Here is a 143339-nt window from a genome sequence, read left to right as displayed (position 1 = left end):
ATCTTAGCACCCTGCTGGCAAACCCTGCCACAGAGCAGGAGCGCAGGTTCAAAAGTGCGCACACCTGCCACTGTTTAGCGCTGCTTCAGGTTGCTGAAAGGCAGGTGGATGTGTCTCCGACCAGTGAGGTGAACGCTGCTTTACTCTCCGGAGAAAGTCTGTGACATAATTCTGTCATGTGCAGTCCTGCACACCATGCTACGGCTAAAGTATTTTGATGCCCCAGCACAGGCAGAGACAGGAGCTGATTCGTCGTTTGTATACCTAGAAGTTGTATAAGTGCCCTATTTAATCAGTAGGCTAATGTTTCCCATGCTGTGCACACAAGTGTGGATTTCTTTACTGGACAAATGGAACTAAACTACCAATTTTCTCTTTTGTCGGCTATAAAAATTGATGTCATATAACTGTACCTTGAACACAACAATGCTTAGCTAATATAAATAAACACAGACAATGTTTAGCACTTTAAAAAAGTTTTCTTAACTTTTTTTTTAGGTTTTCATTGATCTCTTTTAGCATGTAATTTATTTTGAAGTGTGTAAAGATTTGTGACTTTCAGTTACCAGGCATGGGCTATTATCAAAATTAAAAATGAATAAAATATTGATTATGGATATATGTGGTAGGTTGTGTGACCAGAGTAGCTAAAAGATGGCAGTAGGCAGGGGTCTTCCAAAATGGCAAGAATTTATTTTTCTAGGTGTATGTTTCAACAAAATACATCCGAGAAAATGCAAAGAAACATAGTGTAACTTAACGGTGAACTTTTACCAGCTAAATATAATTGAAATCTAACAAATTAAACTTAAATCTCATGTGCACCCTGTTACATTAACCTGCCCCCCGCCCCCCAACAGAGCCTTAGCCAGTCTTACATAACCTTGAGTCCTGTTCCTTCCGCTTGACAGGTAAGTTTATTCTTTACACATCAATCCAACATACAGTTAAGTTACTCATTCACAGTAAACTTAAAATAACCACTTACACAGTTGTTATTAATTTATTAGTTATTAATACCACACAAACACTAGGCAACAGAAAAATAAAAAATTCCTGTAACAAAACATAAGTTCCCCTCATACAAACCCAGTAAATACAGGAAGTGATTTGCTTTTCCTCCTTTTACTCCACATGGTAAATATGGTAAGTAACACAATTACATTAAATATTTAATAAACAAAACATTTTTAACCAAATAAAAATAACTAACTGTATTAATACTGGTCTGAGCCTTGCTTTAAACAGATGTTTATGTATATTAGCTGTACTCACATAAAAAGTAAAATACAAACACACCCAGCATAGTTGGTGTCTGCTGACCATTAAGCAAAGATGAAGCTAATATTGTTAACATCAAATCAAACCAGTATGGGCTTTTGAAATAATGTGAAATAGTGACAAATGATGTGGACTTACCGTCTTTCTCACAGTATGTATGCTACTTATTGAGAATTTTATTCATACCACAGCCGGAGTCTGTTCAACAACGACGAGGCTACTGACTGCCTCTGTGATCCTCTTCCATAGCATTTTTGTTTACATATTTTAGGCTGCCAAACAGCTTTATTCGTTTCCACCTCACAAGCGAAGGTTTTGATCTCGACTTCTGAAAAGTTTCCTTTTTTGGTGAAATGTCTTGTCTCCATAGTTTGACCTCACTGGGTGAGGCCTCTGGACCATGAATAATTAAGGGCATAATATGTAAATGAGAATGGATTTCAGTTGCCATATTTATCAATGCCCGATCATTCCTACGCTGGGATCTGTCAAATAGGAATGTTTTATAAATCACACATGAATTATTCCTGCGTTCAGATGTGCACTCATTTCCATGTTTGTTTGATAAATGAGGGCCACACTGTCTGGCCTGCAGACAAATTCTACAAACAAAAAACAAACAAAAAAAAAAAAAAATGAATTAAACTCAGAGTTGTTAGTCTCTTGCATAGCTGTTAATCTGACATTTGTGCATCTATTTTCCCTGCTTGCTTAATTCCACCCAGGTTTGTGGGAATGTTTGGAGGGGTAGAAGGATGCTAGAGCATGTCTCAGCGACAAATAGTGAAAGGTGGGGTATACCTTGGACGGGTAAGTAGTTCATCACAGATCCAGAGCTAATGCAGATGCAAACAACCATGCACACTTACACTCTTCCCTTCACTTTACCTAGCATGTATGGTTTGGGACTGTGGGAGGAAGCCAGAGTATAGCCTCAATCTTTATGGCATACTTTCAGCATTATTTTTCTGACATACAGGGTATGCAGAATTATTAGGCAGTTGTATTTTTGAGGATTAATTTTATTATAGAACAACAACTATGTTCGCAATGAACACAAAAGACTCATAAATATCAAAGCTGAATATGTTTGGAAGTTGGAGTGGGGCTTTTTTAGTTTTAGTATCTTAGGAGGATATCTGTGTGTGCAGGTGACTATTACTGTGCATAATTATTAGGCAACTTAACAAAAACCAAATATATACCCATTTCACTTATTTATTTTCACCAGGGAAACTAATATAACAACTCAAAATTTACAAATATACATTTCTAGCATTCAAAAACAAAACAAAAACAAATCAGTGACCAATATAACCACCTTTCTTTGCGAGGACACTCAAAAGCCTGCCATCCATAGATTCTGTCAGTGTCTTGATCTGTTCACGATCAACATTGCGTGCAGCAGCAACCACAGCCTCCCAGACACTGTTCAGAGAGGTGTACTGTTTTCCCTCCCTGTAGATCTCACATTTGATGAGGGACCACAGGTTCTTTATGGAGTTAAGATCAGGTGAACAAGGAGGCCATGTCATAACTTTTTCTTCTTTTAGACCTTTTCTGGCCAGCCACGCAGTGGAGTACTTGGATGCATGTGATGGAGCATTGTCCTGCATGAAAATCATGTTTTTCTTGAACGATGCTGACTTCTTCCTGTACCACTGCTTGAAGAAGGTGTCTTCCAGAAACTGGCAGTAGGACTGGCAGTTGAGCTTGACTCCATCCTCAACCTGAAAAGGTCCCACAAGCTCATCTTTGATGATACCAGCCCATACCAGTATCCCACCTCCACCTTGCTGGCGTCTGAGTCGGAGTGGAGCTCTCTGCCCTGTACTGATCCAGCCACGGGCCCATCCATCTGGCCCATCAAGACTCACTCTCATTTCATCAATCCATAAAACCTTAGAAAAATCAGTCTTATGATATTTCTTGGCCCAGTCTTGACGTTTTATCTTGTGTGTCTTGTTCAGCGGTGGTCGTTTTTCAGCCTTCCTTACCTTGGCCATGTCCCTGAGTATTGCACACCTTGTGCTTCTTGGCACTCCAGTGATGTTGCAGCTCTGAAATATGGCAAAACTAGTGGCCAATGGCATCTTGGCAGCTTCATGCTTGATTTTCTTCAGTTCGTGGGCAGTTATTTTGCGGCTTGTTTTTTCAACACGCTTCTTGTGACCCTGTTGACTATTTTGAATGAAACGCTTGATTGTTCGATGATCACGCCTCAAAAGCTTGGCAATTTTAAGAGTGCTGCATCCCTCTGCAAGACATCTCACTATTTTTGACTTTTCAGAGTCCGTCAAATCTCTCTTCTGACCCATTTTGCCAAAGGAATGGAAGTTGCTTAATAATTATGCACACCTGATATAGGGTGTTGATGTCATTAGACCACACCTCTTCTCATTACAGAGATGCACATCACCTGATATGCTTAATTGGTAGTAGGCTTTCAAGCCTGTACCGGTTGGAGTAGAACAACATGCATAAAGAGGATGATGTGATCAAAATACTCATTTGCCTAATAATTCTGCACACACTGTATAATATCTTTGTAACAAATTTATAAAGTTACTCAGTACAGCATCATCAGAACTATTTGGTAATGTTTCTTGTTCCTGACATTTTATGCTTTAAGTTTTCAGTTGCCACTTGGTCAGGTTCAGGCAATGATTACTTTCATGACTTTCATGACATAAAATAGAGCTTTTCAGATGTTGTAATAACTGTAAGAAATATTGATTAATGCAGACAAACAATGAAGAGCTTTGTCCTTCATTAAGGCTGAGCAATGTTGTGTAGGTTTTACATTCAGGCACAAGAAAAAGTGACACCAGCCTGGTACATGCATTAGTGTGATACTGGATTGTATTAAAAGACACACTTACCCCATTAAGTAACAAATGCTTGGAGTTTACTCAAACTATAATATGTGCTTGTTGTCCTCAGATCTACTCCCAGTTCAGTTTGACTGTTTTAAAATTTTAAAAACTTGCAAAATTTCCATACATTGCTGTGTAAAAGCTGGGTGTGCTCACAGATGTACAAACTAGGCTGTGGTTCCTATGGCCTATAAAAGCCTCCCTTTGTTTTGCCTGAGCAAAGCTTGGCTCTACTTCTGTCAAAACCCCATTGTCGTGGGTCAGCACAGTTATCCCCTGCTGGGAGGGTTGCATTGATTAAATGCCTTTTGTGCAGAGCTCTCAGATGCAATTAAACATTATTTATCCTCTGCTATGACATATACGTTTTGTAAATATTTTAAACTAAGAGATTGAAAATACTTAACATGATGTATTCAGCAAATATGAATAACTTTACAGAAATGGCTGTTTGGTAAAAATTTAATTCAGCACTAAACTTTCAAAACCTTTAGCTGAAATCTGTGAAGTGCTTTCCATTAAGCTCATAATCCAAAGCTGATTCTGGGATAAATATCTACATTACTGATTGGCTTGGCACAAGCCAGGTGCAAAGTCCAGAGACGAGTCACACCAACTTTGAAGTGTTTAGATGTAATATTACACAAACATGCTGCACAGAAACTTCGCATCACTGTCCACACCTTCTTATCGGTGCTCCCTCATAGGTACTGTATCTTAACCATGCTGTAAGGCTTCAATATGTGAGCATTAACACGCTTCAAGGTCCTTGATTTCTCTTCAGGAATTACTGTGCGGCAACCAGGAGGAGAAGCTAGAGATTTGTTCCCTTCAGTCTAAAGTAAATAGGATAGACAGGAAAAGCAATCACATAACCAACACATGCTCTGCTATCAAGAAAACACAGCACTCTAGATTAAGATTTTGTCATAACCAAAATAATTGCTGTAATTTAATCTGCAAGCAGATAAACTCTTTAACCTTTCTCATCCCCAGGTGATGTTGGGGTGATAAGGAAAATTCCAAGTTGAATCACCGTGCTTTTGAAAAGTGGTGTTTGGAAACAATAAAATCTGTCCAAGTTAGTAAATGAGCTATGAGCATTGAAGTGGCTCAGAGAATTGTCACTGTTGTGTTAATAAGGGCAGCATGAGACCCGTCAGACAGAAGATTTACTGAACAGACCCTTGCAGCTCAATGCTTGTTGACTTGGTAGCAGGTGGTTTACTATTTGATGGTGTCTACAGTAAAAGTCCATTGAGTCCATGTGTCAAATGAGCAAATCAGTTTGTAATGTTTTGCAAATTAACAGTCATTAATGAGATGTCTAACATCGTTAAAGAGCTGCAGAAAAAAATATTGATTTTGTATCAGTATTTAAATCACATCTCATAAGGATGTTTTTCTATTATTTGGTGCATGTGTATAAAGAAAACTGTGACTAATGTCTAGACCTCCACACACTGCAGAGTTTGTGTACTGAAACAGTGACTGAAAGTGACAGCTACAATGGTCGTTCTCCATTTTTTTTGCTGTTGTTTATTTTCACTGCAAACGACGATACTTTCTGTCTTTCTGGTAATGACATTTGAGTTTCTGCACATGCTGCTTTCCACTACTTGTGATTTTATCACCTATAATTTTAAATTTAAGAACCTGAAAATAAGTTAATTGTTTGTCCATTCAAAGCACCGGTTTTAGAGATTACAGCAGATATAACAAGACTCCACAGCACACCAGGGACGGACTGGCCATCGGGCATACCAGGCATTTGGGATAATGTATTTTTTGGGTTAGTATAGTTTATTTATTGGTCTGACTGTCAATAAAACTCAGAAGATCGGCAGCCCAACTAACACTAGGCTGGCCCCTCATAATTTTAGACACCAACCCCTTTTGCTGTGGTCCGCGTGCCTGAGTAATTCATTCATCAAAGTAGTCAGCACAGAACTTTGTTTCCTGACCACCAGCCCATGAAACACGTTGATCTGGGGCCCATTAGGTTGTTTCTTTGCTCACACCAGGCTAAACCAATCAGGTACTTTAAACCCCTCTGTACCAGTGGAGCTAAACGGAGAGGAGGTGCAAACAGACAGCTCGATTAAAAAGAGGAAGACTGCCAAATTTTCCAAAAATATTGAGATGTTTGCCACAGCAGGAACTTCCTTGATCAGCTGCCATCGATGATGATGATGGTAGAAGCAGTGGTAAGCTGCAATGCAGTCACATCAATGAGGTTCTGCTCTGAGTAAAGGGACCAATAAACCCAATAAGTCTGAGCCATATGAGCCAGTTAGCAATGAAGATGCTGATCACTTTATTTTACCTGGTTGAGAGAACATCTCCAGAAGGGGAGGGCAGCAGACACAGAGACACTGTTTCTAAACTTCGTCTGGGAGCAGTTTTCATCTGATTCATCATTTCTCATGTCTGTTCTATTTTCATTCTCGCTCAAACATGAAGAAGGATGATGCTGCTTTAATATTAATCACTGTGCTGGGGTATAGATTTTTATTTTATTAATAAATTACACTATTTCACGTATTTAAGGTCTCTACTCTCACGGATTCCTCACCTCATGGCTTTAATGATTTTAAGGTTATAAGTTGCACAGTTGATATTCACATTTAAGTGAGTGCAAAGATTTGTGATGATCATATTTGGGCCCATTGGGTGGGATTTTTTGGCCCAAACCACCCCTGCAGCACACACACACACACACACACACACAAAAAATTGTTTTTCTTTTTGGTCTTGAATTTGATTTTTTTATAAAACAATCTGCTGTTATTTGGAAACTTTAAAACTGGCCAAGAAGACTGGAATTATCTATAACTGTATGATCAGTAATTTTCTTTTCTTTTTTGTGCTACTTTCGTGGTCATAAACAGAAGGGGCGTCAACACTTCTCATCTTTGCACAGCCATGCAGCCAGACGCTGTGGTCTAATCTACGAGCAGTCTTCTTAACCTCATTATTAGTATAAAAATCAGGTTTCCTTTGTTGCAGTGGAATATGTTTTACAGAGATACAGGGGGTGAAAGACCCAATTTCCTGCAGGGGTTGAGTATTATCTTATAAACTGCTCCTCTGGGACACGGGGGCTCACAGTGGAGGTTGTCAACTTTTCCTCAGGCTCATTTTGATGTTTCCCCACTTAGTTTTAATTTTGTGTAAATAGCATACAACCCATATTATGCATTTTCATACTGTTTTGATGGAGGTTTACATGTTCTTAATTATAATGCTGTGTTTATGAGAGTGTATCTTCCCAAAGGTGGCTATGACTCTGGATATAACTTCTTTTGAGAAACAATTCTCCTCTATTTTAAACTAAATAGTATTTATTTGCTTACAGTGACTTCAGGGGACAGATTCATCTGTTATTTCAAACAAAAAGGAGTACTTCTTTTTGCTTAAAAAATAATAATGTTGATGTTTAAGTTGTCACCTTTAGGAAAGACCAAATGAAACATTTCTGACACTTTATAGTCATCAGATTAATTATTTCATTGTCAGTTTTGTCAGGGTAAAACAAAAGTCCTATGTTCAACATGAATCCAGTCATAACAGAGATAAAGTCTAAATTAGCCTTTGTGTGTTGAGTATGTGCAGAGTGTATATTTGAATGTGTCAACCCGATCTCCGTCTAGGGTGCCAAATACTTCTGTTTTGGCAAATCAAATATCCTCTCTAAAATACAGACAAGTTGTCCCAACACTTCACAGTTAGGTACAATTAGATGACGAGAGCAACACTAACAACATTCTGGAGTTTTTCCTTGATCTGAATTCAAGTCTGCACGACAATTATTTCTTTGTTGTTCTTCATTTCTGTTTTTACTCACAGTTTACTTTATCTGTTACTCATAGCTTGAAAAGTTGAATGTGGATTTTTGGTTTTGTGGTGTAGCACTTCTGCACTGAAAACCTGTCGTTAACTCACACAGTGAAATGACTACACAAAAAGGAAGGTTTGTGTCCTTCTTGTCTCGTCTAGACACACCAAAACCTCATCTTTACTCGGCACTGATAATAACTGATCAGAGCTAAGTTGGAGAAATCTGCAGTGGAGAATGAAGCAGGGAAAAGTTGAGCAGAGTAGAGTCAAGTTGGGATTTGATGAAAGTACAGTAATAGGCACCAAAGGTTCTTGGTTAGGTTTAGGAATCAAAACATGATGTTTTGGCTACTCCTTGTTTTCACAATGTTTATCCTGGATATTTACTTTGCCTTGATTGACTTCTCTGATTGCAAAGACCAAGTAGTTATACTGTATTTAGGATAATAAAGCAATGATTATTGAAACCTCACACTGTTGTATATGGTGGCCCTGAAGTACAAACCTTCATAAGATGTATGAAATCTAAATACAGAAGGTTAATCAATATTTGTACAGAAATTAAGCAGAATGCATCAGGTCAACTTGATTTTATGAATGGTGTTCTGACTTCAGTAGTGTCTTATTGCTGTTTCATCTGCCTCTATCATTTCCTTTTTTCTCTATCTTTTGATTGTAAATTAACTAAGTCTGCAATAAAATCCTATATAATATAGGCTATTGTTTGAAAAAAAGAAAACAAGCTAACTTATTTAATGATTCTGTCCTTTCAGTAGTGTACTCATCATCAGCTGCACATTGCTCACATAAATCTGTTATCAGCCATCATCAGTCAGCTATCTGCATCAAGTATTCTATTCTACAGTCATTTAGCAGACGCTTTTATCCAAAGCGACTTACATTTGAGAGTAAGAACAACACAAGCATGAATTCAAACAAGATGGGACGTCATAATTAAGTGATAGTCAGACTGCTTTGAGTCCAGTTGGCCCTGGTGCTGTCATGTAGTGCCAGCGGCAGTGCATATAATTTTTTTTTTTTTTTTTTTTTAAATACAAGATCACGATTTCATCACACAATATCATCTTGGGCAAAAGTGCACACAGCTTCTTCAGTACTTGGTTGAGCCAAAGAGCTGGACAAATCTTTCTAACTCATTTAGTTAAGCTAAATGTGGAAATGCTCCTTAAACAACTGAGTCTTTAGCTTGCTATTAAAGGGGGATAAGGACTCTGCGGATCGGACAGAGTTTGGTAGATCGTTCCATCACCGGGGAACAACAGAGGAGAAGAGTCTAGCTACTGAGTGGTGTACACTGCTGAGTTTTCAATACTTTCAGTCCTACCTTGGCCATAACCATGCTTATCAAACAAAATCTTGTCAAGTCAAATTAAATTGAACAAAGATCTTTAACCAAAAGGTTCAAATACAATATCTTGAACCTTAAAACATCAACAAAAATCAAAACAAATCAAATTTATGGAGCACTTTTTATGCACAAAGCAGCATAAATTGCTTTACATAGTAAAAAAAAAAAAACATATTAAAAACAAAATAAAAGCCTTCACACACACACACACACACAGTATATAACAGGAAATTAAAACACACCTCATAGTAGTCTCTTTTGCACACATACAAACAAAGCACATGTACACTTCCCCCACCCACCCATACCCCATTCAGTACAAACATGAACTCCCATCCCTAGTTACTGTCTCTTATCTGAATGTAAGTATAAAAATATTAATAGAATGAAAAAATCTGGCTTGACGCTGCTGTGAGAAAATGGTATCCTGGGGATCCAGTCACACTGGAAGCAAGCCCACCCATGACCACAGAGGGCACCACCACAGGAGCCACCCAGAGAAAGGCAAGCCGTGGTCCACACCACAGCCACAGGGCTGTGGTGCAGGACCCCCAGCTATCCAGACAAGGGCAGTCACCATGAGCCTATTTTCAAAAACACCAACAGTCTCTGCAGCCCTGAGGTTCTCTGGTAGGCTGTTCCACATTCAAGACCCATAATGGTAGAACGAGGCCTCACCATACGTTTTGGTTCGGATTTTGGAAACAACTAAGAAGCTGGTACCAGAGGATCTCAGGGTCCGCGAGGGTTCATAATTTAAAAGAAGGTCTGATAAGTAAGAAGGCCCAAGACCATTAAAACATTTATAAACAACTAAAAGAACTTTACATTCAACCCTGAAACACACAGGGAGCCAATGCAGCAACTTTAAAACTGGTGTAATGTTTTCCCACCCTCTGGTCCTCGTCAGAACATGCGCTGCTGAATTCTGGAGTAATTGTAGGTTAGAAATAGACGTTTTGGGATTACCAGAGAACAGGGCATTACAACAATCTATTCTACGAGAAATAAAAACATGCATTAGCACCTCGATGCTGGCAAGAGAAAGGAATGGGCAGACTCTGGTGATGTTGAAGATGGTAAAATCCTGTCTTTGTGGCATTTCTTATGTGTGAAATAAAATCCAGCTCGGGGTCAAAAAGGACACCCAGATTTCTCACACACTGAGAATATTTAAAGTTTTGTAATTTTGGTAAAGAATTCTCTCTCTTTTTTCTTCAGGACCGATAATTAAAACTTCTGTTTTGTCCTCATTGAGCTGTAGAAAATTCTCTGCCATCCATGATTTTATATCCAAAATACAGTTTAAAAGAGTGTTAACGGGCTCCAGGTCATCAGGAGACACTGCGATGAAAAGCTGTGTATCATCAGCATAGCTGTGAAAATCAATGGCATGCCTCCTAATGACTTCCCCAAGAAGCAACATGTACAGATTAAAAAGAAGTGGGTCTAGAATTGATCCTTGTGGAACCCCACATTGGATTTTATGGATATTTGAGAAGCATGTATCCATACTTACATAAAACTGTTGATCTGTGAGCTAGAAGTAAAACCATTTAAGAACAGTTCAAAGAACTAACAACTGTTAAACAAGCAACTAATTTTTTTGTTTCCAGAATCAGAAAGAAACATGGAGAGGCAGAGTTCAGCTTTTATGCTCCTAAAATGTAGAACTAACTCCCAGAAAACTGCAGGTCTGCTGAAACTCTCAGCAGTCTTAAATCAGGGTTAAAACTTTTCTATTTCCAAAACAATTGTTAATTCCTCACACTTGAACTTTATTTCTTGCATTTTATATATTTTATTTTAGCTTTTATCTTTTATCTTTCTGTTTTATTTAACTTTTTTTATTTCTTTTAAAGTTTGTTTTTAATGCACTTGTTGTTGCTTCTTATACCCCGCTGTAATGCTTTTATGTAAAGAACTTTGAATTGTCTTGTACATGAAATGTGCTATGAAAATAAAGTGGCCTTGCCTTGCCATATAAAGAAATTGTAATGCAGTGATGATTTCACCAGTCTTTCTGTACATTGTGTACGTATTTCCTTCCCATGCTTTGAAGCAAGGATGGACACACACATGTTCATACTTGTTCATGTATTAGTTCAGGTAAGTCTGTCAAAGAGAGCACTTTCTCCTCCTCTGAATGAGCTATATTCTTCTGTATAAAAGTCTCCAACAAAGATAAGATTACACTGCATCTTGGTCTGTTTTATGTAGAATTTTATGAGCTGTTTGAAAGGTTAAACCATAAGTTTCACTGTCAAATTTTGCTGCAGCTGTGTTGGTCTGAGTTGCTGTTATTGAGCCATAAGCACTACTTTCTCAAAGGTCATGTATTAGCCTTTCAGGTCAAAGTACCAATGCAGCAATGTTAAAATGCTCCTTCATGAATAGGAGTCTTGGATAAAGGTTTCTAATGAAATTTAGACACCTAAGTATTAATATTCATGTAGAATATTTATATAATATTACAGTAAATGATATGGTTTGATCCTTCTGACTAACAGTCACCCTTTAAGCCTAACTGGCTCTTATAAAGGCTGAAAATTGATCATCTACAATAAAAAATTAATAAAATAAAATAAAATAAAATGAGAATGGTGTTTATTTTAAATATTCACATAAAAAAAGACTTAAAGTGTATTTTAGTGCAAACATTAATGTTTTGTCGTTTTTTTTTTTTTTTTTTTTTTTTGCTGAAGGAGATGGAAATATTGTTAGCAGGGTGCTACCCTCTCGCAAATAAGGGAAGAAAACTGGTGAGGGTAGAAATTTCGCATATCCTCTTTGTTTTATCGATATTTATTCCCCTGGGTCTGTCTTTTTAATGCACTTTTTCGAAAATATAGCCTGGATTAGAGAGGTTAAATGCTCTTTCCTCTCCCTTTTCAATGTCAAACCTTTGAAATTAAGTAATATTTCATCATGTTGCAGGGATATTACATATGTCATTGTGTGATAAGACTGCATTAGGTGAATTATCTAAAGCACTTGTTGCAGAATATTTATTGTGTAACTACACTTAAATGGATGCAGACCCACAATACTGACAACTTTAGGTGTTTTCAGGTTCACATTGCAGCATGGATGTCTAACAAGAATTTATTTTTCATCTGAATTAACCTTGTGATGTTTCCCAGGAAAGTTAAGGAGTACTTTGTCACCCATTGTCTTTTTTAAAAGTTTATCTAAAAACACAAAAACCTAAAACAAATATTGTTTTAAGAAATATTTTTTGTGTGTTTTAAGAAAAACTTGCAGACAGAAAAACAATGACGGACCATTATTTTAAGAGGATGATTGATTTTATTACCTTACTTTGCTGTGTGCTGTTCAGCACTTTGTAAACCTTGTTTTTTAAAAGTGCTATACAAATAAAGATTTATATTATGCTTATGATGACTAAGGAAAAGACTATAGTTTTTTTTAGTTGCTTTCTTATTGGGGGGGGAGGGACTTTTTGATTTATTTGTTTTGATCAGATGTTGGATCATTTAAATACTAAGTGAAATTAAACCATATGAGAAGATATAAAAATCAGTAGAACTGATAACTTACTGCAGGCATAAAAATATCTGACTAATTCATGTTTCTTAGTTAAATAATTCAGAACTTTGGAAAAAGCTTGTTTAATTTTTATGGCTTGTTATGTGATGTGTCATATTTACATTTAAAATAAATTAACTGAAGCAAATAGTAGGGAAGATGGAAATAAATAATAATAATAATAATAATAATAATAATAAATTAATCAGAATTGTAACTGGGTCAAAGTACAAAATAGTATTATGTTGATGCATTCAGGAGACTATTTTTAATAAACATATTTATTTTCCATCACAGTTATTGAATTGATCTACTGAGTCATGACCACGTAAAGACTGAACTTTTTTTCTGGGCTAATGTTGAATTAAACTTGAATGTAAACTATTCCTCTCTGTAGATTTAAGTATTGGATTACTTTCTCAAGTCCTGCCTTTCATCAAAAAAAGCTGCCAGCATGTCTTCCTCTTAAATATAAATTGTGACCATTTCACAGTTTAATGATCTTGAAATTGCTACTTTCCAATATTTATTTTTCCAATTACCATTCGTCACCATCAAAGCTGTGAACTTTTGGCCTCATTGCTGGTTACCTCAACCAAAAAGTTTAGCATTTCAGATCAATTCTGTATTCTGGAAAGCTCTGGTATTACGAAATACTTGTACTTAACAATATAGAGTTTTACATCTAGCATTATAAACAGCACACTGCTGGAAAAAGGTAGCAACACAGATTTAGGGATGTTACCAGTGCCATAAACTTAAAAAAAAAAACTTTCAGAGGACTGGGAGGAAACGGGTTGAAGGGAGGAGAGAGGCATGACCTTTCTTGGCCACACCACCTTGGCCAAAGGATTAACAAAACAGCGGCCACTGACAAACTCACAGGAAATCAGAACCACATGCTTGAGGGAGGGTGCACTGAGAAGCTTATTTGCTTTCTGCTAAATTAATGGGGGCTAATTGATAATGTCATTACATCATGAGGGGAGCACAGGGAAGGGCAGGGGTAAAAATCAAGGAATGCTGCCCATCAATCCTCTTTGAATACCACAGATGCTGGGATCGGTCTATTCCAGAGATTAAGATCTGTACACATAACCAATAGCAGACCTGGATCTAACCCACCTACACTTCCTGCCCAGGACACGACACAAACAGTAATCACACATCTTTCACAAGCTGAGGTGTTTAGAAGAGCTGGAGTGGTAATGACCTATCATTTAACATGTACTGGTCACAAACACCAGCTTTGGCAGATCAAAGCAACGGATGGTCATTTTTCTAGTGATTAATAGATTTTTAATGTTTGTAAATGTTCAGAGGTGTTGATGCATTAAGTCAGGGAAATATCCACTAATAGTAAATTCTGAAAAACAAAGAAATTCTACTTAAATCCTTGTGACCAACTCAGTGCTTCACATCTCAGAATCAAAGATCTGGAGAAAAGATAATTTACCAACTAAATCCTTTTGAAATTGATGTCCTGACTGATATTGACAAAAATATGAAAAGATACAGACTAAAAAACAGCTGCGAAAATATTCAATTCTATCCAAATCATACAGATACAGGAAGCAGCGCTCCGACAGGAAATCTCCATAATTATTCTTTAGAGAACAGTTTGTGACACCATATCTTTACTTTATTGACACATACTGACAAATTTATAGACAAATTCTATTATCTGTACTATTGTGAGATTTCAACTAAGATTAGGCCAAATCTACAAAGCTTAAAATTAAGCATAAACGCTGTATGGCCAATAACTCAGCAATGGACCAGACAGAAGGTTAGTATCTGCTTACAATCTACACTACTCTGTGTATTTCAGATCTGCAATGCAAGTGCAGCTGTGGGGGAGAGGATGGTGGCTCATGTGCTGCACAAGTGATTTAGGAGACAGCAAGGGGCTTTAGAGATGGAAAACAAGTTCATTACACTTCCATACTTGCATATCACTCCCCAAAGACCTGTCAGTGAGGGCAGTGGAGAATTGAGCGGGCCGCATACTCTCCTCAAAAAGTTATTAGGAAAAGCCCCAGGGTGGACATGTCATTTACAATTCTTACCCCGGGACCCTTGACCTCAAACTCTCAGGGGTCACTGCTTCATTTCAAACAGTTTGTGTTACTCTGTTGCTCACTAAACACAAGTTTCATGCTTTTCTCACAAATAGCTTAAGCCGGTTTTGAGCATGTATCTGTGTAGGTTGCAGGGGTGGTGTGATGGCAAATGATTACAAATGTCTCCGTTCTAGCATAATTGGATCAGGCTGACTCAGAGCTTACTGAACAAGATCTTGGTTGTTTCAGAGGAGATGGATTAACAATTAAATTTGTTTGCTAATTCCGTGGCATACACCTTGAACAGAAAATAAGACGCATTAACTTGAATAAATTACGTTCTGCCCACAGGGAATATCATTAGGGGAATTCTTTCTTACAGCCTCCCAAAAGACTTTGTCTGACTTCTCATCTTTTCAGTGAGAGAAAATGTCTATAGCAACACTCATCTTTTTCATGACGCCTTGTGTGTCATAGTTTATATTTGCATAGCGTTAATCTGTTTTACAGTAAAAGCTCTGGAGGCACAACGTCGTGTTAAACATGAACTGCTTTCAATAAAATGAGACAAAGGTGATTCAAATATGTTTCTTTAACGCAGTTGTCAGAGAAAAATGTTATTTTACATTTCTAGAAACCACAGGTGCAAATATTCTCAACTTTTCTTTTGTAAACCCACTCTGGCGATGTGCACATATGCAAGAGTCATAAACAAGGAAGGACTATTCAGAAGAGTTTAAGTCTTTTCCCGTATGAAACGGATGTTAATGAGACTACAGGTTGGTTCAAAACTGCTGGATCAGGTTTATGTAAAGACAAGGGTCTGATTAGCCATTTTAAATGGCTACAGGCTGCCGCTTTGCTTTGCAGCCTTCCTCCACCCCAGCTCGTCCTCTCCAAACTATTTTTAACTCTTTAAATCAGTGTTCTGATTAAGTGTGCAAAATATCTTTACCTGGGTTAAAATCAGAGTTGTACTGTTTACATGGACTCTGAAAAAGTTCTTTTAAATATGACAGGCATCACATGTTTCAATGGAATAATTGTCTGAGAATTGTCTGACTTTGCAGACATAGCAGTAGAAGAAGAATCAGTGACTTCCAGTGTAAACAAACACTGCTGTGTCTGTATTTGTTTCTGTCTTACTGAATTCAGGGAAAACTAAATTCTGAATCTAAGTTAATGTATTTGTATCACATACAGTTTTGTTTTTGTCTCACTATGTTTTCCACCAGCTATAACATAAAGTGTGGGATTTTGTTATGTTGACATACAGCTAAAGTAACAGGCATGTACATTAAGGATGATTTCTTCCCGAATTGGCATAGCCCACCCATCTTGAACGGCATAAATTTTTATATGAATGAGCATGATTGAATCAGAATCGTCTGACTGGTAGGTTTACATGAAGCATTTTTTATCTGAATACTTGTAAACATGTAGTACATATACATGTACTGGCCATGTTTAGTACATGTAAACATAATCAGTGTCATGTACATCATGGTTGCTTCTAAGCTCTATGAGGGATCTCTGCTGCTACTCTCTCCCAGAAAATCCATATGACAAAATATATGTTTGCATACTGTTATTGCAAATGGTAATCGTCTTTCAGACAAAAGTGGGCCTGATTTTTAATCAGAAACTTTAATAAAATCACATTAACATTTAAAATATCAATTTTTTGGGAGGAATGATGCAGTTGCAAACAGCAGTGGCCTTGGTCAAAAATGCTATTTAAAATGTATATTGAACAATGGCACAGATCTCCCACCTTTTCCACATAAAACATATCCTAAATAAGAGAGCTTGACACAGCTGCCAATATTAACATCTAACATTCTAATACAAAAATAAACAATATTTAACTATATCTGTAACCTGTTACGCATCACAACATAACATTATAATGCAATGTCCAAATCAAGATGGAAAAATATTGGCATGGTTGTGAAACTGACACAAAGCTGTCAAAATAGTTTCTGTTTAAAAATAGTCAACTACAAATTTCTTTGTTGTCTTTGCCAAGCTGATTGTGGCTCATCTTAAAAGAGAAGTAAAACCCTCTGAGATCAATTTCACTGCCAGCAGCAAGGTTTGATGTCTCTGAGTTGTGAGGTTATTAGAAATGTGTGCTCTGGCTGAAACTACTGTACCTGTGTAAGAGAAGCACCATTCACATTAACATCAACTGGCAAGCCATTAAACTGGTGCAGAGCCTCCCAATACAGACTTGGCCTGTAACTCACCAACTGCACAAAGATAAGCTCCTGCTCCACAGAGCCAAACCTGCAGTTAGGATATTAGCCTGACAGCAGAAGATAATTTGTCAAAACCTTATTTTAAAGCACTATGAATGTCATCCTGTGTTGTGGCTCTTAATTGAAATGTAGTTTGCCAAGCAAGAAAATATATGAGCACACATGGATGGTGATGGCAGAATGCTTTATGGTGATAGTAACCACACCTGGTTAATGTTTTCATCCTCCCTACTGTGTGTACTTTGCATACCTCAAGTCAGTTTTACTTTAATTTATCCAGTAGAGTGTAGCTGTGGTTTTGTGGTTCAGCAAATCAAAACTTTTCTGATAAGTAGATGGAAGAAAATACTTGATTAGAAATTATTAAGGTGCAAGGTCATTGTAGAAATTACTGTTAGCAATACAGTAATCTTATAATCTTATGATCATGATTTACAGCAAGCCATCTGCGAATGGTTCGGGAGCTTTGTTTTTCAGGGATGCATAGGAAACAGGCGGAAAAAAAAATAGAATAAAAAAAAAACAAAATATATATATATATATATATATATACACTACCGTTCAAAAGTTTGGGGTCACTTCCCTATTGAATCTCATGGCAAAGACCCCAAACTTTTGAACGGTAGTGTATATATATATATATATATGTATATATATATATATTCCACGTATATTCCCTCTGGGATAAATCAAGTATTCTTCATATATATACATATATGGTATCTCGTAGACGTACTTTAAAGACTGTATAAGCTACATCAAGCTTTCTATATCCACCCTTACTAATCATAACATCTTTTTGTTCTTTACTAAAAATAAGGACTGATATTAGTTTACCCTCCCCCTTTTGTGAACCTTGCCGCAACCCCCTGCTCCTGAACCTACTTGTACATTTTAGGCCTCGATAATAAACCAACATCTGCAGAACTTACAAGTGCTTTACCAGAGTTAATTGAGTAAATTGAAGCAAGCTGCACAGCAGTGCTGATCTATGATCCCCTGTTGAGGGCCCAGAAGGGAGACAACAGATTTACTGCAAGGACAGTGGGCGGCCTTTTGTTCAGGTCCTGGTTCATGGGAAGTTTGAGGTCAGACAGGATTAAAATATCTCCAGGAACAAATGGAGCAATTTGAGTGCAATATAAAGAGCACTCTGCCAGTTCTTACCAGGAATCCAGGTGTTATTTATTTGATTTTAAGCCCCATGCCCCTTTTCATCTTTTTCTTGTCCCAGTTTCTGATTACTTGGGATTTATCTATAACATGAAGATTGTCCCTTTTTAACATGCCCTTTTTGTTCTGGTTGCCATAACATTAAGAGATGGAGTCATTTATATGAATTCAAACAAATACTGAAAGAAATATCTATGTTTCCTCTTTAGGGAAGTTATCTTACATCATAAAGAGAGCATAGACTGCAATGCAGGTCACTGAAAGCTACACATTTAAGGTGCAACTTGAAGATGAATTAGATTTAGTTCGTAACTATTTCATAGTTTCCTTTCCTCCCCCATTTTTGCTAGTCTCAATATGCATAAGAAGTCTTGTACAGAAGGAATGATAGCCTGGCTAGCACTAGCATTGCTAGCCAGTCAGGTGTACCCTGCAAATTCAACTATATGAACCAGGTAAGAGGAGAGCAGATATGTTAAGTAAGTATGCATATCAGATTCATTTGGAAAGGTGCATAACAATTTTAGTTATCAGGGTCAAGAGCTTGATCTTCTGTCCCATTTTCTGCCTGAGGAAAGAGCCAGGTGGCTAAGGTGGTCCTTTCATTTGGTGATTGTGTTAAATTGAGCATTAAAGGGAACCACTCAAGGGCCCCAGTAAAATGTGAGTAAGGAGATGTGACTGACATTGATAGCACCATAAAGGCTGAGTCCACTGATAGTCAGTGATGTGGGCATAAACCCTAAAGACCTTTAATGTCTGTTTTGCCTTTTACAGTTTTAATGATGTGTGGCTTTAAATTACCGGCCAGCAACTTTTATATCCCTGTTTGATTTTTTTTCCCTGAAGATACTGAGTGATCACTGAAACACTGAAAAAATTTTTAAATTTCAGATTTTTGTGCACTTGGCTTTGACCCAACCTGGGCTATGACATTTTAGTGTTATAAATATAATAAATATGTAATATAATATGAATATAGTTGTAGTTGTTTATAGTTTATTCCTGGTTGGTTGACATGGTTAACAGAGGTATCAGTGTGTGGGGCCATGTGAAGCCTTTGAGATTCATTATACCCTTATAGTTTAGAGGATATGCAGTGTAACAAGTACTCATTTCATTGCAGCCTTGCACCAAAAACATCTGACATTAAAGGTCCCATATTATACACTTTATTCCCAATCTGAGACCATTCATTAATATCTAAATGAAATATTTCCGCCATGGTATGGACAAATCGACCCTCAGTTTGAGTGCAGCAGCTTCTCTTCACCTCCCTCTTTTTAGCAGCTTCAGAAATGTGCCGTTTATGGTGGGCGGAACCCTGGTGGAGCAGCTCAGCTGTTGGCTCCGCCCATCGCATCGCCCGTCATGAGGTGATTGACAGGTTAGGCCTTAGCGGTAACTAGACGCTGATTACAGCGTAGTGAAGGATAAACAAACGCCGGAACACCGGAACCCATTCCTGAAGCCCCCATTACCGACCCAAACCGTGACGCACGGAGAACACAGCTAGCTACGCTCATCAATCTGATGCACAATGGCACCGGATACAAACAGTAGAAACAGTGACTTGGCTACATTTACAACAGTGCTAATATATTTTCAAGCTATCAGACTAATAAGGCTGAAACGATAAAATAACTGCCAGCTCTTACCTCTCCAGCTGTGTCACGGACAGTTGGTATTGAACCTGGCTTCAGCTTCAAACGGTTGGCGAAGCCTGCTTTCCATGCCCCCATGTTGTGGAAACAGTCCTCTTTGAAATGCTGGCCACAGACATGCAAAACCTTTGGAAGTTTTCCGGGTACATTTCCTCCAAAAATAAAATTAATCCACTCAGTCCTCGTGGGTTCAGTGGATGGAAGTAAAAAAACGTTTTCGTGTTCATTTATGCAGCCACAAACAGAACAGTGCTTCTGTCGCTTAGCCATGTCCGCTAACGAGGGTTGCCGAAAAGGATAAACACTGGGCGCTAGGTGATTTTTAGAGGGCGGGCTTTGAGAGCCGGTAGACTCTGTGGGGAGTGGTTATTGTCCCTTATGACGTCATAACGTACACGCTTTCAAACTCGCTCAATTCAGCGCTTACTTCCCTAGAGGTGGAGCAGGGGGGAGAGAGAGCGCCTGAAAGAGTTTCACACTTACGGGTCTCCTACACATGCGGGGGGACCAGTATGACTGTTCCAAAACCATTAAAAAGTGAATTTTGCATAATATGGGACCTTTAACTTGTTTTTCTCCGATTGTCCCTTTTTAACATAAGTAAAATGTTGTACTATATGAGTACTGAGCCCAAAAAATAAATAAATATATATATAATTTTGCTCAACTGTCAGGATGTTGTAAGGATCACACTTGACGTGGTTCCTTACTCTTGTCTTGTTGTGAAATGTCTGAAAGAGGGACATTGAGTTCAGCCCTGTGAGTTATGTTGTCTTATTAGCTAACTTATGGCTTGCTGCTCCCTGTCCAATTAGCTTCTCTTACACAAGATTTCCACATGTAAGATGAACTTGATGGATCTCATTTTGTTGGTTATACTGGGAAAATCATTGACTGAAGTTGATTGAAGCTGCCTCATCCTGTCAGTACTGTAGTCATGCTAACACAAGCACGGTAGTGTATATATATATTAAAATGACTCGTCATGCTGCTTCTTTCTACATTCATTTTCCAAATTAAAGAATTTTAGATAAGTTGTGCATCTCTTGTTTAAAGCTAAATGCAGGGTGCAAATGCAGTTGTAAGAGGTCATGTTTGTATGTAGATGTCACAAGTAAAGCAAAATAATAAGTCACATGATGTGAAAAGACATGAGACATTTCAAGGTAATTTTCAGGACAGTTAAAAAATCATAATCAGCACATTACAATTCAATAACACAATGCTGTTTAAAATAGCCTCTCAAAGTATAGCTTGATATAGAAAACACCAAGCAAGCATATACCTGCAGCTTTTACACTGGGCTGTGATGGTTTGCGCTCTTTTTCCACCATGTTATTTTCTTGTGCTCACAAGCAAGAGCACTGTGCACTCTTGGATAATCTCTGCACTCTGCACCCTAATTCATTCCATGTTTGTGCTATAGTTATGGTCATAATAGAAGAGAATTCTGACTACTGTGTAGTATTTATAACATTTCACAACTGTGAAGCAGACATTGGCTGTTGTGCAATATTTGCTGTCTATTGCTGAAAAAGAACATCTGCATTACAGACACCCTTAGCTGTTGAGGCAAATTGCCATTTTTAAACAACATTCCTCAACAAAGCATTGTCCAGTTTTTGTCTGTGTCTTTAATGTAACCCACTGATGTTTCTTTAAAGTTTCCCAGGTTCAGGTAAGCAGTCACAGGTGAGACTAGTAACTGGAAATGGGTTCACTGCAACTCATCATTGCACTGTGGAGCATTTCATTGTAGCGGTTAACTAATATGCTTCTGCAGTGTAATGCAAATTACTGAAATCATCATAACCACATATTCAGTTCAGTGGTTCTCATTAAAGAATAATAATATAAACAGCATTTTGATTTGCAGGAAATATTTTCATCTCCCTGAACTCAGATAAGAAATATGTGCAAAGGTCAATGGATTTAATCTAATACATCATAATCAAATTACTGTTGTGACAGAATTACTCTAATTGCCTCTACACTCTCCCTTGGACGCACATGGCTTCATACATAGAAAGTCCCATCTGTCTAATGAGGACATTCGCAAGCAAAAAATTAAAGCATATGCTGTTATAACTGAAAATGATTAAACATTAAGACCAAATCTGGCTCCATTCCCAACTCAAATTTACAACCAGATCTTTTTCATGTTCCTTGTCTCATTATCTTGCCCAGAATACAAAAACTACATTCCCCATGCCAGTATATCTCCTCATGATTGGATGCAAAAGATAATTAGCCATGTTATGTGAATGGGCTGCAAGCCACAACGTCTCTTCAAACCTTTCACACCCAGACGAGGCCAACAATTGACTCCATGCCTCCCTCATTCATGCACAGTGGAGTCAGTGAGCAACTGCAGGAGGCTTTCACAATGGGAAGGGGAGGGAGTGACACACACAGGGCGAGAGAGTAGGCAAGGGAGGAGAGGAGGGAGGAGGGGAAGGGAGGAAGAGTGAAATAGTGGGCCAAACTCGTTTTCCGCTTGATGGGTTAGCTGCAGAGAATGCGCCTTTACTAGGTAAATGATTAAGGGGGGTGGGAGGGGGACCTGGGCTGCTCTGCTATTATGTACTTCAAAGGTCTCCAAAGGCAGGTTAAATGAAAAGCAAATGTGTTGCCCTGCTGCTCAAATACCTCAAATGTTTTAGCAGGTGCAAGCAATGAAGAGGTGGGCAGTGACAGCCGTGTGCTGCACCTTGCATGGGAATTGTGGATCTTCCTGTTTTAGGGGAGATGTGTCCAATCAGCAAAGTAAGAGACAGGGCCAGTGTCTGTTAGCATGAGGGAGGTCGAGCTCTGCTTAACGTTCTCACCACTGTAACCTTCATCTGACACACAGGTGAAAAGGCAAGTGGGTGCAAGTGATGTAACAGAGGTGGTGGAGATTGAGATCTTGTGGTTTGCTTTGTAGATTTATGGCTCAGAGTATTAATAGCAGCATCATTGTGAAGTTGAGCCCCATGAGGATGAACTCACTGTGGGAATGCTGAAGGCCTTTTTCTACTTGATAAATCCCTTTTAATAAATGTGTTCTGTCTGTACACTGCAAACCAAAGTTTTAATTTTTGATGAAAATCTATCAAAAATAGTGAAACCAGCTGACTTTATTTACAGGTTAATGCATATTTAGTACTTTGCTTTTTTTGTTGGTTGACTCTAGCTTGTCTATGTAATTGTGTCTAATAAGCTTACCTAGACTAAATAAACAATTTGCTTCTAAACATTCAGTACAGATGCCAGCTGTACTTGATAATTAAGTAACTTCACATTAATCAGCAAATACATTAAACAACATGCAACATGTACAATGCTATCACATACACTCCCATTATATGTTTAACAGCACCGACAACGTTGTGTGATCTTAACCCTCTTGTAGCATCTTTGTTGCGTTAATAGCATCGTAATCTTGATTCTGCCAAGCCAGTAAATTAAGTCCCTGATGTAGTTGCTGCAAACACATTCAACTCTCTCTCAGTTCACCTGTTCCATATCAGCAAGGTCCATTACATAATCACAGAGCAATGATTACAGGTCTCCTACCGGCAGAGCAATTACCCCGGCTTGGTCATTATCACCTCATAACATCATCTCCTCTCTACCTATCAGAACAGACAACAGAGCTGTATATTACTTAGTGTTAAGTCACAGATAGCGTGCACCACAAAAACTGTGTTCATTAGAATGACTGTGAATGGTGTGAGCACTAATTGGCACATTTGTGATACCTCTTATTTTCATTGTTTTTTATTCAGACATTTAGGAATTTGAACTAAACAGATGGATGCTAAAGTTTCACATTAACATTAAGTAGGCTCTGCTATTACTTTTACAATTCCACTTAAATACCAATCACTGTAGTAACAGGAGGTGTCTTGATATGGTGTAAGTGTGCCAAGTCTGTTGTTCATCATACTATATCATATGGTAAAAGCAAGCTAAGCATAGCTTCCCTTTTGCTATTTTACATCTTGTTTCTGATTGGTTTAAGTGAAAAATGACTATAATTTAGAAAATGTCATAGCACTTCAGAGTGATGCTACACTAGTATTATCATCATCACTGAGTTGTGGATATTTGCTGAGACACAATCACTGGTTATTTTGTCACTACAGTATTCATTTGCAGTGAAACTAAGGCTATGCCAAAATTAAATGTTTTATGCCCTTATGTGAGCAGTGACAGTGTGAACAGCATCAATCCCAGTAATCATTTGTGGTCTCAATCAGATCCATATCTGATGTTTTTCAATCAAACTTCAATCTGAACAGTCATGTTGCTTTTCATCCAAAATTCATTGAAGTGAGGGTGACGTCATAATTTGGAACTGGAAGAGATTATTTATTATTTTTAATATTATTATTTCTAATGCATCCAGACAATCCAAAAAGCCCTGCTTTCTTTCCCATTTGGACTCTGCATTATGAGATCTTTTCTGTGTCAATATTGTTTTCCTTTCATGATTTCCAGACTACTTGTAATAGCTTTTGTGATGACATTTTCATCACAGAAGCTTTTTTTCTTTAAAATAATTCACATAATAATCCTAAATTAATGTTTATGACCAGGACACCGCTGCACTTCAATGATTTATCTCACTGCTTTGTTAATAACAGCAACACATCCAAAGACAGAGAATGACAAATAAAATGATCATAATGATCATAAGATTGCAAAGATGGTTGAATCACAAGTCGTTTCTTTGCTTAGCTTGCCCCGTTTCTTTGCTTTCAGCCATCTGTAAATCCACATCTACAGAGTACAGGTGTTGATTAATCCCCTCGACATTTTCCTGGGACATTCTTTCATTTGAATTGACATTCTTGCGGCCGCCTGACGAGTGTTGGGGAAATTAAAGCACTGCCATGGTATTTTGGAAACCCCTCAGAAGTCAGATTTACACGGGCTAGCTGCTGTGATGGCCTACATTATGGAGTTTATGATCTGTTGGGGTCTGCTCCCACTAGAAAATCTTGTCACTGACTGGCTCAACACATGCCAGACTCCCTAGTTCCAACTCAAAATGCTGCTCTAGCTCTAAACACAAATTTAATGAACAGTCAGCCAGTAACATAATGAAGTTTGTCCTGATCTTGGTGTAAAAAATATTAATATTCTCTGATCACGTGAAAAGTTGACCCTGTCCTGATCCAGTCAGTCAAACCGCAGTTCACCCGCTCTTTCACCAGACAGACATAAATAAAAGAACTGCTCCTGCGGCCCGCCCTCGTGGAAAGTGGTGGTTTTATTGTGATTATTATCCCCTAAAAGAGCAGTAATGAGTTGTGTTGCTCAGCATTGCAGCTCTTATGCTGTGTAACTGAGGAAAGGTAATGCCTTGCATAGCACAGAAGAGAATTTCATGGTCGTGGTTTAGACACAGAAAAAGACATCTTTCCTATTAAAATAGTCAAATAGGTAAAGCAACAAAATGATGTAAACACCATATTGACATAACGTGTTATAATTCAGTTGTGTTGTGTCCAAATTTCCAAAAAGACTCCTCCCAAACTCGTTTAAAAGTTCAGTCACGTACCACAGCAGTAGTTTGCACTTTGACGAACTCCTGGCAATCACATTTCCAGTACAAGCAGCGTCAGAGCTACATCCAATATATGCTGTGAATTAGTTCATTAGTTCAGTTTAAGTGTTACAGACCCCCCCAACCCCCGTTTTGAGGTTTTTGATTGATGCTTTTACTACCCTGTGAAAATTGTATGCACTTCATAGATTGTAGCTAGGGGTGGAAATATTATGCAAAGAAGCATCTCTACCAAGTTTTTTTTTTTTTTAAGGGTCAGGTTGAGCACTGATGGAGCAGCTAGAGGAATCTTGGCTTCTGCACTTATCTGGCGTGTGGAGTGTGGGGTACTTTCCTCCCTCTTTCCTCCATTTCTTCTCTATCTCTGGCACCAAACTTATCAAAATAATGTGCAGTAAGATCATTTTTGGCTTTCGCCTGACAAACTGATATAAATTTCATTCTGACTCTGACAGAAGTTTTCATTTTGCCAAGAGTGCAAAAAGAGGCGTGTGTGTTTGTGTGCGTTTATGTGTGTGTGCACATCAGGAAATGTGCTGTACACGTCTTGTGAGCGTGGGTTAAACTGTGACCATTTAAAGAGGAGCTGGCCAGAAAATGTTGTGTTTTCAAACAATGCAAAGGAAGAGCAAACACTTTCATGTGGAGTCAGTCAGTAAACCACAGATTCTTTCACATCTTGCAAGGATTTTGAGCCAAAGCACTGCCTCTGTTCCCCACTTGAGAATCACTTTAATAACTTGATTATTATTCATCAGGCTCTTTATCTTTGTTATCATTACCACCTGTGAGGAGCCTCTCGGAAACCTTTGAGACAACTTGCAGCTGTGTGATAGGTGTCCACTGTCACTCAAAGTCACATGTAAAAAGAGAAAGGTGACATCAATGCTTTGGCTGGGTTACCATTCAGCTGTGCACCATTGGCACCTTGGTCCACTTTGGCACCAGTTTCAGGAGCCGGAATCTTGCACCCTCATTACACCTCTGCCACTCTAATTACAACCTGCTCAAGAGCTGTTATCCTACACCTCACAGTGACAATGACAGCGCCTCCTCTTAGAGGCCTGGCCAGTTTTCTGAACTGAAACCCAACACAACACCTCTGTAAATGAGAGACGCTTCTGCTGGAAAGAACATCCAGTTACAAACTAAAACCTGTGATGTAGTGGAGGCGAGCGTTTAACTTTGTTTTTGAGGACATAAATGTTATTTCTTCTTGAATGTTGAAGATGATGCCGAGGATGCTTTAATGCATTCAAATAAACGATGATGAAACCGAGCAGCATTCTTTCTGGCCCCTCACTCGGTTTCATGGGGGAGAAATCCATTTACACAACAGGCAGCGAATTCGGCTATGAATGTGTTCCATGGTGTCCTATCAAACGCACATTATTGTTTGAGATCCTGTGTTATGCTGACAAATCCTCTTGTGGCAGCAATCACCTAAGCGTCTTCCATGAAAGGGATGTACATATTCCTCCACTTATTTCAGAATTTATTGTGTTCATTGCTAATCCAAAGATGGGTTCCTCATGTAATACCCGCCATCTAATCATTCTTAGTACTCCAAGGGCTTGTTAGACAAGATCCTGTAGACTGTAATTGTTTTGTCAATTGATGCCATAGAAAAGAAAGATAGATTATAAAGCCCCGGACAGGAGAAAATCATTTCTGAATATAAAAATTTACGTCAAGACGAGATTTTAAATATATAAGTTTTTTCTTAAAGGAAATCCAACAAAAATCTTCTGTAGCATGAAAAATAGTACATTCAGGGGATATAATGTGCATCTATGTGAACACCTTGCTTGTTCTTTTTAAATACAGTGTACTCATTGTTTTGATAATATGCCTGACTTTTGAGTGCTGCAACAGCAAGCGCTGGCTGCCTACTGTATGGCCTCTCTGAGCATAAACATATTACACAGCATAATGTTTTTATAAAAGTCCATATTAGGCCTCGCACATCTTAAAAGGTTTATGACGACCATTTAGCATCATGAGAGCAAAGCTTAACATGGCCGTGTCAAGATAACATGCAAGCATCCGTGTTGTTTTCATTGGCTGTCAGCACAGATTTTACAGTCGCTGTGGGGAAAAGGGGGTATATGCGCTTAAGATGCTCCTGCAAGGGCTGTCACTGCAGGGGAGCAGGGATGGGGACGGGGAGGCGCAAAAATAGAACAAGAGACAGAGAGCTTTCCTGTCCAAGAAGATGATGGGAAAGAATAGAGCAGAGTGGATAATTTGACTGGAGTAGAGGGATAATAGGGGAACAGTGTTTTATTTGAAACGGCAGATCCTCTCTCACACAAGCCTCATTCAGTTGTCTGTGTTGCCTTTAAAAAAAAGAAACATGGACAAGAGTGGTGCTGCAGAAACTAGGTGGAGCTATTGCTTACATCTGCATCCACTGGTGAGGAATCAGGGCCAAGCGAGAGAGGAGGGGGAGAGAAGACAATGTTTAGGAAATGAATGCAGTACAGAGATGGGTCAAAGCCTAGAATAAGACCTCAAGGGTATAAGAAGAGAAGTAGCACTGTGAACTGTGCACCTGTCACACAGGATCTGGAGGCTCTTATACTTAAAGTACAGCTTTAGGCCGGCTTGTTACTCTGGAGAAGGGTGAAATATGAGAAAAAGTCTGCGCAGTTCATTCTTTATCGAATTGGTGCTCCAATACACCCTTAAAGATGACACCCAACAGAAATTAATCTATAGGGAGATTGTGTTGCTGTTATGCTGAGTTGAAATTTGCAGACTAAATTACTCTTTGGCTCTATCTCCCCCATCACCCATGCATCATAAAAGCAGGGGTTTAGTGTGAGATGAATAATCTCGCTCCAGCATGCCTCTCTTCTCCTGCTCCCCCTCATGCCATAATCGTCAGAAGGCAAGCCAGCTTAGTCAACCCTGTGCTACAGGCCAGGATAATAATTGCTGTATTAATTGGTGTTGTCCAGGCTAGACAGAATATAAGAGATCCCACTGGGGCTAATAATTAATGTTTTTTTACCCTCTATTTCTCTCCTGCTCTAGCTCCACCACCACAACCACCCTCTCACACACAATCCCTCCCTGCCTTCTTTTGCAGTATCATTAAGCATCACTCCAAGTAGCGGGGTGATGACATCTCACAAGAGATAAGGCAGTGGACAGCAGCACTTTTGCATGTAATGATTAAGTTTATTTAGGTCCTGTTAATCTCATACTGATATGGGTGTCTTGTATTTCAGTGGTCATGTTAAGGCTTGATATGAAGCCTGGCCCACTCTAAATTCTACAGATCTGATGGGAGCTTGATTGTTGTCCAGTCAGTTGCAAAATAATACTACCTGGAAGATCATAAAGCTTCTCCCAGGCAAATAGGAGGAAGTTCGCCCAGAAAGTAATGTGTAGGTGCGCTCTATATTTCACTTGTCTTTGTTCTCTGTCCGTACAGCTGCTGTAGTGCAGCCCCTCCTGGTGTGAGCCTGCTTAAGTTGCTTGTCAAAGGCCTTTGAGTCAGTCAGTGCAAGTGATTGCCAGCAAGGAGAAAAGCCTTTTATGAAAGGCACACAGGAGCTAGTGGCAGTTTTACACAGCCCCTCCACCCTCAGGAAACTGATAATTACAAACTGCATTATGTGCTGTGGTATCATGTCTGAAAGTATAGTGACTGCACAGGACTGCTGAAAGTGCTATTACCGCATGTGTTCCAATTGTAAAACGATGATTATACTCTATGATCCTTTTAATGACAGATATGGGGATTTTTTTGCTCAGCTGGTATTTAGCACATATCTCGGTATGGTGCTGTTAAACACATCTCTTATTTTAAGTGGCAAAAGACCACAAATTTTGGAGGTAGAATAGAGAAAATAGCCTAATAGGAATCTCACTGGGTTATTTTCAAATCCAAGCCAAACCACACACCAACATACTGATCTGTCACAGCTTTAATTTAGTGACCTCCTGCGGTGCGCTTGTTCTTTTTTTTTTTTTTTTTTTTTTTTTTTTTTTCTCTCCTTTTCTTTCTTTTCTTTACCTCCAATAAGTGATCGAGGAAATGACACTTTCTCTTTAGGGTCTGATTGAAGGTTATTCAACATGAGTACCTGTGCTGTGGAGATTAGGTGGCTTGGTATTAACAGGCTTCATTTCAAGTCATTTACGGTCATATCTGGCATGTCACAGAGACTGTCGTCTAAATGTCCCTTCTGTAGTTCAGAACCAAATGTATTGATTTTACACTCCTAATTATAACTGAAGATTTAATCAGGCCGAAGCTGTGTTTAAAAAGCTAAACAACTGTAACAATGCGCAGGGGGAATTAGCTGAAGTGCAGCTCTGTTTTGCAGACAGGAGGGGAATTAGGACCATGTAGAAAACCTGCTTCGTTAACAGTCTTAATGGGGTTATTTGACCATCTGCCTTAATTACAGGTACACACTCTCAAGCTAACGTCTAAGTGCTACCCATGCAAAGCTGCAAATTAGAGTCCATTTGAGGAGCAAGGGTGTGCCCCAAATCAAATTAACAACATCAATTCTCAGGCATTAAACATAATCTCTAAAATATGTGTTTGTTTTTTTTTAATTTAGAGGAGCCAAAATGACGATTGTATTTTGAAATACAGTCTCATCAATCAATAAAAATGTGTGCTTATTATCTTATCCACTGCGGAAACCAGCTGCTCATCTTGTGAGAATTTATGTTGTATGGGAAAATGCTTGGTACTGCGTTACATGTGTACACATGTAGACGTAAAGATAGAATGCTGCCACCATGGTTGGTATTTCAAAGGCAAAGGTTTATGAAGCCTGCGGGGCAAATTAAACAGCTGCATTCCTGACATGCCTTGTTTTGCACCACCCTGGCAGGTAGATTAATGAGAGCCTTGCTTTTTTATTGAGGTGCTAGCTTTTAGGGAGAACCCTATCACTTTTCTGATTTCAATGAAATTTGCTCAGACTCTAAAGTCAAAGTGAAAACATATCCAGTAAAACTGACAATTTTAGCCCCATAATGCACCTCTCGGCTCCGGTGGCTTTCCTTCTTCAACATCTGCAGCAGGCCAGCACCTCTGCAGAAGGCATGACACAGGGGAAACCTACAGTATTACTTTTCACTTTTCACCCGCACTCACCTCTGACTCATGGGTGTTACTGAAGCGAACTATCAACTAATCAGCTTTCTACACATATCTTCCCCATGTCGACAGCTTGCCTGTAATTCTCTCTTCTTGTGAGCTTGTGTAGAAAAGAGTGAACTCTGTTTCGCCTAAATCAAGGAGTCATTAGTAGAGGAACAGATTGTCTTTTCTTCCAGTGCCTGTCCTTCAGATAAACATACGACATATGATCTCTTCAACTAACACAGTCCATCCTGATCAACTGATGGGAGGAATAGTAATCAAGTGGGAGGTCACGTGGATGACACGCCACAATCCAAACTTACTTCTAAACAGTACAAAATGTAGTTTGTTGCGTAAATCTGTGAGGAAGATTTCATCTTTGTGAACTGGGATTGTCAGTAGGCTACTTTAAAGTAATGTAATGACAGCTAATTACACATAAGGTTAAGGTAGCTGGATGTGCTCTGGATTTGCGATTGCTAATCATCTGAGGCTGTCTAATAGAAAAAGAAGTTTTAAAAAAAGAGGGGGGAGACTCTCCCTGTTGGCAAATGCTGCCTTATGTTTTCATCTGTTTCCATCCAAGCCAAGCGTCTGTCTGTGTGATCTCTTCCTGCAGGAGCCTGGTGTTCTGTCATCCGCCCAACCCAGGCAATAACTGTCATTAATTAGTCTGATAAATTACGTCCAAAACAATGACATGTTTAAATGGTCCAATTTAGCTCAAATTCTAAATGAGATATTACATCAAAAGCCAGCCATTTCTCTCTTTTAGCCCATTTAAAGAGGCATACCGCCTTCCTGAAAGCATTTTAAAGGTTACGATTTCCTCAGATGATAAAGCGGTACCTTTTAATGAAATTCTAATTAGTAATTTCATGGACTTTGTTACCAACCATATCTGATTAGTGCACATTTTCACAGCCTACTTTAATTAAGCACACTTACAGCACAGTTTCAAACATTCCCCACTTGAAGCTGGAGCTCGAGTCCTCACAAAACTTACTTTGTAAACACCAATGTTGCAATTTCCATTTTTTAAAATTAGATTAAATTAGAATGTGTGTGTGTGTGTGTGTGTGTGTGTGTTTATAGAAATATCTTTTTTTCCTTGTTTCTCTAGAACATACCCTTGAACATGAAAAATGTGCTGATGATAAGGTTCTCATTACCTACCATGAATTTAGCTTATTATTTAATATGATGGCAACACAATTAGTCCCCTGCAGTTTTTCTTTTGCTTTTTTTTTTTCCAGTTTTTCTATTTTAAACTTTTTCTGAGTCTAAAATCAGTTGCTAATTGAAGGACGCAAACAAATCCACAGACTTCAGATTTAAACTGTAAATAATTATTATTCTGATTCAACAGCTTTATGTGGGAGGTAATGCCACAGGTCAGGACTGTTCCTGATTTTTAAACAATACTTATAATAATATTACACTTTTTATAAGTAAGTTGCATGTTTTCTATCCCATTTTGTCACAGCCAATTACACACTGTTGGCGTGCTGTTCAGCTTGGGGACTGTTGACCAAAGACCCCCCAAGACATAATCTCATATTTTTATTCAAATGGTTTTCCACTTTGAGATTTAATCCTGGTTTCACAATAAGAACTTTGACCCTGAATATCAACCGGACTGCAGTTGGTATTTAATGTTCATCAGAGCTCGATGTGGGAGTCTTTCCCTCAGAGTGGAGTACTTTTGACACAGCTTTCACCCAGCCGCCCCAGTGGACCCTCTTAGGTCCCTAACCACACAAGTGTTTCCACGGTGGCGAAACAGTTTCAGTCTGACTGACATCCCAGTGTTGAGGAACGCAGTTCTAAAAGAGCACAAAGCGTAACAGACCACCTTGGCCCTACCTCCTTGCCCCATCTCTCGTTTTAAACACGGAGTCCGGTCTGTCAAGTCACATGCCGGAGCTGTAATTTAGACTAATAATTACCAGACATCACCACAATGAAACATCAGTGTCTGAACTTCTTTGGACCAAGCTGAATTTTAATACATTTGGAAAAGGTTGGCCGGAGGCAGGAACCCTGCACACTGGGAAAGCCAGCGCACATGTGGAAGCATTTTGGGAAGTGATAAATGATTTGAAATCCACAGCGTCCCCGAAAATGTAAATTAGGTCGAACAGGTGTTAAATAGAAACCACTGGTGCATTTTGAAAAGGGGGAGAAAGAAAATGTCCTGGGTCTTTGGGGCCAGATGTGACAGGGTTCTGGACCAGGATGGGGAGGGCGTTGGTGAGTGGTCATAGCCTGAGGTGTGTGATGTGTGGAGGCCTCATGTAACCTTCCCTGCAAGACATAACGGATCACTTGTGTCAGCTGTTCTGGGGGAGCTGGTCTGTTCTCTTATTGCCACAAATACACTCCTTTCTCTGGAGAGCATAAATCGGAATATTATCAATTTTGCTGCAGTGTAACTTATAGATAACATGTGTAAAGTTATTTTCAGCTGTGGTGTGCTGCACATGTGTGGTATTCCAGTTGCAGGGTATGATAATAGCAGCTTCAGCTTGCACATTCTCATCACCTCTGGCATTATTTCTAATATGTATGGGGTGCTGTCTTTAACATGGATAATTGCCATAAATTGGAGCTTTTTTCACAGTGGGTCACGAAATGGCCAAATATAACAGCCATCAAGTGGGGAAGACTAATTTTCCTTCTGCTCTGCCTTATACCCTTTGCTGGAATTCTAAGCCAAGGGAACTGGGCCGTAAGCTAAATGCCCATGATTTCATACACATCATGGCTGGTTTTCTTCACCTCAGGGAGCAAGTTTAAATGTGATGAGTCATTTACATTGTCAGGGATAATGAATGAATAGCAAGATTGTGACGGTTTCTGGCGTTAAAGAAAATAACTCATATAAATGGGAAGAACACAAGACTGAGCTTCATTGTCGGAGTGACAGTTATTTTTTGTTGCTGAGCACTGATGTTCCTGCTGCTTTACTCACCTAAAACCTAAACACATATTCAATTCATGTCTGGTCAACTTTCCTCCTTCTGTCAATCATACCTTCTCTGCTGATTTCATGGAAATATTTTAAGATTCTGTGAATTGTCCACTTGTTTTAGCTCAGAGCTCTCATATTGTTTTTCCCCAGCTGTCAAAGCTTCAGGAGTCAGCATTGGACAGGTTTGCAGCAGAGGGTGATGTTGGTATAGCATTGTGAAAGGTGCTCATCCAGGAAAGTTCCCAGAATGCATTACCCTGCAGAAAAGTGCTCTACATGGTTGAGAAAATGGACAGCTGTTAGGGCTCTGCGGTATTTCAAGAGTATAGACTTCATACTAAGAGAGTGGCACGCTGCCCAGATGGATCCTAATCCCATCTATACATCAGCATAAGTTAACCATTTCATTAACCCCACCACACAAACCACTGCTGCAGGCTGGCTGTGTAGCTGCATTGTTTAGCCATGACACCACTGTATGGGAGTTTAATTGGCTATTCCATTAATAACACAGACAAACTAATTTAGTAGAACCTGTCCTCTTTAAACCACGGGAACAAAGAGTAGGAGGATGGAAATCAATCTCAGCTTTGTGCCTGAGCCACTGACCCGTTCATGCTTTGAAGATTGCTGCTGTAAAAAAAAGGGGAAAAAAGCATCTGAGAAGTTATTTAACTACAAACAGAGCCTACCTTCCCCATTCCAGCTGCATAATCAGGCATAATAAGTGACTGCAAAGGTCCACTTAATGTATTTCTAACACTGGAGACCTGCTAATCCTGTCAGGGGGAATGAAATAGAGGGGGGGAACCGTGCAGAAGCCCAGCCATGGAGCTGAGCATTTAACTCCATAACCATGCAGGCAAATGCCTGGGTGCCTTTCACACAAAAAGAGAAAGAGAGGGAGAATAAGCCCAGCTTCATATTTCAGCTCAAAGTGCGGATCCATTTTTCCGGTTTAGTGGCCATCGAGGAACAGCGGGAATAACAACAACAGCAGCCGCGGCAGTAACAGCCTTTTTCACTGGGTTGAGTCCTCATAAACCCATGCCATTATCACTCTCTTTATGGGCAGTTAAATAAAGAGCCCTTCAGATCAGCCATGTGTGCTTGCTTAGGTGAACTTCGGCCCCCCTCGCTTTTTTCCCTTTGTAACAAGGCCTTTAATGCTTATTGGGATTGACCTCTTTGTCAATGATGATTTTGAAACCATTGCTAAAGTTGTGCACAAAACTCTGCATGAGGTATGCATGTCTGCATGTTTACATGCTGTTAGCACTGATTGCTGCAACTAGTTCATTGTATTTATTGACATTAAATCTTCATGATGAATGGGACAGTTAGTTTTAGTGGAGTTAAACACCACTGTGCTGTCATTGATAAAAAGCTAATTTAATATATCCAGAGGTAAATGTGGAGCCTTCAAGCACTGCTGCCCTGTGAATAATGGAAGCATAAAAAGGGAAGAAAACAAACAAAAGCTCCAAAATCAACAAACACACTGAGGCTCATCAGATATCGCGTTTTCCCCAGCTCTGTTTGTCAAAACACCTTTTATGGTGGTCTTTGAAATTCAGGGGCCCCATTAACAGTTCAAGCATATAATCACATCGCCGTAATGAGGTATTAATTAAGCGAGGGGCATCTATTGGCCCGCTAAACAGCCTCATAAACAATTGACAGGAGATTTGTGATTTTTGACTCCCTGACACCATTAAACAAATCAATATTGGGTTTTACAGACATGCTCTCCGGCTGGCTCGCTCTGGTCTTTGCCAATCAGCTCTGCTGAATACTAATGAGGGAATTAACTGCCTCGTATTCTGCATGTGTCCCATCAAACAGATCCTTATCAAGCGAGTCTCATTTGCATGGAAGAAGACTGCTTTGTAGGTAAAGATTTCACAATATGTCACTCATTATGCCAGCCCGCCCCACCCCAACTCAATCTTCTCCACTTGTCTCTTATTTTCTGGACGACTCTTGAAAACCCCCATGGCCACCACCAAACACAAACACTCACTAGAATCCATGCACTCTGTTTGGTTTACTAGCCTTGCCAAGAGCTAATGATGATGTAACATAATAAACAGAATAACAGTTTTCAAGTGGCATGTTTAGCCTCAGTGTGCCGTTATGCCACCACACCCTCAGCCCTTCTTTGAAATGGATGCCTGTGAAGCTACACTTGCTCCTCTAGAGTCCTCAAGTTATCATCTCTAATCAATATTACAATTACTATTTAATAGTCACTGGTCCAGTTGCAATGTCTGCTTGTTTAAATGTATGTTTACACTCTGTGTCATGTGGTCAAACAGTTTCTGAGGGTGTTAAAATATTTTCTTTATATTTTTGAAGCATTAAAGGTAACCTGCTGGGTATATGAGTGATTCTAAAAATGTAGATTAAAGCAAGCTCACAGATTAGTGATACATTTCTGGCTTTCAAAGTTCTTTATTGCTAAATTTGCAATTAGTGAAAGCAGCATGACAATAAATACAACTGTGGCAAAAAAAAAAACAATAGTTTAAGCAAAGACAGAGGCGAGCTTTACAGAGTTACATTATAATTTTTAAAAGTTGACTTTGCAGATATTTTATTAATGAGGGACACTAAGCATAAACAACACCTTTATTTATATCAGAATTTTAAGGACCACCTTTAAGTTACAGCTGTCAATCCTACATTTGGTACATCCTTTATGACTAATTTTAGGTTAAGGGACGCACAGTTTATAGCCCACTATCAGGGGTAGTGCTGTGAAGCAATGTTCTTGTGGTGGGTCCACGTTTGTTTATATGTATACCCATAAAGATACACAAAGGGGAATTGTTGTCTTTATTTTACCTTTTTTTAATGCTGCCAGAACAAAAAGGTTGGTATTTCAATATTTTCCTTAGTTTTAGGTTAGAGTGTAAATCATGTTTAAGGCAACCCATTTAAATACAACAAAACATAATCCAACCTGATCTTTAATTTTCTACTTTTTTAAAGCTAAATGTGAGTCATTTTAATGTTTACAAGCAAATCCCCTTTTATGTTAACTAAATATGCAAGAATTAGACGTATCAATTTTTCTGCCTACCACCAGTATTTGTTGATATTTGACCACTGACTGCTTCAAACTATCAGCAAAAGAAAACATCGACAGCGATAGTGCAAATGTCATTGTTAAAAAAAAAAGTAAAAAAATGTTGAGTGAGCACTGAAAAATATTATTAAGCTTGCAATGGTTTAACAGGATTAAAAACATTTTGAAACTTTTGTTGTACACATTTCATTTTCATGTGAGAGGTTACAGTAATAAAGTTTTTACAAATCTGATGGGTGTTCATTCAAATATAGTGCAACAATGGGTTGAAATACTTTTGAAATACTCATTTTGATATGCAAAGCTTTAATCTTAATCTTAAATCTTAAATTTCTAGAAGCATTTTTTTATCATTCAACCATTTTGAAAAACACAAATGTAGATAATATTAAACTTATTGTGGTTAAATTTAATGTATTTGTATCCATTTAATAGTAATAGCTCACTCTCTCCCTTTGATTATTTACTGGGATACAACAGATAAAGCTTCCGTTTCAGTTGTGACACCTATGATCATCTTCTTTCACAAGTCAAATATCTGCAATGAAAAAAGCTTTTGTCCTTAGCGCTGGACTGCAGTGCAATGAATTCTTCGCAACACTACGCTAAAATGATCAAATATCAAACAGAGGTGGAGTTGCATTCATTGCAGTTCCTTGCAGAACTACATACTCCAAGTTTAGGTTTCAGCAGGTGAGCCCAGAAGGACAGAGCATCTAATTTGATCTATCATGGGAGTGCTCCATGCACTGCTCACCCCAGCAGAATGAGTGACAGGGGATGGCCTGTTGTCTTTGTGCTGTGTGTGTGGTCGTGGGGCGGTGAGTTAATGCAGGAGATTGTCTCTTAATTGCAGTGGGGGAACGCTCATCTTTTCTCATTAATGAGACGTAGTCAGAGCCTGGAGATTTTTCTCATCACACAAACACACTCCTCCACTGGCCAGGTTATGGGCTGTTTACGTTTTTGGCTTCCCTGCATATGATTTTTTTTTTTTTTTTTTTTTTTTTCTTTGCTTTTTCTGGGCGCTATGTCTCATATTGTAACACACAAAATGAGATAGAAGAGTAACTGGAGTTAAAGGAAGATGGTTGTGTGTGCATGTGTGTGCAAGCGATGGGAGGGGGGGTGTCTCTGAAGTGAAGCAGTCACATGTGTGATACCAGCCCAGAAGAGGCAGGGCTCAATGTGAGGGGCTGGTGAAACCTTTTCATAGAGCCTAACAAGTCAGATGAGAAGACTATTTATGGGATCAGGTTTCATTTGCATTTTGTCCAGCCTCCAGATCAAAAGACATTGTTAATTTGAGGCCTGCACCAATAGCAAGTGAGTGTTTCCGATGGATACAGATGTTGTGGGTGAAGCAGAGTAGAGGCAGGAGAGGAGGGCTGGATCAGTGCTGCTTGTCTGTCTGTCAGTCTGTGTGTCTGTGAGTCTGGAGGTGGGGGTTAACCTCCGCCTAAAGAACGACCACTGGCTCCCCATGATGCATAACCGTGGGGGATTAGAGAGCACAAAGCAGCAGACTGTTTGGTGGAGCACTAAAATGTGCTCCTCTGGGGCTCATTGAAAAATGATTGCCGATTAAGTGTTTGAAGTCTGCCAAAGACGAGTGTGCGTTTTTAGTGGGATGACGATGAAACTCTATCTTTCCTGCTTATGCAGGCAATTTTCCCCCTCTTTTTCCACTAACTGTACCATGATGTGTGTTCTCTTCTCGCGTTCCGAGTTGAGGTTGCCAAACTCATTTCACCTCTTGGACCCCAGCTTGACTGCAAGCCAGACAACCAAAAGTGATAAGAGTGAATTAAGCTGTTACTCTCCAGCGGGAATGTTATTATACCGCCAGAGAAGTGGCATTGATTTCCTTATGAGAACAACAGGTGAGCATGTAAAATATAACTTGGAATCCATCTAAATAGCTGGTAGTACAGAGTCTTTAAAATAAATATTATGTTTATAGAAATACAGAAGACAGGATGACATGCTCGATAAACTGGGTCAAGTCCTGATACCCTATTTAGAGCACCACAAGAGTCATCATTTCTATTTATGCAACAACAGTGTTGATAATATGTTTCATTTATAATATATTTTTCCAACATAATTTGTAGTTTTTTTTCTTGTTTTAAAATGCTGTATTGTTGCATTAAAAAATCCAAGAGCAGAACAGTGACGTTTGGCTGTAATTCTGTGTGATGCTGGGGTCAGTCAAAGTCGCCCTGCAGAGACATATGGAACTGTGCTTCCTTTGATTAATTGAACCCCTAAGAAGACTAATACTCTGAAGTGAACTGGAGGAAATAATTTGTGCAAGAGACAATGTCGAGAGTGATGACAAACATAGCTTAGTGTTTCCCTGGTTGCACCTCAATTCCCCTCAATGTCAGCTTTGAAACTGAGGCACTCCTCAATATATTATCATGTTACACTCATTTGTTTTCATTATTGCATCAAAGAAAATCTGGTCATGCAGCGGCCATTTTCTGCTGTACGGAGGCCTAGAGAACAAATGTGACTCCAGAGTCACTTTGGGGTTATATAAACAGTGAGGAATCTGCAGTTTAATAAAGGGTTAGACTCACATTCTTATGTTACTACCTAAAGAAAGCAACAGCCACTGGACTTCAGGGTGAAATCACACAGAGTACACAGAGTTGCCCCTTTCTGGGCTAATATTTGAATTTCTGTCATAGCGCAGCTGATGCTTAATGTGAGAGGATTTTGTGAAAGCAGTGTTTCCTCTTTACCAGTGTTGGTAAACAATGGAAGAATTTTGTTTAAGAGCTGTAAAAGGAGCTGAGCACAGTATGTTAAGCAGTCTCGTAGAGAAGCTGGAGGGCGAGGGGTGAAGGGAGATGCCGGCCCCAGCGGACAGGTGGAGGTAAGCTGAGAGCCTTACCACCCAAGGGGAGGATGAACTTGAGACGTGTCCCTCACCGTCCTGTGAAGGTGGAGGTCAGCAGACAGCCACGCTGATCAGCCGAGATGCCCCAGTCAGCAGGAGGGACCGGACCCTACTTCCCTCTGATGAAATGAAGCCACCAGCGGGCCAGGTCAGTCACAATTAGGACTCATAAAATATAATCAAAACCTCAAAAGCTGGGCTCGGGTGGTCGGGACAGAACAGAGCACATCTTTGTGCTCTGAGAGGTATTACTCATGCATGAAACAGACAAACCTTGTTCAGTAACTGAGATGTATCTTCTAATCAACTTGGGAATAACCACCCTAAAAGTTAGCACTGCCTGTTGACTTCTCTCAGAATCAAGAAGCAATAATAATAGCGGAAAAACTAATCACACACCTCTTTTGAGAATCAATATCCCCTTCATTTTTACAATATATGAGGCTTTTCCAACAATCTCCCAAAAACATCAAAATATGACAACAACTGTTTATAACCGCAGATGTTGCTTATTTTCCAACAGTATCTCTATCTAGGCCGTTTTATTGTTCGTTTTTAAAAGCTGCTAATTAAGGCAGCTGCAAATTTGTATTTCTGTTGTCTGAGGCCTGGGGCCAGGATTAACAGCATTTAGCATTGTAGAGTGTACCCCGCCTCCATAAATAGGGTAGATAAAAACAAATATGGAAAGACGAGTTTGTTGTGGTAATATACAGAAAAAAAAAAAAAAACATTTGACATGTTTATGTAACTGCTCAAAAATTAGTCAGTAATTAGTAGTTGATTTTCACATATTGGGGAGTTATATTAAGAAACAGCTGCTGCTAACTGTAATTATGGTGCATGGATGTAACCGAACACAAGGCGCAGTTTGTCTGACAGACATGCACATAATATCTCTTTATAAAAAATAAATTGTTGAGAAACGGCTGACATGAATCAGATATTTTCAAAGGGAACACCTACACCTGCATTGTTTGCGTTGTGGTTTTCACTCCCAAAGTGGCGCCATGATGCCAAAAGGTATTTGGAACGGCCACTGCTTTCTGACACTCATTACCGGCATATTACAAGAACATGTCAAGCATGAACATATTTCCCATTTCTGCAGTACAACTTGAACAAAGAGTTACATTATAGCCAAGGAATTCTTTAACGCTCACTAGGCTTTATTTGCCCCAAGCAGCACCCAAGGGTGACATCTCAACTCCCTGGTTTATTACACCTGCCCGTCAAGCCTCAGTTCCCAACCTTTTGCCCAATAACAAACATGATTTGAGCTGCCACTTGGAATGACCTGCTGTACAGACTTGCTTACTGGGAGGAAGCTTTCTGTTAGCAATGGTACTTCTGAAAGTAGATCAAGATGATAAGGCAGATTGAGAAGCTAATAAGTCATTTTAACAGATTCATTATTAACTTCCTCTGACGTCCTAATATCCACACTGATATTATCTGCTCCAAATTATAGGCTGTGAAGACGTTACAGGTTAACTGATGTGACAGTAAAATATTTTTGCTTGTATGCTTAAAAGCCTCGGCTGTGACTCTGCTTCAGTCTCAGATTACAGAATCATAATTTTCTAATATTTTAGTGAATGTTACCACACCCTACGCAGTAAACTTTGTGTATCTAGCAGCAAAGCTATATATAAAGATGGTGACTACAGCTGGAAATGTTTTACAATTCGTAGGATTGAGACTTAATGTTTTCATTCGTTCATTCATTTTCTACATCGCTTATTCCAGTTCAGGGTAACTGCGAAGCTGAACTGGGCACTTAATGTTTTCTCATGAGAAAACATGCTGCAGGTACATTTGTCTCTTTATAATTGTGAGCTGAATTTTAATTTTTCATTTGTAGTTTTTAAAACCACATTTTTTTTTTTATATATCTAAGCCTAACTATTTAATGCTTCTTTAAGGTCAAGTCAAATTTATTTATAAAGCACATTTAAAAACACCTGAGTTGACCAAAGTGCCTTACAAAGCAAAGCAGATAAAATGCCTGGGTCATCATTAAAATAAAATAAAAATAAACTAATATTTCTCATAAAACAAAACACAACTTTTAAATGAATTTAATTAAGAAAAAAATCACAGCTTCTAGCAAGCAAATTTTACAAGGTCTCAAAGAAACATTTCTATGAACACCTGGAGTTATTTTCCAGGTGAAGGAATTTAATTAAAATTCATTCATTTGCAGCTGTTTTTGTTTTGTACTAAACAAAGCAGTCATGTAGTTGACATGAGTACTGATTCAACACAGCAGTACAAATGTTGCCAAAAATGAAGGAAGTTTACAATAAAACACTTTGCAGCTCATTATGAGTGGATATTGTCCATATTTGTCCTGTGATAGATGTTTTCGGTCAGGATTGGTGGGGCCAGGATTGTAGTTTAGTCTTTTTTGAAGTTTCTAACACATCCAGGTTCAGATGCATAAAAGATGAAGGACAGCCGGAAGTTCTCTTATCTCTGCATGTTCTGGTAGTCGCTCACAATGCTGATAAAATGAACAAAGACACAACTAAAGGGACACTTTCATAAAACAAGTTAAACCAGATTTTTATAAGAATAGCCAAAAGGGAGACCTAACAGTGTAAATGCAATTGTGCTGTGTTACACTAATAACTAAGCCATTTCTTTCCCATCTATTATTCCCTTAAAGAAAGTCACCTGTCCCCTAGGTCTGTGAAAGAATTCACTCAACCCAGTGGTGATTAGCAAATATGAAATAATTTAGATTTATAAACGTTGCTATAAACATTGAAACCTGCCGCTATTGATCCATTATTAGTCATTGTTATTTCAAAAATTGTTCTCAGTTTAACAAATATAAATAAGACTTATGTCACATTTCTTAGAGGAAATGCATAAATGCATGTGAATAAATCTGCAAAGGCAGAGAAAGTGCAGCAGAGGAAAAGTTTATTTTGCATTCCTCCACCTTAGCTCTGTCATAAGCTATTTTCTGCTCCACTGCAAATCCTAATTGATCGAGTTCAATCTTAGCTTTACATTACATGGGCAGATGACATCATTTGATACCGATATTTTGCAGCGCTCTTGCAGGCTAATGTTGTTTTGCCAGCTTTATGGCAACACACCGTCTAGACAAAGGCAAAGGTACACAGAAATCAAGTGTATAAATGTTTAGACAATCATTATTTTAATTTTAAAATGTTAAGGTTGACTTACCTTTGGTGGATGGTGCCAGTCATTGTTGGATGGCGGCAGTGTGAGTGTTATGCTAAGGCCTTCAGTGCTTTGGTTTCTCTCAAGCTCACATGCTTCAGGAGGTTATGTGAAGAGTGAGGAGACAGTAATGCAATTTATTAGACAGCTGACGATCAGGTTCTGCTGTCAGTCTTGTTTCTTTCATAGGTTATACTCCATACTGCTCTGTTCTTTCAGTGTTGAAGCAACGATGGAAGAACCTTTGCACATATTTTGCTCTGTCTTTCATTTTTTTCCCAGTCAGGGTTTTCATCAAGGAAACTAATCTTCCACCATTTGAACAAACACAGTGCCGACTAGTTTCTTCTTAAAATATGGGTGATTTTCTCCAACAGTAACTGTTATTTAGACTTTTTATTTCCACTAATCAACATTTGTTATGTTAATATTAATTTGTGAAATGCCTTATCTTATTATTTAGTTGCTTTATTTCACATTTTCTCTCTACACATCTTCACTCTTTTTAATGAGACAATTAAGATGTTCTCAAACATCAGTCACTGCAAGCTTTATTGGCATTCATTTCTTCAGGGTAGTACAGCAGCCTCCCAGAGGGGCTGCTAAATCAACCTTAAGACCTAAGACTAGCGCTTTAACCCTTTGACTACCCCTCTCCGACTCCTCCCCCTCCTCAAAGCTTGTCCTTTAGACATTTACTAATAAACAACAGGTCAGCACCTGCAATGGCAGGTGATTTATTTCACTCTGAACCTCCATGACGAGCAGGCAGTGAGTAGAGCTGTGGATAGGGAGGTTAAGGAGGAGGGGGGCCTCTCACCAGAAAACCAGCTCACCAGCCCCGGAGGCCTGGAAGTCGACGCCCCCACTGTAAAGCACTTACCACTCACTTAGCTCTACTTCTAATCTGACTGTTTTCTTTATTTCACCAGTAAAAGATGGTGGAATAATTCCAGTTTATCACCACAAAGCCTGGAGGGCAAGTGTCGGGGTACGTATGAGATCACAGGACCTGACCATGCTCCGACCTGTCACGCAAGTCACAGAGGGCCACCAAGTTGAGGAACCATTGATAAAGGATTAAAGTATGTTTCCCCTGCATCTGTCCAAGAGAGTGAGCATATCAGACAAGGTACAGTACAGGATGTTGTCCAAGGACCTAACTAAAGGAGAATTATTGAGTAACAGGAAATTAAAAAATTCCTGCAATGCCGATTCACCACTCAAAGTAATTCTTTTGCAGTCTGGTCTGACCCCTCTCTGAACTCCAGCCATTGGGGGTTCTTTTTTTTTTTTTTTTTTTTTTTTTTTTTTTTGCCGCCAAAATATTTGCAAATCAAATTAAAAGGACAGTAAAAGTTACCATATTTTTTCCTTTTTTCCTGCATTCTTGTTTTATGCATCACACTGTGAGTACAGTGTGTACGGGCTTCACAATGTCAGTAAGTTTTCTGCAAGAACAACACTCAACCAGAGAAATAGCCCAGCTCTCACAAGTTAATGAAAATTCAGGCAAGTTTAATGATTGCATTTAGTTAGGTTCTAGGTCATCTGGTTCAGCCATTTGGAGTATTTACCCAGGTCCTCTTGCCAAATGCAGATAGCTCTCTAACAGTTACTTCTCTGCATAATACATGGAATAAAGGCCTAAATGTTCCACTGTTCCAAATCTCTCATGTATAATTACAATGAAATACTGTTTTACATTAATGCCTCTTAGAAATCCTTTTCCAGGAAACACAGGAAAAGGAACCAATTTCTTGTAAAAATCAAACTTATCTCTTATGTGGGCAGAAAAAAAGTATATTAAAATTGTTTCAGTTTACAGCAAACATGGATAAAAAAACAAAATGTTTTGGCTGTAAGGAAAATTTGTTATCAGTCATATATTTTTTGTGTCCTTCAAGCAAATGAACAAAATCAGACAGACGGGAAGTTATTACACCATTAAATGACCTCTAAGTTTGACTGTGTGTTATTATGTGGGTGTTATTATGAATTATGTGAACACATTACACAATCGCCTGCAAGTTAAAGGAGACGGGTGCTCTAAAACTGTAAGCAGGTGTGAATAAATACAGGGGAGGAATATCAAACAGTGACCGCAGGCCCACACAAACCTCTTAGACTCAGTGACATCAACCCTGAGTCTGCTTGTGAAATATTAACACTGAGGAAAAAATTACAGGTGCATTACTTTACATTTCAGCAGCATGTGGGAACAGTTAACGCTGTACTTGTAATGTGGCTTAGCCGGCTGTTCTCATTAGTAGAATGACTGGGCTGGAGTACAGGGTGATGAAGAACATCCATGGCTATTTCCTCAAGCCTTCAGCACATGTTACATGACTTTACAGAATGCTGCATGAGGATTTGGTGAATGCACAGCTTCATCATGTACTTCCCTTCAAACCGAAATTGATCAGGTACATTAAGCAATGGCTGGTGGTTCATTTGTTTTAACCGTCTTGGGGCTGTGGATGGGAGGAGTACAATCCATACCGCGTCATAGTCATGGTCATTTTTAACTTTACATTTGTCAATGTTTCATCTGGCTGACCTCATAGCAGGTCAGAGTGAAACAGTTACACCAGAATAACATACTGTCACATGTGAGCTGCTGTAAAGTTTAATTTTAGATGTTATTCTACAATTATTTATATCACAATGCAGAAATTTTGGTTATGTGCATGTCGTCCTCCTCTCGGTTAACTTTATTGTTCTCTGTGGTGAACAATTTCATAAATGTCTAAGCAATGTGTATTGCTCTAAAGGAATAAAGTTTTCTCTTCTTTAATAGAGTGTGTAAAGTTTTAATCTTCTTTCCTTCTCACAGTACAATAGTGTGCAAAATGGTTGATTCAACCCCTGTTTCTTTATATTTTGTTTCCAAGAAGCCAGACTTTCTTATAATCTTTAAAAGTGGTCTTGAGCAATACGTTTCCAGGCTTTCTGAAAGTTTTTTTTTTTGTTTGTTTTGTTTTTTTAAAGCATGTTTTTTAATTTCTTGGGCAAGTTCTTGTACCTGACTAATTTCAGAAAAATGTTTTTTTTTTCTTTTTTCTTGTTTTGTTGTGTTTTAAGTCCCTTAAGACTGACCTATAAATTGTTCAAACATAAAAGAAAGAAACCAAACTGAAGGGATGAAGCAGAGTTGTGGGGATATCTCTCAGGTCCGGAGCCATGTCATGAGACAGGAGCAGAAAGATGTTACTGACTCTTCAGCTGATTAATCTACTGTTCACACAAGTTTCATGGTGGCTGTCAAAAAGTCATTCTTAAAGTAGGAAAGCAGGGAAAATAGGCTGATGTATGCCAAATGACACAAGAACTGGACTGAAAATCAGCAGCAACAAGTGTAATGGAGCAATGAATCCCCCCCAGAGCCCGGACCTCAACATTATTGAAGCAGTGTGGGATCATCTTGATAGAGAACCAAACAAAAAGCAGCCAACATCCAAAGAAGAGCTTTGGAAAATCCTTAAAGTTGTCTGGAGAACTACAGTATTTTGAACACCACTAAAAAAAAAGAAAGTTATTATAGAGGGTTCAGACCATGTTGTATAAACTGGTTTCCCTTTTAAACCATATTTCCATTTATGTTTGAACATGTTTTATTAAATTGCTGCTCATATTTCCAGACACAACACGACAACAGACAATTTCCTCAATGAAAATGCTTGACATTATGTAGAACAAGAGGAAGTACTTTGGCCTGTGGGTCCTTTATGTCAATGATTGTTGGTAAAGGTCGTTATAAATTCCTGCCCTGTTTAATTTAAAAGTAGTGGTTTGGCTTTGGGAAGTCTGGAGAATGTGGGTCTTTCTTCACTTTTTGGAAAGGAACAATGGAATAGATTTTTTTTTTGAACATATTTGCTTATATATGCACATTATGAATGAAAAACACATTTCTACCTTAAGCTAACCATTTTGTGTCTAATCATCCAGCAGATGAAGAAGCATTAGTATTTATGTGACATCTGATCGGTATAGAATAATTAATAATGATAATACCTCCACAGATAAATGACCTATTATACCATTTGTCTGACTCTGTCTGTGTGCTGTTTGGGCAGGTAACATTCAGTTCACTTTTTGCACCAATAACCTAACGTTTCCTTTGGAGAATGATGTGGAGGAAAGCAGTGAGACTCAAACAACGAAAATACAGAACATCACCTATTTTTATACTAAACAGCAGCAAGACAGTATGAATCATTATGACAGTAAGAATCGTCTAATATATCATAACAGTGTACATTTAATGCCTCGTATTACTGTGTTTACTTCCATCAAGTACTTTACATCAACCTCAGCTTAACTCTGCTCAAACCAAACAATGATTTCGATTAATTGTCAAAGAAAACCTCCTGCACAGAAATTGTACATGTTTGCATACTGCTACACTAACACAATTACTTTTTCTCTCTGTCACAGACCTGAGGACTCGAGTGGAGCGTGAGTTGTGTTTGAAAGGTGGTAAACCTGCTGAGGTTCTTTAATTTCCTCCCTCTTCACCAGCATGAGGGACGGTTCAAAGGGTGACTCTCTGACAGGGCATGTGATCGCTCCACCATCCTTTATCTGCTTCTCCACATTAGCACGTAAATGAGGCTGCACTTTGGGTTTGGGGAGCTGAAGCGTGCTCAGTGTAAACAGGAGTTGTGCTGTTATCATTGTTGGACAGATTTCTGACATCCGAACACCTCCGTTTCATTAACATTCAAAAGGGCTGGGATTTTGACACTGCCTCTGTTTATACAGACTTTTCAATACTCCTTGTATACAAAATACTGTATATGTAGTATGTCTATTGTTGAGTAAATTATACACTTCTGTGTTGTGCTGTACAGAGATTATTATATTTACTCTAAGTGCAGAAATGAAAATGTTTTCGGTTACTGTATATCACAGCTTAAGAGACTATAGTTGAACTCTAAAGATGATTTTGAAGCACTGAAAATAAAAGCTTCAAGAGCAAAATAGATCCAACATTGAATAATTAGCCAACTTGCTATATTTAAACGTGGCTTGTGTTGGCGTTGTATGCTGGAGTGTGTTCTCAGGCCTACAGTGGAGTGACTGCAGGGTCCTGAAACTTCATTGTGATTCGAGCAGAGCTTATCGCATGGGAGAGAACTGGCAGCCTCTTAAAAGGTATTATATGTGCTCTCGTTCTCCTTCCCTCTGTCTGACAGGAGCCCTTGGGATGAAAGGGAAAAGCAGTGGAAAAAGAGACATCGGTTCCCGACATGGGGAAGTCTTTGTTTCTATTCTCTCCATCCCCAAGTCTCTCCAGGAATCCTAATTTCCACCATTCACCTACCTATCGGCAGATAAAAGCTGGTTGAAGGGGGGGGGATTTCCTCAATTGAGACAGCTTGTAACCAGTCTGCATAAGGAGGGGAAACCGCACAAAGCTCTGGAGTGAGAGGAGGTTGAAGCGCAGATTTCAAATCGCTTTGAATTCAAACACATTGGCGAGTAAGTTGTTCTAAAGGACATTTTCACAGAAGCTGATTTGAAACCTGGCTGGGAATCTCTGAGCCGAGAGTGTGCATAAAACCAGTGACACACGACATGAGAATCTCCTCAAATCCTGTATGTTCCCAAGAAACCAAAGCCAGGATGCTGACACTGCTTGGGTGAGCATCATAGCCTTGTTTCTCCATATGTTGCTTTCTTGGAAAGACTCTGATTAAGGCTGATTCCTCTTTTTTTTCCCCCTCTACTTTTGTTTTCATTTGGAGAGGTGGGAGGTGGTGTGGTGATTAGATGGTGATGTCCAAGTTCAGGCAATGCCAGTCTTGGCAGCTGACATCTTTAATTCGGCTACTTGGCATTAGAATGAGGAAGGAGAAAGTCTATGCCAGTCTCTGGGGAGAGGGAGGTGTTAACTTCTAATGGCTTTCTCTGCCACAGCCCTGACATCTGCAGGGCTCCCAGCAAAAGAGAGTGGGGCCTTTTTGAAAAATTAATGGAGCTGAATGCATCTCACAGCAAGGAGAGGGCTGGATTAATCAGCACATTAAGGGCTAGCCCCGGATTGGAAATAATTATTGGAGCTGACAAGGTGCAGAGGTGCCAGTGCCAGCTCCTTTCAGGAATGCATTTTAAAAAGCAGTTTAAAAAGCCTTCAGATGTTGGCATTATCTTGCATGACCAAATTAGGAGCAAATGAGAAAAGTTTATCTGGCATTTTAGAGTATTGAAAGAGCTTAGGCTTTATAAATTATACAGTGTGTGTTCATGTGTACGTCAGCTCGTGTGGGTCTGCATGCATGTGCACAGAAAGGGTGCAGATGTGTTTTCTGCAAATGGGGGGAAGGGATGCAGGCAATGAGAATTATGTGTAAATCCTTTTATTTCTTAAAGAAAAAAAAAACACCATAGGTTTCAGATTAAAATTGTGTTTTTTCTTCTTTTTTTTTCTAGACGGACTGCACAAAACTTTATGGGGGATTAATTTAAATGGGTGCTTGAAACTATCATACTGTTTGTGCAAATGAAAAGTGGATGTCTTAACACCCTGAAAGAGCCAGACGGTAAACTGATTACTGTTGACCACCCATGAAAACCATGAAGAAAAAGCGGGAAGGAGGAGGGGGGGGGGTAATTTAATAAGCGGCATGTTTTTCTGCTTTTAAGAAATAATCCTCCATAATTTTGCTGGGAAAGTGATTGGGCATGCGTAACTGCCATCATTAATATTCTCTATATTTCAGACATCATTTGCCAGATATTACCTGCCTCCAAAAGAGCAGAAACAAAGTGGTGAAAGACCAATTTCAGACAAAGTGTAAATTTTACAGATTTTATTCAAAATAAAACCAAATACATTATGTAAAAGGCCTGTATTTGTCTGCAAAACAAAGTGATGTTTATTATTTTGCAGACATTTCTACAAGATTTGTACTGGAAGACCAGACAAAGACTAATGCAAATTTTTTTTTAAACTGGAACTGTTCCAGTAAAGCAATTGGTACTTAGCTTTGCAGCCCCACCTTGTGATTCCTTCACATTTTCTGCATGTGCACTTTTTAAACAATGTTACAAATGGTCAGTGATCTAAGCATTTCTTTGGGTTATTCTGGATAAAATGGCTGTGACTCTGCCCTGAAAGCAAACAGAATATGACCAAATGGATTAACAGTAATAATGTTTACATCTTCACGGTGGTATGAAGACAACACCTTTGAAGAGAGGCGGTCCGACCATTAAAAGAAACTCTGTGAGGAATGCCAAATGTTTGCTTGACTGTTTGATCTTTAAAGCCCCTCGATCAGATATGCAACCTTGGATAGAGATCTCCATTATGGCTGTTTTTCTCTTTTAACTGTAACGGCTCTCCAGGTAATGGGAAAGCACTTGGTAGCAAATTGGAGGGCCTGAGTGGCATCTATCACCTTCACAATCTCTGTTCCACTACAATGAAAGAGTCGCAAACTTCAGGAAGCCGTAGAAACTTTAACACTGCAGATGAGCGATTACTTCAGCAAACATCGATGTAATTCTGTTGTCTCGAATGTTGTCCCCGTCCCATGCCATGTAATTACACAAAGCATGACTAAAGTCAAACCCCAGAAAATAGGTGGATTTGCAGATGCAATCAGGTTGGTGTTATAGCCAAGTCAAGGGATACAAATTTGATTAAACTATTTCCAAGGGTGATGAACGAAAGAAGATATTACTGAAAAGGCACGTAAATTGAAAAAAAATAAATAGCAAAGAGATCATCTTAATTACCTTGAAATTAGACTCACATTCCACGGTGCTGATATCAGAAATTGACATAGGTTAGAGATTTTACTTGTTTATTCACCATTTTGTATTTTCTCATGGTGTATCATTGAAATTGCGTTTGTTTCAAGATATAGTAGATTATCCAAAGGTGGGGAAAATATACAACTAGATTGTTTAATTATAAATACTACACCTCCATCATAATTTGTGTGCATGTGCTTTTCTCTGCCCTGCGGCTTTTGGGTTTAATGCAGAAGCCTCTACATTTATAAAAGTCTGGCAAGATATTTACCACCTATAAATCATCTCATTTAGTTGAACCCTCCCCAGATCTGTGTGTATGACTGAGATCTCAACCCTTCCCTGTTGCCTAATGGGCTGAGACAAAATTCAGAAAAGTGACTTAAACTGACTTTGTGTCCTCTTAACAAGATACAAACAAATCCCAGTTGTTTGGTCCCTTTGTATGACATTGTTCAATAAGTAAATAAATTAAAAATTTGGAAATTTTTAAAAATGCAAATGAAAATGGGATTCAGCCATTTACAAATCATTCAAACCCGATATTAAATTTTATTTCTGTTGTGTTTAGAAAAAATATATCCTCATTTTTATGTTAATGTTATCTGGATTTAAAAGAGGTTGGGACAGAGGCACCCCAAAACTGGAGAGATTTATAATGGCAATAAAAAGAAGTAAACTAAAGAAGTTAAACAGCAGGCCAGTAATATGACAGTAGTAATGATGTGCAGCGGTTTACCACTGCTAAAAAATTTCAGCAATTCAAGAATAATGTTTCTCAGTGGATTTCTACAAAGAATTTGGCAATAATCATAGAAAAAATATAGAAAAGAATCTAGAAATGCTACCACTTCTGAGTTACTAACAGACTGCAATGAAGTGGAAAATTGTACTGTGGTCCTTCCATAATTTTGTATAATTTTTGACAGAACATCTAATTGCTATATGAATTTACACAAGGAAATGTTTCAATTTTCTTACTGGAAGTTGTACATTGTTCACATGATATTTACTTCTCTTTCTTAATAAATATGCAACATTACTTTGATGGTTGACATCTCACTGAAACAATGTGTTTGTTTGACACAACCTAATTTATTACAAATACTTAAGGAGGATGGAGGGTGGAGGGTGTTGTTAAGCTGCCACATTCTTTAAGTGTTTAACTGTCCTTTTGCTTGTCCACTTCCCGCTCACCCAGAAATTAGTTATGGAAAAATATACATAATTATTGATTATACGTTTAACTGTTTATGGATTTTTGTCAACGTAATTTCAGCTGGAATCTGTCCATAGTCGAAGCAGCTGCTCAGGGTTATACTGTCATCTCACAATGTTACACATTTTCATGTGAGAGAGGACAGTATTATGAACACGCTTTCAAAAAGCAGTATCCATGATAGTTTGGGACTGTTGTAGCACACATTGTAATTTGCTTATACATGAAGGCACCGTCAATGCAAGTGTAACATAGACAAATACAGGTCAAGTTGAAAAATGTAAACATATCAAATTCCCTTCACACACTATTTAGCAACAAACTCCATTGGTATTAACAGGCTAAATTGCTAGTTGAAGACAAAGCAAGCAAGCTCAGCATCACTCCAAAACTTTGTTCTAAATCAGTGATTATATGATACATATTGCGATATTGCAATACGGTGCAATACAATGTGGTGCGATACGATATGATGCGGTGTGATGCAATGCAATATGATATTATATTATACAATGCAATATGACACGATACGATGTGATATGATGTGATACGATACACTAATGTTTCCATAGGGAAGATTGGCTTGGAATCAAGTGCTGTTGCGTTCATCTCTTGGCAATATTAATACACCACGCAAAACATATGAGAAAAGATGACCAGTGTTCACTTTTGTTTCCTGCCTTTTCTAATCTTTGCTTTTCAATCATATTTTCTGCCCTTTTTCCATGTCAATCGACTAGCTGTTACCTGTATTTGCATTATATTATAGCTGATGCCCCAAATTCTTAATAATGTACCCTGAAAATTCTCCTAGAATAGTTGCCCTCCAAAGGCAAGGCAGGTTTATTTGTATAGCACAGTTCAATGACAGGGCAATTCAAAGTGCTTTACCGAAAATAAGAAGCATAATTTAACATTAAAAACAAAAGTGAAAGGGAGGGGAAAAAGAACATTGGATAAAAACAGTTATAAAACATGATCGAGTTTAAAAAATCAAGCTTAAAAGAAACATATGCAGATTTGGACTTTTTTTTTTAAAGAAAAACTATTCAAATGCAGCAGAGAACAGGTGGGTCTTTAACTTAGATTTAAGTAAACTGAGTGTTTCAGCTGATCTGAGGCTTTCTGGGAGTTTGTTCCAGATATGTGTAACATAGAAGCTGAATGCAGCTTCTCCATGTCTGGTTCTGACTATGGCAACTGATAAGAAACTGGATCTACGTAGATGACCTGAGTGGTCTCGTAGGTTCAACTGGGTCAAGAGATCACTGATACATTTTGGTCCTTAACCATTCAGAGCTTTATAGACCAGCAACAGAACTTTTAAGTTTATCCTGTGACGGACAGGCAGCCACTGTAAAGACCTCAGAATTGGATTGATGGTCCACTTTCTTGGTCTTAATGAGGACTCGAGCAGCAGAGTTCTGAATAAGATGCAGGTGCCCAATTGGTTTTGTAGGCAGATCTGTAAAAACAATGTTACAATAATCAAGCCGACTAAAGTTGAAAGCATGGACTAGTTTTTCCAGGTCCTGCTGAGACAGCAAATCTTTCGCCCTTGATATATTGTTAAGGTGATAGTCAGCTGACTTTGTGATTCCCTTAATGTGTTTTTCAAAATTTTATGTCTGAGTTCATCCATACACCCAGATTTCTGGCCTGGTTGTTGGTTTTTAGGCATATAAACTGAAGCTCTGTAGTGACCTTTAATCATTTCTCTTTGGCTCCAAAGACAATCACCTCGGTTTTGTTTTTGTTTAACTAAAGAAAGTTCAGGCACATCCAGTCATTAATCTCCTCAATGCATTTACCAAGAGCCTGTACAGGGCCTTAGTCTCCTGATGACACTGTAATATACATCTGTGTGTCATCTGCATAGCTATGGTAAATAATTTTGTTGTTCCTTATGACCTGTGCTAGTGGGAGCATGTAGATGTTAAACAAAAGAGGCCCCAGGATGGAACCTTGGGGAACTCCACATGTAATTCTTGTCTGCTCAGATGTAAAGTTATCTATTGACACGAACAACTTTCTGTTCTCTAAACATGTTTGAACCAGTATAGTGCAGTACCGGGGAGGCTCACCCAGTTCTCCAGTCATTTGAGTATTATTATTATTTTGGTATCAAATGCAGCACTGAGGTCCAATAAGACCAAAAAAAAAAGCTATTGAAAATTATGGTTCTTTTTGCAAGAACAGATCCACAAGAAAGGGCAATGCTGCAGTCAAAGTATTGTCTCTGTTTTCTTAGAACTGATAATATATAGGAAATAGTTTTATAGATTTTTGTTTTTTACTCCATTTACAGTACACATAGGGCAGTGGTCTGCAACATTTGCTAATAAGACCCATTTCTACAACCTATTCTACCAAATAAACAGTTTAGAGCAGTAAAACCTATTTGACTCTGAAAAGTAACTTACAATAAACAAAATTACTAACATTTTATTTATTTTCATATGTCATGACCAAAAGAAAAAAAGCCCAACCTGTGCAGCATCTGAGTAAACAAATCTGCAAAACAGCATTTTCTGCGCATCATCATCAAAATTGCTCAACTTATCATAAATAATTTAGTTTGCTGGAGTTGCATCAGTTTGCTGAGTCATGATTTTGTTGTCATTTTATTGCTCCTTTCCTTGATGCAGAGAGAGAAAAATGTACTTAACTTGCTGATCAATTTCAAGATTTTTAAGTCAGAGAAGAAGAAGAGATTTTAAAGAAGGATTCATTTGTGTATTCCCTGTTTATAAACGGCCTTACTATCTCCCAAATTAACACAAAATCTGCAGCAGTAGTTGAGTTTGGAATCTTTATACACTTCTTTAAAGTTTGTTTACCCTGTTCAGCTTTCCACAAGAGCTCTGAAATAACATTTTTTTGTTTGTCTTCAGCTTGGTACAGGTGCATTTTGCATTACATTTTTTGTTGTTTGATCATTTCTAAGCACAAATCAAGCATGTGGGTAAGCCAGCATTGTTGGTAATGAATGTAAAGGATTCTGTCCATGTAGAATTATGCTCAATTTTCTAGAATCAGACAGGAAAGGCTCAAGAGCCACATAGGGACATAGGGGGCCTTTAATATGCTGCACCAAGAATGTCCAGTGCCACCCTTCCTAGATCTCGTCTCCCTTGTTTGTCACCCTTTGTAAAAAAAAATCCTAATCCACATATGCTTTTACGGCAGTAAAATAACCGTTCATTCCTGTCAAAACAAAAAGAAAAAAGATAAAGCATTGCAAAAATAAATATAAATGGTTAATATTAAAGTAATTAAAATATAAAATTTATTTTAGCAACGTGATTAGATAATAATAGAATTTTTTACATTTTTTACATTTTTTTTACAAAAAGTTTACACACTAAAACTGTAATGTTAAATTATATACAGGTTATCAAGCAACATATGTTGCCATCTAAATGGCATCTTTTTCAAAGAATGCTTTGCCTACTTTTAGCATTACTAAGCCAGAAAATATTCTGTAAGTATAACAACAACAAAGTTGTAATCCTTAAAGAGAGCCCGTACAAAAAGAGTTCAGGTGCAAAAATAAATAAATAAATCACATAATTCATGTTAGATATTCCCCATTATTATTTTAATATATTAATAAAGAGACATAATAAAACCAGTCTTCTCATGAAGCATCAATTTTAATGTGATTCTATAATAGAATGGCCACATAGTAATCATTAATCACTATTCAGAGCTGGTGTTACTGTTTTGGAGGAATTTGATTCTTTTGTACAAACATGTTGAGCTAAAATCTCAGCATTTTATTCCTTCCAGATCAGAGCCACATGGTGATCTGGAGCACCTGTCCTATAGGTTCAAAGAAGAATCTCTACACGAAGATTCAATTCAATAAATTCAAGATCACTTTGTATTTTAACTGTAATATCACCCTACACCATGACGCTAGGGCTACCTTGATTCGGTTTCTGTTTGCAGACGGGCATCTGTTGCTGCTTCTCTGCTACATCATCCACCACTGGTCCAACTATCCAGCCTGAACTGCCGGAACTTTTTCTCATAGGAAAACACTACAGTAGACCACTGACAAAAATCCATTGTTGGTGAGTGTTGCACCTCTGCAGTCTGCACCGCCTGTGTCCAGCTGCAAATGTAGGGCCAGTGTATCAATGATTATTTACTCCCCATAGTCCATGATACTCCCCTAAATCTAAACATGACTGTTCTTACTATCTGGGTCTGTTGTGTTTTCCTGTGACAGCAGCATCAGTTTGTTCATCTAGCTGAAATCTGTTTTGCAGGTGGACAGGACAGATTTGTTGATTCCTATGAATAGTATTCACTCATGGCTGACCTGGCCAGGTTCATTCCACTATAGTCCCGGCAGCGTTATACTAATTCTGCAGATGCACAATCACAGAATGACTGACATTCATCTGCTTGTCTCATATAGGGCAGCCTCAAGAGGTCCAGGTCTGTTCATCTTGGTTTTATCTGTTGTGTTCTTGTGCAGACAAATGAGAAAGATTTTATGTTGTAGTCCCTTTGTAACTCTGGATCACACGAATTTTAAGCATAATGCTTGGGTTGAGAAATAACAGTGATTTTTTTTAAGAGCTTAGAAATAAATTTCTAAGACCATTCTGCCAATGAGCAAGTAAAAGCGCCTATATTTCAAATATTTCAAGCAATATGTCTTAATTTGAATAAAAGATATTTAAAATTTCATGAAGAGGAAAATTTAAGGGGAGCCCTGATGCTTTCAGAAATGAATTATGCTTCAAGGAAATGGCAAACTTCACAAAAGTGGGTGTTTTCAGAATGACATGTAGAGCTAGTCATTATTGACAATCCCTCCTACTATTATCCCCCTCCATCAGCAGAGCAACCCATCTCTGCCCTGTGGCCACCGCCTTAGGCATGGCATTCTGGGTAGTGTTTGAACACACCTCTGTCTCCTCTGTTCAAAAGCTGTTTAGATCTCAGAAATATTTATGGATCCCTTTTGAAATCTTTGCATATATTTAAGGTGTGAGCAGTCACACATACATCTTGTTTGAGCTCTGTCTGTGTGTTTGTGTGCACGTGTGTGTGTGAGAGAAGGTAAGAGTTTCTCTTGCATTCACCTAAAACAGATTAAAGGGCTACAGTAGCAATATTACCCAAATGTAATTTTTAAGAAAAAAGAAGATAAAGACATAAAAAATAATTCAAACCAGAGGGAAAAAAATCTGTGTTTTTCTTACAACAGTCAGTAATTAAACTTTCTTAAAGCCTCCAAAAGAGAGGGCCAAGGGTCCTAGACTGCCACTCTGTGTGCTGTAAGGGTGCTGATGGTACAGTACGGTGCTGTGATAAAAGGAGGCTGCCGGGCGATTTAATGAGCGAGCAGGGGATGTGGCCCCCTGCCGCAACTCATCGCCACTTAATGGCACTACTAATCCCTGCAGAGATGGTGCTGTACACACAATTGCCCCCCTCCCCCCTGCATGTGGCGAAATATCCCAGCAACACTTTCTCACACCCAGCACTGCCAGTTAGCTGTTCACAATCACTCTGAAATGGTGCCTTTTCTAAAAGGAAAAAAAAAAGATGAAGTAAAGGATGAGCTGCCTCTCACAGGTGATTCAGTCTGGATAAGCTTTGTTTCTTACTAACACCACCACTTCATCCACTTTATAACTGAAGACATTGTTTGCAGGTGTAAAGGGCTAGAAGGTGTAAAGGTGTGCCCATTATTTTTCACTGCATGGCTCCCTTGTGTATGACTGCTGTTGGCCACATGCTGCTAAACTGCAGGGCAATGACCACTCATACTTCCATGGTTATAGTGTTAAAGGTGAGGACAGGTCCATAAGCTCATGATGTTATTTAAAGCAATCTTAATTGGCCCTGGTGTGAAATGTGATTTATGAAGTGCCAGTTGATTTGTTTTTCACATTGTGCCATTAGAAAGTTGACATACCCTGGTCTGTTAGCTTTGCTAGGATTTCTGTCTAACATTTTCTCTCACAACCTATTCCATGAGGGGCTTCCAGTCTGATATTAGACATGTTCATATACCAACCTGTTCATCAAATTTTGTAATATTACTTTATTTTTACATGAGTCTCATTAGAATAGCAGAAAGACTTGGGTTTCTGATACCATTCAGCACTTACAGAGATCACTCACAGTCTCCTGGTAGTTACAATGCTCAGATGAACATATGGAAATTGAATTACAAGTGAAATTCAAAATCATGACAATCCAAACCAAATCCACAAAAACAGCCCACTTACAAGTTTGCAGCACAATGCAATGCCCCAGATCAGAAAGGTAATGCATCTAGCAGAAATGTCAAAGCACAGAAGAGCTTGTAAAACATCTCAATATGTTAACATGAGTGCATGATTAGCATGACTCATTTAAGATACATGCATGTAGGACATAACCAATTTCATTCCCAACTGGGAGCTTGCCTTGTTTTCTTCAGGAAGGATACTTATTCCTCTCGTCTGGATAATAATTTACAGATTTGCTGTCTCGCAGAAAACACCCATTCTTTGACTCAAGTTGATACTTTAGTCTCAGTGGGACTCCAGGGCGGCGGAAACAAAATCTTTACGATGCTTTACCTCTCCATATGTTTTTGTTTATGAGCAGGTACTAATGCCTGGGAATTCACCCTGTCATGTTGGGACATGGAGGGCATTTTCTTCATAGAACAGCACATATGTCCATACATGTGGTGCTTCCCACTTGCCTAATGTGTTTGCTCTATGTCTTTTTGTATGAGGCACACTCACATACACTCCCTACCCCATAGCCTCAGATACAGATGTGCAGTATTCTGGACACATTCAGATCTGCCAGTTCAGGCAAGAGCATTTCCCTAGCAATGAGTAAAAAGGCCAGATGAAACAGAGAGAGGAAGGGGATTGATGCGCTCCTCCCTTCTTTGCTGGAAGCCTGCACTTACAGACACGCTGCATTCGGCACGACTGGCTCGTAATGCATTTATAACCTGAATTGTTGCTGACTTTAATAGCGAACAGAGTCTGGATGCCATTCTAATACACCAAAATTTATCCTGCACCTGCCCCGTCAATTCGAACTCTGACACAATTATTGACTTTAGTGTGTCAGTCCTCACCCTTGTTTTAAAGTTGAGATAATTCGGCCTTAAATCTTTTGCAGTTGTAAATTATTGCCTATGATAATGATATCATGGTTTGTGGAGATGGAGCTCTCTGCTCTGGATCTGTGTTTTATGGTGCAAGGAAAGAGAAGATGCTTAATCATTCGGGCTTTATAAGTTAATCGAAAGCCCCTGATGGTACAGATTAATCTTATGGTGCACGGGAGGAAGCTGCAGGGCCAAAGAGGGCAAACTCAAGGGGTGGTACTTTATATTTCTCTATAAGGGGGGTTTTGTCAACAGACACCTCTTGAAACTAAAAAAGATACCACAATGAATCAAACATAAAACCAAAACAGTACTTTTTGCTGTCCAGAGCACAATTTAACTTCATTCATAGGTTCTTTTCAGACAAATTCATAACCTTGAAGATATCTGGCAAAGATTTACCTGTGAAAAGACAAATCAGTGTCATCTTTATCCTGTGGCAGTCAGCACATATGATGAGCCACCAATGAAAGCAGAAATGGACTCAAGCTCTTGCTGCTATTGGCCCCATCATCCTTGACAAATGGAGCAGCAGCAGAAGAGGCCTCTTTGAGTGAGTTGTAACTTTCAGCAGCCCCTCGCAGGTGTGGGTGATCTTTCATCCACCCAGCACTCCTCCGCCGCTTTGGCGTCCTATCTCTGGCCTCCATCAAAAGTGAACGTGCTGCCCCAGGTTCAGATTAACTCCACACTGACAGACCAAAGGCCTCCCCCTACCCCCCTCCTTCTGCCCCCTTCCACCTCAACTCACACATCTCCTACAACAGGGGAAATTAGGGCTAGTTTAGTAGATCTTACAGCACCACTAAACGCTGCCTCAGATCACTCGCTGATTGCTTGGTTTGGTCCATTGTGTCCCTCCCTCCACTTCCACTCCCCTTCGCTTATCTGTGCCTGTGGCCAAAAGCAGTTTCTCTGCTCTGCACATACACACACACACATACACAAAATCCTCCCTCCAGCTTGTCCTGAGAAAACACATAACTAACTTATTGTGAGCAATCTCTCAGCAGGGTCAATAGATAATATCAGTTAAGTCTCTTGCCATGTCACAATGTTTGCTTTCTGGTTTTCCAGTAAAATACACTCAAAGTTAATGTTTCCTTTAATTGTGGATTAAAACAGATAGTTTGCTACGTTTATGACAAACTGTAAGAGCTCCTTTATTGGTTATTATCCCAGGTTTATCACAGATTGGCTCCTGTGGTAACAGATTTACCTGAACTGGATTCCTCCAAGCACAGCGAGTTCAGTAACCACAACTCAGTGGTAGACCATGGAAAATTTGTTATGGGGGACAGACAGAAATGTGGTAATTACTTGAGGAAAATTGTTTCATTTTTGGAACAAATCTTACAAAGCATGTCATACCAAGACCCTTTAAGTATTACCCTTGCAGCAATTATGGATGATCAGTCTTTTTGGCAAACTGGTTAAACACCCATGTTTGGGTGAGACCTATCATTTGTCTCTCTTGTCAGTTTCCTGTTTTCCTGAGCAACTCCCTTGACCTGGCTGGCAGGCCTGCTCGCCCTGAAGAGCACTTTCCCTTTCCTCATAGTATGCAGGGCTGAAAGGGGAAAGAAAGAAGGGAGGAGACGACTGTGGAGGTGGTGGTGGTGGGGGTCTAACTTAATCTGACCCATTGCTCAGGTCAGTGAGCTGCTTACAGGGTCTATCCAAACATAGGAGCTTGTTTTGCTAAAGCTGTGGAAAGAAGAAGTACCCTCTTAAATCAATGCTTTACTCAGTGCTGTGCACATGCAAGGTTGTTATGCGTGAAACCACAGGAGGCAGCGTTGGCACACAACCAGCAGCATGCTCCTCTTCTTCATACTCCCTTCACTAAAGAAAAAAGAAAACTCGCCTCTGTGCATGGCCAGAAACATCTCACAAACTGTTTTGCTGCATTTTTAAAGCTGAAATCTGTGGAACAATTCCCCACAATTGCTTTGGTTCACTCAGATGCAACAGCATGTTCATTTGGGCCTTACACACTCAGCGCTCGTCCTATGACAAAGGGGAATTGCACTCTAAAATGCATCCAGCTGCGTCTACTTATCTTTTTCTCTTGACATATTTTCACCAAAAAGTTCAACCCTGATCTAATCACGATGCTTCGTTGAGACCAGTGCTTGTGTATGTTTGTGGCGCACAGACTGGAGCAGTTTGAGATTTTACTCCGTTATTTGGGTATCATATGATCTAAAGAGGAATGTAGAAATGAGCCAGATTTATTGTTCCTGTGTGACTGAGGGTTTGCAAAGGCAAAAAACGGAAATGTTTCCTCTAGCTGGAGGAGGCATTTAAGGTATCTTTGAAGTAGCTGTAAGACTTTTCGGGGCACTAAACTGCCTAATGCAAAGGAGACAAGATGCACTGCACACTTCAGAAGTGAATTGTCATTTAGATTGAGGTTTTATGAGCGCCTGAAGGCAGCCCCTTCTCAAACACACTCTAAGTTCTTTGCTTGTAAGTGAGATGGCTGACTCTGCAGAGATAGGTAATTTACATGATCTTCTGTGTTCTAACACCTGAGCTGGATAGGCTTCAGAACTACAGTAAGAATCACAGGTAATTACATAAAGAGCAGAAAACTTGAGCTCGAGTTACAAGGGGGCTCTGACAAACATGGCCACCAGTAAAAGGCTCTTGCTGTGACTGTAAACAATGGCTTTAATTCACCATAATGGTTCTATGGGTCTAAAGCTCTGGGAGATGCAATGGCCAGTCTCAGTGGCTTAATTATCTTTCTAATTTGTATTAGCACTTGCTATCCTCTCAGGGATAATTATGCATCTTGTGTGTGAGCGGGCTTAATGAGGTTAACCTGAGTCTTTACGCAGTATAGGAGTTCAGTCACCTCAGAGAAGGAGAAACGCTGCTGATTGCTGTGTTTTCCTCCCATATAGATGATGACCATTAAGTCTTTTCAATCCCAGTGGAGTGCAAAGGCACAGTGCACTTTTTCTCAGTGCTAACAGCAGACAAAGAGGATGGGAAGTTAGTTTCCAGTTCTGGTTGAAAGGTAGCAGGTTTAGGCAGCGGTGAGTGCACCACAATGACTAAACCTCGTCCATGCTGACTAGTTTTAGATCAAAATCAAAGAATGTTCTTATCAGATTAGTATAACCCTCCTATCATTCACTGTGTTGCCTCCACCCCCCCCCCCCCCCCCCCCCCCCCCCTTCCCCTCTCCTCTGGTGACATTTTCAGGAAATCTCAGCACTTCTAGCAGCCGAAAGTCAGCGTGCACTGAAGTGAATCATGTTTAGCAGGTATTGATAAGGCTGATAAGAGCTCTATCTTGCCTCTTGATATCATCTGAATTCCTAAGGTCCTGTGATCAAACGTTGTTTGCCTCTCAGTTCATACATGACTTACTGTGCTCCACTGGTACAAAAGACTACATATTTTCCCTCTTATGGCAGAGTGTAATCCACAGCTAAAGAGCTCTCATTTATTTGCTGCACCCCTCCCATGTTTTTTGCTTGCTCAATACTCTGCTGTTTTTACTGCAGGTTAGGGAAGAAACCCATCTTATCTGTTACTAGGGGGATTTATTAGTGTGAAAAAGATAATTGCTATTCATAGGCCACTGGGGGCTGATTTACAACCACTAATATTTAGGATTCCTAGAGCCGTTTTTCAGCTTTTTTTTTTTTTTTTTTTTTTTTTATCTCCAGCCCTGCCTGCAGCACGGAGGGGAGAGAGGTCACATTGGATGATGAGGGATGGGCTGGGCAAAGCTTCCACTCAGAGCAATTTGGCTGAAGACTAATGTGTGAGGAAGCAGCCAACATGAAAAGGCTTCATCCACGTAGGTCTGCCTGGAGCTGACAAACACCTGTTCTACTTAACCTGTAATGAGTCTGCAGCCGACATCTGCCTTAGTCCTTTTTTGTCTGTGAGGGCAATCCTAAGAAAACAAAACTGGCAATAAAGTGGGAAACCTGGAATGATATTACTTTGAAATCTTTTTTATTGTGTCTGAAGATGTGTACAAAAGGACATACCTGAAATGACCACTTCAAAAGCTATAAACTGAGCATCATCGAAGCCCTCGTTTTCCTTCTGGCGTTTTATTCACAAAACAGTGAAAATATGTCAGCTTGTCCTGACAAAGGTCATACCATGGTTATGTTGATCATATTACCTGAAACACAGGTAGTTTTTATTTTTTTCTTTTACTTTTTTTTGAAGAGTTGGTTGCAGGCGAAACAGGAAATGAAGAGTTCTGGGTCTGTCTGTCCATGCTGATCCTCCAGTTGACCGGGAGGCAGTGGGGGCTTCATCAAGAGCACTCAGATGTGAGGTCATGGGTTCAAAGCCCAGGTGTTGTGCCTCACAGCAGGACACGTCACAATCTAAACTGTACAAATGAATTCAGAGGACCCTCCTGTGCATTCTCACTTTGGAGGTAATAATCAGCTCTGAACAGTTTCTTTCAATTTGCCAGATTACTGCAAATTTGGCAGATCTGAACATCCTTTTTTACCTTTTTCATTTGAGATTATCATCACATTTAATTTTCAATTTGTTGTCTGAATTAAAAATTACATAAAAACATGTGCAACTAAAGAGGCCCAAGAACATGTAGATCTTCCTTTTTTTAAACACTTCATTGATTCAATTTCTCCTCCTTACAAGATGTCACTTTGTCTGAAAATGTATTCATCCTGCATGTGTGACTCTTAATAATGCTAATCTTTTTGCCAGAGCAGAAATCTCATGGAGGGATAATCTGAGATAAATATAGTTAATTGAGGCCAGGTGAACTTTCTTTATCAGCAGCACAGTCAACCAATCTGAAGTAAATGTGATAATTAGAACGGAGATGTCTTCACGGAGAACAGAGCGTGGTCCTGTCCCGCAGCCATTTGACTCAAATTATATCTGATTTCACAACACATCAGAAATCTGTAGCAAATTAGTTATGTTGAAGATGCAGTAATGCTTCCTATAGCCCCGTATAAACATAATCTGGAAGCAATAAGCAAGAAGGACATCTATTTTCCCTCAACAGCCATGTGTTTCTGATCTTTGATGACACTGTAAATCTTCTGCATGAATTTTTCTAATAAAACACGTACATCAAACAAGATGTACTTTCTCACTGAAAAAAAACAGGGCTAATTCAAGTGCAAAAACATTCCCACCTATTCTCCTTTCGTTTCCTGGTAAGGTATGAAAGGGTGCTCTCTGTGGCCATATAGGCAGCCTGTGCTCCACTGAGCCTGACCACCATTAACACCTCTGATAAACCTCATCCTAATTACTCATTCAGCCTGACAGAATCTCCTTAATTACAAACTTCATTAGCCTGCAGCACTTTGTTTTTCTCCAGAAAAGGAGGGAGCAGGGGACAGCTCAGGCCAAGGTGCAGAGGAGGCGAGGGGTGTGTGTTAAACCACCTTATTGCTCCATGCTTTTTTTTTTTTTTTTTCTAATGATGTTGAGACCTTAGTCAGAGATCTAATTAGATTCATGGTGAGAATCAGACACCTTTTAACTCAACTCTGGAGTCCCCCGAAAAAGGACAGCTAGATCCAGGGTAAGAGGCACAGAGAATTAAATTGACCTACTGGTTCCTTTCATGTGTGAAGTGGTCTGATTTGCCATGTCCTCACCTCCAAATACAAAATAACCTGCATCACTTACACACCCTGCTACCATTATACCTTATAAACACATAGGACAGCCAGTGAGGGAAGGGGATGGACAAAAGCTGCAATAACACCATGTGTCGTGGTTTTAGCTCTTTTGTAATTGGTCTTGAAGACATGCATTAACCATTACCTGCTTTATGTATTCCACACTCAGCACTACACCTGTTTATTCCTGCTGCATTCGAGAAAGTGACTCACACTAGTGCAGACCATCACACATCACATGGCTTCAAAGTCAACTGCCACTCATTTCTGTGGGTTACGTGCATTTATAGTTCATATGTTCACGCCGCATGCAATTATATGGTGGAGCGATGAGTGTTAGCACCAGTTAATGTCAGGTGAAGCACAGAGCGCTGATGCATAATGGAAGTGCTGCACAAGCGAAGATATTGGAGAAGTCCAAAACCCTGACTGGTCAGACTTCAAAGTCTCTTGGTGTGTGAGGAGTGTGTCTGCTTCTTCTGGAGAAGTAGTTATTTCACCTTAAGCTTACATACACCCTCCCAAGAAGTGATGCTTGTTATTAATTAGAAGGCTGCACTTAGAAACTACTTTAGACGGTGTTGGCATCTTTCTCTGACAATATCTAAGCTGTGTGATGTGGAGGAAGAACATAATGAGTGACTCATCAGCAAGTGTAATTTGGATTAGTTTCTCTGTGGAGGTGCTAAGTTGTTCATTTGCTCATAATAGATGTCACAACCTGATTTACTGCCACCAATCATTTACACTGCCCATCAAGCAAAGCTCCAACTTTCCGAGTAGTTCCACTGAAACCCTGCGTTTACATTCTGATCAAATAACATAATCCCTCCATATCTCTTTTTGCTTTTTTTTTTTTAAATAAACATGTTATCGTTTAGATGTCCGACTCTTCAGCACACTGTATATTTCCCCATAACACATTTCAAACACATGGTTGCATTATTTTACGACAGGGAACTCAAGAACATCTGCAGCCAGTGGAAAAGAGAAACAAACATAAACCTTCTCTCACATTTTCCAACCTCATACTTTACATGACTTTCATGTCTTGTATCAGACTTGTGTTTAATCCCGAGCCGAAGCTGCAGACTTCAAGCTCAAAAGACAAAACCACGTCTCAAGTTAGGTGTTTGTGCTCATCAAGCAGTCTGTTTCTAGCCACAAGCGAGGACATCCAATTTCTTGAGAAAAGCCCACAGACTGTTTTGTCCAACAGCATTTTTCCACTTGGAAGACTGAGAGAATGTAGAGATTCCCACCACCCACCCACAAAGGCATCCGCACACTCACAAGAGACACACACACAGTCCCTCAGAGACTATTGTTTGTTAATATTAGTCATGTTAAAATCAACTTCAAGTGCCTGTAGTGCAGGACTACACTAATGTGAAAGGGAAATGTGACAGCACTGGCCAGAGAATTGGCACAAATTTGAATTGATACCACAAATAACTTTGAGTGTTATATGAAACGCTGATGAGAGCTGGCGTAAGAGTTGGATCAGCATTCGTGAGCAGCTGAAACTTCATATGTTACTGTAAGCATCAAAATAAAATGACTTCCTGCTATTGTTGTAAAACAGGCTTCAAAGCTCTGGCCACTAATGCATTTCTTACCTTTGGATTGAACAAAATGTGGGAATAGAAAAAATATAAATTCCAAACTAAACAAAACAAACATTTCTAAATGTAGAGTTAAATATAAGGAATCAGACACATGTGCAATTAGCCACTCATGCAATGTGTATGTAAGTGGAATCAAGAGTTTTACTGTTGCTTTAAATTTGAGCAATGCCGATATGGGGTGTTATGGTACTTTGTAAAATATTAAACTGAATTTCTTTTCTTCATGGGAATAAGTTGTCTCGAGCACTGCAAAGCAAAATGAAAAGGATATGTAAGGTTGGAGCATTATGAAGAGTATCTGATGTTTTAATGTTACATTTATTGTGACATTAGTGTGTTTTAAAGTGTTTAATGAAAAATCCAAAGATCTAAAGTTACAGTTTAAACTCATGTCACAGGCTCAGTTGACCTCTGTGCTGAGAAAGAAAAACAAAAAGTGATGCACCACTCTGTCTGAGAGCACACAAAAAATCCTCTCTAAAACGACCAGTTTGGCATGTTATGCGGCTGCACTTTTCCAGACACTAAACTCTCAACTGCTGTCAGAGTCAGCCAGAAGAAACTTGATATGTCATGTTTTTTTGGGGGCCAATTTTTTTCCTCTCTCCTGGCCACCAAGAGGGGGAGACACAGCAAAGCTCAGCCGGGTGCAAAGGAAGGGCAGAAGAGCAGGTGCCCACAATTTCACCTGTCTGCTCCTTAACACACACACACACGTCCAGCTATTTTGCATTTCACTCAACTTTTTCTCCACTTGGACTAAAACTCAAACTTCAGATGTGAGCTAATTTCTTTTAATTTGATTACAGGCATGTGACAACACATAACACTAAGAAAAAGAGTTGGAGGTTTCACCAGAACAAGAGCAGTGTAGCTTTATAGCAGGCTGTGGTCCTGCAGCCTGTGTAGCCTACAGCAGGTAAAAGTAGGCCATGAAACTTGCCGTTATTTTCAAAAGTACCTGCAAGTTGTGTCATGACACTGTCCGGCAAACAGATCGGTGGTGATGATGAAGGAGGGGACTCCCAGGTCAAGAGACACACAATAGCTCAGCAAGCACATGTGATATATTTAGTGAGGCCATTGTTTGTTTTATTTAGAGAGCGAATTGAGGATTTTCCAAACTGCAGGGCCCCTGAGGTATTTTATCAGGTGTACAGTCCGCCATATGTTACACATTAGTGTGCTGAGGGGAATGCTGGTTGCAGATACAACATATAAAATGTTTGGAGCCTGGAACTTCAGAGGACAGGGGGTCGACAATTGCTCTCTTCAGAGCTGGCTTTGTGGGAAACACTTATATGCAAATGAAACAACAGGCAAATTACTGCACAAATTGCCCCAGTATCATTAAAGAAAATAAACATAAGGAATCTCTTGGATTGCAGTAGGTCATAGGAATATTAATGCACTATTTCTGGCAGTGGAATAAAAAAGGGAAGAAAACTACTAATCAAGGCCCAAAAACTCTAAAGCATCGCGCAGCATGGTTGAAGAGATCTGGCCAAGTTCAGGCAAATCTTGGAGGTGTCTGAAAACTCTATGCAGGGTATGATGGAACCAAGGCCAAAAGTAAAAAGAAACTGGCAGAGGGAGTAAAAAGCAACTGTGCAGGTGGAAAAAGTTTAGTGTTTCTGATAAATATTTCATAGTGAATATCCATTAGTCTCTAGTAGGTGTGTGACATCTCTTGATCATATGATGTCCATGCTTTGACCTCAGTGAACACAAGCAATGGAGCACCAAAGCCTACTGAGTGAAACTCTGCATGGGTGTGACAAAGCAGCTTGTAATGTGGCTCTTCGCTTCTTTCATCCATTAACAATCACATGTTAGTGCCAGGCTGTCAGTGTAAGCTGTAACCCTGCTCTGAATTAATTAATTCTGATGGGCATTTAAAAAGAAAATGATACTTTTGTAATAATTCTGCATTATTTTAGACAATATGATGACTAAAATGTTTTGTCCCGGCCAGTTAATTTAAGAGTTAAACGCTTTTTTATGTCTTTGAACGCAGCATGCCCTCAAGACCCGCCGTTTTTAAGTATCTCTGAGTATTATCATACACTTAAACGCCTCATCTCCTTTAAAATCTAAATTGAAAATATTTTTAATAAAAAAAAAAACAGAATAAAGAATTTATTTTAGCGACTGTGCAGTTGCGTTCGCGGCAGTGGAAATCCAGCGGACAAGTTAGTCCGAGTCAATAATTGCTGACTGAGCCCGATGGCAAATTGGAAGATGCTGCGTTTGGAAAACATAATCAAGAGAACTCATCACGGCCCCTCCTTCGTTATTAATAATAAAGAAAAGAAACGAAATCCGCGGCTGAGATGTTTAATTTATTATTATGTAAGCTATTTGGAGAGTGATTGTATGGTAATTGCTCATTAGTCTTGTATATTTATCGCTGCACCTTATGTCAAGGCCAGAGGAATTGTGTAGGGTGGATTCTCTCCTTTCAAGGATCCATTTCAGAAGCAATTTGTGAAACAGGACAGATCAAGTTAGTCCTGACGTGCTTTTGTGACAGGGTCGGCCCGCAGGTGCCACCTCGCAGACATTTATTGTACACTGATGAGATGCGCCCTGGAATAAAACCAGAATAGGCTCCCTGTGCGCACATGTTGACAAACCATCTAAAGCCATCCTTTTCAAAAGCCACTTCTCCCAACTTAAGAGATTTCAGCTCGATCAATTATTGACTTTGGGCACTAATACCAACCCTGTCTTCGGCCTATTTCCCTGCCTCCGTTCACTAGTGTCAGCGGACGTAATTATACCTACTAATTGCAGATTAGAGGTTTTGGGTCAGTGGGGTCACTTGATAGGGCCGACTACTCTTTTCTGTGATGGATAATCATTTCACGTTGCAGACTAAATGTTTAATGCAGCGGAGCTTCTAGGTCCAAATTGTCCGAACTTGGCTTGGTTGTGAATATTTGAATTAATAATCAAACTGTCCTGAAGCTGTGATGATTTATTGGGGAGTTTGGCCCCTGGACCGAGCCGAGAAGCTTAAGTTTAGATAAGCGGGTCACCAAAGGTCCCCCCTCCCAATGTTGGCCCTTAACGCACAGCACGAGCGGTCTGGAAGAAGGATCTGATACGTGAGGACCCACTTCACTTCACATCTCACACACTCATCGCTTGAATTCCGTCCAGGCTAATTTTATTCGTGTGACCTTACAGTCTCAAATTGCGCTTGACCGCCGTCTTATAAGTACCAGCGTGAGCAGAGGAGCGCGTGGATTCTTTAAAATGTGAAAAATAAAACTGAATATCAGGCATGCACCCCAAGCTTTGGACTGAGTTAGACTGACTGTAAATATTACTTATAATTATTTCCTCGTAGTCTGCAGAATTATTTAGGCTATCGTTTTGAATTTTATTAGGATTCTTATGCACCTTCAGATAAAGTAAACAAATAATAAATGATAATAACATATAAAAACAGAAATACTAGCGAAAAGTCTAGCTATATATTTGATAAATTTAGCTTTTAAATATCCTGACCAGACAGCGCAAATTTATAAGTCCCTCATAAACAGGCCTGTCTCTGAATTAAAAATAAATTAATAAATTATAAGATACTTCCAGGTGAAATTTAATCAAATCGTGCCAGACTCTAATGAGAAGCCTGTCCTGTCTCCTGTGTGTCCAAACAGGCGCACAAGAGGATGGTGGTGGTGCAGGGGTGGGTGGTGGAGGGGGGGAGTGCGCCAAATTTGTTTGCGGCGGATCAAGGCTCACCGCCTCTACTGCACTTTCTTTATCTTAATTCCAACTTGAAAAGATATAATTATCTAGTTTGAACAGGACTCCTATCAAATCCTTCTTTATAGGCAGGGTAGGGAAAAGCTCGAGTGGATTGTGAAGCTCTGAGCCGCTCGGTGTTGCCCGAGATAGGAGTAATGAAGTTGTGGAGTCCGGAGATACAAAGGGCATTAACCTCATTAGCATGAAACCTTTTCTTCTAACTATTGTGGGACCCTTTCAGTCCTCTAATCCCCCCTATTTCAAAGCTGGGTTTGTAATAAAGCTTTAAGTTTTTTTCCTTCTTTCTTTTTTTTCCTCAAAGCTAATAGTATTCTCTCTAATTTTTTATTGCTGTTATAATCTATTGGTATTTCGAATTTTCAAAATAAACAGATGCACATCACACCAAAAACATTAAGATTAGTTTTGAATTCATAAGAAAAAATATCAATAGTTTAATTTTTATTTTAATTTTTACAATCCCGATTTTCTGCGTGCGCTTTGTTTGTGCTAATGAATTATTTCCTGCTGTAAACAGCTTTTTTTTTTTTTTTTTTTTTTAGCTGAGCTTACAGACTCAAAAAGGAAGTCCTGTAATGTTCCCGTTCTGTCCAAAAACAGCAGCAGCACGATGGAGCCCACAAGACAAGATTTTAAACAAAGATCCCATTTTGCGGCACATTGCAACCTTCCTTATCGCGTCGTGAGGGGTAGTCAGATTGTACTAAATTATGTCCAACCAAGCCCCCTTGGATCCGTGGATTAAGAGATTAAAGTGGACCACTGGGCAATGCATCCCCCCTTCATATTACTCGCATGATAATTGCCCAAACTGATTTGCACTTTCACAAAAGCTTGTAGAGTCTCTTTGTAAGCTGGAGCGGAGCAGACGCCGCAGCCCCTGAAAACAGTCGGACTGAAGAACAAATGAAGGGGATGAGGACCACAAATTACATGCTGCAACCTTATACTGCGTGATAAAAAAAAAAAAAAAAAAAAAAAAAAAACTGACTAAACTTGGGTGTCCCTACGTCACCTCGTGCAGCAAACCTCTCTGCGCCATGAGTCCAAAAATGATTTTGTCGAACAGAATGATTAAAAAGATAATCAATCTACTGAATCTGAATTTGGTCAGAGGCCTGTAATCAAAAGCCTGTGCTTCTACTGCGCGCGACATATTGATAAAACTTTATTGACAAAATATTGACAATTACATACTTCTTGGAAGTATACTTTTTGTTAAAATTGTAGCAAACTTAACACAAACACAAAAATTATTTACATTCTGTAAAAGAGGGTTTAACAGAAACATTAACTTTTAGCATTTCTGTACATGGAATACGCTCAGTGCTTGAAGTTTTTTCCCCCTTTTTTTTCTTTTTTCTGTCAATTCTTGCACTTAGTCCTTCGTTGCAACTTTCACTGGAGGGTCAAGTCCTGACAGAAGGCTGAACGGGGCCACAGCGACTCATTATTGGTAAAGCTTTAGAATAAAGGAATGTCCTGATACCGTCCCTTTAAGTCCTGGATCTGTGGTCTGATTCACCTTTTTTTTTAAGAAAGATTTATATTTAAATATTTAGCCAAATTCATTTAGTTTCTCTTTACTTAAAAAAAGAAAGAAAAAGAAAACACCATAACGCATCACCGCTACTTCATATGTTTTCACAATCACTTTTACACGAGAATCATTAATTAAAGACTGCACACTTTGTAAAAAGGAAGAAGCACGACATGTCTCAGTTTGAAAATAGAGTTAAAAACAAAAACAGATTTTTTTTCTTGGTTTGAGAAAATTTTGTCAAATTAAAACAACTACCAGGAAAATACTATACCATGCAATTCAACTTTTACAAAAAGCAGTTTGGTGTTTTGGTATCTTGGAGTGGAAACTTTCTCTTTTGCTTTAAAAAATAAAAATAAAAAATAAAGAAAACTTCTGAAGTGCAAACGTCCATTGTGAATTGGGGAGGAAAAAAATATATAATTAGGTTGGTGTGAGGGTTTGAAGTGGTGGTAGTTGGAAGGGTTCAGGTAGGTGGACTGTGACTCTTAACAATCACGCTTTCCTGGGTCATTTGGATTGACAGACACGCCTGGTGAAAGCAGCGCCAGCCGGATTACTCTCACCCCTCAGCTGCCGACCTCCGGAGATCTGAAATCTGACATTGGCTTTGTACCCTCTTACTGTCTTTACACGGCATCATTTATCCATGTCCTCCTTCATTCAGAAGCTTCTATATATATGCGTGTGTGTAAAGTCTGTTTTAATCGTCCGAAGTGACATCAATTTCCTCTGGGCTCGCCTGTTTAGTCGCCAGTCTCCACCGGTTTATGTGATGCGATCCTTTTTTCTTCTGCTGAGACTCCGAGCCCTCCTCCTCCAACTTCTGCCGCTTGAACTTCGTCCTCCGGTTCTGAAACCACACTTTTACCTAAGCAGAGAGAGAAGGAAAGAAAGAGAAGACGGGGGAGGAAAAAAGGAAAAAGGAAAACAAACCATATCAGTATCAGGAGATAGATCGCGATTGGTCAGTGCGTATAAAGAGCTTAATAGGATAGCAAGGCTAAACACACGCATGCGGCGCTAAGGTGGAAATAAAGCACCATCGCATAAAGAAAGGTGCGTTTCAGTTTCGAAAGAGCTTAAATTGGGGTCTTTAAACGAGCGAATGGGAATAAATACAATTTATTACATTTAATTTACAAATAAACGAGCGACTTTGGCCTTTAAAGGGTCAGCCACCGTTTTTTTATTATAAAATAGTAATATTGTCCTCCAATACACCTCACCATAAGCTCTATGCAAAAAGTAAAATCAAATATTCTAAAATTGCGTCTGTACTTTTTAGAAACTTATTATTAATCGGAAAGTGGGCCAAAACATAAAAAATGGTGCATTATCTATTAATCATATGTGACATTCACAGACTCCTAAATGGATTTGTCAATAATCAGTCCTGCAGGGAATTAACTCCTAATCGATAAATTATATGCTCCTGCTTTGTCAGTCTGCAGCCCCTTTGAGCGCTTAAATGGCAACTGAGGTGCATTTAATAAGCCTTCAGTGGGCTAATTGAAGTAGGTGACGCTTCATTTCTCCCCTCAGCTCCTCCAAAGGCCCCGCCGTCCAAAAGAAGACACAAGCGGACAAAAGACAGCGGCCGATGGGCTCAAACAGCATCTTAAATATGGCAGAGGGAATCCACCGAACCCGCCTCGCTCTTTGTATCGCCTATCCCATAAAATGGTTAACTGGTTAATTTGCCCTCCATTTTGAAAGGCGACATTCTTTCCCCCCCTCCCTCAAAACAAAGTAATTCAAGCCCTCCTGAAATGAGGTTAGGCCTACACAATGCCGGTGGATTTCATCCAGCAGAAAGCTGCCCTGTCTTCAATTGACAAAATGCATTTATGGACCCTGGTTAGCTGAAACAATATCCAAATTTACTGTTTGGCAAACTGAAATAGTTTCCAGGTATCGACTGTTATTTATTTATTTATTTATTTCTAGCGGCCTGGTTTTAAAGGACACCATGACACTGCTGCGCTCAAGGAAAAAGAAAAACAGAAAACAAAAGCAACACATATGAGCTCCGACATCAGCCCTCGTGTGAGAACAGATGGACTAATAAACAAATAAACATGACAATAATATACGAGGATGGATGGTTTCGTGGACAAATGATGATCGAGCTGCGAATCCAGGTTAAATAAAGAGGCAGGGTGCTGGCTTTTGTCACAGAGTTAAAGTAACCCTTTCTTACCTGAGTTTCTGTGAGGCTAAGGCTGTGGGCGAGCTGCTTTCTTTCTGCTCCCACCACGTAATGGTTTTTCTCAAACGCGTGTTCGAGCCGCAGGAGTTGCGAAGGTGAAAAAGCAGTCCGGATTCTTTTGGGCTTTCTTGCCAGCGCGTTGTGCAAAAGGAAGCTCTCTGGACTCGTTTCATTACCTGCAAGCGAGCAGAAAACGAGTACTCTTAATCGTTTGGAAAATATCATTACATTTCGATGAAAAAGACAACAGGCCTGAGCAGCTAACAACAGGGACATTGAGGGCTTGCCAGAAAGGTAATAATTAAGAAGAAAAAGCTAAATACTAATCAATAAAAGTAGATAATCTTTTTAAAATATGTATACTTTAAATCGCATTTTAAAATATCCTCTCTTCATCTAACATTCACCTGCCTCTGCATGAAGGAGAGAGAGAAACAAAGCAGAGCTATAATCCTGGGCTCAATCAAATTAGCTCCCTAACTACCTTTGAGAACAAAATCTAAATAAACAGCAGTCAAAACCAATTTAGACATTTATAAAGAATAAAGTGCAACTAAATATGACAACAGTGCTGTCATTTGTCTGGAAATATTAACAATAATGACAACTATAAATTTCACAAAATAAACAAACTGAGCGCATGTCAAACAACTTTGATAATAAAATAGAAATTGACACCAAATTTGTTCCGTACACACAGAAAAGTAGCAAAAAAGAGTCGAGTAAGCATCGAATATATATATATATATATATATTTAATAAATTATAAAATGTTTTTTAAATTTAATAAATACCTAAAGCGAAAAGCTTCACCACCCTTGTGTTTTTTTCCTATTAATATTTTTTATCAGGTTTTAAATAACATGTTGTCCAACAGTGCAGCAGCCGGCTTCAGCTCCAAACCATTTTTATTATTATTATTAATATTATTGTTATTATTGATACGTTTTTATTACTATTATTATTATTTCAGATTTGGAAAAGATTATTCGATCTTCAAAATTAAAACAATTTTCAACAGCATTTTTTAAACGAAATAATTCTTTAAATCCCTGTATTTCTTTATTTCTTTCTTTTTTTTTTAGCACTGTGAGATATCAATATTTCGGATGGAGCTTCTTTTAGTTTTACTTCCATGTGAAACCTGCTTGAAACCTGAGGAAAAAAATAACTACTGCAGCCGTTCTGCGCTTTTCGTGCGTAAAGCTGAGCCAAATAAAATACTTTGAACACTTACCTTGAAATCTGTGACCCAAGTACCTATATCTGTGTAATAACCAGGGGTAGAAAGTTGAGGGGTCCCTTTGCTGGCTGGCAAAAAGCGGGTGCGGACTGTGTGGGGACGAAAGCGGGTGAGCCAAAGCGTGAGGCGGGGCCACCGGATGCACCGGGACAGCGGAGTTTGGCGGATGAGAGACCGCCTCGGCAAACACCAAGTCCGGATTCGAGTAGACGCCCCTGCCGCCGGAGTGAAAACCGTTCAGAAAAGGATTCATTTGGCCGGAGTTTGCATAGCTGAGAGCCGCCGGCCTGATGGGCTCCTCGGAGCGGGACGCCGGTACCGGATTATCCTTCGCCACTAAAGACTCTATAGTAAAACACCTCTTGGGTGTGGGTTGAAACATGGTCTGATAGTCCAGATTCCCCAGTTTAGGTTGAAGTTGTCACAGGCGCTCTTGCTTAAAAAATACTCCACACCCAAAAAAGGGGGAAAGTTTCTGCGCTGGAATTAAGTTGAGAAAAAAGGGCGGCAGTGTCGAGAAAGCCAAAAAATAAAAAGCGCTCGGCTACTCCCAGACTAATCCATGGATGTGATCGTTTTCCTCGCCGGCTTCGTGCAGGCAGATTTGTTAGTTCATGAGCCTAATTAGCGCTGCAGTCCCATAAACAGCTTCCTCTGAAGGCTGTAATGGCATGGTGATTGGTCGCTGCTGCTGCTGCTCGCCTTAAGGTGGAGAAGGGGAAGACGCTTAAAAAGTGCGTCAATGGGAAGCAGGGGCGCGGAGAGGCGGACTCGAACGCGCAACACGGAACGGATTCGTTCTGAGAGGAGTCCCCCCGCGCGCGCACCCACACTCACCCGCACACACATTCACGCACACATATCGGACTTTTAACTCATTCATCTGAACCAGAGAAGCTGAAAGTAGTCTGCTTTACATTTAAGGCCTATGATAGACTGAAACAGATTTTAGAAGTGAATGTGTGTGTTTGAGGTTCTTACTTAGAAATTCTTATTTTTTTTTAGATATGCACAAACTTGAGATCAGCTGTACTTTCAGAAAATGATTATTAAGCTGCTGGACTTAATTAATTTCTCAGTTCTGTTTTTTTCTGTTTGGACATTTGCAGATACGTCGTTTCAGCTTCCTTTTTTTATTTTATTTTTTTTTATTTATTTATTTTTTTATGAGTACACATCGAAATTAAAGAGACCATTTCAATGTCGGGATGTTTATTAGACCAGAGACACAACCAAGATTTAACCAAGCTTGAAAGCTTTTTATCAAGTGTGCGGGGTGCTACGGGAGGACTCGCCGAGTCTAACCTTCAACAACACCTTCCCACAGCTGAGTCGGTGTGTGTCAGCATTAAAGTGAACACGCTCAGGTGTTTAGTCTACCTGTATGCGGGCTGTCACATCTGTGTGTGGATCAGTGACTGGAGTGAGGGCAGTGGGACAAAGCTGCGGCCATGGACGCGCACAGGGGGCCTTCATAAAGAAATTACACACTTCCAGTGCGCATAGGCAACAGAGGAATTTATTTATGCAGATTGGAAACTGTAAAATGCCGCACTGCCTCTTGACAATTCCAGGTGTTGCTAGATTTATTTTCATTTGTTTTTGTTTGTTTGTTTTGTTTTGTTTAATAAAAAATGGATATTAGATATAATTTTGTATGTTTTACCTTTTGTGTATGACTCCAACATGGCCTCAAAGTTTGTAAATAATAATAATAATGATGATAATAATAATAATAATAATAAGATAGGTAACTTATAGTTTATTGTACTAGAAACTATTGTCTGCGCGGATAAATTCTCATAGGAATGCAATGGAAAAAGATAAAAACACTGATGTGTCCTCCACGCTGCCATGCAGCAGATGTATAACTTATAAAAACCCGATGTGGCATCTTTAGATAAAAATAATTTATTCTAAAAATTCTGAAAAAATTTTGGTCCTGTGGAGATTTAAAAAAAAAAAAAAAATCTCGCAGCTTAATATTTATCGTGATTTTATGTAAACTCATTGAGACAGTTTATTTGATACAGCTTCATCTTGTAAGACTATTATCTATTATTGTATTTGATCGTAACTATTTAATTATTGCTGTCAATCTTGCTTTAGTGAAAAATAAATCGGACAAGAAAAAATCAAACTAAAATAAAAAAAAAACTTTTTTTATAATAGGAAACAACCCATGTACTATATTAACATGTGTCACTTTTATACATCTCTATATTGTTTTGAACATGTTGAGCATCTTGTTACTGGTTAGGTTCCATCCTGATGAATGCCTGCACGTTTATATTTTCCTGAGATTTTTTTTAACTCAGGTAATTGCCGAGCATGAACCCTTCTGGCCTGCTCACACGTGGAGCAGCGTTATTACTTTCATGGTACTTCAGTGACCTCTACTGGTGAGAGAAGGAAATGCTGACGTTCAGAAAAGGTTGAGGGTCAAAACCCTCAATAAAAACTACAACTCGTGGTTGTCGGTTTGGTCATTTCAAAGTGCCCCTTTTCCTAAAATCTGTGGTCTCTTGATATACTTGATCTTTTACCCTCACTGTACTACATCAACTAGGATGTTCGAGTTTGGCTCATGGTTTTATAAATAATCAAAAATAGTCTTTAATAAAGCCTTTCTTGCTCAGAAAGCATCTCAAAATGTGAAGTACAAACCTGAAGAGGGATATATATATATATATATATATATATATATATATATATATATATATATAGATAGATAGAAGGATACATCTTAATATCAACCCAAATTCACATTTACAAAGTCTTTGCTCTCACTGGAGGCTCTAAAAACACAGTTTTGGAATCTCAACGAGACCTGATGTTTATACAACAAATAATTTTGTTCCAACTTTGCTGGAAGTTTTTAATGCCAACAGATAAACAGAACACAGACGTGGTGAGCAAACATCTTTATTAATAAAGCCTTCATCTGTGCACACGCAGCCTGGAGTAAAACCACTGGCTACAGCAGGATAGAAGCGCACACTGGATATCAAGCGGCCATTTCAATATTCAATATTCTAAGCATGCACGTCAAAAAGGAAATTCCACAAACTCGTTAACAGGTTAAGAGGCATCTCCCACTAAATGAAGAGCAGAAATATGTGAGAGAAGAAAGATTTCTCATTGCTGCTGTTACAGGAATTGTAAATCTGTTATAACATCTATGTAATGTAGGAATATTTAAAAGAGGCAGTTGATCAAAGCACTGGTTTTCAATTCAGTTACACTTAATCATGTAAGGTTTGACCACTCGTAACCACTACGGGTCCTGGTGTTTAAGAAAGTTTGTGTGAGGCCTGAGTATATGCAAGCTTGTTGGTTAATGTTTTTTTTAAGGTGGTGAGGATTCCTGTTACTCAGGAAGATAAAATAAAAACAAAATAAATCCAGAGGAAAACTAGTCTACAAAAAGAAATTCATTTAGATGAACACATCAGCAGCTGGCAGCCACTGATTCAAGGTTGAGGCCAATATTACCATTCTATTAATTAGATCTTTTCTGATTTAAATCTGATGAAGGATGAAGTTGATGCTCAGCGGCGAACAGTGGTCCAGCCGTCGTCATCTGTCTCATTCTTAGTGCGTCGAGGGTTTTCTTTGTCAGAACGCCAGTTCTTTTCCCCGTCAGCCTCGCGCTCTCTCTCCCTGTCTCTCTCTCGGTCTCTGGGACGGTCCCTGTCCCGCTCCTCACGTTTATCCTCACCTGCACGACGCCAGGAGCCACCTGAGAAAATGAAAAGGCTCGTAAGGACGAGGTTAAGAAGGAAAAACAACATTCAACATAATTACTGCTCATATAGATAAGTATGTACACTTGTCTGGTGGATCTTTTTCAGAGATCCTCTTAAGTGGAAGTTAAACACACCAACAGTGACCTCTGCTGGCTGAATCCATCACCCGATTCAGTTTTTAGAGACACGTTTACACCAAATTAAACATTATGTGCTTAGTTTTGTGACTTGTTGTCAGGGTAACATACAATAACAAATGGAAACTGCTGTAAATGCTATAAGTAACTGCTTTGTAGACAGGTCAAGCAAATAATTCTTATAGTTTAAGTGAATCATGCTCTACTAACCATCCTCATTATCTCTGGGCGGGCCTCTGTGTTCACGATCCTCACGGCGGTCTCGCTCACGACGCTCAGGGCGGCGGTCGTCACGGTCGTGACGGTCGTCACGGTCGCGACGATCATCGCGGTCGGCATCCTCTCTGCGGGAATCCCTCCAGTTGCTTCCTTCCTCTGTGCCTCCTCTCCTCCAGGTGTTGTCCTCTCTGTGAAAACAAAGTGATTAATCAATGTGAAGAACTCACTGAAACGTAGAGGTGGGGGAAAAAGTTGCTTTTTAGATGCATCGCAATGTGGACGATTTGGAATTGTTGAACGAATGTTGAAAACAGATTTTTAAATGTTAACACAATGTTGAGTACCACAAAAGGTGAAAACTTGAAATTGCTGAAGTGCAGCACTCGGACCACCTGTGGGAGCACGAAACACGATGGCTGAGTATGAAGTCTGACCAGCATCCTCGGCTGGTGTGTGAAAGTACTTCGGCTTCTATGAGTGGCTTTGCTCGGAAAGTCCAGTTCATTTGGGAAGGCAAAAATGTGTAATAACAAACTTTGATGCAGATCAAAGAATCAAACTCTGGTCTGGGTTTCCTCCAAATGAAGCAAATAAAAGAAAGAGGACTGCAGAGGGTATTGTGGGTAATCATAACTAAAACATGCGTGTAGGACGGCAGGTGGCCCTGGCTGGTAGAAATGGCTTATGGTCAGATGTGGAATGATAACGTAGTAAAAGTTCTGACAGAAAAAAACAAAACGGCTGCGATCTGATGCAGCTCCATGTTGTGCTCTGATGTGGTGGAAGCAGAAGTTATAAAACTAATAGACGAGCCAGTTTTCTTTTTCGCCGTTTGTCATGAAAAAATGACAAACCATGGTACAAATTTCCATTTGGAAAGTAGCGGTAGTTGAATAGACATACAGGTAAAAAAGATGCATCAATAATTGTTTTATAAACTGTATCTGAGCCATCTGAATTGCAATCTAACCTAATTGTTATGTGCCTAAAGAAGGGGTGTCCAAAGTCGGTCTCCCTGATCAAAAGACACCAGACTAAATGGATCCTATGAAGTTTTCCACAATGACTCATTCATTTGAATCAGGTGTGTTGGAGCAGGGAAACATTAAAAACCAGCAGGATTGTCGTCCTCCAGAACCAAAGAGGGATACCGATGGCCTAAAGCTTCCCACCCTGAACTATAATTCTGAGCGTACCATAAAGACTAAATCGGTGCTCCTGGTACAGATCCATCAGACTTACCTCTGTGGACGACGGTCTCTGAATCGTTCACCTTGTCTTTCATCTCCATCATCTTCATCATCGTCATCCCGAGCTCCACCACGGGGAGGGCCCCAGCTCTCTTCTCGGGCCTTTTCCCGCTCACGCCAGCCACCTACAACAGATGAATTGACTTATTTAATTTTAAAACCTGGTACTTAAATATGAAAAAACAAAAATTAAAAAGTTTGGACAGGGAAAGACTTACCAGGTCTGCCAAGGGGCTTCCAGGGTTTGGCGTCATCACCGCGGCGTGGCCCATCATCCAGGCCTCTCCTGCCACCTCTGTCATCATCCCCTCCTCTTCTAGGGCCCCAGTCATCATCAGCCCCACGCCTGGATCCCCTGGAGTCATCCATGCCTCTACGAGGACCTCTGTCATCATCAAAGCCACGTCTTGGACCGCGATCGTCATCAAAGCCTCGTCTTGGGCCACGGTCTTCATCTGCACCCCTCCTTGGCCCGCGATCATCATCAAACCCTCTGCGTGGCCCACGGTCATCATCCATCCCTCTACGTAGAGGACGGTCATCATCACCGCTGCGACGTGGGGCTCGATCATCCTCAAAGCCCCTGCGAGGTCCTCTGTCATCTCCACCCCTGCGAGGACCTTCTCCTCGTCTGAAGGGACCCTCTCTGTCTTCTTTCTCATCATCTCGGCCCTCCTGTCTCCATTCCCTGCAGAGAAACCGCCGGAGTTTGAGTAATAAGTTTAATGGATGAAAGAACAGCTAGATTTGAAGTTACACACTTGTCCGGTACAGAGCGACGCCAGTCTGATTCCCCTCCTTCAGTGCGTTTTCTCCAGCCTCCCTCCTCTTTCTCACCCTTGTCTCCCCAGTCCTGTAAAAAAGAAAGATTAGCCAAGTGTTCATTCACAACCAAAACACATCTCAAGTTGACATGCTTCCACCAACTGGAATAAATTAAAGATGTGTAGTGTCACCAGAAGGTGGTGCTAAAGACTATAATGATTAATTCAGCAGAAACGTGGTACAGGCATCCACGAGAGGAAATGGAGAGGACTTTTCAGGAATTAGATTATTTTCTGGAATGTCATCTGTGGACAGCAGCTGGTCAGCCACGTGAGTTTACCGTTTGCTGGCTAAGATGGAAAACAGCTGGTGCGCCACATCATTTTAATTTTGGCCAAGTCAAACGCAGTTTGTAACTTTTTATTCTACTTTCCCAAAGTGCATTTTATTCAAACTCGTTCTTTCTCCCTTTCTTAAATCACATCTTCCAAATGCTGGTCAATGAATGCATGAAAACAAATTTAATAAAAAATTATGTCAATAAGCAGGCATTAAAAAAAATCCACCCCCTCTACTCAGTCTTGGAGCGTAACTAAAATATATGTGTTACATATGTTTCTCTCCCCCCCCCCCCCGATGTAAATGACTGGGATGACCAAAGGGAAAAAAAAAAAGACTATAAACCAGCTTACTAGTACCTTGGCTCTCTCCTCTGGTGCACCCCTTCTTTCCTCCTCACGGCGGCGTTCTCGCTCCTCGATCTCCTGCTGACGAGCGCGCTGCTTGCGCTCCTGCTCCTCCAGCTTGCGTAGACGCTCCTGGTACTCCCTCTCCTCCTCCTCTCGCTGCTCTTGTTCCAGGCGCTCACGCTCTTCACGTTCTGTAACAAAAGTTAAAAAAAAGTATATTTGAAACTGTTGCCATAAACTAGTGTTAATTTTATCAGCCATTTTAAAATTTAATCTCAGTTTTAGTCCAGTTTCAATTGCGCTTATCAGTTATCACATTTAGTCAACCTCGTGTTTTTATGTAGTCACATTTTACATTGTTAAACTACATTTAAAACAATCCATTTAAAACTCACTTAAAACATAACTTATTTTATGCAGAAATAACTGAAGGCATTTTTATGTTTGCATGCATTTATTTATATTAATAGTGATGCCATTTCAGATCAAATGTCCTTGTGATGGTAACCTGAAGGCAAACAGAACAGCATTTTATGTCACCAAATACACACATTGGGATGCAAACTCCTAGAGCAGTGGTTCCCAACCTTTTTTAGCTTGGAACCCCATTTAGATATCACAGAACTCTGGCGACCCCAAAACACAGACCACATTTAGGCTTTTTCATGTATGAAAATGTAGATTAAAGTTGTTTTGAATTAAGTGTGGTGTTGTTTTAGTAAGTTTTAGTTTGCATCCATGTGTAGCTGCCCAGGTGTTTTGTTTTAATTATAGTTCACTTGCAGCTCCTAGATTAGCTCATACTTCGGTCTGCTTTAATTAAACTTGCAATCCAACTAAAAACATAGTTGCCCAACCAGTATAATGTATCTTAAGTTAGCATAAATTCAACTTCACACACACAATATCAACTAGTGGCTACTATCGCTTCATGCTACGAAGCTAGTAAGTTAGCCAGAGGTTTGCGGTTTAACGTTATTGTTGGAACATTACTGCTGTTGGTTTATTGTTACGGTATAAACAACTGCCACCAAACGTTTTGTTAATTTACAACGATGTCTTTGTGGTGAATTGCGACATGTCTCTTCAGGTTTGTTGTGTTTTTCCAGCTACATTTCTTCCCTTTGACTAAAATCAGGCATAAGGTTTTTTTTCTTCACTTCAGTGTAGCGTAAATGGGTCCATATATCACGTCTTCTTTCTCTTGGTCCCCATACAAAGCATGGCCATTAATGTTTTACTTTTAACTTGCGCCGTGAATCCACCTCCTGTCTGTCCCATGGGTTTGTGCACCTGCCGGCCGCAGGTTTGAAAGGGTGCGTGTGTGAGTGACGGAAGAACCGAGGAGGAGGAGACAGGAACTGATAAAGTTATATGATATAATAATATAATTTTCATCTCGTCTTTGTGAACTAAAATGTCCATAGATTTTAGCCCAGTTTTTATTTAGTGAACTACATTTTCATCTCATCTTTATTAGTCCACGAAAATGCATTCTGATTTAGTCCCAGTCTTTGTTTATTAATGGGGGTTCGAGTCTCGTCTAGTTTTTGTCTGGTGAAAAATGTTAATAATAAAATTAACACTACCATAAACTTTCATAGATTAATACAGATTTGACTGCTGTGGCGCCTCCTCTTATTATCAAACTTCTTTATACATATTTAGTAACCTACAATATTACTTCTCTCTAAAAGTGCTGAGTGAAATTTACAATTGACAATTAAACACTCAGGTGTGGGTCAGTCCCTCATGTGCCGTTAGTCCAAAATGCACCTGCTCGCATGTTAACCGGCACTTGAAAGAGAGAGACCACATCACACCAGTTTTAGCTTCTTTGAGCTGGCTACCTGTTAGCTTTAGAGTTGATTTCAAGATTTTAGTTTGTTTTTAAGTCTTTAAACGGACTGGCCCCTTCTTATCTCTCCAATCTTTTAACCCCACACGCTCCCTCTAGATCGCTGAGGTCTGCTGACCAGTCACTCCCAAGGTCTAGGATGAAACAAAGAGGGGACAGAGCTTTTTCTGTTGTTGCCCCCAAATTGTGGAACAGCCTCCCCCCTTCATATCATGACCTTAACTACCATGGACATTTTTAAATCTTGTTCAAAGACTTACTTTTACTCTCTTGCTTTTAAACCAAACTGAGCTTTGGCATTTTCTTCTGATTATTTGTGTCATGCTTGTCTTTTAGATTATTTTATTTCTTTTATAATCAGTTTCAGTTGTACAGCACTTTGGCCAACATGTTTTTAAACATGCTTATGAATAAAGTTTTTGACTCCTACCCCTGGGATACAACTACCAAGATTGTAACCAAAATTACCCCCAGTTTCTTATCATGAGACACATGAATCTTTCTTCATCAGGACTGGTAGAATCACATTATCTAATGAGCATTTGAGGGAAGAAACAAATAAAAACCTTTCTTGAGCTGCTCCTCGTGGATGCGCTGAGCCTCTTCTTCTTTCTGGCGGTAGAAAGCATTACGCCTGTCCTCTTTGCGCTGCCTCTTCCTATCTTCTAGACGTTTCTTCCTTTCCTCCACCAGGCGTTCCTCGAAGGCTTTCAATTTTTCCTTTCAAGATAGAAATAATGTATTTTAAACTACAACATCAGTCATATCACAGTTTAGTCTTTGGATGTATGGACTGAAGGGTCTCACCTCATAAATGAAGCTGCGGGCAGCTGTTATTTTGGACAGGAAGTTTTCTTTGTCCTCTATCATCCTGGACATGCGTTTCTTATGCTCCAGAGCCTTCTCTCTCTCAACTTTCATATTGTTAATCTAAAAGAAAGAAGCCAGTTCTTACATTCTGGACATGCATTCAGCTTCCATACTTTATATATGCAACTATTTTACTATTTCTTTCATATACCCGCTCCTCCTCCTGGAGCTCCCACAGCTCCATGTCTTTGACACGCTGTTCCTCGTAAGCTTTCTTGATGAGAGGTATCTCCTCAAGGCGTTTCGCCCTCTCAAAATAGTCAATCTGAATATAAGTGAGAAAAAAATTAAGTAAACAATTTTTAAAAGCTTATTAATAATTTAAAAAATGTGCTACTCAGTTACCTTCTTCTCCTGATTCTTCAGACGCTCCTGAAGTTCCTTCTTTTCCTTCTCCAGCTGTTCCACCTGTTTAGCCATGATGAAATCAGGATCCAGTTCCTCCAGGTCCTGTAGAAAAAAATGTTAGCCTAAAAAAAAAAAGGGTAAAAAATAAAATCTGACATCGAGTTTAACTTTTTTTTCTTCTCCATTTTACCTCAATGTCAATATCCTTGAAGGCTTTGGCACCAAGTTCAGTTTTCTTGATTTGCTCCAGCCGTTCACGGACTGTCTTCTTCTTAATCTGCTCATGCTCCTGCATGATACGCTCCTTCTCCCTCTCTTTGGCCTCTTGCCGGAGACGCTCCTCCTCAGCCTTGCGAACTTTCTGCATCTCAGCTTCTCGTTGTTCAAGCTCCTCCTTCTCTCGCTGAATATTTAGGCTCTCTAGACGCTCCTTGCGCTCTTCAATGGTCTGTCTACGAGCCAGGATGCGCTGGTGATCCTTGCGGGCATTTTTCAGATAGGCAGCAATGGCCTGCTGACTCTGCTCCTCACGTTCTTGCTAGAAAAGGAGAAAAACCATTTTATTTAATAGAGCTGAACCAGTGTATCGTAAAGTAATAAAAACAAACAAAAAAAAAAAAACATTTAATATGACAGAAATCTGTATGCCTGTTATTTTCTTAAAGTATGTTAAAAAGAAAACTTTTCAGACGTACACATGCTTGCTTTTCCATAACAAAAATGGACTGTGATTAAGAACCTAATTCCAAACATATCCAGTAGCAGTATATTAATTTTGTACACAATCTGTTCATAGGAATCATATCTTACCACAAAATATTAAATTGTGCTCCTCTATGTATATACCAACAATTAAATGTAAAACTGAACCATTTTTAAACAAACAAAAATTATCTAAAAAGTCTCCGAGTTACAGCTGCTGACTGACTACATCTGCATTTTCAACTGTGCTGATCCACCACTGTTATTTCATACAGCGTGCTCCCTCATTAACTGATATGAATTTCTATGGCAAAAGTACAAATTACAAGAAAACTAACTTCAGTAAGTCTTAGCTCAGCCTTTTCATCCCACACACAGTAGTGATGATGGAGATGTCCTCAGACTGAGTAAAAGATTTCTTTTCCTACGGTTGAAAACTACACGGTGACCGTCAGTACACCTGAACCCTTATGAGCATAACGGTGATAACTGAATGTGTTTTAACAAGAAAAGTGATAAATCTACCAGTTTCCAGTCACAGATGGTATGTTTTACACATGCCTGAATGGCTGACAAGCCAGTATGAATTGTTCTGGTCATGTCATGTTGTGAAATAACTATAAAGACTTCCTCATTTACAGCTTCATCTTGTGCAAACGGTAAAAATCCTGCACATACTGTGACTCTTTGTAGCTAAAGGAGATCTGAATGACATTAGGGCTGAGCAATATGGCCAATAAATAATTCAATATTATTTTCTATATTGATTGATCTTGATCACAGTACAGCTTGCTTGTTATTTCAACCCAATAATGATTGCAACATAACACAAATAATTAAACTTCAAAACAGTTTAGTGCTGCTGTAATCACTGCTTCATTCTGCATGCTTTTCATATAGGACGTCAGTCATAAATGATGAGATGATGATTTTTTGAATGATGAAGAACTGGAGCACTGAATATTAGCATCATCATACTTACGACATTGTTGCCGAGGTGATACCTTTTCAGATGATTAAACAAATTACTTGTGTTTCCTGTTTTGGTGTTCACCATTTAATAAAATCTGTGCTTTCTTGTATTAATTTGCTCATCAATGTTCCAAACCAAACCACTTCAACATCACTGAGGCACTGGGGCCTGTTTTGTCAACTACTTCAACAGTTTGGAAAGTTTCACCACTGCTTTCACGGCTCTTCTTGGATCTACTCAGTCTCTCCTACATTTCTGCTCAGGTTCTTTTCTCAGTCTACGGGTGGGTCTTTTCTTCCTTTTGGGTTTTCTTGGTGATAAGCAACCAACTTAGAAGTGGATCACCACCAACTAGTGAACTAAAGTGTGCTGATGGATACCCAGCTGTGTAGATCGGGGGGTGCCCAAGTTCGGTCCTCGAGATCTACCATCCTGCAACTTTTAGATGCAACACACTTGAATCAGATGTCCTCTGCATGTCATTCAGCTCTGCAGAGGCCTGGTAACGAGCCAGTCATTTGATTCAGGTGTGTTGGAGAAGGGTTGCATCTAAAAGTTGCAGGATGGTAGATCTCGAGGACCGGACTTAGGCACCCTTGGTGTAGACTGACTGACTGAAAATGTCTCGAGCATATCACAGAAATCGACATAAATTTATTTCCAATCTAATTTTAAATTTGTTTTACCGTACAGCCCTACATGACATTACCTATGTAACCACTTTAATAGCCAACAAATATTACATAACCAGTGTCTGAAAAGGGCTCATATGCAAGTACTCAATAAGAGGGTGACCTCACCAGGATGGAGGCAGGCTTGATGATCTGGATAGCTTTAGCCATGGAAGCAGACATGGCGGTCAGCTGGTTCCTTATCTGCTCAGACGGCATGTTCTGCAGGAAAGGCCCAACAGGAGCATCCTCTTTGGTTGAGTAGTTCAGGTCAGAACCAAAGCTTAGAGTTCGAGAGCTGTGGTCTATGCGAACCTACCAAAAAAGGATTTTAGATAAGTTGTGCAAAAGAATCAGAGAAACTAAAGTTTTGGTGTGCAGCCTTATTACCACTCCTGATTTTACTCTTACTTGCAGATCACAGTGCCGTGCAGCATCCACAATAGAGCGCTCCAGCTGGAAGGCATCCACAAATGGAACCAGGGAGGCCAGACGGCTGAATTCAATGCTTTGATAGATCTGTGCAACCTACCAGAGAGAACCCAGAAGAAAAAAGATTAAAACCATTAACAGGTTACAGTGATTTAGAAAAGATTTACAGGAAGAGGAATTACCTGCTGCAGGAGCCGGAGGATGGTATTACTCTGCAGGTGTGGGACATACTGCTGCAAATCTGCCTCCTTCTCAGCCTGATCTCTTACCCAGTTCAACACCTAAATGTTTGTCATAGAATATGCAGTGAGCAAGAGATCATACTTACAACTGAAACAAAAGCATTAAAAACACATTGGTTCATCAAACCTATTGAAGGTGGTGCATTCTTTACCTTGGTCACTCTTCCACTCAGCTTCAAAGGATGAAAGTCAACCTCAAGCCAGTTGTAAAGGTCTTTGACTTCAGGTACTACATACTGCAGCAAGTTAAATCTCACCTACAGCAGGAACAATAAAACATACATTTGTCAAACATACAAACATGAAAACCAAAGGACTTGTTTAAGGGAAACAAAAATCTACAGGAACAGTTTAAACATAAGAACAATATTGCTCCTTTTGTGTGCACGTTACACACCATGTCATTGATGAGACTCTGGCGGGTTGGTGGAGACTGCAGACCCAGGAGGGTCGCCAGCCTGCGGTGTTTCTCCACAATGATACCATCCATGTCCAGCAGTCGAGCGATGTCAGTGCGCTCGGGGGTGATGGGAATAGACAGTGTGGCCAGGAGGACTCTGGTGGACATCCTAAAAAACAAAATGAAATGATCAGATTTCCTCCAATGCTAAACTTCACTGAACTTATTTATAAAGAATTAAAATGATACCTCTGCATTTCATCTTGGGTCAAATTCTTGCGCATTTCCCTGGACAGGTGATAGAGTCGGTGGAGGGTGCAAGCATGAAAGAGAGCATTTCCAGACTTCCAGAAGACAGTAGATACTTTATTGTAATAGTTGGCCATGAGCTGTGGTTTTGGAGGCTTCTTGGAAAGAGCAAACAGGCCATGGATATCCTCTACAGCCTTAAATGCTTCCTTGAGGGACAAATAGACAAAGAAAACCTTACAACAGTGCTTTTATCAACTTTGCTACATCATGTTTTTCAAACACTGAACAGTGGGAACCACTAAAGGACTACACCTGTTACCAATTTCCAAGACAAGAAGACCATCACGAGAAGTTGGTTATCATTGTTATTTTAATAGATTCAGTGTGAGGTGAACAAACCTGCCAGAGCTCCATGCTTATGGCACTGTCCAGCTGCACAAGACGTGTCTCCAGGTGCATGGACTGGCTCTCAGGGTTGTTCAGATTGATGGCGGTACTCTGGTTGTGGTGCCGCTGGATTTGACCAAGATGCATGCGCAGATTGTCACACAGCTTGCGAAATTCTGCTTTGCGGGTGTACTGAAGGCAGAACTTAAATGCTGAAAGAAAAAAAAAATTAAATAAATAAAAAGACAAAAATTTAATATATGATGCTCATCGTTTTATGCATTGTTATATTTTTGTTCCAGTCAAAATGCATGCCAAGCATTAAAACTCCAAAACTTTTTTTTCCAGCAATTTTAGTTTTGATTTACACTGACAACCTATTAACTTGGTGAGAGCAAAACATGCATCATTTGGCATACTCCACAGGTTAAACTAGGTCAATGAAATACACTATGGCTGCACACCATTAGACTGTTACACTATTAAACCAGTATGCTTAAAAAAAAAAAAAAAAAATGTGTAATGTTATACACAAAACTCACTGAAGAACCAGTCAATTTGTCCTCTAGCAACGGGGGTAACGCAACTTAATCCAATACTTATATCATAAATAAGTTAACTCAAATCAGTAATAATTTAAATGTTCATATCAGATCATTCAAATCAATAAGGTTGTTTTTAGCTAAAGAGGAAAGTTTGACCAACAATACTGTACATGCATTATTGTTATTGCATAAACGGGACCTGCATGATAGCAAGACAATACACAGCCTGCAAAAGAAGAAACAAGTTTTGACAATGGCTGATGACATGATAAAGTATTAAATGTCACTACCTTGCTGGGCGATGTCATGGTACAGACGCTCCACCTTGGAGTTGTTTCTCAGCAGGTCCAGGCACTGTCGGTACGACTCCCAGAGGAACTTCACCCAAGGAGTGAGCAGCAAGCGATCAGTACGATCCTGAGTGTCTTCTCCACTCACAGCACTCAGAAGCACACTGCATGGTTCAACATCAATAAACCATCAAATTTAACAATCACTTATAAAAGTTTGGGAACATGTATTAAGGTTAGGGCTGCTCGATTATGGGAAAAATGATAATCACGATTATTTTGATTGAAATTGAGATCTCGATTATTTAACACGATTATAGATAAGAGGTTTGGGGGGGGGGGGGGGGGGGGGGGGTTTAGTTTACTGTGGTAATGCCAACTAGTTTCTTTCCACCAGGTCCCCATAGCTATTGTTTGTCTCAGACCAGCAGCTATGTTCCGTCTGGTGTGATCTGGAAAAAAAGAATAGTCTGGAGACATTTCGTTTTCACGTTGAAATCCGCGTCAATAAAATGTAGCGCGACATTTCTATACGGCTCTGGTGCGGTTTTACCACAGGTCCGTAGCGGTGGTGAAACATCGGACTGTCACGCGTCTTTCACACACCCTCACTACACTCATCATACAGGGAAGAAAGAGACAGTCCACTAAAATGGTGTTGAGATGGAAGTGATACCGTTTGTCCAAAGTGTTGATGAGTTTCTTAAATCCTGGATTGTTCACTGTGTTAATTGAGAAAAAAAGTTCTGTTTATAACGTTTGTCTCTCTGTGACTCTGGGAGCTGGTGGATTATTTAGTTGCGACTCACAAAAATTGAAAATTTTTCTATTTTTTTGTGTTGCGTCGCAAGCCCCCGTGTGCACGTCTGTGTGCACGAACGCAACATTTTACATACACGACTGTCACTTGTCGCTTGGCTGTAGGAGGGCAGCGATTTTCGCTTCCTCGCGCAAGTTTAGATAGAAAATGATGGAGAAGGAGCGAAGCCGCCTCCCGTGTGTCCAGGTGTCTGCAACTCGTTCTGAATAAAACTAAAGCGGTTGTGGGAGGAGTCTGCAACAAGCGCTGCAATGACAGCTGCGCTCGATTTGAAAACAGCACAAATTGAAGGACAAAAAATAATCGGACCATTTCATTTTTATGATCGTTCAAAAGGGTTATTTTTCACCTTTCTGGTGTCTGGATGTTATCCAGGTCCTCAATGTCCAAAACCATCTGCTGGGACTCTTCTTTAGCAGTCTCAGTCTTTTCCTCTGCTAGCTTCAGATAAGCCCGCACTACATCCTCCAAAGATTTGATATTCACCTGGAAGAGAGGAAACATTACAATTAGACTACAGTGTAAACAACAATCAGATATATGAAAAAAATATATATTTTGTCCTTAAAGACCTGCTGGCAGATATTTTTGTATTGGTAGAGTCCCTCTTTGGCCAGGTGGCTCTTGCGGAGATCCACACAGAGCTCCAGGTATTTGAGCATAATGGGCTCGTGGATCTTCTGCCATGTTCGATGTTTCTTACTCTTGATGACATCGTACAAAACATCCAAGGCTGGCTGCTTCTTGCCTACCTCGAGAAATTCTGTGAAAACACATTTTAGGGCATGTCCAAAATTAGCACATCATTACGGTGAAGCATTAGTCAACATTTCACATTTAACAAAAGCCTTCACACACAGCGATTAATCAAAATTGGTTTCCACAGGTATGCCCACATTAGCAAATCATACCAGAACATTAGCATCAACTTACTATGTTTGTTAATTTCACAATAGCAACCAGTCACCGTTAACAACGTTCTACACTTGACAAGTGTCAGCGCACATCTAACAATTACATAAAATCATAAAATGTCATTGATGTTGTGTATTAGAACAATCAATCAATCAATCAATCAATAAATAAATATAATTGTTTAGCAGGGAAGCACCATGGGCTTTTGACCTAGATCACTGAAAATTATATTTCTTCCCCGCCATTCGTGCTAGCTTTAGCTGTTAGCTTGGCTGAATACATCGCAGCACTGAGGTGACGATGCTAAAGTCAGCTAGCTAACTGCCATGAATTAGTGACTCCTGTTACATTCGAAGCAATGTTTCTACTCACCGTTCGCTCGTTTGAGAGCATTCTCTGGGCGCTGGAAGTACGCCGGCATGACGATAGCACTCTAATGAAACTCAAAATTGACTGACTTTAAGGAAATTTTGACAATTTCACCAGTCCATCAAAGCCACGCACTCACACACAGCAACGATGCTGGCTGAAAAAGGAAAAACCTCGTGAGCGGCCTAGCAAGGGTTGCCAGGTGCGTCTCGTGTTCAAGTCTCACATCAGAGAATTGTGAAGTAACAAATGAAGTTACACGATACTATATTATATCCACTCTCCCCCCAAAATAGTATCAATAAAATAAAATAAAATAAAAATGTATAAGCTCTTAAGAATCACGATTCCAAAGATTTGAAATGTTGTTTTCTTTCTTAATAATAATAATAAATGTTTTGTGACTTTAATTCTTTCAATTTAGTACTTCCACAAAATATTTGTCAAGTTCAACTAAACATAAATATTTGCGTAATATAAGTGAACATGGAAAATCTATTCTTATGAAGGTTTATTTGAAATAATTACCAACAACCTCTGGCTATTTGTAGAAGTCACAATGTTAATTTGTTGTATTTACGGTGTACTTGTTATGAATCATAGTCATTCATATACCTGCAGCCAGCTATTTATAAGTTGCATTATTCTGCTGTTTTTGTATTTATGAAATAAACAGAACAAAAACAAACAAGTTGTTTTATAGTACCAATTTAAACTAGTGTATCTCAAATAAACATTTGAATAAATATTACCCCTGTAATGTTAACAGAGATGGCATATTTTAGCAATAAATTTATGCTATTTTAGCCGGTTTACTTCTTATAAACGTTTGAATAACAATTCCCCACGTATGTACCACATGGATGACTGCTTTTTGAGTCAGCATCCCTAACCAGGGTTTTCATCTAACCTGGCAGCCCGGGGTGCGAAAAGTTCCCGTATGCACTTCCCGATACGTTCAATTACACTCAAAACCCCACTTACTCTGTAAACCTGTTAGCATCAAATAAAACACAGATAAACTGCAAATAATTGAGTTAAATTGAGTTAAACTGTGCTCTTCTTTTCAGTAATTTCAGTGACATTAAAGTTCAATACGTTGTTGATCTACAACAGTGTGCTTTAATTTCTGCTGGGTGTTTTATTTTTCAATAAATGATTTTCTAAATCTGTAATATTGCTCAATTGGTGACAAAAAGTGATTATCTAAATAAACTTTATTCGTTTATGACACATTAAAATAAGAAATGTTAAAAGATGGTAGGACATAGCAAGGCTCGTTTTCAGCCATATTTATAATTTCAGTTACATTGAACGCATCGTAATGTCGCCTCATGGCTTTCTGTGATTGGCTGTTAACGACGTGGCTCCGCCCCTCACAGCAATCTGGTCCCCGGAAGAGGGAAGAGATTCTGCAGAGACAGACGAAAAGTTGACAGCAGAAATTTAAATCCAGGCCAGTGATCCGTTTTTATATAATTTCCTGTGTTTTTATTGAATCTGTCGAGTCTTGTATTCTGGTATTTCGCAACTGCAAGAGTTTTCGAGGTACTTCCGAGTTAATATGTGTCCAAAGAAAGATGGTGTGTGGTTTTTCTACAGTTAACGTGTGGCTCTGAACTCTTCCAGGAATGGAATATGGCAACGACTGAGACACAGCTTATGTTAAGCGTCGGGTTAATCGGTAAGTTCCAGTTAACAGGCCATTTCTTGCTGTTAGTGTAGTTACTGTTAAAGTGAAGTTGGCGCCCCAGACTTGATTGAACGTGCAGGAGAATCACATGACATCAGTGTGATCCAGACATCTACCCCCAGTACTCTCTACCCCCAGCTCTAGATCCCCTACTGGTCCATTGCTCCTTCATCATTGACCTGTGTGCATTTATGAACGAATATTCAATGGGAATCAAAACACATCTGCTACCACAGACTTCCATGTAATGGAGATTTGCTCCCATGAACCCCGTCAGTTTTATTGTTTGCTCACCTCCTGGTATCTGGATACATGGTGATAATCTCTGATGTGATTTCCCCACCAGAGAAAGATGTGAATGGTGACACGTTGTGGGTGTGGTGTTATCCATCTGTGACCTCTGAACTGAAGCAAGTTCTGCTTAAAAAGTGCTGCCTGACGCAGGATGGACGTGATTTCCACACCTTTGTGTTTGGTCAGTTCTGCCGCACCTGGTATTACATCACCACAGTGGAGGTACAGGAACCTACAGCACTGACCAAGGTAACCGAGAAACAAACCATTCCCCACGCTGATGGATAACAGTTTTTCAAATATCTGTATTGATTTTTGTCTTTTTTTTCTTGCCTTAAAGGTCACTCACTTTTCGATAGTTGTTACAGCAAAAGACTTCAACCCTGAGAAGTATGCTGCTCTTAGTCGAATACTCTGCAGGTAGCTGTGTTTGAGGAAAAAAGTTCTGTAATGACTAATGTCCCAAATGTTTAGCTGTGGACATTGTTAACATCGTTATCGTTGTTACTCAGGATGTACATCAAACATGGCAGTCCCGTGAAGATGATGGAAGCCTACATCACCGTCCTCACCAAAGGGATTTGTCAGAGTGACGAAAACGGCTCATTTCTTATCAAGGATTATGATGTCCGGAAAGCATACCTGGCAGGTTCAGTCAAAGGTAAGGCAACATGTTTGTTAGGAGCAACATAAGTCATCCTCACCGCCATCCAGTTCATCTAGACACGATGATAGGTGTTCAGAAGGAAAGGTTGAACAATTAGTTTAGCTAATGGTTTCAGTCATTTGAAAGTTTGAGCTTTTTTTTTTTATTATTGGTTTTTCTTCTCAGCCAACCTAAAGCTTCCACTTCATGTGATGGATTTTCTTAAAAACTTGAAGTTTTTTACTAAATTCATAGGAACCTACAAAATCTTACAGCTCTACTTCAAATATTTAGATAATATTCATTCTGTTACTTTGAGTAGTCATTGTCTTATCTGTTGTAAAAACCATGTAAAACAACTGAAACATAAAATATTTTATAGCAGCTTTAGTGAAATCTTTGTTCAGGATTTTTATGCTGTGTTACTTCATCACATGTTGTTTACTTTGTCAATTCATTTCCTAAACTGCAGGACATTCATGTTGCAACACCATCCCTGGTTTGATGCAACCTGCATAACTGACTCCTCTGTACTCCACTTTAAACTTTCACTTTCTTTTACTGAATTAAGATTATCTGGGGTAGCCATGTTGTGCTTGTCCTTTGGTCCTGTGTAATTAATTGATTACCACTAAAGGTAAAACAGCATTTTAGAGTCTGAAGCCTCATATCTCAACAATAGTTCTTATTTATTTTCCCAAGAAGTTTTGTTTTAAAATTGTTTACATAAAAAAGTTAAAGAAATTCAAAAGTGGAATATAAACATGTTTCTGTCCAATATCGCAAGAGAGCCGTGTGCACAACTAGGGGGGAGAGAAATACGCTCAACCTGGTTTGTTTGGAAGAGCCGGGCTCATTAACAGAGATGAAAAGGTTGGTAACTTAACCAGTGATCCTAAAAGACTTAAAAACAAATGCCGTGGGGACCGCCCCCAGAGCAGACTCAGATTGTTGACTCACTCATGCCATTGTTGTCTCAACACGCAAAACTATAACTGATGAGTTAAAACTTTAGAAAACACACATGAATGCACGCAGGTTTTTATTTGTGAAAACACTGATATTGTCAGTGAAGTGTGTCACTCTGTACAGCTGGGCTTCTTCCTTAGAAATGTGACAGCTGGTTAGTCTGGGAAAGTAGCTGGAACTGATTACATGATTAAAGTGTAACTACACCCCCTACACCCTACACCCACTGCTGAGTTTGAAAAATGCTTGAAACTGCAAGGGTCAGTGTGGGAGATGTGGGGTGATCAGCGAGGGGAGAGTGGGCGGGTCGGGATACACAGGCAGAAATGATTGACAGACAGCAGCTCAGCTCACTGGCAAGATGCAAAGCAGCTACGCCACAGAGCGTCTTTTAGGTGGAAGACTTTCCCCTCCTGAATCTCCTCAGCCACACATGAACAAGGTGGTCCTGAACCGTATCAGTCTGAGCCGTTAGCGCTGTTACGCTGGCCTGTCAGCGGCTCCAGCAGCTCTGGAAAGCTGTGGAGCCTCACGGCAGGTTGTAACAGCTGCAGGAAGTGCTGCTGGAAGTTGCTGCTGCTGTGATTTGAGCTGCTGTCTGTACCCAGATGAAGATCAGCAGCTAAAGAATAAAGTCCGGTGTTACTTTTACATCCTTCAAAAGCTCAAATGCGTCCCACTGCAGGAAAATTTAATCAGAAACTCTGTGAAAGGATAGAAGTCTCAAACTAGCAAATCTACACCATATAAGTTTATCTCCCTTCATAAGCGTTGGTGGGCGTGGGCTTCTTTGCCTGCAAGATGAGGACCCATCTGTTTGCATATGGAGGGAGAGGCTGTGGGTTTTTTAAATTTTCTGGTGACGTGGATAACATCTCTATGTCACGAAAAACATAACCTGGTTTTACCCTGTAGGGGGCATTATGAGCCATTTTTACCCACAAAATCCATTTTTAAATAATAAAACAAAATACAAATTTAATCAACAGTATATGTGGATTTCATCACAATTAAGTAAAGCTACATTGTTTATAGCTAAATAAAAAAACACATTTTTGGGTGCATTACCTCTTTAACTTGGACCACAAAGTTTGTATCAGTAAATCCATCATGATGGATTGCTTGAAATTTCATTCAACTTTGTACTGTGACAATAAATTAATCTTGAATCGAGTAAATTTCCAGACTCTTAACAGCATCTAGTTTTAAGTGTCATTTTTTTCTGTCTTAGATTTCTCACATATTGAGCCCAGTTTGACAAACATTACCCCTCATATTGCTAAATAAATATGAGCAATTTGAGAAACCAGGTACGACCATTTAGAAATATTTTCAGCTTACATTTTTACATCACAAATCTGTATGAAAATAAAAAATTAATTATTTCTGATTGAGATAATATAACTGAGTCAACATAAAAGATAAAAAATGATCTGTTTAAGAGGTTTATTACAAACCTATACCTTTGGCTTTGCAAGCATCCAATAATGTTTGTAAACAAGAAACTCATCTATTACTCCATCATTAAAAAAAAAGAATACTATCTTGATGCTGATTGTAATATGACATTATTTGTGTTGATTTTATAGAGAAGACTCAACGTTATCTATTGGTATTCTTAGCCTGGCAATCATTTTTTTAATAACTGGCTTATATGAACATAGTCATTATATAACTAATAATAATAAACTAAACTAAAAGCACAGTATTAACCTAATTATGTATGCCAAATAAAATATTCAGTAAAAAGAAACTTTACTAAAAAGTAAAATTTTCTTTTAAAAATGTCAACACTCAGTTCCCCAGGAAGGTGGTTCCAGAAAAGATGACCATAAAAGCTAAATGATGCGTCTCCATAAGTCTTTATTAAGATTAAGATGAGTCTCAAGTTTAGGAATAAATAAAAGATTAACTGCTGCTGACACAAAGGCTTTGGGACGTCCATAAACTTAAAGCAAGTGAGATAAATAATTTGGAATAAAACCTTTAAGAGCCTCAAAGACTAATTAAAAATCTTTAAGTCATTGGTCAATTGGTGCTGAACAAATAAAGCTGAAATTTATTGAATTAAAAGCAAATAAATATACATTCAAAGCTGTCTTTCTGTATAGACTTAAGTTATTTTACAATGTGATGTGATCCAATGCAACAATTTTACCTTTTAGTTTCTACTGTATATTCTGATTGTTTTCCTTTTACTTACACATAGAAATAAACAAATTAGAATTTCCCCTTTTCATGTCTTGAAAAATGTATATTACAGAAGGAGAACAGCTTTAAGTACACAGTTAATGAGATCTCTTCTCTTAAACATCACCAAATTACTTCTTTGCAGATTAACCTTTAGCTTTCACTAATATTCAGTAACAGTTTCTAGTTCCGTGTAAAATTTGGTTGATGAGGCTTTGAAAAAGTTTTCACATTAATATTTTGAATGACATGAGATCTGCCGGCAGTCAGTGATTATGACTGGATCTTTAAAGTTTTACTTTTGATTGATGAAATATGCTAATGGATGTTGGGCTTAGGTTTAGTTGAAGGAAAATGCAACTTATTTATGATAGAAAAAAAAGAATCATATTATTCCTAAATGCTTGGTTGCAGCCTTGAATTATATTAGAATAGTCAACGTGTGCAGTAACTTTCCAGAAAGATGAAAATACCACTTATGTGAATTATTCATCAATAATCGGTTTGGCATTTGGCCCAGAAAATGTCAACAGATCACAATTCACCAGAATGTGAGAAATGGTTTAATTTCACCACCAAGATGCTGAAAGGAAAATGTAAAGTAATCTGTAAATATCTTTAGGAAATGACTCGGATTGTTTGAGTTTACCAACATCTTTCTGCTCCCTCAGATGTTGTTTCTCAGTTTGGTCTGGAGACGATCATCCTGTACACCGCCTTGATGCTGAAGAAGAGGATTGTCATTCATCATCCTCGGATTGAAGCACTGTTGGAGTTTACAAGGTGAATTTAAAAATTTCCTTCCTGCATTGTAGTGAAAACTGTCATAAGTTGCTAACTCTTTACCCCATTTCCACTCAGAGTGCTGCCAGCTCTGACGTGGCACAGAAAAGACTGGTCCATCCTGCATCCGTACGTTCACCTGACTGATGCTGAACTGGAGGATTTGAAGAAATGCCCTGGTGAGGCTGCCTCTTGGTTTGTTTATCTAATTAGAAGGAAACCTTGTGCATTCTCAGATTAGCCACCATCTGCGGTTATCTAATGCTGGCTAAATTAATAATTTATGCACCAATATGCTTCATTTCTCCACAGGATACGTTGCAGGATTTGTAGATCCAGAAGTGAGCAACAGATCGGACTTGTTTGATGTGTTTGTAAACCTCCCAGATGGTGTCATCACAGTGTCCCAGAGTGCCAAAGGTATGTTCAAAGAGAAAAAAAATGTTTCTAAGAGCGCTTTGATCTCCTCAGACTCACACTCAGTGTTTCATCACAGAGGCCATGGCTATGGGAAAATTACACAAGGACATCGGGCAGCTTATCGTCCAGTCTGCAGAGGATCCTGAGAGGTCTGATAGTCAAGTCATTAAGGTGAGAACACACACAGAACAGAAACACACCTACTCCCTCTTCATCAGGTCTCATTTCTCTCAACATGACAAAACATTCATTCACAGGATATTTCCCTCAAGACTAAAGAGGTCCTTTCCAACCTGGTTGCTCTGGCTGCAGAGTGTGAAGACTCTAAAATCACACTGGAAGCATTAAAGCAGCATCATTTCCCACCAGCCACCGAGAACTTCCTTTTTCATTTGGCAGCTGCCGAGCAACTCTTACGGATATAAACCAGCTCTCTGAAGCTCTGCAGCAGATCGAGGTTACTGTCAGCAGCTTGGACTCCGGCTTTGCTTGGGTTGGTATGCTGGGATGATTACCGTTTTCTCAAAGGCAGTTTTCTTATCTCAAAAGTGTGAGCAGAAAATTAGATTTTATTGCGAACTGTTAACACGAGGAGCTCCTCCATTATAGAATTAAAGGTAAATTTGGCAAAGTTTAAAATCTGTTTTAATACGAAGCCAAAGTAAGTGCCATCCTCTTTTATTACTGCTAACACAAACTCTGCAGGTAGTTTTGAGTGAATATCACATCAGGCAGGATGTGTGTTAATCCACTGCTAAAAGTAGTCCCTCTAAAAAGCACTATAGGCTGCTGTCTGGGTAAAGTCTATGGAGGCTGGTTGTTTGGAGATACTGCGCCTTTTTTTTTTTTAATTTTCTTCCCTGAAATAAATTATTGGGAGGTGAAAAAACACTTTATATGTCAGGACATGTTTTTACCTAGTCCTTTTCAGGTCTGCAAATTAGCCAATCACAACCTCAAAGAAACAAACACAACACACTGCAGCGTCTTTTTTTTTTTTATTTAATAACAGTAAGCCAAAATCTAGACGCAAAGAATATAATTTCTTTTTCATTCAATTTTATCTGTGGTAAGTGTCCAGCAGGGACCATCGTGCTCAGGTCCGACTGCCACGGGTGCACCACTGCAGGACCGGCTCAAGTCTTCTCATGGGGTTTGTTGGCAATACTTTTACACTAGTGAATCTGGGCTATAGAGCTTCAGTCTGCATCTTGCATGTTGTGCCATATGAACCGATACTTTTTCAGCTGGTACACCCAACAGCGTTTTTTCTAGCGTCATTAACTGCAGTGTAAAGCTGCATTTCCAAACATTATGAACAGCATGTGCTCACTGAAGAGGCGCAGCTGAAATAACCTACATGTGACAAACGCTTCTATTGAGTTAGTTGATAGAAACTGTGTTGGATGGGGTTATCCAATCACAATAGCATCAAACAGTGAACAACCTGTTTGTTTTTTTTTAACGATGTTAACATTTTGTTTTCTACTAATGACATTAGTGCTGCACACCACTGAGATCCAAGCAAACTGAGTTACGTTGTCACATTTCTTTTTACGTCAGCCTACAACTGATAAAATAATGATTGATGCTTTTATCCATGTTGATTTTATTGCATCATTTGTCTGGATGGTTTTAATTTTTTCTCATTATTGTGTAAGATGTACATAAAACAGTGACACAGATGTCTTGTTGCCTCAGTATTTCAGGTAAGACAGAGTGCAATGCATAAAAATGCTCATGTAACTTTGAAAACTAAATGTATTTTCATGAATTGATGTAATATTAATTATTTCTATGAATTTACTTGATAACAGTTGAATAAAATTACTATCAAAAAGTAGCTTCATGCTTTGTTTAATGTATTAAATTGTTTTTAAGTTAAACAAATTCTATGAGAAAAGTTTATGTATTGAATAACATTAACATCTTCCAATCTAGCAGTAACTAAATACTGCGTACAGCTGCTCCTCAGAGTCCTCTGTGGTAAAATAAATGGCTGCCGATCACTTCGGTCTGCAGCTCTTCCTCCAAATTTTCCCTTTTTATCTGTAAAAAAAGGTCAGACTCAGATGAGGTCACGTCAAGTAAAACTGAGGAGAGTTGAGGAGCTTGAAACTTACCGTTCCCAGTTGTGGAAAGAAGCTGAATGAGACGGGAATCATCAAGCTGAACACAAGCGCAATACTGATGTGTCGGAAAGGTGCAACCAGCAGTGAGTTTCTCTTGAAAAGTCTTGTTCTGTTAAGGAAAATTTGTCTGGTTAAGCCTGATGGGGTGGGATTTCAGTCCACCTGGGCTAAAAATTGAATCAAATTAGGAGGAACTTACCTTTGTAAGAGCAAGACCAGCAGATTAGGAACAGCCGCTGCTGTACCAAACAGCATTGCTCTGGACAATGCAGTTTCCCTCACAGCCTAAATAAATAAGAAATAAATACTTAAAGTTTTCAGTTACAAGACTTATTTCAGTGGCTTACCTCTTTTTTCTATCTATACCTTTTCTCCAGCTGCTTTAGAAATCCCAACAGGCTTCCCATTATAATCGAACACTTGAATCCCAGTTTCCGTCTCCTCACTTCTGACAGTGGACACATTGAAGAAGGCCAGAGCGGCTGGAAACAAGTCGCATGTATTACGACCCCAAATTTAGAATAAGTTAAGACAATGTGAAAAATAGAGTGTTGTAAGATTGTGTTCATGAATGAATCGATTCTTTTGAACGGCTCTTTTACTATGAACAATGGGAACCGAGTCACAGCTGTGAGCCGTTCATTTGAGAGCCATTCTTTTTATATACAAATTTTCCACACTGCCGTCATCACATTTGTGACATAACAGACGTCTGATGTCCAACACACTCCATTCATGTGAAGCATCTATGGGCGAAGAATTGTTCAGAAACAACTACTGTGAGCTCTATCTAAAACATTTACTAGAATTTGCACTGACTGTTCAGGTTTATCCTTCTTTATCTATATTTTTCCTATATTTCTTTTTAGTCTTGTATAGTAGATTTTATATAGGTACATATTTTGATTGTTTGTCATTCCTATATATCAGGGCTACTCAATTCGGTCCTACGAGGGCCGCAATCCAGCAGGTTTTCCATGTATCCCTGCACCAACACACCTGAGTCAAATTAGGTGGCTCTAACAGCCAATCAGGTTCAACACGATGACTCATTAATTTGACTCAGGTGTGTTGGTGCAGGGATACATGGAAAACCTGCTGGATTGCGGCCCTCGTAGGACCGAATTGAGAAGCCCTGCTATATATTGTGAAATTTTGTAAGATATTGTAAGAACAAAACCAGTCTTTTGAATGGATCTTTGAAAGGAACAGCTCCTCAAGATCCGGCTCCCTTCAGAGAGCCATAAATCCCATCTCTACTGAAAAATTAAATTACACTGGAAAAAAAGCAAAGACAGACAGAGGATCTCAAACGTGAGAAAAATACTGAATGGATTGAAAACAAGTTTGTTAAAGACTGGAAACAGCTGACGTTAGACAATACTGCATCAAGAGCTGCCATAAATAACCACATGAGCAAAGCATATCTGTACTATAATACAGACTAAATCTATCCAGATGGTGATGAACTTCAAGAGGCAGAGAGGAGACACTGCTTCACTTCTGATCAACAGTAACTGTAGAGCGCTTTCATTTTCCTTGGGGTGTACATTACTAATGCAGTGGTTAAGAAAGCCCAACAGAGACTTAGTTTCATCACTGACAGTTCAGCATGAACAGAAAAACCCTGCAGAGGGTGATAAAGCTCAGATAATCATCAGCTGCCCCCTGACCTCACTAGAAGAAATTGTGAACCCTTGTTTTCTCAGTAGGGTAAGAAAGATGTGTCTGAACTCACATATCCTAGCCTGAGAACTCTTCAGCCTTCTGCCCTCTGGCAGGAGATATGGGGAGTATTAGGTGTCGGACAAACCGTTTAAAGAACAGTTTTTACAGTGACTTGTCTGAGCTCTGAGGTATTTGGGATATACCATCACACATTGGTGACATATACTGTGGTCAGATTAATCAGTATTCCAGATTTGTTTTGGAAGAAATGGACAATGTGTGCTTTGGATCAAAGATTAAAATCAGGTTTGTTGCAAAACCGCATTCACAAGTTATACGGGCATGGCTGAGGAAGAAGAGGGTAGGGAACCTGTATTGGTCAACCTGCAGTCCTGATCACTAACCAACAGAGAATTACTTGGAAATTATGAAATGTAAAAACATAGGGATGATAACCCTGTACTGTTGAACACCTTCTGACATATTTTCAGTAAGAATTGGACAAAAACTAATACTTCATAACCAGGTATTATCAATGCCACAGCATCTTCTAAGTGTTGTGAAAAGGAGTGGCAACATTATAAAGTTGTGAAAAAGTAATTTAAATAAATAAACTTTTCCTGACCTGGGGTTGTAGTTTTACAATCACACCGATGCTATTTTGTATCTGCTTCAAAGTGAATATAACAATCCTTTTTAACTTATTAACCTTATTTCAATGAATGAATACCTTACCTGAGAGTGGGATTGGTAATATTGACCTAAAGAAAGTCAGGAGTGGAGGACTTCTTATAGCGAGTCTGTTGATGAAAATCTGAGGAAGAGCCTAAAATGACAGATAAAGAAAATATTATGAAAAAAATGTACTGGCTTAAACTTTTACACGCATCACTGCATTCACGGTGTACTCACCCCTGCACATGTTGTGTACGAGACTGTTCCCCCAATCAGTAGAAGCTGCTTCAAAGACATTTTCTTACTCTGGAGCTGAGAGATAAAGGCAGGTACAATGAGGTAGAAAAACATTGGGGGGTATAGATGAATTAATGACAACAAATTCATACAGTGTAGTGAATTTTTTCAGATCCAAGTTGCAAAGATAATACCTGCTCAGCGGAAGAGTTTCTGTTTGCGTGGTTGAACCCAGCATTGTAACTCTGCAGCAAAAACTAGAACCATACATTTAAAAATCAATCATTTCTGTTTCAGTCACAATTAAAAAATAAGAAATATGCTTTATTACCTGCCAAAACACAGCGGATTTTATACTGTTATGGGGTAAAAGTGTAGCAACAACCTGGAAAACAGAAAATTTTTTTTTAGCAGCCACTATCAACAACAAAAATGACAAAAACTGTGTCTATAATTAACAGACATACCAAAGGTCCTGATATTGGCAATGTTGCTGGAAGAAAATGATACAAGTGAGTAAATTAGCACCTCCCCCTTGAAACAATTTCTGTTTGCAGCTTTTAAAGCATTTTTCTCTGATTTAATTTCTATCGAAATATCTGTGTGACAACTACAAATAGTTTCTTCCACCGAAGTATCTATAAAACCAGTTCCTGTGCAGATATTACATGATTCGTAAACACTGAATCTCAAATTAAACTCTGTAAAGGAGAAGAAATATCACAGATTTGTAAAATGTTTTTAAGTCATATTACCCGGAGGGCGGAAAACAAGTGGAAGAGCAGCACCAGAATCAGCGTGAACTGAAGACTGTAAACATAAAGTGATAGCATGTTAAATTCCACGAATCACAACTTCCTCCAAAAGTTGTGATTATATATATATATATATATATGCAAGTAGAAATTAAGCAAGTAGCTAGCACACCTTGATAAATATTTATTGTATATGCAGAGAATTTGGATTTATTTTGTGATAGGTTGCATGTTGCTTCTGGCTAAACTTACCAGTGAGAGGAACACTGCTGCATTATCCTAGAGGAGCAGACAGAGAAGAAACAGGTAAAACAAGTGAAGCTATTATGTTCATTGACTCACTGCTGTGCACCTATATTCCTAAATACACTGACCTTTTCATCTAGTTTCTGTCCACTTCCAAGAAGAGTGTGAGCTTTCAGTATTTCAGCCTGAAGAGAGCACAACAAGCAGTTATACATTTTGAACTCATCTTTCAGCATCAGATCACCTTAGTGGCTGCTACTCACATCAGAGGACAGCAACAGGCTTGGATCCAGGAGATTTAACCATATCCGTAATCGACGGAGGAAAGACTGCAATCATGCAATCATTCAAAAACATTAAAGAAACTGGGTTAACTGAAACTAGCATAAATGATCTGCATGTTAAAACACTACAGTGTACATTTACCTGTTCCTGTCTTTTCCACTGCAATAGATTAGGATCCATCAGTAAAAGTTAATTTACTTTTCATAAATTACAAAAAATAAATAAAAAAAAAAAAAAACTACCACAGCAAATATTTCTCAAGCATGCCTATCTCATGCTTTTAAGGTCAAGTTGTTTAGAAGCTACTTCCGCATTTGATCACGTGTTCAGCGTGTGGGCAGGTTTGCTTTGTTGCTGTCGGAAATATAAGAGGTTGTATTTTCAACGATCTTTAACACGTTAAGGTTTTGTTGGGCATAGAGCACACTAGCCAACGTTGTAACTGTTAAACGGTTATAAACGGCTAAACGGCGACTGACAGAAGTAATATCAGCGACACATTTCAGTAGGTATTAGGCCCTTATTATCTTTATGGCGCTTAATCAGCCAAACACAAAAACATGTTAATATTAATGGTTCAGCGTGGGAAAATAAATCCTGTAATGTTTCACCAGGACTTGGAATGGTCATATATCTTTATATCATGTGCATCTTATAATCCCTTTCTACGTTTAGGAGAAGTTTAAATCTTAAATAGTAAAATTCCCATTGTCAGAAGGAGCACCTGAATTGATCATAAAAGAGTCTGAAAAAAAAATACTAATTACTTTTTCTTTTATGTTATTTGTCGTTGTCATGTTTAAAATCTAAAGTAAAAAAAAAAAAAATCAGATTTGCATCTTGCACGTGCGTAAGTGACCTTTTTAGACCGCCCTGCTCTGACATAATCCAAGATGGCAGCCACCGTAGGACGACTACTCAGGACCTCGGTAAGTGCAACTTCACACAAACATTCATCAGCCTAGCCGTCCGCAGGTTTTTGCTCAGGTTCAGAGCTGACGAGGCAATAATTAATCAACAGCAAGTGTAGATACATCTGCACCGACACGCTGTTATATCGTGTGTGTCGCACATTTGAACCTGGGCACCGTCACTGTGGTGTCAACCTGTGGTCCGCGGCCGCTCCAAGTGGACATAAGCGTTCATTAAAACATAGTTGCATGATTGTTTTGTAAAAATAAAAAAAACTTGCACTGTGTCAAACGTTGCACGATAATGTTATCTTGACCAAATGAATGTAACTGCTACTATTCTCAGCTAAAAGTTTTATTCTAGGAGTAATTTTTGGGGTAAGTTTTTTCCTCAATACAAGGTTATACAGTTGCCTTTTCACACATTTTACAGAGATCATAGTGACACAATACTAGGGAAAAACACAGGGCTAATCAGTCTTCATGAGACCTATATGTCAGATAGCAAAGACCTTCTGTACAGTTAATAAGTGTGCTACATATGGAGGGTTGTTATAACTATTAGATTTAATAAGTAATAATTTGCCATTCTGATAGTTGCAATTAATTATTTAATTGCCAATATGAATATTTATGTCACAATGCAAGCCTAATCAAAATGTAATAACACATACAACTGGTAAATAATAACAGCCTTTATGGGGGAAAAGCAACTCAAACATTAAGAATAATTATAAATCTGTGTTCTCTTAAGGCTTTATACACAACTGTAATGATCAAGTAAAAGTTAGTTTTTTAAAAATCTTTGACATTATTATTATTCCTTTTTGTTTTACAAGTAGGGGATTGCAGTTTTATTATGTTTTATTTTTCTAGTAGTTCAAAGTGTGCAATCAAATACTGTAATGCTTCTATTTAATACGTTAAGTTTCAGCAATCAACTGCTCTTACTTAAACATTATCCTTAAATGAGACCTGCAAGTGGAGTGCAGCTATCTGTGCTGTTGATTTTTACCTGTGGTGAAGAAGAGCGCTGTTATTATCATTAGTAACACATCCTGCTCTAATTAGATTGTAAGCCTAAATGTCAAAACCAGAATTCACCATTTCTTTTTTTGGAGCATCACTTCAGCACAAAATACTGATTTTGTTTGTTGATTGTCCCTTTTATTTTTTCTTATTCCACAAAATGTATTCCCCAGAGAGGACACACGATGCACTGCTGGTTACCATGGTGTTATCAGTCTAATCATCCCTTGTTGGTACCAGCAGGTAGTGTTTTCCCAGCAGGTATTTTGCTCCTGGCAGCATATGTAGAGCACTTCCTGTAATATCATAGTGCGCGCTTTGGCAGACATTTAAACTCACAGGGGGCAGTGCAGCAGCAGTTTGGTTCTTAATGAGATCCTTGTCAGGGTTGTCCTTTGATATCTCGACTTAAGTTTTTAATGAAGATATAGAAATTTCCTTACCTGATGGTGGTGCATGCTGGCATGACGGGGACTGTCATTAAGAGCATTGTAGCAAAAATACACAAACATTTCATGCTTATAGTGACAACAAAATTTATCTTTAATCTATAAGAAGAGATGGTTTATTGAAGAGTTATGTGAATATCTGAAATATTCAGTATTTTTTTCACAGCCATAATTATCTGTCACCATCAGAAATACAGATCTTGAATTAGTTTCACTTGTAGAATAGTTAAGTCTGCAGAAACTGCTTTTATAGCCCTTGTTGATGCATTTTGTTTTTCCTCATCCACTGCTTTGTTTACATTTTATAAAATGACTCCCAGTTGAAAAGATTTCCTAAACTGGGCATCTTGCATGCATCATTATCATGACCTTTGGTAACTAGATCCTGAAGTGGTGGCATTGGGAACATTAATGATTTTGCTGGTTTAAGCAGAAGTTAAACATCCATGAATTCTCCAAATAAAATTTACAAACTGTAGTTCTGTTGAATCATTATTAGAATAAGTTATTTCTAAAATCAAACCATAATATGTAAAATCTCACTGTCACTGTGGATCATGTTGTATTGATCTTTTTCAGGTGCGGGTTGCAGCAGGTGGGCTGAAAGTTGCAGCAGCTTGTCAACATGGAGTCTGTGGGGCCACAAGGGTCCTCGCTGCACCTGCACTTCAGAGATCCTGTTTTTCCACCAGTATGTATCAGACTGAGATCATTTTGATAAAATGGGCTGAGCTGACTGGAGATTAGTAGAGATCTTTCTCTGCTTTCTACATCATTGACAAAGCCATCTATTGATCCATTGAGGAAAAAAAAAAACTCATTCTGCTTATGGGCTGACCTTGTTGCGATGGTCAGTTCTGGATAAATCAGCAAACATCTGAAATCAGTTGTAGATTAGTTTAATTTTATATGATACAACTTTTTACAGTTTCTTGCCACACCCTCAGCTTTTTTATCTGAGGGCCTCAGACAGTTCTTCAGATCTTTGCACAACAGTTGAGTACATTTAAATAAATGTCCAACATAGCAGAAGCTTAGATAAGACTGGTTGCACATGATGACTTAAACATTCCTTGACCCTCTTATTCTTATTCTACTAACTTAATGTCTGATTAAATATAGGGATGTGCTTAACTTTTCAGGACTGATGTTTTGTTTTTTGATTCATGTTAATTATGGAAATTACTTAATCTAGTTTATGGTTTAAAGATCAAGCGTTTACTTGTAATGACTGCATTATGACAATCCAATTCCCCCATTTCCTGCATTAATTAACATTATGCTTGGTACAGTTGTTGTACATGAACCCCTGGTTGTTAGACATGAAACACTCCATTTTCTGAGCTTTAGCCTAATAACTTATCAAACATAGTAAACATCGGACTCATCACTGTGGGATTACAAGATGCCATCGCTTTGCAAAATGAGCATCTTCCTCTAATACACAAAAGCAAGACAATGACTAAAAACATGTTGCATGTGCACAGCTCAGCCTGATAAATGGGTTTGAAGTGTTTGACTTGTGTTTATCAGGCACATCCAGATGGGCCCCTGCTGTCACTCAGCCCGCTCCTGACTTTAAAGCCACAGCTGTCCACAATGGGGAGTTCAAGGAGATGAGTCTGGCTGATTTCAAGGGCAAATACCTGGTCCTGTTCTTCTACCCGCTGGACTTGTGAGTATTCATAAGGACAGCGATTTTCAGGCGAGCATGAAGAGACCAAGCCTGAGTACAAGAGATCTAAGATGCTTAAGTACCTCTGAACACCAAGAGAAATCTGATAGACGACCTTATAGCTCGTCAGAAAATACCTGCTGTGCGTCTCATATAGCTTACTAATTTTTTTTTTTTCTGTCTGCAGCACGTTTGTGTGCCCAACAGAGATAATTTCATTCAGCGACAAGGCAAACGAGTTTCACGACATCAACTGTGAAGTGGTGGGAGTGTCTGTGGATTCACACTTCACCCACCTGGCCTGGATCAATACTCCACGAAAGGTAGCCTCATACCCGTGACACTAAGGGCAACGATTTATTTATTTATTCAGCATTTTTAAATTCCGTTTTAAGATCGACTTGTAAAGCTGAAACTATTTGAAATGCAGTTATTACCATAGCAGCTCCAACAGTAGTATGTGTATAGCAGTAGAGTGTGTGTGATGGGTAATTTTTATCCTGTTTTTCAGGCTGGAGGCTTGGGCAACATTCACATCCCCTTACTATCAGACCTCAGCAAGCAGATCTCCAGAGACTATGGAGTGCTGCTGGAGAGTCCAGGTATCGCACTGAGGTAGGTTCATTAGGTGTCCTGTAAAGAGTACCAGTTCTCTCACACTTTTTATAATTTTAACACCACTAACTGATTTAGATTTGCTTTGGCATCTTGGCAACAATGACATGTTTCCAGTCATCTGGCACTTGCGCACTCAGACCCTGCTTAACCCGCCAACAACAAAGGCGGACCTCCGTCCCATGTTTGTGCTGCTACATCTTTTTTATTTATTTGGTCTGTTGAAGCTAAACCCGTTTCTGGTAGGTGACTGGGTTACACGGACCAGATAACTAGCGGTTGACAAGTAACGTTTCTGTTTTCTTGTGTTTTGCGGTCTTATGAGGATGCTGTACACACCTGAGTGTGTCGGTGGAAAGTTTCACTGCCCACTAGATGCCTGACATGCACACTACATCGTTTTCCTGTCTATGCATTTTTCTCCTGCACAGTTTTCATTCCGCTATTGTGTAAAGGCCTTTTATTTTTTCGAAATCACAAAGGAACAATATTTGCATTTTTCATAGAAACATTGTCGTGTAAACAAAACCATATAGTCATCTAGCCTTGAGTTGCCCTTTTTGTGCACTTCTATTGTTGCTGGTTTTCCAAGCCACAACTGATTGTGTTGACAGTGCTGGTCCATTTATTCTGTGTTGCCTTAATGTGTGATGGTGTGTTTAAATACTGTCCCTCAGGGGTCTGTTTATCATCGATCCAAATGGTGTGGTGAAGCACATGAGTGTGAACGATCTGCCAGTTGGGCGTTGTGTAGAAGAGACTCTTCGTTTAGTGAGGGCTTTCCAGTTTGTAGAGACTCACGGAGAGGTGTGCCCAGCCAGCTGGACCCCTGAGTCCCCAACAGTGAGTACACCCAAGACATCACACATCTCAGTCCATTCAGCAGTAAAATATAACTGCATCTCCTAGCTTTAACTTCGGCTTTTCTTAAAAAAAAAAGAGAGAAAAATGTGTCTTACTGTTGCTAAAAATCAAGCGGTACTGGGATAACAATATTTACTTTTGGCATTAAATATCCAAATTAGGTGGTAGAGTTGGTTCAGACAGGTTCATCTCCAGACATTTTTAATAGGATTCAATATAGCCACTGAAAAATGTGCTTTCCCAAACATTAGTAAAATGTGTTAGTCTGTCATTTGATTCTGGAGCCTAATCGTAATTTTCATAGTTTAAAATTAATAAAGATTGTATTAATGTTTGTGCATGCATCTCTGATCATGTCAGTAACTTCATCAGAAGTATATAAATACTTAGGAGTTGCACTACCCAGCTTTTTCATGAATAACTTTTCCAGAAGCATCTGTTGGGTTAAGAAAAAAAATAAATAAATAAATTCCTTGTGCTAAATTACATAAAGTAACATGAAGGTGCCCCTCCTCCCCAACCTGCCAAAAATGTTCCCAATCTTCTTTATCCCATTCATTATGGCTGTGACGTTTAAAATCTCTTCAAATCCATCTATTTTCTGCTTTACAATGAGGTTTTTATGCGTTTATAGATAAAAATCTTAGGATAAATTTCATGTATATACATCCTTACAGAACATACAGGTCCAGTCAAAAGTTTGGACACTTTCCCATTATATCAAATGTCAAAGTGTGTCACGTTTTTACTGGTAGTGTGTGTATCCATTTCATTGCATGTTATGCAAACAGAAAAATGTGTTAGATGCATGTAGCAAAGTTTAAATAACGTCACAAACATTTTAACTTGCAACTTGGACAGAGTTCATACAAATATCTTTGAGTATGTGAATACACAAGAAAGCCATACTGCACAAAGAGTTATGGAAAAATGATCACCTAATGGTGCAATTTCATATGTCAGCTCATGTTGATCCCTGAGGACAGTACAGTATTGTCAGTTGCTTGTCTGAGCAGCCCATAGAAGTTTAATTTGCATAAAGATGTGATTGAGATTGTCCATTATTCCAATGCAGGATTGCAGTAGGCTGGGGCCTATTCCAGCTGCTCAGAGGAATGCTGAGGAAAAAAAACTTCTGTATTGATAGGAATTGAGCATCTTAAACTAAAGCTATCTGAATTCAGGTCATCACAAACTCAGACCTGTTAAGTTTATCTTGTCTGCTTTCCTTTCAGATCAAACCGACTCCAGAGGGATCCAAGGAGTACTTTGAAAAAGTCAACTGAACACTTCAGTGACCCAAAACATTCAATGCTACACATTTAAAGATCTACTTAGTTTACAGTTTAAGATGTACTTGGAGCTGAATAAATCAGAGCATTCACCACCTGTTTGCTTTAATGTGTGAGTCCGAGTTGTGCTACTGCGTATCACTGCTTATTCATAGCCGTTAGTTTCTTGACTGATTAACTCAGCTGCTACTCGACACGCTGAATTTTACCACTAAATGATGCTGTGACTCTAACACCCAAGTTAAAGGGGATCGCTAGCAAATCAAAACCACACTTAATAACCCCTGTACATAAACATGTTTATTTTCTCTTTACAGCAAGTTAATATGCAGGTTCAAAATGTCTCAGATATTGGTACACAACATGAGGTGCCAAAATCAACTTCAGTGGGGGAGAACTGGAAATTAGAAAAAGGCATTGCCACGTCTCATACAAGTAGGGTACATACTGTATTTACACAAAATGGGAAAAAAGCATTTGAAACACTGCAGTACTGTGTGTGGTTATGAAAACATCTAGGTTTAGGTGTTCTTAAAGTTCACTTTGTACAGTATGTTTGCAGAAACAAAGCAGCTGCCTCGTTCCTTCTGACATTCACAAACAATGTTTCAGGTTATGCAACAGAACATGAAGGAAATGGCTTACCAGAAGATGTAGAGCCTTTTAAAGCTTTAAATAATATCAGAAAACATAAAAAAGCATCTTTAACCAGCTGTGTACGCTGATCAAAATGTAGCTTTACATTTTGAGACAAGATGTTCAAGAAATGGGAGAAAAAAAAACTGACCACTGACTACAGTGGAATTTGATGATCAGATTTGGTGAAAACCTTCATGCAATTTCAGGCAAGATGTAACAGCGCCACCAGCCCCACCCCAAGCACCAAACAAAAGAAAAATATTTGTTTTAAACTAAAAGATTCATTTAAAAAAAAAGAAAAAAAAAAAAACACCCTGTAGTAAATCTGTACAACGAAAATACATTTGGGATCTACATCTAAAGGTACATTATTAAGGTTATATACACTCCCGCCCCATCCATATATTATCTTTACAAGTAGACTTCATTCAAACCCAAACATTAAGAAAACAGGACTAAACTGGGAAATGGGATCACATCAAACATCCATTTAAAAATCAGTTGTTACTGTACCTCAACTGCTGATCAGTCCCTCTGCTCGTCTGTACAGTAAACTACAGCAGGACTAAAATCTCATCGGGTGGATGGACTGCTACTTAACAAGGAATTAAGAATCATCAAGATGGGGGAATGATTATCGAGCGATGACGGGGGTTTTTTTGTAATCGCTTTGTGGTAGAAATAAACGGGAACAAACTACTGAACTGTGTAGTAACGATAGAGTGACTTCAAGAATACAAAATAGAAATCAAGTCAGAACTTGGACACTAACCCAGCTTCTCCAATATTCTGACACAACAGAACAAAGGCTTTCCACGCACTTCGGCCTCTTCACTGAAGAGAGCTACGCCACTCAGTCAATATACATTATGTTCTCTGGTCTCAGGTGGGACTGGGTTGGGGAATAGAAGTCAGCCTTAAACATTCGCCCCAAGGTTTGTTTGAAAGCAACAGATAAAAACAGAACCTTTGATATCTCATCCACACGTTTCCTCTTGTTCACTTTTCAGTTGTGGTGTCAAAATTCATTTGGAGAGAGAGAGAAAAAAAAAGGAAAAAACTACATTGTACAAAGTGAGATTCTCACAATCTCTTTGCAAGAAAGAAAAAGTAATAAAGAATGACTTGTGCCCACCATCTTTCAGTACACATGTAGGCAACTCCATTTACATCCCTGTGTTGCTGCTTCGCTTCTTAGTCGATTTTCACATTTGTGTAGATCTTCCTCACAAAGGCACTTGTTCCCATGTATCCAACAGCACCTGGAAAGTGATGCATAATAGGTGAGTTTCACCTGAGGCCAGCAGCTTCACACATCGTGCTCTGCTCTCACTGTGCAGGTAAATCTATCACAGGACAGAAAGATTACTGCTCAGGGTGTCTAATAAAGGTTGGCTCAGAGGGGCGAAAGCTCATCATACATCTACAAAATGAGCAGGCAGACACGGTCAACCCAGAAGGCACCTGATGTTACTACACCGGAGCTCCACAGAGGTGTCAGCTATGGTTTATTACTCATTCAGCTTACAGCTGAAGGAGAAAAACAAGATACACCACTTGAAGGGACAGTTTGGATTATTTTATGGTGGGGATGTGTTGAGTACTTCTGAGTAGTTTTCATCTGATCTGCAGTAGACAGCAAAGTGTTTTTAGTTTAGAGAATCAGGCATAACAGGTGTGCCCAAAACTAAATTTTTACCATCTGAAAAGCAAGTCAAACAAGTTCAATTAAATGTTAAAGTGAATTTTACATCGCACTATTTTTTGCATCACTAGTTCCCATTTCCTCAGGACTTTCTTTGGAGTTGTCAGACTTGTTGGATAGCAAACTGCTGAGCATTATTTGAGCAAGGATTTAAGGATGGTGAGGTTCTGTGCTCATTCAAGTTTTTTTTTACTGTCTCCTAGTTGGCATTTTGTAATTTTATAAAGTGAGTTTGATGTATTAGTCACAGCTGATCAGCAGCAGGATATGCTAATCAGCCACTGTGCAAGCAGAGATGTGCAGTCAGGAAATAGACTCTTTAGTTCAGGAAAGAAAATGACTGTTTCAAGATCTTTCTGATGCAAGTGATGTAGTGTAAAATTCACTATATACAGCATTTGTTCTAAGCTCTATGAAATTTGAGGTTTGAGTTTTTATGGTTAAAAACGCACTTGTTGTGGCTCCCCGTTTTGCATCCCCATCACAATACATCCCTAGTTTTTTTATTAAGAGCTGACCTGTCTGCTGCAGGCAAAACACTGACTGTTCGTAAGTACATCAAACATTCCCACTTAAAGTTTACATCAGCTTCATTCTTATTCTGTTAGAATTTATCATTCATTCATTTTCTATGTCACTTAGTCCAAATGTGGTGGGGAAGCTGGAGCCTATCCCATCTCAGCAATTAGCAGGCAAGAGGCAGGGTACACCTTGGACATGTTGGTGGTCCATCACAGGGCCAACACAGAGAGACAAACAACCATTCGCACATTAAGGTGCGTTTCCATTACCCCTAGAATTGCACAAAACCTAAATATCACAATAAAAAACTGGTAACGGAAATACAGAAATTAAAAAAAAACCTCTCAAATATCAGTAAAAAGTTTTTACGCTCTGAGCTGCTTTTTTTTTTCTTCTTCTTTAGACGCGTCAATATAGAAGTATATTGCAAAAGTGTAATGTAATCGCTTTTTTGCATTTACACATCTCTGGATGTGACAGGGGTCACGTGACCATTTCATTTCAAGTAAAGATGACGTGATACGAGTAGATGCAGGAGGAGGCTGAAATCTTTTTACAAATAAAATAGAAATATAATAACAGCGAAATGCAGAGTTTTACAAAGAATTAGAAATCTCCTTCCTTCTCAAAGTGGAGTCTCTTTTACAAGAATAATAGCTAATGCGCTAAACACCATTCAATGGAAACACCTGCAAATCATAATTGTACTTTGTCGAAATTCTAGAAATTTCACTTTTATTTTGCGACAAACTAATGAAAACACAGCTAGAATTTAGAGTGACCAATTAACCTTGCATGTCTTTGGGCGGTGGTAGGAAGCCAGAGTACCCGGAGAGAGCCTATGCATACATGGGGAGAACATACAAACTCCACACAGAAAGGCCACCCCCGAGTCAAGGCTCAAACCAGCGACCTTCTTGCTTTAAGGCTGCGGCGCTAACCACCACAACACTGTGCAGTTTAGCATCGGTTAGTATTTACTGTTATATAATAATCACTATGTTAGTTCATATTTATTTTACATCTGCATTATTTTACTACATTCTTTAGCCCTTAATTTATCATAATTACAGATCTGGTAAATAGACAACACATGCTCCTGGATGTCACATTCTGTTTTTCATTACTTAATCAAGCTGACCCAGAACTTACCACACATGATTCCTAGTGCAGTGCTGAACACAGCCATGTAGCCAAAGTAGAAGGACGTCTGAAACAGCCCGTACATCCTGAACAGACGGATGAAACATGTCAGAGCTGGACATCCTCCCTATTTAATTTTATAGATGTTTATCATTTTACAGGGATAACAGACTATAACTCACTTAGTTTTGAAGAAATAGTAGTAAAAGGAGTACATGTAAACATAAACAGCAGTGGATGCAGCAGAGAGGAAGCTTGTCCACTGCCTGAAAAGAAGACAAGCAAAAAAAATAATAAAAATTTGTACACACGTGGGGGAATATAAAACCAGGGTGGGATAACAATCCATTTACTTTATGAATGAGTATTCAGTGATCTGTATGAAATAATGCTTACAAATGTTGTAATTTCTCTTTTGAATAAATAAAGTATTTTGCATTTTATTACCATCTGTAGTCTTCGGCATTGAGCAGGAAGTATGTGCACACGATGGTGACACACACAGTCACGATGCAAAGGATAACCAGGACCAGCATCATGAAGCCGTACACATAGTAGATTTTGTAGGCCCAGAAAGATGTGAAGATGAAGTACCTGACAAGGTGGAACAGAGACCACATCAATATGGCTGCACTGCTCATCTTTAAACACCTTCAGTATCACCAAATGTACTTACATTTCAATGAAAATGGAACCAAATGGCAGGATCCCTCCAAGACACACGATGACCGCCGGCTCCATGAACCTGAAAGTGTAACAAGATTAAACATGTAGATATGATCATACTTTCTTAAATGTCTGTGCCAGATTTCACATTCAGGGGAGAAAAACGTGACAACTGTTTTAAAAGAAGCAAAAAGGGAAAAAAGGTGGGCAGTCTACAAATTCAAGCATAGTCAGATAGTGGCCTGAAGTCACAGCGACCCTTTTCATTGGACAGCAGTGACGTTTTCCATTACCTATAATGGGTTTGAGCAGACAACTAAAATATTTTATACCCCAAACTTAATATCTGACAATGGCAAATGGCACTGTGACAAGGCAGACCCTAGTCACTTGACATTGATCAGTTATTATAAACATCCTCAAGATTTTGGTCAAACTCAAAAGGTTTGAGATGATACAACAGAAATACCAGTATTAAATAAGTACTGATGTACATTTTGTGCAGTGTAACTCAGCTGCCTGTACTCTGCCCGAAGAATTTCTAAAATATAAAAAAATAATTAAATAAAAAACTGACTACTCTTAGAAACCAATGTGACCTTGTCGGCACAACTCCACACCCACCATTTCTTCTCGGGGATCGGTCGGGGCACAGCGTTCACTCGGCAGGGGAAGTTTGGCTGCCCAGATAGATTCCTTCCCAAAATTGTTCCCACAAGGTTTAATGGGAGAATGACGAAGAAGCAGATGCAGCAGACGGCAACCTGCAAAGGAGCCAAAATGATTCATTTTCAGTTGCTCTGAATTAACAACCAGCATCTGCGGCATTTTCAGATTCTTTAACATGTATTTCAGACACATTTGAGGCTTTAGGGGCTGCTGAATCAATGCTCAAAGTCATTTCACATCATGTGATGTACTTAACATAGGTCAACCTGTTCAATGTTCATTGGATGAAACAAAAGATAAATTTGTTTACTCAACAGTTTGAGTGCCAACCTCACTGTTTCGCTTGTTTATCTCCTACATGAGTGACTGCCCTACATCACAACTCTGGCACCTAGACAAACAGCAAGCTGTTGACTTAAAAAGAATGCCCTTAATAACATTGTGGTTTTTATTTAGGGAGGTGTGGCAGTGTAAAAACCAACCATAGTGCCAAATGGGATGGCTCTGGAGGCGTGGTAGTAGATCGCGATGAAGTTGATGAAGAAGGCTGTCCCACACACCATGGCTGGGATCATAAAGGCCCCAATGAACATTTGTTTAATCCATCTCCTGCCTGTATTAACAAAACAAATCACACATGGGGGATTTCAAGGCTTTTGAAAAGACAAAGCACATTAAATGGATGCGTCCAAAAGTGTGATAGAGGGATTCTTGTTATTACCTCCTTGTTTTGCATACAAACTTCCCCCAAAGTAGCCATTGACAGGAGAAGTTGCTGCATACACAAAAATGGCTGTGCTCAACATAGATCCTCTCCTGCAAAGAGAACAAAATAATGAGTCTAGAGCTGTAAAGAGTAAAGCTTTACTCCTTTATAAACTGGAATTTGATTTTTATAGTTTCTCTGCACCTATATCTACTTCTATAAAAAAAAAAAAAAAGCTGAGAACTTCTCTCTCACATATTCTTTATTTACTGTTGCTTTTCTATTTATATCCACTATATCACATCCAGAATAAGATTTAGCTCAACAGAAAACTCAAACAGGACAGTCAACAAACTTGTATTGAATGTTTTCTGCACTGAAACTCGTTGAACAAAATACTTGAAGAGTAAATCTATCAAGAAACTGGACCTTAAATAGAAACCGATACCTGAATCCCACAATTACAACAGCATTTTCTGGAAGCAATCACGTACTCTGTGTAAAGATCCTCAACCATCGCGACGATGATGACAATGAGGGAGACGGAGAAGATCTGGCAGCCAGAGCCAATGAGTGAAGAGAAGATCAGAGGATGGCTTGAGGGCCTGAACACGTCTCCATGAACCTGCTTCCACCCATATTCATCTCCCAGGTCTCTGTCCTGTTCAGCGATCAAACACAAATTAAAACAAACCCCACAATTTACAATCACAGGAAACTAGTTTGTGAAAACTCACCATGTCGTCCATTTCTTCCTCCTTGCTGTATCTGGCATAATCCTTTCTTAGTGTTCTCATAAGAATCATGGACACCAGACCCACCAAGAAAATGACCATCATAAAGGAGTTGAAGATAGAGAACCAATGAATCTAAAAAACAAGAAATATTCCAATCATTTAATAGTTATTACCAATTCCTGTATTTAAAAAAAAGATGTAGTGAAAATGTTTCAAGTAAAAACCCCCAAAAATCTTTTGAGCTGATCAAGTGCCTTATTTCAACCCTGTTCAAGTTTTACAGCAAATCCCTCTTATTAACTTTAGGATCACTGTACAAGTCAGGACACAAAGACTATGGCAGATGGTAAAATCTAAAATTCCCTCTTAGATCTGTCAAACTTCCCTTTAGAAAGGGTGCAGCTGGATTCCTGCCACAAGGCCAGGAGGAGTAAAACATTCAACTGAAGGTGAGCCAGCTGATCACCTGCATTATGTTGAAAATACCATGGTGCAAGGATCAGTTTGCACCTTTTGAAAGAATGCTACACAGATACACAGGTGGTTCTCTTAGTTGACATGAAGAAACACATTGTTTAACATACCCTGTGCTGGAAGAAGGATGGATCGAGGTATTTGTCGAATCTGTCTTCAAACTTGACATCAGACTTCTTCCATTTCACCTGTCAGAAAAGGTTTGTATTCATTAATATATTCACTAAAACTAAATGAGTTTACACTACCTACAAGATCACTAGCAACAAAGATAGCATTTGTATGCTATATGAAAGGGATCTTTTAGTACTCACAGAATACAACATTGGAATTTTTGTGTTGGGCATGAGTTTGACTTTGCTTTCGCTGGTTAGATTTACATCAACAATTCTGTTGCCATTGAAGCCGATCTCCAGTTTCTTATATGTCCACAGGTAATGATCATCTCCATTTTCATCTGCCTCACCAACAATACCTTAAAAATAGAATGAATTTTGAGGAAAGATGAAATAGACATTACAACAGCAAGCCTTTGTTTTATAGAAATTACAAGTCAAGATGTGGAGAGGGAAATTAAGGCAACTGGTTTCATTACTATTTAACTTTGCAGTAGAATAACATGTTTGATTCAGTTTTTAGGCGTCAATTTTGCTAAGATCCATTCCCAACTCTGAACCAGTCAGTATGATTTTTAAGTCAGCTACGCCACTTTGTATATGCATAATGACGCATACAACAGAAATTTAACATGATTATAGCTACACATGTAACTTTCACACTATGGGAAAAGAACATTTTCATGCCTGCATTGCAACCTTCACAATGCAAATCTGCTTTCATTAATAGAAATATTAAGATATGAAAAATCTTTCTATGAAAAGGAAATTATCACAAGTTCAACACTGGTTTTCTTAAATTCTGTTCTTAAGAGGCAGAATGTCCTCAGCAAATGCTAAATCTAATTTATGACACCTACCTCAGAGTAGGTGTCACTGGAAATGAGGAGAGTCAAAAAAGATAAACGTAAAGTATGCTGTCACTATAAAAAAAAAAAAAACTTAACCAAACATGTAACCAGCTCAAATATTATGGACAAATTGCCTCACTAACAAAGCAGAAACAAGGTCAAAGTCTATGTTTCTCTGTTGCAATTGAGCCAGAAGTATATCATGTATAAAACAGAATTGTTTGAGTAAATGCCTTCACCCCACCCACTACCTGCAACATCCGTGTCCGCAAGTTATGTTTAAGCAGCTGTGGGAGTGGCACCACATAAAACCTGGCAGCAAAAATACAAACGACTACAAGGATATAACTTGTTGGCTAAGACGAGACGGTAATTACAGTGAGTCATTAATATCCTCCTTATGGAACGATTCGTGTGACCTCAAAAGCTCTTGTCCACATGTGAATATGCCAACAGTGCAAGCTGCAAGACTGCAATTAGTGAACAAAAAAATCAACATTCTTTAAACCAAAAAAAAAAAAAAAAAAAAGAAGGGGGGTGGGGCATTTAACAGACTGCAATATAATTACTGTTTATAGTAATATCCAAACCTAAATTTTCAAAAGAAAAAGATCACTAATGCAGCACTTTTCTTACCAAACAATAAATATCAGTCAAGACATCAGCTAATGAAGCAATGCACCATACGTTGTTTCCCAACAAAACCAGCTCTGCTGCTTGATTCACCTTAGGTGCTGAACTGAGCGCCTTTTGGTAAGCTATCTGATAAAGGATATGGTGTAATGCAATGCTTCATCAGCTGTCTACACCTCATTAAGGCCAACCTGACAATAAGAACCTTTTTAATATCTCCAAAATTAAGAATAAGAAGCCAATATAGACACCATTTATTCTTGTGTAAATAAATACCTCATGAATCTGACAAAAACAAACTACTGCAGCTGTACTCAAATCACAAGACTAATCTTAACTGAAGCCAAATCCAGATATCAATTGGTAGAAAAGCAGCATTACTTACCCCAGATGGGCAGGTCATCTATGTACATTTGGTACCAATAGTGATTCTTTATGGCATAAACAAAGGCATCCTGTTTGGCTTTGTCCAAATCAATTTCACAGTACGTTGTCTGCATAACCTCCTCTGCAAAGACAATAAGAATATTTAACTTGATGCTGGAAAGTGTGACGCAAAGAAGAATAAGCTAGACATTCAGACACATGGGACAAAGATTATAAGAAAGTTCTTATCGATTCATATTGGTATTAAACAAGTGAAAGTTGATTTAAGAGTAGTATACCTTTATACTTAATGTCCAGGCCGCTAAATTCCAGCTCCACTCCCTGCAAAGCCTCTCCAAGTGTTTCATGATAATGACTGATGGTCTTCTTGGAGCCAGCACAGAAGGGCAAAGAGAAATACTTGTATGTCTCCTGCCTATTGTGGTAAGGCCCCACTGTGTTCATCCATAAAACTACCTCCTCTTTATCTGTGTACTGCAAAGGAAAAACAAAATAACCTGTAGTAAGTATTCTATGAATACTTCATCTGCTATACAAGTCCAACTGGTTTCATATAAGACTGTTTTTATAAGGACAGTTATGAATAACTCAAAACAAATAGTCATATTCACAGTACAACACATATTTGACACAAGTTTTTGAGTAAGATGACTTTAAACTAACTACCGCACTTGCAGTTAACTGATTGGAAAATAATCACTATTCAAAATCATGCAAATCAATGAAAATATAACGTGTATCAATGCATGAATTCACGCGAAACTAAAAAGTAATATGTGTTCGCTATGACTGCCTAAGTTTGAAGGAAGTGAACTCGAGTACTCTCCATCCATCCACAAATTGACGAGCTTTCATGTTTTCGTGTGGAAGATCTCGTATGGAAGCCTTTTACCTTGTTAGCCAGTTGTTAAAAGGGTGCCTGTGTTTAATATTTAAAACACAATAAGCACCTGAAATATTCAACGCTCCATCTCGCAATTTAGCATAACTATTTACATTTATTGTGTTTTAAATACTGCCTAAAGCGAAAAGCGCTTTTTATTGAGCTAAACTAACGTTAACTAACTGCTAACTTGAGAACAGTTTCCGCCGGTGCTCAAGAAAGCTTGTGAAGATCAGTGTGGAAGACGTGCTATCAAGCTAGCAAGCAGACGTTGTCTATAAGCGCTTAGGCCGATAAGTGGAGACATGTTAACCTAGTCAATTGAATATATATCTGTCTGATAGCTAACCGAGCATTGGTTTATCACTCAACAGGCCAAGTCATGAACCCTGTCATGTCTGCAAGTGTGTTTTCTCGATGGTGGCTACAGTTAGCAGGTTACACAGAGCACAAACGTCCATTATTTTCAAGGCTCCCCCTTTTTCAGTCGGCCTCGCAAAACGCTTGTCTTACCGTGTGGTCATGTTCATCTGCGTCGACAGGTAATAAGGAGCCTACTACTGCGAGTAACATCGCCGCTGCCACCTTCCACCTGGAGCACCCCATTATTTTCGGTGAAAGTATGCAGAAAGATTGGGGATGTTAGCTTCGTAGGGCTATCCCACCTTCTTCCTGGTTGTATGACAGAAGCAATTTTCAGGGATGTTCTCGTACGCATATGGCGTAAGCGCTCGCGAGAGCTCATCGCATTTACGCAGGATTGGCTGAATTGAGTCACGTGGTGCTAGGTCTCCAGTCAGCGTGGAATTCGGTGGCTCAAACGCTGAATTGAGGAACTTGGTCGGCTCATCGTCGCAGGCTTCAGCCACGTCATCCGACTTCCAACACTGAAGATTCACCTTTGACAGAGATGGTGTATGACACCCGATCCCCGTGCATCCGAACAAGTATTTTCACTAGTTGAAGAGACTTTAATCTTTTTAACTTTAAACTTTTTTTTAATTGTACGCAGTAAAATAAAAGTGTTGTAGGCTGCAGTGTTACCCGAGCATAATGCGGTGTAAACTAACCTCAGAGTAAGGCCTTTGATTTTAACTCCAGTTGACTATGTAGACAGGAAATTATTTCTCCCAATTTTGAAACTGAAGTTTGTTTTCTTTGTCATTAAATATTAACTTCTACAAGTGTTTAGTCTTATTTTTTACTTGCACATACTCTTATGCATCAAAAGTATAATTAAAACCTATAACTACATAAATTAGAAATAATTTCATTTAAAAATAAAAAGTTCTGATATCAGATTAATTAAAAATAAGTGGTTAAAAAAACAGGATGCTTTCCTTTCACTTCTCTCACATGTAATGCAACAAACGCTTGTATCACATAGATGCAGTTTACATGAAGTTTTCATAGAAGTGTTTCTGACAGTGAGATGCAGCAGATTGAATAAGCAAATTAAATGCTGAGTGTTTCTATTATGTAGCTGCCTTCTCTTATAAATAGATTTTCATTGGTTCAACACACTCTTCAACTCAACTTTAAATAATCCAACATCCGACCACAATCAATTTCTTTCTTGGAAGTTAAGTGGTGTATCATCATACTGCAAATGGCCTGTTTTTTTCAAATGACACCAATATGTCAATGCTTTTGTGAAACCTGTTGGTTTTCAGATGTCAGGTTTGTGCCATGAAGTGAACTTTTTGAATCTCATCTTTAAAAATATTCTGTAAACTCAAACGGCGCAACTTCACAATTTCTAAATTCACTTTTTATTTTTCTAAAACTACAAGACGTGAGATAAAGGACAAAAAAAAAATTACTTTTACCCGAACACCTAACAATAATTTAAACACACTTTCAATTGCCATTAATGATTATGAAAAGAAAAAGTAATCAATTCACAATCTTTAACAATTACCAGTGATTTAGAAACAAAATTTTATCAGCCTGGAAAATAGATTAAAAAGAAAAATCACATTTATTCAACAAGAGATTCATTCAATTAGAAAATAAAATCAAGTTAAATATTCATGCAACAAAGGTGGAGAGGATAATCAAATGAAATCAGTGCTCTCCCTTTGTCCAAGGTTGTTCTCTTTCAGTCGAACTTCATAACGATGACACAAACTTCCTGTAGAGAAAGAACACGATGAGAGTCAGTGTTTTGCAGGAATAAGACATGTAAGATAACTTATCAAATCTAGATTATAAAAAGAAACGAGTATCGTCACAGTGAGAATTATCAGTAAAATGTCTCACTTTATGATGTCTGGCAGTTGGGGGTCTCGATATAAACCATTGTGGAGATATCCCAGAGAACCATCGAATGTCACTAACTTGACTCGACCTTTAGTCTGGGCACTTGCAGCTGTTTCATAGGTCTGTAAAAGAATTTAGCCTATCTTAAGAATTATTTTCAGAGGAGACAGTTATAGCTGCAATGAAAACATTGACTCATGTTACATAAAAGAGGAGCTGCTGTCTGGGCCAGTAATACCTGCCGAGCGATCTGAATTGGAACCAAGTGGTCGTCGTCAGAGTGAAGGAAAAGTATGGGGCTTCTCATTTTCTTCAAACTGCAAAAAGCAAAAATATCTGAAGCCATCACATCTAAGTAGCATTAACAATATCATTAGTGAATCAATTTTGATATGATGCATCAGTGTGTGTTTATCCTACTTTTCTTCAGTGGGGAACACAACCTTATTCTCCGCCCATGGCTCTGGAAACAGGGACCCAATCCCTGGATATGTCCAGTAATACTGTAAACATAAAGGAATAAAACAATGCAAATATCAACTGTAGCAGTTGTATGAAACAAATACAGCAAATACAGAAAGTACACGACTAATCCAGTCTACCCAAGAAAAAGGGTGAAAAAGAATTTCCTGTCGAACAGTATTGAATGCACCCTCCAGGATCACACCATCAAAGACTTCACCTGAACAAAAAGAGAAAATAGTCATCGAGATGTTGGAAACACGTCTGTTTGATTTCAAGATTTATTACTTTTTTGTTTGTTTGCCAGAGTCCACTGGTACAAAACTTGCCTTGTTCCTGCAGTTTTACTGCACTGTTTGTGCTCACCCTGAATAAAAAAAAACAGAGCAACATCTTCAGTTTGTTATCTGTTCAGCTACTAAAGTTGCAAATTTGTTGTAGCTGTGAAGTCATTAAAATTTTTTCTTCTACAAATATAATGTGATTTACTGATAAGTTGCAAATATTGAAGAGTAGTTCATTATAACAAAGATCTCTGTAGAGTTTCTGTTTCCGCTTCCACACTGATTTCTTTTGTTTCTTTTAATATCACTTAGTAAATTTAACAATTTTTAGAGCTTCATTTCAAATTTCTGCTTCTTAAAGAATGTCAGTGATTTTAACTGACCCTGTGCCAAGAGAGTGTCCCCAGATGACAACCAGACTGTCTCCACTGCGTGCTTTGACCCATCTGTACAAGTAGAGGGCATCTGTGGTCAGACCCAATTCAGTAGGCTCTCCTGTGGAGTCTCCAAAACCTGCAAGAGTTTCTCATATTATCTGCTGTTCGCTGACTAACAGAGCTGTTTTTTTTAACTGCCACAAGGTGGCAGTCACTCAAAGAAAATCCTGCACTCATTCCTGACCTGAAGCTGAACTGCTGTTTTTTTGGCTGCTTCACTGCAAACAGCTCATCAAGAACAACTACACTGGTCTGGGTATGCAATGTTTGCAAATAAATCTAAACAAAAAGGCTGTGCATCAGTATGGAGGGAGGGGAACAGAGTTTCATACCTCTGTAGTCAGGCACCAGCACGTGGTAACCAAGTTCACTCAGCAGCTGTTGATACATAATGTTTAATAGTCAACAAAATGACAAAACAAAAAAGACTTTCATGTCACAAATTCAAAAAAGAAAAAAAAATGCTGGTGTTCGCTTACTTTTGCCACTCCCACTCGGTGAGGGGCTGCTCTGTGAAAATTAATAATCACAAGGCCAAAGGTAAATTTTTTTCAGTAAGAATAAATAAGGTGAGCAATTTAAAACTGTCAGAAACTAATTAGAATCCACATGCGTTATTCATTATACCTCGTTCCCGTGTTCCCATGAAGATATATGAAGACTGGACTTCCATCACTTAGAGAGTTCTGGTACCATGCCAGGTCTTTCCCTTGTGCCTCTTTCCACAGACTCTCAGGGACAGTGTACCTTGCACAGATTAAGACAATGCACAACTCAATGATACAACTGACTATTGGAATAATAAAAACAATCTATTTTATATCCTATATTAGCCTTTTCATGTCTACAGTAGGGAAAGAAAAAACGTGTTTGATTACCATACACCAAGGGAAATCCCTTCCTCTGATGTTAAGTACATGTTTATGGTATGATTGAGCGAGAAATCGGCAGGTCGGCTGAGGTCCACAAAGAAAGGCACACTGACTAGACACAGGAAAAGAAGACAAGTGGCTCTTTTTTGTGGACTCTAGTGAGATTTATAGCAATTTGATAAGACAGAAAGTGCACACACTTACCTCTGTATTTGTAAATACAGTGCTGAATTAATTCTGGGAGCACTTTCAATGTGACAGGCACCAAAATGAAGACAGCAAAGACAGCCAATAAACCCCTTTTTAACCACCCACGGGACCTGAAAACAGTGGCAGAGAGACAACTACAGTATATGACTATGAATATTTTGACGATTATTTTACATATCTTGTGTCAGTAGAAAACAGGGACTACTGTCTGAAAAGTTTCCCTTTCTCCAAGTAACTTTATAACATCTGAGTGACAAGTTGATTTATAAGCACTATACATCACTACTGACAAACTTCAAACCAGAAGGGCAGAAGAAGTCCTCTGCCAAGCTCAATGTCCCATCTTGCAATTTCAAACATAGTGAAACAGATTTGATTCCTCTGCTAATGCTCCACTTCTACACTTTAAAGAAATTGGGGTTGACAGATTTTGCATAATCTTGCTTAAAGAAAAAAAAAACATCACTGATCATAAACTCCTGCTTCAGTTCTCACCCTAGCAGGAAATACATCATTATTAGCCAAAGATGACTTTAACAACACCCACTCAAACCCCAATCAGGCAAAACCATAGAAACAAATCTAAAATTTTCTTCCTAGAAGAAGCACTGAAGGGACTGTGAGGCCACTCAAACCCTTTGGTTTACAGAGCAGAGTTTCCATGCACGTTTTGCCAGTGAGTAGCTGCAGTGCTTATAAAGAAGAATTAATATGGAAGAGAAGAACTAAATGATCTAATCAACACGGCAGACTGTCTTCAGAGTGAGTCTTGACTCCCTGGAGGTGACAGCAGAATAGAGGATGCTTTCTAGACTATAGCCAATTAATGGACAATACATCCCAACCCCTTACATTAACACTCTAATCAGCCAAAAGGGCCCCTTTAGCTGAAGACTGATCTTTCTTCACTGCTCAGGGGATACATATATGAGGTCATTTAGTCTACAAGCCAATAGGCTGCCACGAGTTAACTAATTCACTTTACAACTCACATGGAAATCTTAAAAAAAACAAAAAAAAACAAAAAAAAAACAAGATTTTTATTGACCGTTGAAGGGAAGTGTAATGTAATGCCACAAGAACGTTACAAAATCTTATGGCAAGGCTTTTACTTCCCTTTGTTTTTATATATTGAATCAACGTCTTACACGGTACAGAAAATGGGAAAAAAGAAAGCAATGAATGTATTTCATTACAGTTTATAAATAGTTTTGAGTTTTTCAGCACATTTTTAATAAAGGAAATTGACTTATTTTTTCCTCATTCTTGAAGGCGTTTCACCTCTATCCCAAGGAAATAGAAGATGTATAAAATAACCAAGGAAACGAAGTCCAGTTGCCATCCTGACTTGGATGACCGAGAATCTACACCAACATTAGGAACTGCAAATTAATATATATGAACGTCACCCCCAGTATAAGTGTTATTTCCACATTAGTTTTGTCTACACATTTCCTGCACATTACATATTTATTATATCTGAACTATTAATGCTTAATGAATTTAACTAGAGGGTTAAAGAAAACCCCCACAGATTATACCTTCATTAGTGGCTGAATTTCTCTCCAGGTAATCCAGCTTCCTCCTACATGTCCAAAGAGGTGCATGTTAAGTTGATCGGTCACTTTAAATGTGTGTGAGTGTGGGTGGTTGTTTGTCTCTCTGTGTTGGCCCTGTGATTGAGTGGCAACTTGTCCAGTGTGTACCCTGCCCTGAAAATTGCAGGGATAGGCACCAGCTTATATATATTCATTCATTTATTTATTTTCTGTACCACTTTGTCCAAGTAAGGGTCGCAGGAAAGCTGGAGCCTATCCCAACTAACAGGCAAGAGGCAGGGTGCACCCTGGGCAGGTCGCCAGTCCAACGCAGGGCCAACACAGACAAACAACCACTCATGCTCACATTAGGTGTGTTTCACACACCTAGGGAGAATTTAGAGACCAATTAACCTAACATGCATGTCTTTAGATGGTGGGTAGGAAGCTGGAGTACTTGGAAAGAACCCACGCATGCACGGGGAGAACATGTAAACTCCACACAGAAAGCCCACCAGTCGAGGCAAACCACACCACTGTGCAGCTATATGCACAGTTTGCAATATGAGCCATGGTTTTACATCCCATACACATCTTCACATCTTATTCACTAGATCTACAACCTACAATGATGCAAACATATGTATGGCGTAAAAAGTCAGCTACTTAATGCTAACAAGAAAAAAAAATTAAAAGCAACAAAGTAATCCTAATTAATCATCACCTGAACAAGTGTTGTGCATGAACAGTGAATGGTTCACTTCTAAAATTAACAGAACATCTGTACAAACTCACCTTTAATCTAATAATGTGTAGACTTGGTTTTAGGCCAAAAGTTAGGGCCTGGTTAAGATTTGGAAATTGGGTAATTTATATGAGTAACCACAATGGAGACTGTATAAGTGTGTGTATGTGAATTTGTTAGTAATGGAGACATCTCAGAAACTATTAGAAGACGTTACTCAGATTACTGCCACCTTCATTCATATATTCATAGAAACCCATGATCATGTAGTTACATTCCTTACTACCTGAAAGTGCAATTTTTATTACGTAAAAGTTTTTAAAATAATTTTAGAACAATTTTTATTAATCTAACTGGTTATTTAGTTTTTGTTTTCGGACTAAAAGAATACAGTAAACACCGTTGTAAGCCACATATTTTGATTGCTTAAAAAGATTTAAATAGTTTTGGATGGGATTAATATAATCATGCCTGTTTACATTTTTTTCATCTACTACATTATCACATCCTTAATCTTCAAAATCATGTAAATTAAACTTCCAATGTCCTTGGCAAACTTGGTAGTGTGCAGCAAGCTGACAACACAGATGGCAAGGATATTTCTATAATCAGGCTAAAACTAAAAACGTAAACTTTAAGCTAGCTACAGAAACTCACTGCTTTCCCTCTTTCCTCTGAGCTCGGGGGTTTTTCCGGATTTCACTCTTGTTGGACGACTCAGTCTGTTTCACGGTTCTTTTCTTCATTTTCAAAAATAACGACCCGAAAAAAAATTTAAACAAAAATATTATTTCAAACAGCGATCCTCACTTGTCCTTTCAGACTTTGACCAACTTTTATCACAGAGCGAAATAATCGCGAGGGAGGGGCTGGGGTTTATTAAGGTAGCACCGCTTTACATGGAACCAGTGAGAGGACAATACACGTAAGAAATGTCGCCACCTTGAGGCCCGACCTATGAAAACATGCTAAGAAAAGTCAAATTTTTAAAATATGAGGTCTTTATTTGGCCCTTTAACAAAATGTAAGAAAATTTTTATTTTGTGTGTTTGTGTGTGTGTGTGTGTGTGTGTGTGGGGGGGGGTCTACCATTTATTATGGTTTTCTACTTCTGGGTATCTATTAGGGGACAGAAGACAAGTGTCAGATTGTTTTCAACAGGATTTTGAGTAAAGTTTATACCATAAATTGAAGCAAAATGTCTCAGAAACATGTCACGTTGGGCTCTTATGGGTTAAATAGAACATCGATAATATAATTTAACGAATACCTTTCTGCAGGGGTAACTGTAGTTACCCAAAAAGTCATTATTCTAGTATTTCAATTAGTGTATTAAATACACACAAAAAAGTCACAAAGCTAATTTATTCAATAAAATGTATTACTGACATTTGAAGTCTACTGTAAAAGAAAATATACATAATAGAAAAAAAACAGTGTGGAATGGTTTAATGAGTGACATTTCATGGGTGTGTCTTTGGAGATAAGCTCAAAACTGTTCTAAGGCATGTTTCATGAGACTTCCCTCATAACACATCACATTCATAACACATCTCATTAAATTAAACTTTTGTTTGGATTTATAAAGACCAGTCTCTTCCAAACCTGGATAAGTACAGCCATCTTCACTTCTGGGATGCCTTGTCTTTTGAGAATTAGGGTGATGGTATTTTTTTTACCATCAAGGTTACTCCCAAAGAGCTATTTGCCCAAAAACTTGGTATATCTTGGCGTGATGTGCAGTGTGCCTTTAAAGATTTGAAGTAACTGAGGAAATGGAAGACAAAAGAAGTTACAGGTCCAAAAACTCCATTATCTGAATGCAATATCTTTAAGAAATAAGAAACAATTCCAGTGAAGATCTGATACAGGACCCGAGTGATGTACCTAGACTTTCAGTTAATCCATCTACTACTCACTGATGCCTCATCAGAAACGGTCTCCAATAAAAGGGTTTCTGTCAAGAAGCCATTCTTAAGGAAGAGAAACAAGGAGAAACTATTGAAGTATGCAAAGTGACACAGGAACTACTGAAAATCAGTGTTTTTTGTAATGGTGAATGCTCCTCAGAACCTGGACTTCAATATTATTAAAATAGTGTGGGAGATTCTTGACAGAGAACAGAACAAGACAGTCAACATCCAAAGAAGAGCTTTGAAATGTCCTTCAAGAAGCCTGGAGAAGTATTCCTGAATGGTGGCTCAAGATTCTTGCACTCTGTGTTGGGAAGGGGGGTGTTCTGAGCGGGACAAGAACAGACCCAATAGACTGGTAAAAAGAGCTAGCTCAGTCTGTGGCTGCCCTTTGGACTCCATTGTGGTGGTGCTGGAGAGGAGAGTTCTGGCAAAACTGTCCGCCATCATTGACAACACCTCTCACCCTCTGCATCGGACTGTGGGGGCCTTAAGCAGCTCCATCAGTGATAGACTCCTACACCTGAAGTGTGCAGGTCCTTCATTCCCACAGCAATCAGACTGTATAATGCTGCATTACAATCTGCTGCATCACTGGAACCCACACTCACATGACAGTATGACAGACAACTAATTATGCACTTTTATTGTATTGTGTATATAATGTTTCTTTCATTTAATTGTATTTTATTTAACTTGTTTTATCTCTTTTTGAGCTGCTGTAACAGTGAACTTTCCCCATGTGGGATTAATGAAGATTATCTTATCTTATATCATGTGGCCAATATAAAAAGGCTAGCATTCAAACACCTCATGCAACTCACTAGCTACACTAGGTGAACAACACACAAGGACAAACAGACTGCCAAACCTTGACTGATTTGATGAACATTTATTCACTTTCTGTGCAAGTATGTCACTCGGGGAAACTAATTTCTAGTGGCCATGATGTGAATCCTTACACTGACAAGTATAAATCTTCCATCCTTTTCAAATTATCGCCCTTTCTGACCTCAAATCTAACACACCCAAGTCGAAGGCCATCTTGGAAGCATATGTTGTCTTGATAGATTTGCCATTGCAGAGATAAATCGTGTGCTTTAGATTTCTGGTCCAATAACCAGTGATATGTTCATAGTAAATAGCAATTTAAGCCTCAGTAAGAACAGGCACAGGAAGAAGGAGGTTAATTTAAGGGATTATTGAACCAAGGCTGATGTTTTGGATGAATTACACCTAAAGGCCCTTTCAATACACATTCAATAGATTTTGCACACATTTAAGGGATGAATTCCCAAATCGCAGAATGTTTTCAATATAACAGAAAATAGAAATGTCAATTAAAGGCAGATAGATGTCGAAAAAAAGGGAGTTACAGATGACCACTTCAGTAACTTTGTGGCTTGGGCTGTATGACAGAACCAACAGAGAGAACATTGGCTGCAGTGGAGCCCTCAGGAGCCTGATGAGTCAGGTACACACCAAATGTCACCTGAAATTCACAAAACAACAAACAAATTGAATTTTCTTTTCATGCATGTGCACCCACACACACACACACACACACACACACATAGAGCATTGACTCGGAGCAGTAATTGCTTTTGACCCACCTTCCCAGTGCGGTGGGCAGACAGAGACATAAGTGGTTCCTTTGTTTTCATCCCAGTGTCCTGGTCTATTCCAACCATTTGGCATCTTCCACACTGTCCTGCAACCTTTTTGGTTTATCACACAAGGAGCACATTCATTTCAGAAAAAGAAAAAATTCTGCTTTCATCGGCTTGAAATGCTTTAGAAGATTTCAACGTTTATCTCAAAGTGTCAGCTCACCATAAATCGAGTGTTGCCAATAATCAAGTGTGACCAATTATCCTCCTCAAATGGTTCTACTCCAGCGATGACTAAATTGGCTCGGAAGCGCCTGATGATATTCTGTGTGTCAAGGAGCTGATCGCCCTCACAGCCGCCCTGCCTGAGAGCGGGAATGTGGAAATTGTATGTTATTTTTTATTTCTTTTTACTGTGCTGCCTAAATGAGACACTGTAATGTAAATGTACAGACGTCAGCGCATCCTGCAGCAATGCTGAATAACATCTCATGTGTTCAAACCTCATGCTCATTATATTCTGAATGAACTTCACGCTGGCACGGTTGATCATGAGATACTGAGCCTCATTCACCAGGGAGAGGGATGAAGAGGTGGCAGCTGGAAGAGAAAACTTTATATTAGCACAGAAATATGGGATTTGTGCAGAAATTCAAAAACCTGTGGCAAAAATATTTTAAAAAGGTCAATATGGACCAAATGTGTTCTTACAATTTAAGTTAATTATGGGTTAAATGGATAAAAATCTGATGTCAATTAAAGAATCTACAGTTCAGACACAAGTTCTGCGTAAAAGCAACTACTAAATATTGGTTAAATATCAATATTTAGAACGATATGATAATTACTGTAGATATTTAATTGAGATTATAGATCAATAGAAGCTGGCTAATCAAGTGAATAAAAGATCTAAAGATAATTCCTCATATTGAAGCAGTAATTATTGCAGATTCAACAATGTTATGATCTGTCCTGCTTATTAATTTACAAGGTTCTCAGTTTAAGCCTAATGCAGACGCAGACACTAAAGATTTTACCCCTGAGAGTTCACCTCTGATAAGGAGAGCTGCTCAGCCTGTGAACATGACAGCCGAAAGTTTCTTGCAGCTCAGCGGGGAGCAGCTTTAAACCTGAGAGAATAGCCTGGATGATGTTATCAGGAGTATCTCACGCTGGTTTTTGAAGACAAATATTCAAAAGAAAGCCGGGATTACAAGCACTGAAAGACTGGGGCCTTTACCAGTCAGGGAGGATTACATGAAATGATGAATCAATTGCATTGTGAAAGATGAACAATGGAAAATTGTATCTTTTTTTTTCTTTTACTTAAATTACACAATGGACTAAGATCCAGGATATTTTAAAAACTGACTGACAGATTTAGAAAAGACTGGATGAAAAGATATTTTAGTAAATGGTCTCTAATTTATACAAGCTCATAAAACACTGAATCCTACATTTCTGATGATGCAATTCCACGGTACTGGAACTGTTAGATCCTCCCTGGCTGATAAGTATTCACATCTTTTAAAATGTGTTATATATAACCCTGCTTTCAAAGGGCGATTGCGACTAACTGCAGCAAGAAACTGAACTAACAGTATCAAACTGATGCAATGCCAACTTATCTCAGCATTTTACTTATCCCACATAAATCTCTGAAGTGCTCCTTAACATCATTCATTACAACCTAAAAGAGTATTTTAAAGGGTCCATTTAATTTCCATTTACAGGTTCATCACTTTTTTTTCATAATGGGGATTATCTCCACCTTTTCTGTTTTAAATACTTTGTTTTACTTGTAGTTTGTTTAAGACCCCTATCGGTAGAAAATGAATGTATGGTGCTTTAAAGTTTTTTTAATCTTTATTAGTTTTCTCATTTTTTTTTAAGTGAGGTCTAAAGTATAGTTCAATTTCAGTGCAGGTCCTAAAAGCAGATAAAGAGAACCTAAAAGTCAGGTGTTTCCAACCAGCAGAATGACAATCAGGTGTGAGTGTGTAACTTTTACACACAAAAAACCAGGGATCCATTAAAGTCTGATATACACAACATGTTTGCAAGTCACAGCACAAAAACAACTAATGCTGGGAGCTTCAGAAAAAGACTTGTTGCTCATCAGCCTGGAAAAGGTAACCAAAGTCACTCTAAACAGCTTAGACCAGTTCAATTTAATTCAGCCAGATAAACTCTGTATAAACAGAGGACATTCAAACCTATTGTAACCCTCCCTAGGAGTTTTCCACCAACAAAGATCACTCCAACAGCAACATGTGTACAAGTCTGAAAGGCCACAAAAGGCACCCAGAACTACTACTAAGCAACCAGGGGCTTCTCTCACAAGGGCCAGTGTTAATGTGCACGAGTCCAACCTCAGGAAAACACTGAACAACAACAGCAAGCACGGCAGGACTCCAAGGAGAACTACTGCTCTCAAATGTCTGTCCATAGTTGGTTCAAGATCAGTGGTTCAATGGTTGTTGGCATTTTCTTATGTTAAGACCAAAATAGAGCTTTTGGTTTGTGTGAAATTTTCATGTATTGAGAAAGGAACTGACTACATTTCCTGTGTAAGAACTCTATTCCAGATGTTAAACATGGTGACAGTAGTATTATGGTTTGTACCTGTCTGCATCTGGGTTAGGATGTCTTGATATTATAATGGAAGAATAAAGTGTGAATTATAACTAGCAGATTTTTAAAAGAAAATGTCAAGACACCTGCCGAGGAAATGAATAATAAAGAAAAGATGGGTCATACTATAAGACAAAAACCCTGTTTACAGAAAAAATAACTTAAGCCTTGTTCAAAAACAAGGGAAATGGTTACAGATAAACAACTCCGATCATAATCACTATGAGTAAAAGTTTTTGAAGATATGACTGGAGAGGCTTGTAGACACGACCCAGCCTCAACATGTTTGACATTCTGGAGCAGGAGGAAGTCTGGCATAAGAGACTATTTAAGGTGACACAATGTCATGGGTAAACCTGGAAAAGGAAAATAAACAAACAGAAAATGAAATAGGGCATGATGAATAAACTACAGTCCACTCTGGATATACAGCAGAACTTGGCTAAATGTTGGTGAGAGCACCCATGCATCTTTGATGTTTCCAGCATGCAACATCGTGGTGTGACACTGCCACTTGCTCAAAAACAACCAGGTGAGGAAGACATACTGAATCACCAATGGTGTGTGAGCTCCTGCCACATATCAGCTGTGTAGCATCAACACACTAAGACATTAAAAGTCCTGAACACAAGAGAAATGTGTAGTGAAGAAGAAGAACAATGTGACGATCTGGCGATGCTGAAAATGTTGTAGTCTGAACTTGGCTTTTACGTTGAGTCATAGTCCTGACTTTAATCCAACAGAAATGAGCGGTTTGTGCATTCAAGCCAACCCACAGTAAAAAAGTCTGTGCTGTTTGGTAAATAAACTTGGGCAACTGTATGCACCAATAACTGATATAATGGATCGTTTTCATAATGAATAAATAATAAAGCAAAATGTTTTCTGTCTTGCAGTGTTGACTTACCTGCAACCATCTCGTTATTTTCAACATACACTCACTGCCTACTTTAAAAGGTACACCTTGCTAATAACAGGTTTGACCCTCGTTTGTCTTCAGAACTGCTTTAATTCTTGGTGATACAGAGTCAACAAGGTGTCGGAAACATTCCTCATAGATATTGCTCCATATTGACATGACAGCATAACACAGCTGCTGCAGGTTTGTCGGCTGCATCCATGATGAGAATCTCCCGGTCCACCACATCCCAAATTTGCTTTATTGGGTTGAGATCTGGTGGTTGTGGAGGCCAATGGAGTCCAGTGAACTCATTGTCATGTTCAAGAGAGCAGCTGGAGATGATCTGAGCTTTGTGACATGGTACATTATCCGGCTGGAAGTAGCATCAGAAGATGCTACACTGTGGTCATAAAGGGATGGACATGGTCAGCAACAATACTCAGGTAGTATTGTTGGTGGTTAAACAATGCCATGGTGGTACTTGGGGGTCAAAAGTGTGCCAAGAAAATATACCCCACACCATTACACCACCAGCCTAAATTACTCAAGGCATGCTTTCATATTGTTTATGCCAAATTCTGACCCCACCCTCTGAATATTAAAGCCAAAACTGAGACTCAATACACCAGCCAACAATTCTCCATCTTCCTTTGTCCAGCTTTGGTGAGTTTGTGTAAAATGAAGCCTCAGTTTCCTGTTATTAGCCAACAGGCGGGGTCCCTGGTGTGGTCTTCTGCTGCTGTAGCCCATCTGCTTCACGGTGTGGACGTGTTGTGCATTGAGAGATGGTATTCTGCATACTTTGGTTGTGGTTATTTGAGTTACTGTTGCATTTCTATCATTTCTAACCAGTCTTCCCATCCTCTTCTGACACCAAAAAGACATTCTGGTCCAGGCAACAGCTGCTCACAGGATATGTTCTCAACCCCAGAGAAGGTTGTGTGTGAAAATCCCAGTAGATCAGTTGTTCTTGAAATACCCAGACCATCTACAACGCCGTTGTAGATGGTAGGTTGGGATCACTCTCCCATAAAATCCAATGGGACTGTATCTGGCACAGATAACCATGCCACATTCAAGTCACTTGAATTCCCTTTCTTTCCCTTTTGCTGCCATATGATTGGCTGATTAGCTATTTGTTTTAACAAGCAACTGAACATAAATATTTTACATAACTAATAAAGTGGCCAGTGAGTGTTAATGAATAGTATCTACTCAAACAGTTTTTCTGCTCTCTAAATCGCAATAGCAACACAATGTTAATGTTTTCTCTCTGTGCAGATGCTTCTTTCTATTTTGTTGGTTTGTCCTTTTATCTTTTGTCATAATTTCTAATCTATAATACGAATCAACGGTATGCAATTTTCTCTTTTAGGTAACATCGATGCCATATAAAAACATAGTAGATAACAATCCTAAATTTCAAGTTACCAGCAACAAGAATGCAAGTTCACAATCACAAGTACTAATAAACTTCAGAGTGGTAAACAAACCCTGAGTAAACAAAGACAGGCAAAGCAAATCAGATGAAATGCCTATATAAATACCTTCACCGGGCTTCCTCTTCATTTCTCGGGTGAAATGGGGACTTTGCTTTATCAGGCGACATGGCTGTCCAAGGAGGTCTGACAGCCATGATGCAGCCTCGTCCCCGCAGTCAACAGTCTCCACTCTGGGAGATGGAAGAGAATTATATTAGGGTGGACTCCAGGAAAATTTACACAGTTTTGGTGCAACATCTAATCCAATAAGTAGTTGAACAAGTTTTTTTTAAATTGTGACACAGCATGTAGGGATGTATCAGGTAAGATTAATATATCTTGTCTATTGTTTGCTTTTCATAAAAATAGTAGGCAAGAGGATTTTCATAAGAAGTTGAGAGTGGGAGGCCTTATAATGCAATCCAATATAAAAAAGGTACCCTGCAGTTAGGGAAAGCACTGATACAAGAGAAAAATATAGAACAAAGGATATGTGAGGGTGCATTTTCCCCTCCTGCTGCTTTCAGTAGTCTTAACATTGCCAGCTCACCTGTCACCACAAACTTTACTGTGACACACACGAGAGTTGGAATGCAACTGAATATCATTTTCAAGTGGAACCGAAATGGTATCCATCCCTGCAGGGCAATAGAAAAAAAAAAAAAAAACTCTTACAAATTTATAGGAGAAAATCCACCTGACTGAAACTTCTCTTGTTAAGCAATGCACTTATTTTCAGTGAGACATGGACAGCCTCTCTGACCTGATGCCTGAAGGAACAATTTGTTTGAGGGAAGGTGGACTTGTGGGCGAATGAGGCATAACCGTGTCTCTCTTTTCTGACTCAGGCACACGCCGTTTCCATTCACCACCATCCAGCCTCTGTCGTAGAGTAAACCCAGCGGTCCCAGCGGCCAGTCATGCACCTGCATGAAGAGCAGCACTGAGTCAAATCAAGACAGGCAGAGGGAAAAAGAGATGAAAAAAAAATGAAAAAGAAATGATGGGCAGGAAAGATTGGTATGAATTCAAACCTCATATGCGGCACAGGATTTGATGGGATATATGTAGATGTTGGTCAAAGTATTTGCCTCTTCACAGCTGTTTGACTCCCTGCGACCAAACTCTTTCAGGGATGTTTCACTTGGTTTCCTTTCAATCACTTTATCTGCTTCCTTATTAAACATTTGGATCGAAAGGTATTCATTTGATCTCTCTGATGCTGCTTTGGCTGCTTTCAGCTTCTGCAGTCTCACTTGGTCCACTGTGGCTGGTTTCTCCACGAAGCACTCGACCACAAAGTTCAGGAACTTTCGACAGTCTTCAAACGTTGACATGTAGCCAAAGGACAGTCGAACAGATCCGGTCGGCTGGCCGTCCACCAAGTCGATGCTGTCTCCGCAGACGTGGCCTGCCTTGAAGAGAAAAAAAAACACTTTCATTTCCACCTTCACATCCCCCTTAACAAACTTGGACAGTTTTCCTTCTAGTTCATCTCTCACCTGCAGGTTTCTCTTCATCTGCTGGCTGGTGATTCCCAGAAATGCCTGACAGGCGCCGGTGTTGCAGAAACAGCCAGTGCGCACATGAATATTGTACAAACTGGCCATTCTGTCTACCTGAGGGCAGTAGAGGATTAGTTGGAGCTTTCTACTTATAAACATGCAATAATCAAACTGTTATACAACTGAAATTTGTCCAATTTATTTTATGCACCTGTGAGTACCCAATTATCTGTCCTTTCGAATCCAGGAGGTTAAAGTTCAGGATTGCTCCCTGAGTGATTGGATTCTCATATTGACCTTCACTGTATATCTGAGCCAATGGTTTCCCGTTGCCATGGCAAAGACTTGAAAGCAGCATGTAAGTATAACGTGTCAAACCAAACGTATGCTGCTGGATGTTGTGCATGCTACCTGCAGGCAAAAAGGGACATGGTAATGCCTTTGTTATTACTTTGAAATAGGTTATGATGAAAGATAACCTGTATGTGCATCATGATTCTGCTCTTAAATGAGGAATTTAATCTTCCAGGAACATCAATATGCTCTGCCATAGTACCTGTGATCTTGTAAAGAGATTCAAACCCATGATTTAAAGCGATGATGTCCAAGAAAGACACTGTGCCATCTTCAAATCTTTATCGTGTTAAAAAAAAGAGAAAAAAAAGATTGCATTTAAGAACAACAGTGCTAAGACATGTAAGTTCTCAGAATATCTGGGATTTAACAGTTTGTCCAATACTTTACCTGTCAGAAATGTTTGTGGCCTGCACATAATAATCTTCTCCAGAGAGGTAAGCTGCTGCTGTGCCTCCTCCAAAATAAGTCTTTTTTAGTATGCCTGCTGCATTGTTACGGACAAGAAGAGCCCCTAGACCTGTAGGGAAGCCAAACATCTTGTAGAAAGAGATGGGAATGAAATCAGCAGGGCAGTCCTGTAGGTTTAAAGAGGAACAACTGACAAGCGAGGCAGCATCAAGCAGCACAAACCAGCAGCCTTGGTGGTCACATGCTGGGTAAAGGCGTCTCGCCTGAATGCCCTTCACATGGCTAAGTGGGTACTTCCTCCCTGAGAAGTTGCTCTGTGCTGGGTAGCAGAAGAGGTGTACTGTTTGGCTAATAACATCTTCACCTTGAGCCTCGTCCTTTGCCTTGCTTTCCAACTCCTGCGGTGAGACAGGCAGGGCAACTACCCCCAAGGCAGAAGTCAGTCCTCTCATGCCAACTACAGAGGTATGGTTGTCAGTGAGGAAACAGAAGTGACTCCCCACTTCGCTCTCAGTCTGTGGACTCCAGGGAAAGCTCTCAGCCACTAATTTGAGAGCGGCAGTGCAACCAGAGGTGAAAATCACAGAGTACTCCTCAGGGGTGGTGTTAAAATGCTGCAATACTCTGTAAGAAAGTGTTCTGTTTTTACTACTTTTGCCCAGCACAGTGGCCTTCTGGCTCATTAAGAAGTATCTGCAAAGCTTTTTACCTGTATCTGACCCGCTCCACTGTGTCATGCGTCAATCTGCTGCTGGGACTGTGGCTGTGAGGGTTTCCTGATAGAATAAATCAATGTTTTAAACTTTCTGGCTTAATTGAAACAATACAATTACAAAAATAACACTCAAGAATAGTTTTAATGTCTTTTCTCACCATACACATTCGTTGAAATGTCCCGGAAATATTCCTTGAGCAGAGACTCAGGATATAGAGTGGCTGCAGCATGATCCAGATATGTGATTCCTGTTTAGAGAAAAGCAGCCATGTAAGTTTAAGGGGGGCAGCCAGCGGTGGATTTCCCGTCACTCCTGCTCAGGACTCTACACGGACACTACCTTTGGTCCTCGTGAACTCCCGCTCGACAACGTCGTGGAAGTTTTCCCCGTAACCGTAGTGACTCCAGAGCTGCTGGAAAGTTTCAAAAGTGCAGAGTTTGTGGAAATCCATGGATTGTTCTTCGCCGAGCAGCAACAGAGCTAAAAAAAAAAAAAAAAAAAAAAAAAAAAAAAAAAGTGGCGTTGTTGACAGTTCAACGCCCACGAGCGCTCTCGTGTACTCACATTATCAGGTTCTAAGTCCAGAAATCACTGCTTTGAAGTTGCCATGACTTTGTAAGACCTCGCTGTAGGACGACCTCTCTCTCACACACATGGGCGCGCGCGCGTGAGTCCGCGTGTCAGCTGGCTGACTCCCATAAGTTCGTTCCTGTGGACAGTCAGCTGTCAACAAACCGTAAAAAATGTTGATTACGAATTTTAACTGTTGTAATAGCTGTTTTGTAATCACGTGGCACACTCTCTCAGATGATTATCTATCTATCTGTCTATCCGTCTGTCTGTCTATCTATCTATCTATCTATCTATCTATCTATCTATCTATCTATCTATCTATCTATCTATCTATCTATCTATCTAGGGTACACTTGTTCAGTTGTTTAACACAAATAGCTAATCAGCCAATAACATAGCAGCATTTAGAGATGTGAACATGGTCAAAATGACTTGCTAAAGTTCTCACTGATTATCAGAGTGGGGAAGACGGGGGATTTAAGTGACTTTGAACGTGACATGGTTGTTGGTGCCAGACGGGCTGGTCTGAGTACTTCAAAAACTGCTGATCTAGATTTTCACACACAACCATCCCAAGGGTTTTACAGTTTTACATTGGTCCAAAAAGGGAGAAAATATGTCTGGATCAAAATGCTTTGTTGATGTCAGAGGTTATTGGAGAATGGGCAGACTGGTTTGAGATGATAAAAACTGGACACATCCAACTATGAAGCAGCTGGGTTACAGCTGCAGAACATTACAGTGGGTGCCACTCTTGTCTGAAAACAGTTCACACAGACTCATCAAAATTCAACAACAGAAAATTGGAAAAACATGCTGGGTCTGATGAGCGTGGATTTGAGCTGAGATGGTAGGGTCAGAATTTGGTCTAAAAATGAAAACATAAGAGCATGGATCTATCATACCCTGTAACAACAGGTCAGGCTGCCGGAGATGGCGTAATGGGTGATATTTTCTTAGAACATGTGGGCCCCTCAGTATCAATTGAGCTATATATATGTGTGTATGTGTGTGTGTGTGAATGAGATTAGTAGAAATCCCTGTATGTCCTCTTTAAATTATTTTAAGTACTGACAGAGCATTTAGTAGATTAAATTTGAATGCACGAAACATGACAAAAACCATACAATGGCAGAAAATAAATGAAACCCCTCGGTTTCATTTATACACTCTCTCTCTCTCTCTATATATATATAGAGAGAGAGAGAGAGAGTAAGAGAGAGAATAGCAAGTATCAGGTGATGTGAATTAGCAAATTAAACCAGGTGCACTAATGACAGGAAGTAGAATTCAAAACAGAATATACAAGAGAAAACCTACAAAATAAGACAAGAAAAACAGACCTAAACATGACAAGACTAGAAAAACCAAAACCTAGAGAACGTGGGATTTATTTTAAATTATATTGTATGTGGTATAATATATGATACACATGATTTGGATATTGACAACATACATAAGCTGTCAAAAATAATTGATTTCATGTTCATATATGATGACATTTTGAATTTTGGGGGTAAAATTGCAGTGTTGCTTATCATAAAATTACATAAATAAATAAGCCTGGATTTAGGCAATTTCTCACGGCGTTCCTAAGACTGACTGGGAGTCTGTACAGCCAGATGTTGGAGTACCATAACATACTACAGGAAAAGCACAGTGCTTCACATTTTCACAGACTGACAAATCATTTTATTTGTAGTTAATCTTCTAATGTGCAAAGAAAAAAATCTTGAAAACAGCATGAGAAATGGCTGAGCACTTTGGCAGACTGCAGGAAATAAGTCAGAGTGAGAGGAAAACTAACACAACGCAAGATTATACACACGTTGTCACACTTCAGCAAGACTGAAACTCAAAAAGGACAGTGTATGTTGGAAGTGCAAAACAGAGATAGGAGCTTAGTGTATTTATGGGTTAACGCTGTGGGGTTTCTGCTGTGGTTCACTAATTTTATTGACTTAATGTCTATCTGTTAAGGGACAGATCCCAAATACCAGAGTATCAAAAGGCTAATTTTCTGTCATTATAACTGAGGTGATCACAGCTGGCAGGAATTTGAGATGCTGGAAAGTGAAGGTATCATCAGATTTGATGGATTGAGTAAATGCAATGGTTAAGGCTACATCCTCGGTTGATTGACTCCCCCTTGGGATATTTTTTGACTCATGTAAAGGCTGATGGAGGTTGATTTTTTTCCACCAACCACTGTAACTTGTTTTTGTTTGTATTTTACTTTTGTTTTTGAAAAGCCTTTCTTACATGTCTGTGTAACACCTGAGGGTTTGGCCTTTTTGCTTTCATTTTGCCTCGTCATTGTTTTATTTTGTCTCAAATGATCAAAACTCGATAAAAAAGAGTTAAAAGAAAAAAAAGATATTTTTTTCTGTGACATTTAAAATCTACACTGCTATTAGAAACAGTAACCAGTCTGAGGTGTTGCTTTACAGCATCCCATCCCCAGTGGCAATCAGTTGCA

At 39.1% G+C, this 143339-nt stretch overlaps 8 protein-coding genes across 8 annotated transcripts; 2 read left to right on the top strand and 6 right to left on the bottom strand.

Moving 5' to 3' along the window:
- Positions 1 to 71280: 71280 nt before the first annotated feature.
- On the bottom strand, positions 71281 to 75833 carry emx2 (empty spiracles homeobox 2). Its single transcript, XM_042010499.1, has 3 exons — positions 75105 to 75833; positions 73859 to 74043; positions 71281 to 72526 (listed from the first exon to the last, which is right to left on the bottom strand). The coding sequence occupies exons 1-3, from the start codon at positions 75490 to 75492 to the stop codon at positions 72359 to 72361; spliced, it is 741 nt and encodes a 246-aa protein (XP_041866433.1). The 5' UTR covers positions 75493 to 75833; the 3' UTR covers positions 71281 to 72358.
- Positions 75834 to 78019: 2186 nt separating this feature from the next.
- Positions 78020 to 92170, bottom strand: eif3s10 (eukaryotic translation initiation factor 3, subunit 10 (theta)). Its single transcript, XM_042010457.1, has 22 exons — positions 91997 to 92170; positions 91282 to 91472; positions 91059 to 91195; positions 89890 to 90053; positions 89067 to 89266; positions 88665 to 88873; positions 88413 to 88584; positions 88168 to 88272; positions 87956 to 88054; positions 87753 to 87869; positions 87471 to 87656; positions 85186 to 85533; positions 84993 to 85097; positions 84799 to 84912; positions 84585 to 84707; positions 84344 to 84497; positions 81929 to 82110; positions 81227 to 81318; positions 80684 to 81153; positions 80458 to 80590; positions 79207 to 79403; positions 78020 to 78852 (listed from the first exon to the last, which is right to left on the bottom strand). Exons 1-22 carry the CDS (start codon positions 92043 to 92045, stop codon positions 78662 to 78664), a joined length of 3738 nt encoding a protein of 1245 aa, XP_041866391.1. The 5' UTR covers positions 92046 to 92170; the 3' UTR covers positions 78020 to 78661.
- A 1223-nt stretch (positions 92171 to 93393) lies between these two features.
- Positions 93394 to 100831, top strand: dennd10 (DENN domain containing 10). Its single transcript, XM_042010491.1, has 10 exons — positions 93394 to 93541; positions 93623 to 93677; positions 94033 to 94229; positions 94321 to 94400; positions 94493 to 94641; positions 98457 to 98568; positions 98647 to 98747; positions 98881 to 98988; positions 99065 to 99159; positions 99246 to 100831. The coding sequence occupies exons 2-10, from the start codon at positions 93632 to 93634 to the stop codon at positions 99411 to 99413; spliced, it is 1056 nt and encodes a 351-aa protein (XP_041866425.1). The 5' UTR covers positions 93394 to 93541; positions 93623 to 93631; the 3' UTR covers positions 99414 to 100831.
- On the bottom strand, positions 100581 to 105378 carry sfxn4 (sideroflexin 4). The gene is made up of 14 exons (XM_042010494.1): positions 105128 to 105378; positions 104965 to 105030; positions 104830 to 104886; positions 104708 to 104734; positions 104456 to 104510; positions 104168 to 104193; positions 104032 to 104085; positions 103895 to 103957; positions 103701 to 103775; positions 103524 to 103614; positions 101487 to 101602; positions 101320 to 101405; positions 101112 to 101229; positions 100581 to 101037 (listed from the first exon to the last, which is right to left on the bottom strand). Exons 1-14 carry the CDS (start codon positions 105164 to 105166, stop codon positions 100960 to 100962), a joined length of 951 nt encoding a protein of 316 aa, XP_041866428.1. The 5' UTR covers positions 105167 to 105378; the 3' UTR covers positions 100581 to 100959.
- A 94-nt stretch (positions 105379 to 105472) lies between these two features.
- Positions 105473 to 111916, top strand: prdx3 (peroxiredoxin 3). The gene is made up of 8 exons (XM_042010498.1): positions 105473 to 105491; positions 105799 to 105915; positions 107955 to 108066; positions 108909 to 109050; positions 109238 to 109373; positions 109562 to 109665; positions 110343 to 110508; positions 111765 to 111916. Exons 2-8 carry the CDS (start codon positions 105880 to 105882, stop codon positions 111813 to 111815), a joined length of 747 nt encoding a protein of 248 aa, XP_041866432.1. The 5' UTR covers positions 105473 to 105491; positions 105799 to 105879; the 3' UTR covers positions 111816 to 111916.
- A 192-nt stretch (positions 111917 to 112108) lies between these two features.
- tm9sf3 (transmembrane 9 superfamily member 3) lies at positions 112109 to 122653 on the bottom strand. Its single transcript, XM_042010478.1, has 15 exons — positions 122466 to 122653; positions 121348 to 121543; positions 121068 to 121190; positions 119397 to 119557; positions 119193 to 119270; positions 118609 to 118740; positions 118366 to 118532; positions 117887 to 117981; positions 117648 to 117778; positions 117121 to 117260; positions 116507 to 116575; positions 116278 to 116424; positions 116013 to 116096; positions 115840 to 115916; positions 112109 to 113722 (listed from the first exon to the last, which is right to left on the bottom strand). Exons 1-15 carry the CDS (start codon positions 122556 to 122558, stop codon positions 113655 to 113657), a joined length of 1761 nt encoding a protein of 586 aa, XP_041866412.1. The 5' UTR covers positions 122559 to 122653; the 3' UTR covers positions 112109 to 113654.
- Positions 122654 to 123918: 1265 nt separating this feature from the next.
- si:ch211-117n7.7 (uncharacterized protein LOC751622 homolog) lies at positions 123919 to 129612 on the bottom strand. Its single transcript, XM_042010490.1, has 13 exons — positions 129420 to 129612; positions 126474 to 126589; positions 126276 to 126381; positions 126025 to 126144; positions 125877 to 125907; positions 125730 to 125775; positions 125344 to 125473; positions 125006 to 125043; positions 124817 to 124896; positions 124635 to 124717; positions 124453 to 124531; positions 124215 to 124336; positions 123919 to 124086 (listed from the first exon to the last, which is right to left on the bottom strand). The coding sequence occupies exons 1-13, from the start codon at positions 129506 to 129508 to the stop codon at positions 124065 to 124067; spliced, it is 1062 nt and encodes a 353-aa protein (XP_041866424.1). The 5' UTR covers positions 129509 to 129612; the 3' UTR covers positions 123919 to 124064.
- A 1940-nt stretch (positions 129613 to 131552) lies between these two features.
- mocos (molybdenum cofactor sulfurase) lies at positions 131553 to 140880 on the bottom strand. Its single transcript, XM_042010469.1, has 15 exons — positions 140627 to 140880; positions 140445 to 140534; positions 140281 to 140347; positions 139551 to 140195; positions 139363 to 139439; positions 139018 to 139217; positions 138804 to 138920; positions 138336 to 138716; positions 138065 to 138227; positions 137852 to 137939; positions 137368 to 137492; positions 132789 to 132885; positions 132509 to 132650; positions 132289 to 132393; positions 131553 to 132167 (listed from the first exon to the last, which is right to left on the bottom strand). The coding sequence occupies exons 1-15, from the start codon at positions 140736 to 140738 to the stop codon at positions 132063 to 132065; spliced, it is 2514 nt and encodes an 837-aa protein (XP_041866403.1). The 5' UTR covers positions 140739 to 140880; the 3' UTR covers positions 131553 to 132062.
- Between the last annotated feature and the right edge of the window lie 2459 nt (positions 140881 to 143339).

Source organism: Melanotaenia boesemani, chromosome 16 (genome assembly GCF_017639745.1).
Source record: "Melanotaenia boesemani isolate fMelBoe1 chromosome 16, fMelBoe1.pri, whole genome shotgun sequence".
Taxonomy (NCBI): Eukaryota; Metazoa; Chordata; class Actinopteri; order Atheriniformes; family Melanotaeniidae; genus Melanotaenia; species Melanotaenia boesemani.
Note: the sequence above shows the minus strand (reverse complement) of the source record. Positions and strands in the feature narration are given on the sequence as shown.

What these genes read in the sequence shown, in the direction of transcription:
- emx2 (XM_042010499.1), bottom strand. Translation starts at nt 75,492, where the DNA reads ATGTTTCAACCCACACCCAAGAGGTGTTTTACTATAGAGTCTTTAGTG. An exon ending in CTTGGGTCACAGATTTCAAG is followed by an intron (nt 74,044 to 75,104) that starts GTAAGTGTTCAA and finishes GCTCGCTTGCAG; the next exon opens with GTAATGAAACGAGTCCAGAG. An exon ending in TTAGCCTCACAGAAACTCAG is followed by an intron (nt 72,527 to 73,858) that starts GTAAGAAAGGGT and finishes CTCTCTGCTTAG; the next exon opens with GTAAAAGTGTGGTTTCAGAA.
- eif3s10 (XM_042010457.1), bottom strand. Translation starts at nt 92,045, where the DNA reads ATGCCGGCGTACTTCCAGCGCCCAGAGAATGCTCTCAAACGAGCGAAC. An exon ending in TAAGCATGGAGCTCTGGCAG is followed by an intron (nt 88,874 to 89,066) that starts GTTTGTTCACCT and finishes TTGTCCCTCAAG; the next exon opens with GAAGCATTTAAGGCTGTAGA. An exon ending in TCCTCCGGCTCCTGCAGCAG is followed by an intron (nt 87,870 to 87,955) that starts GTAATTCCTCTT and finishes TCTCTCTGGTAG; the next exon opens with GTTGCACAGATCTATCAAAG.
- dennd10 (XM_042010491.1), top strand. Translation starts at nt 93,632, where the DNA reads ATGGCAACGACTGAGACACAGCTTATGTTAAGCGTCGGGTTAATCG. An exon ending in CCTGGCAGGTTCAGTCAAAG is followed by an intron (nt 94,642 to 98,456) that starts GTAAGGCAACAT and finishes CTGCTCCCTCAG; the next exon opens with ATGTTGTTTCTCAGTTTGGT. An exon ending in AGTGTCCCAGAGTGCCAAAG is followed by an intron (nt 98,989 to 99,064) that starts GTATGTTCAAAG and finishes GTTTCATCACAG; the next exon opens with AGGCCATGGCTATGGGAAAA.
- sfxn4 (XM_042010494.1), bottom strand. Translation starts at nt 105,166, where the DNA reads ATGGATCCTAATCTATTGCAGTGGAAAAGACAGGAACAG. An exon ending in TGCCAATATCAGGACCTTTG is followed by an intron (nt 104,086 to 104,167) that starts GTATGTCTGTTA and finishes TCTGTTTTCCAG; the next exon opens with GTTGTTGCTACACTTTTACC. An exon ending in CGTACACAACATGTGCAGGG is followed by an intron (nt 103,615 to 103,700) that starts GTGAGTACACCG and finishes CTGTCATTTTAG; the next exon opens with GCTCTTCCTCAGATTTTCAT.
- prdx3 (XM_042010498.1), top strand. Translation starts at nt 105,880, where the DNA reads ATGGCAGCCACCGTAGGACGACTACTCAGGACCTCG. An exon ending in GACGACTACTCAGGACCTCG is followed by an intron (nt 105,916 to 107,954) that starts GTAAGTGCAACT and finishes GATCTTTTTCAG; the next exon opens with GTGCGGGTTGCAGCAGGTGG. An exon ending in GGACCCCTGAGTCCCCAACA is followed by an intron (nt 110,509 to 111,764) that starts GTGAGTACACCC and finishes CTTTCCTTTCAG; the next exon opens with ATCAAACCGACTCCAGAGGG.
- tm9sf3 (XM_042010478.1), bottom strand. Translation starts at nt 122,558, where the DNA reads ATGGGGTGCTCCAGGTGGAAGGTGGCAGCGGCGATGTTACTCGCAGTA. An exon ending in CATCCTTCTTCCAGCACAGG is followed by an intron (nt 118,741 to 119,192) that starts GTATGTTAAACA and finishes CTTGTTTTTTAG; the next exon opens with ATTCATTGGTTCTCTATCTT. An exon ending in TACTATTTCTTCAAAACTAA is followed by an intron (nt 115,917 to 116,012) that starts GTGAGTTATAGT and finishes CCGTCTGTTCAG; the next exon opens with GATGTACGGGCTGTTTCAGA.
- si:ch211-117n7.7 (XM_042010490.1), bottom strand. Translation starts at nt 129,508, where the DNA reads ATGAAGAAAAGAACCGTGAAACAGACTGAGTCGTCCAACAAGAGTGAA. An exon ending in CTGTATTTACAAATACAGAG is followed by an intron (nt 126,382 to 126,473) that starts GTAAGTGTGTGC and finishes TCCTGTGTCTAG; the next exon opens with TCAGTGTGCCTTTCTTTGTG. An exon ending in GTGTTCCCCACTGAAGAAAA is followed by an intron (nt 124,532 to 124,634) that starts GTAGGATAAACA and finishes TGCTTTTTGCAG; the next exon opens with TTTGAAGAAAATGAGAAGCC.
- mocos (XM_042010469.1), bottom strand. Translation starts at nt 140,738, where the DNA reads ATGGATTTCCACAAACTCTGCACTTTTGAAACTTTCCAGCAGCTCTGG. An exon ending in CAGAATATAATGAGCATGAG is followed by an intron (nt 132,651 to 132,788) that starts GTTTGAACACAT and finishes TCCCGCTCTCAG; the next exon opens with GCAGGGCGGCTGTGAGGGCG. An exon ending in CTGCCCACCGCACTGGGAAG is followed by an intron (nt 132,168 to 132,288) that starts GTGGGTCAAAAG and finishes TGTGAATTTCAG; the next exon opens with GTGACATTTGGTGTGTACCT.